Source organism: Oryx dammah, unplaced genomic scaffold (assembly GCF_014754425.2).
Source record: "Oryx dammah isolate SB20612 unplaced genomic scaffold, SCBI_Odam_1.1 HiC_scaffold_22, whole genome shotgun sequence".
Classification (NCBI taxonomy): domain Eukaryota; kingdom Metazoa; phylum Chordata; class Mammalia; order Artiodactyla; family Bovidae; genus Oryx; species Oryx dammah.
The window spans coordinates 28,126,637-28,254,948 of NW_024070206.1; the positions used below are offsets into that span (position 1 = coordinate 28,126,637).

The following is a 128,312-nucleotide window of genomic DNA, read 5'->3' on the forward strand; positions in this document are numbered from 1 at the left end:
TGTGTTTCTAAGTCTGTTGTTAGGCATATGAACATTTAGGATTGTTATGTCCCCTTGATAATTTCCCCTCTTAACTTTATAAATGACCCTCTTTACCCCTGGTAATTTTCTTTTCTCTGAGACTTACTTTTTTGGATACTATTATAGCTACCATATGTCACTTTTAAATAGTGTTTAGTATAGTATAGCTTTTTCATTCTTTCATTTTTAACCTTTTTATGTCTTTATATCTAAAGTAGACTTGTTATAGACCATTCACATTTAATATCACTACTAAATTGATTGCATTTAACTTTATTGTCTTGTTTTATTTTTACTTGGCCTACCTGCTCTTTGTACCCTTACTCGTCTTTTTCTGCCTTTTATAATTTGGGGGATGAGTTTTATGATTACATTTTATCTCCTTGATGTCGCATTAGTTATAATTCTTTGTTCATGTATGTGTGTGCGTGTGTGTAGATGGTTATTTTAGGATTTACTTATCACAGTCTATTGTTGTTGTTGTTTAATCACCAAGTCATGTCTGACTCTGCAACCCCATGGACTGCAGCATGCCAGCCTTCCCTGCCCTTGACTATCTTCCGGAGTTTGCTCAAATTCATGTCCATTGAGTTGATGATGTTATCCAACCATCTCATCCTCTACTTCCCTGTTCTCCTTTTGCCTTCAATATTTCCCAGCATCAGAGTCTTTTCCAATGAGTTGGTTTTTCGCATTAGGTAGCCAAAGTATTGGAACTTCAGCTTCAGCATCAGTCCTTCCAATGAATATACAGGGTTGATTTCCTTCAGGAAAAGTCTACCATCAGGTAATACTATATCACTTCATATTAGTATGCAACTAATACAACCAGTCCATTCTGAAGGAGATTAGCCCTGGGTTTTCTTTGGAAGGAATGATGCTAAAGCTAAACTCCAGTACTTTGGCCACCTCATGTGAACAGTTGACTCACTGGAAAAGACTCTGATGCTGGGAGGGATCAGGAGCAGGAGGAGGAGGGCACGACAGAGGATGAGATGGCTGGATAGCATCACTGACTCAATGGACGTGAGTCTGAGTGAACTCCGGGAGTTGGTAATGGACAGGGAGGCCTGGCGTGCTGCGATTCATGGGGTCACAAAGAGTCGGACATGACTGAGAGACTGAACTGAACTGAACTGAATACAACAATATACTTTTATTTCTCTCCTCCTGGTTTTTGTGCTATTGTTTTCATATATTTTATTTCTACATATGTTATATGTTATACATATATATGTTATGCCCACAATATGTTCTTATTATGTCTACTTTAAATAACATTAAATTTAATAACATAGTTGGACTGCAAGGTGATTAAACTAGTCAATGCTAAAGGAAATCAGTCCTGAATATTCATTGGTAGGACTGATGCTGAAGCTGAAGCTCCAATACTTTGGCCACCTGATGCAAAGAACTGATGCATTAGAAAAGACCCTGATGCTGGGAAAGATTGAAGGCAGGAGGAGAAGGGGACAACAGAGGATGAGATGGTTGGATGGCATTACCAACTTGATGGACATGAGTTTGAGCAAGCTCTAGGAGTTGGTGATGAACTTGTTAGCCTGGTATGCTGAAGTCCATGGGGTCAAAAAGAGTCAGACACAACTGAAAGACTGAACTGAACTGAACTGATGTCTGCTTTAAACAGTTATTTCTTAAAGAGATTTTCTAATAATAAAAAAATATCTTCTATGTTTACTCAAATATTTCCCATTTCCAGTGTTCCTCATTCCTCTGTGTAAATTCAGATTTCCAGTCAATATCATTTTCTCTTTAACATTTCCTAAAATGTAGGTCTGTTAGTGATTAATTATTTTAACTTTTATTTATCTGAAATATGCTTTCATTTTGGGAAAATATTTTCACTTGGTATAGAATTATAAGTTGATAGTTCCTTTTTTTCCTGCTGCTCCACTATGTTCTGGCTTGCATTGTTCCAATTAGAAATCTTACGTCATCGTCATAAGGACATAAAATGTCACTGACATTCATTGTGTCAATTGTGTTTGCTTAGTTGCTCAGTTGGGTCTGACTCTGCGACCCCATGGACTGTAGCCCGTCAGGCTCCTCTGTCTATGTGACCCAGGGATCCAATCTGAGTCTTTATGTCAATAAAGAATACCTTTTTTCTTCTGGACATATGTGTCTTTTTCTTACTGGATGACTTTAGTATTTTTATCACTGGTTTAATATTTTCTTGTGCTTATAATTTGTTGACCTTCTTGAATCTCTAGGTTTATTTTTCTCAGTTATTATTTTTTTATTCCCCTCACTCTTCTTCTTTGGAGATTCCAAGCACATAATATAGTAAACTGCTTAAAATTTCCCTGTTTGCTGAATCACTGCTGATTTTTTTTTCAGGGTTTTTTTCTACCTGTGTGTATGTTTCCTAAGACTGCATTCCCACAAACTGGGGCTTAAAACAACAAAAATCTGTTCTCTTATAGTTCAGGAGGCCAGAAGTCCAAAATCAAGATGTTGGCATAGTTTATTTCCTCTGGGGAGTCTGAGGGAAAAACAGTCCTTTGCTTCTCTCCTCCCTCCTGGTAATTTCAGCGGTTTTTGGCATTTCTTGGCTCGTAGATGCATCGCTGTGACCTCCACCTTGATCTTCATGTGGTCTTTTTGCCTTCTCAGGGCTTTCTTCATTTGTTTCCTTCTCTCAGTGATCACTATGCTTCACTACCTGATGTTCATTGTCTGAAAACTACATTCTCAGAGATTTTGTTGTTTCTTAGTTGTTTCAGCCAGGAGAGTGAATAGAAAGAGAGGGTTCTGTTCTCCATCTTGAGCAGAGGAAGGTGTCTTCTGCTAATCTTAGAAAGAGTTGGCCTCTGTATCCTTGGGTTCATCATCTTAGGATATGGAGAACCAATTGTACTGGCCATTTTATATAAGGGACTTGAGATCCATGGATTTGGCTATTTGTAAGGGTCCTAGAACCAATCTCCCTCAGATATCAAGGGAGGACTATAGTATATAACTGGTGTAAATAAATACTCTCTCCTTGAAATCTGGTATTTCTCCTGAAAATTACATGTATGTCTCACAAATTCAGTATCTCTTATATAATTAGATCACTAAAGAAAAAGTCAGCACCGTTTATAATGATAAATAATTTGGATGATTATAGACTTATTCCTCCTTTGGACAATCTAATTGCAAATCATTGAGTTGTTAGAATGCACACCAATAATTTTATTCTAGGGACTTTACTCTATGGAATCCAATATACATAACTTCTCAGTCCCTTTAAAAAAGGGGGGGGCAGAAATGGGTCCAAACAGTTATGTGTATTTTATCTTTAAACTCTTCCATTTTTCATTCGTGGTTTGTTTAGTTTCTCAAAGGCCTGTGTGTCAGGACAAGATGAAATTTGATACTGATAAATTCTGTGAGGTAGATATAAATTTCTGCTAAGGCACACTGGTAGCTGCCAACAGCAAGACCTTTTAAAGTCTAGTAAATGACAGAAAATCTTCTCTTAGGGCATGCCCTAAGCCCATCTCAGCACAGTCTCTGCACTCTCCAAAGCCCCACCCCAATAAAGTGTCCACTGAAGTGATTTATAAGAAAGGAATGGTATCATTTACTCTGATTTTTTTTTTCCTTCACAACATGTGTTGAGTGGTTTACCCAATGAGAAAACTAGATGCTAAGTTTGAATATTACAGATTTCCTGTTGGGGCGTTCAGTCACGGAATACGAGGAGCAAGATTCTAGGTGTAAGAAAGCTCTGAAAGACGAATAAGTCAGCATTTAATTCTAGATGATGTAACCAGGCACCAGCAGGAGAGTCCTTACAACTCTACCCACACACGGTAAGCCTGCAGAGTATCTGTCCCTGCAAGCCCGAACATTCCTTCAGCTTCCAGCTGCTTCAGGTAGTGAGACTGCTTGACTTGCCATGGCAGGGTTCTGTGTATTTGAATGGACACAGAGAAGGCAATGGCAACCCACTCCAGTACTCTTGCCTGGAAAATCCCACGGACGGAGGAGCCTGGTAGGCTTCAGTCCATGGAGTCGCTGAGTCGGACATGACTGAGCAACTTCACTTTCACTTTTCACATGCATTGGAGAAGACAACTCACTCCAGGGTTCTTGCCTGGAGAATCCCAGGGACAGGGGAGCCTGGTAGGCTGCCGTCTATGGGGTCGCACAGAGTCAGACACGACTAAAGCTACTTGGCAGAAGCAGTAGCAGAAGCAGAACCATATATTATGCCCTGTCCACTAGAACTGGTCAGAGTAAAGACAGCAACAGAGCTTGCACTGCAAACCATCACTGAATACCCTGCTTCTTTGCCATGTTGGGAAAAGACTGTTAACTGGCACATGCAGCCTTTGCTAAGATTTGTGCAGCGAACGCGAAAAATGGAAATAGTGACATTCTGAGTCACCCTTATGTCAGGTATTAGACCTTTAATCCTTCAGGAAATAAATTTTTCACTAGAAATTACTTCTAATTCCAAAGCCAAGTCTCAACCCTGTAGAAAAGTTTTCTCTCAAACCCAAGATATTTCTACTTCCAGCAACACTTTCAGGTTATTCAGGGAAGACAGTCCCTGACTGTCTTGTTGTTATTTACATATTTGGGCTTCCCTGGTAGCTCAGTGGTAAAGAAAGCACCTGCAGTGCAAGAGGTACAGGAGACCTGACTTCAATCCCTGGGTCAGGAAGATCCCCTGGAGGTGGGCATGGCAACCCGCTTCCAGTATTCTTGCCTGGGGAATCCCATGGACAGCAAGCCTCGTGGGCTATAGTCCGTAGGGTCACAAAGAATCGGACACAACTGAAGCAACTTAGCATGCATGCATGAGATGATATTTACCTGCTGATGTGCTACAAAGGACATCTCTTGTTTATTTTGTTCTCAAAGAAAAACTTTCCAAAGGAAAACATTTTTCACCTTAGGTCTCTAGTTTTGAGTCAGTCTTTAGAGTTTTGGTTGCCTGATAAAATTAGAAAAGCAATTCCTATTAGCACCTGAAGTTAGCCTCTCAATGTTTCCAATATAATTTTGAAGGTTTTGCATACTGGATCTCATTTGTTTCCTTATCTATTACATTTGATTAGAAATGGTGATACAGATGATACTATATTTCAGTCTTTGAGAGGGACATATTTGTTTAATACTGTAAGACCTGGGGTTTAGCACCTTTCATTAGAAAACAATATGAATAAAGCAATTATTAATAGCTATAATAACACTAACAATCAGATCCCATTTTTGATAGTGTTCATACTTACTTGGTCATCTTGAACAAATATGAATATGCTGCGCAAGCACCAGCTTTATAATTTATCAAATCTATTGCAAAATGAAAATGTGGATCCATCATTCAAAAATTCTTAAAATTTCACAACAGAGCATTAAGCCAAGCACAAGACCTTTTGAGGACTTCCCAGGTGGCTCAGTGGTAAAGAATCCACCTGCCAATGCAGGAGACAGGTTTGATCCCTGGGTCAGGAAGATCCTCTGGAGAAGGAAATGGTGACACACTCCAGTATTCTTGCCTGGGAAATCCCACGGACAGAGGAACTTGGGGGGCTACAGTCCCCAGGGTCTCAAGAGTCAGACACAACTTAGCAACTGAACAATGACCCCAAAGACCTTTTGAGTGTAGGGCCCTCTGTGACTGCACAGTTCACACACACATTGAGCCAAAATCACTGCAAAGACACCCTCACATTCTTTTGCTAAATTTTTCATCAGTTCAGGTGATTGCATGCATCATTTTATGATGTCTTAATACCAATGCAAAGTTCACAGTCATTCTATTAAGGAAGAGGCAAAATAGATGTTTGTGAATAATGATATTAAAACATTTCTGCATATTTTACATATTAGATAAAAATCATTATTTGATCATTGAGTTTAATGGTATTTTGGGTCAGACTATTCAAAATGGGTTTTAATGTTTAATCCATGGTCCCCAACTGTTAAACTGTTTTATGAGTCTTAGAATTCCTCCATCTGAAATCAGGTAATCAACACTGAAACCAGCTTTAATAATGGGAAGCAAAGGAGCTGAGGTGGAACAGGTGAGAGAAGGCAATGAACTGAGGATATTAGCATTTTGATTTCTTATGACTGCATACAGCAAAGACACTGGAACACCTCTTGTCTCAGTTTGGATGGATACAGCAAACTACCATAGGCTGGGTAGCTTATCAAAACCAAAAATTCATTTCTCACAGTTCTGGAAGCTGAAAGTCCAAAATCAAGGTGCCGGCAGATTGGGTGTCCAGTGAGGAGGGACTGGTTCACAGAGGGCCGTGTTCTCACATGGCAGAAAGAGCCAGAGGGCTCCTGGGGTCACTTTTTTGACAGCACTAATTCCATTCTGGGGACTTCACCATCATGACCTAATCACCCCCCAAAGGGCCCACCTCCAGGTAGTACTGAAGTTGCTGTTCCTCAGGCCACACTTAGAAAACCATTGATTTCATCTAAACAGGTCAACCTCTTTGGACAGAAAGCAGCATAGAGAAGGGTGGAGAGTGCAGTTGGATGATATCCAGTACAGGAACAACGGAAGCAAATTTGAAGACAACAGACTTGTTTGCTATCAAGGAAACAACTGCCTCTGATGGTAGTTCTCCTGTTTGCTTTCTTGTTTGTTTGTTTTGCATGAACACTAAAAGATTTATTTTGTTGCCTTGGTGCAAGCAAACAGAAGCTTGAAATATTTTCAATATACCTCCTAAACAGCCCCTTTAAAGCCTTCCAACTTCAGACAATGACTAGTCTAGACTACCTCTCGTCAACCATAATTGGTGCCTGCAAAGAGGGTGTTGATGGGCAGAGCAGTAAAGATCCTTGGTTTTTCTTCATACCTGTGTTCAAGAGCCTAGGGTGCTCTCTGGAAAGGAAAATCTAGGAAATTGACAGCTTCGATGCTAAATCTGTGACAGATGCTTACAAATTTCCTGACTATAAGAAATCATTATTAGGTTTTGGTGAGTCAGTCAAGACTTGTAACAAAATATAGGTTGAAGTCCACGATCAGTTTTACATCAGTTGTAACGCAGGCTTGGCCATTACTGATCTTCACTGTGTTTTCATTAAAGAGTCAACAAAGAGATTGTGCTAAAGACAATGGGACAGAAACCCGAAAAAACTAAAGACTATGGACTCCTTCCTATCAAAGAAGAAATAGGGTATAAAACTCAAATCTTACCCTGTAATAAGTAAACAAAGAAGAGTATGGCAGAGTAACGAATGACCTACTTGGAAATACTTTAAGGGTTTAATCTGTTTGATAGTAGAAAGCTTGCATCTATTTCCAACAGAGATCTCAAAACACGTATTTTATATGAAAAATGAAAAGCTCTAAAAAACATGACAAGTCATTTATCCACTCAGAGGCTTAACGTTAGTTTTAGTTATCTACTCAATATGCACAGCAATTCTTTGTTTATTTTGTGTGGGATTCAAAAAATCTAGAAGATGTGCACAGTTTTCTTTCAGCTTGACCTGGGGAGAAGCTGATGAGACAGATTAGGTTTAGCTCAGTTATTTAAGTCAAAACCCTAGTTGCTGGACCACATCCCCTTTAGGGGATCCTGGAGTCATTTAGCAGGTAGCTCCATAGGGCATCCTATACTGTGGCCCTCTGCTATGGTGCACACACTTGAATTTTAGGAGAATAGATAGTTTTTGTAGCTTTTTTTTTTAACTTGGGAAGTAGCTGTTAAAGAAGATGGCTACCAGTACCCTGAAAAAGGGAATCTAATGCTGAAACTGTAAAATGATTTACTCCAAGATAAAGAACAGCACTTCTCACCCTTCCTCCCCACAAAAATCCTACATGTGCTACACTACTGGGGAGAAAGGAAGAAGTAATTATTAACCCACATATTCTCTTTTTGTTTACTTATTTTATAGGCGAATTTCTAACGTTACAACCACCTTAGCACTTTAATTTCAAATACCAGTTTAAGAATCAAACCAAAGAGTTATTCCAACCAGAAAGTTATCAAGTTCTATCAGGTTTTTTTTGCTTGTTTGTTTTTTTTACTGTTCATCGGGTTCATCTATGAAATTAGGCTTCCTTAACACTGTGTTCTTTTAAAGTTGCATAATGATCAAAATGACGCTCTGTTAAATGGAAAAAGAACATGTGCTGTGCTAAGTCGCTTCAGCTGTGTCTGACTCTGCTCTCCAGGCTCCTCTGCCCATGGGATTCTCCAGGCAAGAATACTGGAGTGGGTTGCCATTTCCTCCTCCAGGGGATCTTCCCAACTCAGAGATCAAACCTGCCTCTCTTATGTCTCTTACATTGGCAGGTGGGATGGATGCACCCATACCCTCTAAAGAACACACGAAGTTGTATTCTTTGGCCAGGAGGAGGCAATGGCACCCCACTCCAGTACTCTTGCCTGGAAAATCCATGGACGGAGGAGCCTGGTAGGCTGCAGTCCATGGGGTCGCGAAGAGTTGGACACTACTGAGAGACTTCACTTTCACTTTTTACTCTCATGCATTGGAGAAGGAAATGGCAACTCACTCCAATATTCTTGCCCGGAGAATCCTAGGGACAGTGGAGCCTGGTGGGCTGCTGTCTATGGGGTCAGAGTCAGACACGACTGAAGCGACTTAGCAGCAGCAGCAGCAGTAGCAGACATTAAGTTGGTCCAAAGATGAGCAATTGTAAGCGATTCTGTCCACAATGTTAGTTACCTCTTCCTCTGAAAACAGCTGCTTTGCTCTCATTGCACAGAAGCAGCACAGCCTGAACCACTGTCTTGGCCACTATGAACCCAAGATATATTGGGATCTCCACAGTGGAGTGGAATCTCAGACAGAATTGAGGCAAAGTGGGTGCTGTGAATCTGGTCAACAGTCTCAATACCAGTGCCTGGGATCAGGGGGCTAACTCTGGGCTGTTGTCTTCTTCTAACAGGGTTGAATAAGTAGATGCAGCACGAAATGAGAGTTTCCAAACATCTGGGAAAAAAATGGTCACCGGTTGACCAAATAGCAGTATCATTTTTTAAAAAAATAAAGTTAATTCTCAGTTCAGTTCAGTTCAGTCGCTCAGTCGTGTCCAACTCTTTGTGACCCCATAAATCGCAGCACGCAGGCCTCCCTGTCCATCACCAACTCCCGGAGTTCACCCAAACTCATGTCCATCGAGTCAGTGCTGCCATCCAGCCATCTCATCCTCTGTCGTCCCCTTCTCCTCCTGCCCTCAATCCCTCCCAGCATCAGAGTCTTTTCCAATGAGTCAACTCTTCACATGAGATGGCCAAAGTACTGGAGTTTCAGCTTTAGCATCAGTCCTTCCAAAGAACACCCAGGACTGATCTCCTCCAGAATGGATTGGTTGGATCTCCTTGCAGACAAAGGGACCAGGAGTCTTCTCTGGCACCACAGTTCAAAAGCATCAATTCTTCGGCACTCAGCTTTCTTCACAGTCCAACTCTCACATCCATACATGACGACTGGAAAAACCATAGCCTTGACTAGACGGACCTTTGTTGGCAAAGTAATGTCTCTGCTTTTTAATATGCTGTCTAGGTTGGTCATAACTTTCCTTCCAAGGAGTAAGCGTCTTTTAATTTCATGGCTGGCTGCAATCACCATCTGCAGTGATTTTGGAGCCCCCAGAAATAAAGTCTGACACCGTTTCCACTGTTTCTCCATCTATTTGCCATGAAGTGATGGGACCAGATGCCATGATCTTCGTTTTCTGAATGTTGAGCTTTAAGCCAACTTTTTCACTCTCCTCTTTCACTTTCATCAAGAGGCTTTTTAGTTCCTCTTCACTTTCTGCCATAAGGGTGGTGTCATCTGCATATCTGAGGTTATTGATATTTCTCCCGGCAATCTTGATTCCAGCTTGTGCTTCTTCCAGCCCAGTGTTTCTCATGATGTATTCTGCATATAAGTTAAATAAGCAGGGTGACAATATACAGCCTTGATGTACTCCTTCTCCTATTTGGAACCAGTCTGTTGTTCCATGTCCAGTTCTAACTGTTGCTTCCTGACCTGCATATAGATTTCTCAAGAGGCAGGTGAGGTGGTCTAGTATGCCCATCTCTTTCAGAATTTTCCACAGTTTATTGTGATGCACACAGTCAAAGGCTTTGGCATAGTCAATAAAGCAGACATAGATGTTTTTCTGGAACTCTCTTGCTTTTTCCATGATCCAGCAGATGTTGGCAATTTGATCTCTGGTTCCTCTGCCTTTTCTAAAACCAGCTTGAACATCTGGAAGTTCACGGTTCACGTATTGCTGAAGCCTGGCTTGGAGAATTTTGAGCATTACTTTACTAGCGTGTGAGATGAGTACAATTGTGCGGTAGTTTGAACATTCTTTGGCATTGCCTTTCTTTGGGACTGGAATGAAAACTGACCTTTTCCAGTCCTGTGGCCACTGGTGAGTTTTCCAAATTTGCTGGCATATTGAGTGCAGCACTTTCACAGCATTCTACTTGCCATAAAAATATCAAACAGTAATGAAGGGTATAAAGTGAAAAGTAAAAGTACCCTTATCCTTTATACTAGATAATTTTATGTAGCAACTGGCTTGGGGTCACAAGGTGCCCTGATATTTGCTTAAATACTATGGGTGGGATTTCCCTGGTGGTCCAGTGGCTAAGACTCCATGCTCCTAATGCAGGGGGCCTAAGTTCAATCCCTGGTCAGGGAACTAGATCTCATATGCAGCAACTAAGAGTTCCCATGCTGCAGCTAAGATCCCGCATGCTGCAACATGAAGATTCAAGATCCTGTGTGCCACAATCAAGATCCAGCACAGTGAAATAAATAAATAAAGATAAACATTAAATAAAACTATAGCTGTATCTGTGAAGGTGTTTCCAGATGAGACTGGCATTTTAATTAGAAGACTGAGTGAAGCAAAATGCCCTCCCTAATATGGGTGGGTATCCTTCAATCAGTTGAGAGCCTGACTAATACAGAAAGGTGGGAAAAGGGAGAAATCCCCCTTTCTGCCTGACAGCTTAAACTGGGATATTGATCTTCTCCTGCCCTTAGACTGGGATTTACACCAATGGTGCCCCTGGTGCACAGGTCTTCAAACTCAGATGAAAAACTTCACTGACTTTCCAGGACCAATTTGCAGATAGCAGATTTGGGGACTTCTCTCCCTGGTTGGGCTTCCCCGATGGCTCATCCAGTAAAGAATTCACCTGCAGTGCAGGAGACACAGGAGATATGGGTTCAATCCCTGGGTCAGGAAGATTCCCTGGAGGAGGAAGATCCCCTGGAGGAACCCACTCCAGTATTCTTGCCTGGAAAATCCCATGGACAGAGGAGACTGGTGGGCTACGGTCCAATGGGTCACAAAGAGTTGGATGCAACTGAGCAGGAGGGTGGCCAAAAAAAAAACAGCCTCCATAATCACCTGGGTAAATTCCTTATACCAATTATACATATCTATTCTCTTATTGGTTCTGTTTCTTTGGATAACCCTGATTAATATACCTGCTTCAGTGCCTAATCACATTTCCCAGAATGTTTTTCTTTTGTAGTCTACCAGACATTTTTCTACAAAAATTCAAAAAAATAAATATTCTTTGTATGTAAATGAAACCAAACTGTATACATTGGTTTGCAAATTGTTTTTTCATTTAATGTATCTTAGAGATTTTGTGTACTGGTACATACAGATCTAGCCTCTGGGTCTACATAAATGGTCTAGTCCTTTCACTGAAAAGCTGGCCTTCTACCCCACCACCCTTGCTTGGAGACAAGGCATGCCCTCCCAACCTCTTCTCCCAAGATCAAACCCCTCTTTTCCTCATAACCATCACGGATAAATAAGGTCAAGCCTCAGTATAACCCAGAAAAGGAAGTGCCAGGCCTGTAAAAGAAGTGAGGTACTATAAGCTGAAGGAGCCAGAAGACCTAACCAATATGTATCAGCAGGAGCTAGGAAATCATGAGTAAGATTGAATTCTGAAGGAATGGGTTGGTGGAAACGGACTGCCCCATGTCCATTTGTCCTAGAAGCACTCTCCCGGGACTTAGCAGCTTGGCAAAAACTCAGCAGACAATGCTATCATGCTGACAGAATAACTCCTAGAGGTAGAAAAATCAACGGCCTACATTAAAGTGTAAACGTCAGAACTTTCTTGGAGTATGTTGTAAGAGGTGCCTGAAATACTCAAAGAAATAGTCAGGCCAGAATGAATATATCATGCAAAACCAGAAACTCAGAGCTAAATATGTTCCATGTGAGAGCCCAGAGGGGAACTTCTTTTCCAAAGTTGATGGGTGAAGCACCAGGGTTGACTATCCTCTACAGGCCAAAGCTGAGAGTAGGAGAGACAGTGTTACAGAACTAGTCCTAATGATGGCAACAGGAATGCTCAGTTCAGTTCAGTTCAGTCACTCAGTAATGTCCGACTTTGTGACCCCATGGACTGCAGCACACCAGGCTTCTCTGTCCATCACCAACTCCCAGAGCTTGCTCAGACTCATGTCCATCGAGTCAGTGATGCCATCCAACCATCTCATCCTCTGTCATCCCCTTCTCCTCCTGCCTTCAATCTTTCCCAGCATTAGGGCCTTTCCAATGAATCAGTTCTCCACATCAGGTGGCCAAAGTACTGGAGCTTCAGCTTCAGCATCAGTCCTACCAGTGAACACTCAGGACTGATTTCCTTCACAATTGACTGGTTTGATCTCCTTGTGGTCCAAGGAACTCTCAAGAGTCTTCTCCAACACCACAGTTTAAAAGCATCGATTCTTCAGCACTCATCTTTCTTTATGATCTAACTCACATACATACATGACTACTGGAAAAACCATAGCTTTGACTAGACAGACCTTTGTCAGCAAAGTAATGTCTCTGCTTTTTAATACGCTGTTTAGGTTGGTCATAGCCTTTCTTCCACGGACCAAGCATCTTTTAATTTCATGGCTGCAGTCACCATCTGCAGTGATTTTGGAGCCCCCCAAAATAAAGTCTGTCACTGTTTTTCCCCATCTATTTACCATGAAGTGATGGGACTGGATGCCATGATCTTAGTTTTTTGAATATTGAGTTTTAAGCCAGGCCTCCAAATTACAGAGGCCAACTGATGAAGCTAAGCTAGTAGAAGCACGGTGGACACAGTTATCATAAGGGAACAGCAAGTTCATTGTGGAAGTTAGCAGGTGGGGGGAGGTCTGAACCACAGAAATATATAATTTTTTAATAGGGCACAGTACACGTGGGGGTAGATAAATGGGCAGGCAAGAAAACTATTGCTTAATCTCAATGACGAAAGGAAATCAAAGATGGATGAAACAAGAGACTGAGAGTAACTACACCATTAAAAAGATACAACCCCTTGGTTGGTTCTAATATCTGAGCTGGTTCTCAGAACCAGAACTCACTGATAAAAGGAGAAGCTAGGGTTCTGAGGATCTTAAAACACCACAGCAAGTATACACAGAAATGATTCTCTTGTTCTTTCCCAAAGACTAGAAACAATATAGGGATTCTCTTATAGCTGAGTTGGTAAGAATCCGCCTGCAATGCCGGAGACCCTGCTTCAACTCCTGGGTTGGAAAGATCCGCTGGAGAAGGAAAAGGCTACCCACTCAAGTATTTTGGCCTGGAGAATTCCATGAACTGTATAGTCCATGGGTCGCAAAGAGTTGGACACGAATGAGCAAATTTCACTTTCACTTTCAGAAGCATAATAAATATTAATCAATATGGAACTAGCTGTGAAAAAGAATGAGGCATCTTTCTTTATATTTTTAGGTAGAGATCTCCAGAAAATTAAAAACAAGGTGCAAATCACTGTATGTAGTATGTTAACTTTTGTATAAAAGGAAAGAATAGTAAAATATACACACACTTGCTTTCATTTTCAACATGAATTAATGAAACGCTAAACTAAGGAGGAAAGTGTTATACTGCTCAGTCGTGTCCTGACTTTTCTTGACTCAGGAATCAAACCCGGGTCTCCCAAAATTGCGGGCAGATTCTTTATCATTTGAGGTGGCTCAGGAGGTAAAGAATAGGAGACCCGAGTTCAGTCACTGTAGGGAAGATCCCCTGGAGGGAATGGCTACCCACTCCAGCATTTTTGCCTGGAGAATCCCATGGACAGAGGAGCCTGGTGGGCTACCGTCCCTGGGGTTGCAAAGAGTAGGACACGACTGAGTGACTATCACAAACTATGAAAAAATATAAAAGCTATTCAGGGCATGGACAGGTTTTTGTTTTGTTTTGTTTTGTTCTTGCAACACAAGTCAAGCCTTATTGAAAGCTGCAGTATTAAAACAAATTCTTATTATAATAAACATGTTTTAAAATTTTAAAAATCTGAGCTCATCCACTCATCAGATTGCATAAAAAATTAAAATAGCATGAATTTGTGCATATTGGAATTGGCTCAGGATAGATGTCCATTCTTTTGTAATGAAAGGGCATGGGAACAGAATTTCTCTGTACTTTATTTTACTGCATCAAAAGGAAAAGGAGTCACTCTGAAGAGTTTTCACTGGGCAAAGGACATTTTGAGCATGAAAAAATAATATTGTCTCCAACCAATTAAAGTCCAACAAATATATATAAAACTAATTTTAAAAATATCATTTGTTACCATTAGGGGTTGCTAAGGCACACAAACTTGTTATTTGAAAAAAAAAAAAAGAAAACATCATAAATAAAAGGAAAGAACCAAGCACTTACCCTGCTTCCATACATAAATTCTATTTTAGAGAACCAAAAAATTGATAAGGGAAAGCTTTTCTTTATAGAATTCCAGCTAATCCATAACCATTTTGGAACCCTAGTGAAATAATGCCTGTAAGCAACAATCATTAACGGGTGCTAACCTAAACCTTAGGTTAAAAGCTAATGGAAGTTTTCTGGTGGGTGGATCAGCCAAGCAGCACTAACAATGGGATAATTGTTAGTTATCTCCTGATGTGACATAATAGGAAGCAAAAGACACCATCCAAGAAACATCCTTAGTTCAGTTCAGTTGCTCAGTCGTGTCCGACTCTTTGCAACCCCATGAATCACAGCACGCCAGGCCTCCCTGTCCATCACCATCTCCCGGAGTTCACCCAAATTTATGTCCATCGAGTCAGTGATGCCATCCAGCCATCTCATCCTCTGTCGTTCCCTTCTCCTCCTGCCCCCAATCCCTCCCAGCATCAGAGTCTTTTCCAATGAGTCAACTCTTTGCATGAGGTGCCCAAGTATTGGAATTTCAGCTTTAGCATCAGTCCTTCCAATGAACACCCAGGACTGATCTCCTTTAGGATGGACTGGTTGGATCTCCTTGCAGTCCAAGGGACTCTCTAGAGTCTTCTCCAACACCACAGTTCAAAAGCATCAATTCTTTGGCACTCAGCTTTCTTCACAGTACAACTCTCACATCCATACATGACCACTGGAAAAACCATAGCCTTGACTAGATGGACCTTTGTTGGCAAAGTAATGTCTCGGCTTTTGAATATGCTATCTAGGTTGGTCATAACTTTCCTTCCAAGGAGTAAGTGTCTTTTAATTTCATGGCTGCAATCACCATCTGCAGTGATTTTGGAGAGCCAAAAAATAAAGTCTGACACTGTTTCCGCTGTTTCCCCATCTACTTGCCATGAAGTGATGGGACTGGATGCCATGATCTTCGTTTTCTGAATGTTGAGCTTTAAGCCAACTTTTTCACTCTTCTCTTTCACTTTCGTCAAGAGGCTTTTTAGTTTCTCTTCACTTTCTGCCATAAGGGTGGTGTCATCTGCATATCTGAGGTGATTGATATTTCTCCCGGCAATCTTGATTCCAGCTTGTGCTTCCTCCAGCCCAGCGTTTCTCGTGATGTACTCTGCATATAAGAAAAATAAGCAGGGTAACAATATACAGCCTTGACATACTCCTTTTCCTATTTGGAACCAGTCTGTTGTTCCATGCGCCGTTCTAACTGTTGCTTCATGACCTGCATATACGTTTCTCAAGAGACAGGTCAGGTGGTCTGGTATTCCCATCTCTTGAAGAATTTCCCACAATTTATTGTGATCCACACAGTCAAAGGCTTTGGCATAGTCAATAAAGCAGAAATAGAGGTTTTTCTGGAACTCTCTTGCTTTTTCGATGATCCAGTGGATGCTGGCAATCAAACCTGATTATAAACAAGTCTCTATAACTTAATACCAGTGCTTAGGAAGTGCAGGATATAGAAGAACAAGTTAAATGACACCAGGAGGTAAAAATGCGCCAAATGCAGAAGATTCTATGGAGGAATGAACTGGTTTGTCCAACTAATCAGAAAAGACAAAGAAGTAGGACGATTACAGATTAAAAGAAACTTGGGAAATATAACCACCTGACATAATATATAGACTTTGGATCCTGTTTTCCTATTGCTGCTGTAACAAATTAACAGAAATTTAGTGGTTTTAAAACAACACAAACCGATTATTTTGGGCTTCCCAGGTGACTCTGTGGTAAAGAATCTGCCTGCCAATGCAGGAGATGCAGTTGCAATCCCTGGGTGGGGAAGATCCCCTGGAGAAGGAAATGACAACCCACTCCAGCATTCTTGCCTGGGAAATCCCAAGGACAGAGGAGTCTAGCAGGCTACAGTCCATAGTGTCACAAAAGAGCTGGCCATGACTTAGCGACTGAACAATAACAACAACCAATTATCTGATAAATTTATTATCTTCTGAAGGTCAGAAGGCCAAACATGGGCCTCTCATGGTAAAAAATCAAAGTATTGGGACTGCGTTCCTTCTGGAGACTTTAGTGGAGAATGAGTCCCTTGCCTTTTCTAGCTTCTGAGGGCTGTCTACATTCTCTGCTCATTGGTCCCCTTCCAGCAATGACATCACCCCAACATTTACTTCTGCCATCATCTCCTTCTGTGACTCTGACCTCTTACCTCTCTCAATAAGGACCCTGTGATTACACTGAGCACCCAGATAATCCAGGATAATGTTCTCATCTCAAGATCCTTAAGTTAATCATATCTGCAAAGCCCCTACTGCCATGTAACGCAGGTTCCAGGGTTTAGGATGTGGACGTTTGACGGGAGATGGGGGGAATAAAAGGCCACTATTCAGTCTACCACAGATTCTGATTCAAACAAAGAAACTGTTTAAAAAGACACTTTTCACAGAATTGGAAAATATGATCATAGGTTGGGTAACATATATAGGAACTGTTAATTTTTAGGTATGATCATGGCATTTTGGTTGTGTTTTTAGTGTAAGCAATCTGTTGGAGAGGCTTACTGAATTATTTATAAATGAGATAACATGATATTTGATATTTGCAATAAAATGCATTCTAAAAGAATAAGAAATAAATGAAAACAGCAAAATGCAAAAAATTGTTAGAGTTGAACTTTGATGACATAGGATTCAGAATATTTTTCTCTCTACTATTGCATATATTTGAAAATGTCCACAATTTTAAAGGTATTTCTTTTAATCAAAGATAATTTAATGCAGTTTAAAAGAAAAGGAATAGACAGGAAAAGGGAGAATTAAATGCTCCAATGAAGAGTTTTTGTCTTTGCATACCAGTGTGAATATATGGTAGGATAAATTCTTAGGCATAGAACCGCATTTAAGATGTTGATAGTAACCTCTTTACATGTATTCTGAAGTTGAACAATTAAGCCAACAGAATGTGGATGAGCCAGGTTTCTCACTGTCAGAGATGAAAGAGGCAGATAAACAAGAAGGGAAGGATGGAATGAGCCCTGTGGTGCTGGATCAGAGTCTGAGACATCAGTAGGAACTCATGTTTCAACTAATGTATATACAGAGAGATAGATACAGACCAATTATAAGTGTATGTGCATACATGGCTTAGTATGCATACATATTAATATATCACCCAGCTCAGTCTACTAAGAGGACTGGGAAACAATCACACCTCCGCAGCAAAGAACAAATGCAGAACCCACTTCTTGGTTTCCAAATACCATTTTCCAATAAAAGGAACTAGGGGGTCCTTGGGGAAATGGTTAATTCTAGAGTGGGGGCAGGGAAAATAAAATAAAAGAGAAGTCTGGAGTACCTTGTAGTAACAGAAAGTAAGGAAGCTGACAAAAAACAAAAGACTGGGGCATGTCAAAGCAACACAGGAGCCCACCTGGAAGAGGTCCCATTGGCCAAAGCTGGAACTATTTGAGCACCAAAATAAATAACCCAGTGTTGGACTGTAATCCAAAACTATAAAATAAATATACATGAGTCACTACTAACATACATAAATGGTTAAATAAACACAGTGAATGGGGGCACAAGACAAATTGTACTTATTGTGCATAAATTTTTTCTCAATTAAGTTGAAAAGGAAAACATAATTGCTGAGTCAATTTACCAATAGTGTTTACAGCTTAAGTAAAACTCTTCAGACAGTTTGTATAAATTATATATTCAAATATTAACACCAGGATATTGGAAAAATAGAGTTTTTACCTTTTTCTATCTCTAGGAGTTCAGAGTGCTATTCCCCATGTATCTAGTGTGTAGACCTTTACTTCAGTTCAGTTCAGTTCAATTCAGTTCAGTCACTCAGTCGTGTCCGACTCTTTGCGACCCCATGAGTCACAGCACGCCAGGCCTCCCTGTCCATCACCAACTCCCGGAGTTCACTCAGACTCACGTCCATCACGTCAGTGATGCCATCCAGCCATCTCATCCTCTGTCGTCTCTTCTCCTCCTGCCCCCAATCCCTCCCAGCATCAGAGTCTTTTCCAATGAGTCAACTCTTCGCATGAGGTGGCCAAAGTATTGGAGTTTCAGCTTTAGCATCATTCCTTCCAAAGAAATCCCAGGGCTGATCTCCCAGAATGGACTGGTTGGATCTCCTTGCAGTCCAAGGGACTCTCAAGAGTCTTCTCCAACACCTTTACTTAGTGGACATTAAATAGGAGTTTTGAAATCAGCCGGCTCAAGCAGAAATCAGGAACCTTTGCTCAAGCAGAACTATGAAAAGAGAAATTGTGCTTGCGTGTAGGTTCCATTCTATAGTCCATGTCAACACTGTGGCCACCACGTTACAGAGGACTGCTAGTAGTAGCATGAATACCAAACTCTGGTCTAAAAGCTACAGGATTATCAATCATAAAATATCAAGTAAAACTGATTTTGAAATTGTTAATTCCTCCAAAAACAGCTTTTTCACACAACTGAAGACATGTGCACTTATTTTTTAAAATGAAGTTGCAACATCATAGAGAAAGTCTACAGACACAACAGAATAATGTGTTTCACAATTAAGTTCAGATCAGTTACATTTGGTAAATTGAACAAAGAGGCAATAATACACAACCCCCAGTGTGTTACAGTCCTCTTTTTAACCAACAAAGAATTGAGCACTTTGTATTAAAGCAAAACACTAGAATTAGAGTAAAGAGGCTAGCTTTACTATTCACTATTTTTATATAGAGTTTACTATTCACTATTTTTATAGAGAGTTTCTAACATTTACAATGGAAGATGAAATTTTTATACCTTTAGACATGAAAGGAATAGCAATAATGAAATCGTAAAATACGCCCTGTATTTACTGAAGTACACCTCAGTAAATGTCAGAAAAGGGGGATTATGCAAAAAAAAAAAAATCTAGAGATATGAATGATAGTAAGAAACTACTTGAAACTTCAAATTACACAGCTAGAAAATAGAAACTTTGATTAGTAATATTAATTACTGTCTTTTGCATTGAAGAGATGAAGTCTTTAAGTAGTCCTGCCCTCCTTTCCCCCTTCTCAGCTATAGCTTGCCCAGGGATCTGAAATGCATTCCGTCCTCATTCTCCAAGGAATAACATGAAAGTGACTGTTTGAAAATAAAATGAGGGTTTGAAACCTTATACTTCAGAAGACAGAATCAGTTACCTGACATTTAATCCCAGTCCTCACTGTGTTAAGAATGTCAGTGTTTCACATGCCCTGCTCAGGAAAAAGAGTTGTTTCAGTACACGCTTCTGTGGTTTCATTCAGTTTGGTTACACCTCAGGGAGTTTAATTTCATGCAAAGCTTTCAGATAGTGCTTTCCAGTGATAGGAGCAAACACAGTATTCTTAGGCAGCAGTTGGAAGTTTAGAAAAAAGCGAAAGCAACCCAGACTGCTAATGCTTCATGAGAACTTTGGCCTTGTCCTGGAATTAGCCTTCAAGAACTGAGAAAGACGTGGAGTGTCGGCAATTTCAGAGATAATAAAAAATGTAAACATAATGGAATGAAAGACAACCTGGTTGTATGTGGGGCTTATCTTACGGCCATAACGAGAAATGCCAATGAGCAGTGGATGTCAGAGATTTAACTTAACTGATTTCATGAGAGGCTTAAGAATCAGCCTGACTGGAAAAAGAGATATAAAACACCTGCGCTACTAGTCCACACACGAACAATGCATTTATTTTCAAACAAAGAGCAGATAATGCTCAAGCTTTCGAAGGGGAGATCCATTCTTCAGAGAAAGTGAGGACACCTGAAAGAAACACAAGGAGCATTGTGTTTAGGAATGAAACATGTGATCTAGGGAAATGCCAGTTTATCCAAGCTTTGGCTGGGTTGCTGCTTTGTTAAGAGAAGGGACATATTTTTGAAACAACTGTGATTAACTGAGGTTTAATGTGCCTTCTTGTAATTACCTATAATTTTCAAAGATTACATTGCAGCTTGTAAGCCTGGTTAAAGAACAAATCAGGTGATGTTTTCTTAAAAATTCTTCATATGTGTTTATCGTCTAGAATTTATCCCCCAATACAGAGGAACTATTATGTTTTGCTAGTACTAATTTTATTAATACAGTAATTTTGTTGATTCAATCTGATTTCTCTCTCTGCCTTTGGTTTCTTAATATGGTCATATTGCCATCAGTTATTCCATATTTCTCCAAGTTTATTAATCATGCTACGTGACTAAAAACATCATTCTGCATGATTGTGATTTCAAGTAAGATAAGCTTTCACAATTTATCTTGAATGGGTCTTTTTAAAATTTATTATTATTTTTTCCTGGCTGCGCTGGGTCTTCATTGCTGCTTGCAGACTTTCATTGCGTCGAGTGGCAGCTTCTCATTGTGGTGGCTTTGCTTGTTGCAAAGCGCGGGCTACAGGGCACGTGGGCCTCAGTAGCTGCGGCGCGCAGCTCCATAGCTGTAGTGAATGGAGTTTAATCGCCCCGAAGCATATGGAATCTTCCCAGACCCGGGATCGAATCTGTGTCCCCTACAATGGCAGGCAGATTCTTAACCACTGGACCCCCGGGGAAGTCCTAGTGGGTCTTCTTGCTCCAAGTTCTCCTTAATTCAAAGGATAATACCTGAGTGAATTTTTCCTATGCATTCTAGAGCTCATAGACACAAGAAACTTCTGAGTCACAACTTAACTCAAAGGCTGAACATAGACTGCTGGCATTGCTTTTTAGATCTCACGCTATTTCTGAACAAGGGAGTGTTCTTCTGGCTCTAGTCTTCTTCAGCTATGTGACTTCATGCAAGTTTGATACCTCACCTCTCCTCCCTTCCTTTCTCCATCTGTAAAAATGGAGAGCCACCTATCGTAAGGAGTATTCTTAGTATTATCTTTTTATGGTTAGCACATAAAAATTTACCAATACATTTCATTCTTTTCTTCTGCGTTCAGTTTTCTTCTGACTGACGTACATTGCTCAGGGTTATTCTGTCACCCATGCATATCGCATGGGACTGAAAGGTCTCTGCTTTAACCTAGTCCTTTTCTTGACCCAAACCACCTGATATTTGTCAAAGATGTGTTTCAATTACAACTCTAAAGGAAATACAGTCAACTGCCCTGAACCAGTTCTAGCCTAACTTGCAAGAGCAGCCCCAGTGCAGAGGAATCCTAGAAATGTCCAAAAGTTGCCTTTGCCTCATAACCCTGCTAAGATCTTTGCCCAAGGCCTTGTATCTTGCTAGGCACGATATTTTCCTTGCACATTAGTGCCATATGCAAGGGAGCCTGAGGGACTGCACGTGGCCCAGCTATTTCTGGAAATCTCTACCCTCTCCGTCAATTTCTTATGACACATCTGCCTTTTACCCCATAAAATTCCCCACTTTTCTCCCTTCTGGGAGAAAGGGTCTTTATGAATAAAGTTTCTGCTCTGCTTTGCCAAACCTGGTCTTGTTCAATTGGCTCAACTGGCACCAGGCAAGAGAAGGACCAGTTGGGGTCCATCTGGTCTGAGACAGTTGATAACACTTTCAAAAATGATCTGTAACTATATATGATGATGGATGTTAACTAGACATTATGGTGATCATTTTGCAATATATACAAATATCAAATCACCATATTGTATATCTGAAGGTCATATAATGTTATATGTCAATTATACTTCAATTGAAAAAAAAAAGCAGTACATGGTTCACAAAAGATGCTCAATAAAATATTTGCTGAATGAAAAAACTTAAATCTAATCAACAAACCTCTGCCAAGTTCTCATCAAGTATAGAATTGCTAAAACTATGAGAAAAATAACATACAAGACTAACTTGCTAGAGTTAACCTCACTCACTGAATAATACTTACAGAGGACTGTCTAGAAAGAAATGTGATAGATGTCTAGGTCTCAACTTGATATCAAAAATTTATTTAATAAAAACGAGAGAGATCTCTAATCAACAACCTTTTTACAACTTACTGAACTAGAAAAAGAAACAAACTAATCCAAAGCTAGAAGAATGAACAAAATAATAAAGATTAGAGCAAATATAAATACAATAGAGACTAGGCAGTGGCACCCCACTCCAGCACACTTGCCTGGAAAATCCCATGGATGGAGGAGCCTGGTGGGCTGCACTCCATGGGGTCGCTAAGAGTCAGACATGACTGAGCGACTTCACTTTCACTTTTCCCTTTCATGCATTGGAGAAGGAAATGGCAACCCGCTCCAGTGTCCTTGCCTGGAGAATCCCAGGGACGGGGGAGCCTGGTGGACTGCCATCTATGGGGTCACACAGAGTCGGACACGACTGAAGCGACTTAGCAGCAGCAGCAGCAGAAACACAATACAGAAAATCAATGAAACCTGAAGTTGGTTCTTCAGAACAATCAACATGACTGAAAATCTTTTAGCTAGATAGACTAAAATTCAATTAATAAAATAAGAAATGAAAATGAGGATATTATTACCAATTCCACAGAAATAAAAATGATTATAAGAGAGTACTGTGAACAAGTTCATAGCAGCATTATTCATGCTAAGACAGAGAAGCAATCCAAATGTCCATTGACAGATGAAGAGATAAGCAAAAGTGGATAAGTGTACAATGGAATGTTATTCAACCTAAAAGAGGAAGGAAATTCTGCAATATGCTACAACATGGATGAACTTTGGAGGCATTACACCAAGTGAAACGAGCCAGTCACAAAAGGACAAGTGCTCTATGATTTCACTTCTATGAGAGACTTGGATAGCAAGCAAGGAAATGGGGATTTCAGTCATACAACCACAAGAAACTGAATTCTGACACAGCCATATGAGCTTGAAAAAGGGTATCAGCTCTGGATGAACAGATAGTCCAGCCAACACTTGGATCTTTAAACTTGTAAGGCCTTGAGTAAAAGAACAAACAAGAGAATGTGGCCTATAGACAAGAACAAAACTAAACAGTCAATATAAATCAATTTTTTAAATATAAATCAATTTTGAGATGGTCCAGATGTTGGATTTAATGAAGATTTTCAGAAGCTATTATAAACATATTCAGTGATGTAGAGGAAAATATATTCAAAGGGAATATGGACTTAATATGTGAATAGATAGTAAATCTTAGAAGAAAACATAAGCTATTAAAAAATAAAATCTGTTCTTAGATTAGGCAATGGATTCTTAGACATGGCACCAAAATCATGAGCAACAAAAGAAAATTAGACAAACTAGGAATAATAAAAAATAAAAACTGTTTGTGCTTCAAAGGACCCTATTAAGAAAATAAAAAGATCATCTGCAGAACAGTAAGGTACAGGATTTATGAATCACATATCACTTTTAAAGTTTTTTATTTTATATTGGAATATGGTTGATTTACAGCTCTGTATTAGTTTCAGGTGTACAGCAAAGTGATTCAGTTATTCATATACACCCATCTATTCTTTTCTTGTATAAGTACAGAATATTGAGTATAGTTACCTGTACAAATCATGTATCTGATAAAGGATTTATATCTAGAATATATAAATATCTTACAACTCAATAGTAATGACAAATATCCCAAGTAAAAAGTGGGCAAGGATCAGAACAGAAGATAAATGAAAAACCAAGAAGCATTTGAAAAGATGTTCAACATCATTAGCCATCAAGTAAATGGAAATCAAAACCACAACGAGATATCACTCCACATCCACTAGGATGACTTAAATTGAAAAGTCAAATAATTACTACAAGTGTTGGTGAGAATGCGGAGAAATCTGAACCCTCCCATGCTACTGGTGGGAATATGAAATAACGTACCTGCCTTGGAAAACATACTTCCTCAAAAGGGTAAACATAGAGTTAGCATGCTGCTGCTGCTGCTAAGTCACTTCAGTCGTGTCCGACCCTGTGCGACCCCATAGATGGCAGCCCACCAGGCTCTGCCATCCCTGGGATTCTCCAGGCAAGAACACTGGAGTGGGTTGCCATTTCCTTCTCCAATGCGTGAAAGTGAAGTCGCTCAGTCATGTCCAACTAGTAGCGACCCCATGGACTGCAGCCTACTAAGCTCCTCCACCCATGAGATTTTCTAGGCAAGAGTACTAGAGTGGCTTGCCATTGCCTTCTACAAGAGTTAGCATACGACCTAGTAATTCCACTCCTAGGTTTCTACCCAATAGAAATGAAAATATATATTCACCCAAAAACTTGTCCACAAATGTTTTAGCAATATATTCTTAATAGCCAAAAGGTAGAAACAATTCAAATGTCCATCAGCAAAAAAATGAGTACACAAAATGGGGTATATTTATATACTGGAATATTATTTGGCAATATAGAGGAATGAAGTTCTGATAAACACTGCACCATGGTCGGACCTTAAAAAAAGAAACAAAAAACCATTTTGTGTTTCAATTTATGTGAAATGTCCAGAATAGGCAAATTCATAGAGACAGAAAGTAACTTAATGGTCTAGGCATTAGGGGGTGGGGTGCTGGAGGTGATAGTTAAAGGATACAGTACTTCTTTTTGAGGTTTCAAAAATGATTGTGGTGATTGATGCACATAGTTTTGGTGTCATATCTAAAATCGATTGAGAGACTTCCCTGGTGCACAATGGATAAGAATCTGCCTGGCAATGTAGGGGACACAGGTTTGATTCTTGGTCCTGGAAGACTCCACATGCCTCGGACCAGCTAAGCCCAGGGCCGCAACGACTGAGGCCCACACACCTAGAGCCTATTTTCTGTAAGCAGAGAAGCCATCACAGTAAGAAGCCTGTGCACCACAATGAAGAGTAGCTCACTCTAGCTGCAACTAGAAAAAGCCCGTGCAAAGCAACAAAGGCCCAGCGCTGCTGCTGCTGCTAAGTCACTTCAGTCGTGTCCGACTCTGTGCGACCCCATAGGCAGCAGCCCACCAGGCTCCCCAGTCCCTGGGATTCTCCAGGCAAGAACACTGGAGTGGGTTGCTATTTCCTTCTCCAGGCCCAGCGCAGTCAAATATAAATAAATAAACAAAATTAAAATCCATTGAATTGTACACTTTAAATGAGTGACTTGCATTTTGTGAATTATTTCTCAATAAAGCTATTGTTTTTTAGTGGGTTAAATAAAAAGTTCACAAGATGAACATAACAGCACACGGGATAGGACAACTGAGTCAGTGAACATAAAGACAAATCAATAGAAATTACACACTGAGAAGAACAAATATAAAAATGATGTAAATACACAAAGTGGTTGAAAGTGAAAGAAGAGAAAATATATGCTATGCAAATAGGAAACGTAAGAAAGCTGGTATGGCTATATTAATGTTAGACAAATTAAGATTCAAAGAATATTACAAGGAATAAAGTGAGAAATTTCCTGATGATAAAAGGACAGTTCAGAGGGCCTTCCGTGGCTATCCAGTGGTTAGGACTCTGCTCTCACTGCTAAGGGCCCAGGTTCAATCACGGGTCAAGGAAATAAGATCTCACAAGTCATGTGGTGCAGCCAAAATAAAAGGACGGTTCACTAGGAAGACCTATCAGTCTAAATAAGGACATACCTACTAAGAGCTTCAAAATTCATTAAACAAAAATTAACAGAAATTTTTAAAAAATTTGTTAAAGAAATAGCCAAATCCACAAACAGTATTAGACATTTTTAATAACACTCTCTCAGTAACTAATTAGCCAAGTAAACAAAAAACTCAAAAGGAAGTAACTGATAAATCATATTGACCTAATCGATGTTGATACAACACTCTAGTCAATAACTACAGAATGGACATTTTACTCAAGTGTAAATGGAAAGTACACAAAAGTAAGATATATAGTAGGCTATAAATAAATCCTCAACATTTTCCAAAAGTTTAAAATCTTACACAATTAAATTAGAAACTAACTATAGTAAGATATCTAGGAGACCCACAAACATTTTTAAATTAAATAACACAATTTTATGTAATATTAAAGTCAAAGAAAAAACTCACAGGGTAAATTTAAAACATTTTTGGTGTGCTCTGTGACACCCTTCTGCTGCCTTTTCCAGGGGCAAGGAAACAATGGAGACAGGCTGATGAGGGTCTAATCTAAATTATCTTTGCATTCTTTTAACCTTTATTTTTAAATAATCACAGACTCACAAAAAGTTGCAAAGGTAGTACAGAGAAGTCTCATCTACCCTTCACTCAGTTCCCTCTAATAGTTTCACCTTAGTAACTCTATGTGTTAGTTGCTCAACTGTGACTCTTTCCAACGCCATGAACTATAGCCTGCCAGGCTCCTCTGTCCATGGAATTCTCCAGGCAAGAATACTGGAGTTGGCGGCCACTCCCTTCTCCAGGGGATCTTCCCAACCCTGGGATCGAACCCTGGTCTCCTGCAAATTCTTTACTGTCTGAGCCTCCAGGGAATCCCCTATTAGCTAACTGTATGCTGCTGCTGCTGCTAAGTCGCTTCAGTCATGTCTGACTCTGTGTGACTCCATAGACGGCAGCCCACCAGGCTCCCCCGTCCCTGGGATTCTCCAGGCAAGAACACTGGAGTGGGTTGCCATTTCCTTCTCCAATGCATGAAAGTGAAAAGTGAAGGTGAAGTCGCTCAGTCGTGTCCGACTCTTAGAGACTCCGTGGACTGCAGCCCACCAGGCTCCTCCATCCATGGGATTTTCCAGGCAAGAGTACTGGAGTGGGGTGCCATTGCCTTCTCCAAACTAACTGTATATAGTTACCCAAAATCAAGATAGTGACATTGTCACATGTATATATTCCCATGTGTACATTTGATCACATATATATTCATGGGGCCATCACCACATTAATAACTGAACCATCACCCACAACTAAGTCTCTTGTGCTACCCCTTCATAGTCACACCCTCTCCCACCATCCCTGAACCCTGCTGCTGCTCCTGCTACCAAGTTGCTTCAGTCGTGTCCGACTCTGTGCGACCCTATAGATGGCAGCCTATGAGGCTCCCCGTCCCTGGGATTCTCCAGGCAAGAACACTGGAGTGGGTTGCCATTTCCTTCTCCAGTGCATGAAAGTGAAAAGTGAAGACACTCAGTCATGTCCGACTCTTAGAGACCCCATGGACTGCAGCCCACCAGGCTCCTCCGTCCATGAGATTTTCAAGGCAAGAGTGCTAGAGTGGTGTGCCATTGCCTTCTCCTCCCTGAACCCTGGCAATCACTAATTTGTTATCTCTATCTCACAATTTTGTCATTTCCAGAATTTTATATAGCTGAAATTCTATAATGTGGCCTTTTAAGACTGATTTTTTTTCACTCAGCATAATGCACTTGAAATCCATCCAAGCTATTGCATGTGTCAATAATCCATTCTTTTTTATTGCTAGGTAGTATTCCCTGGTATGGACACACCACCATTTGCTCAACTCATCACCTATTGTAGGACATTTTGATTGTTTGGAGCTCTTACAAATAAAGCCACTGTGAACATTTATGTAAAGTTTTTTGTGTGAAGATAAGTTTTCATTTCTCTGGGATAAATGCCAGGAGTGTGACTGCTGGGTTACATGTAAAATATATGTTTAGCTGGGTAAACACAAGGTGGATATTGAGCCGGGCAGGATTTGGATAGGCAAGTAGCAAGGAAAAGCATTTTGAGCATATAGTGTTGTATGTACTCTAATATTAAGAAACTTTAAGGAGAAAAAAGGAAAAAAAGAAATTTTAAGGAATGCAGCTTCTTACTTAGTCAAAAATGTATAACCAGAACAAAAGATAAGAAGATATGAAGGACAGGCCACAAAAATTTCACATAGAAAACCCCCCTGAAAAGGTCCTTTATTAATCTATTTCTCTCAAAACTCACTCCCTCTAGTAATTGCCATATCTTCTCAAGCTCTACTCCTTTTCTTCTCTGCAGCCCTTACACATCAATCTGTCTGTCTTCTCCTTTAGCAAAAGGAGAGTGTTACTTCCCTAACTCCTCCCAAACTCTTCTAACATCAGTTCACAAAAAGCAAAAGGATTATATCATAACTTTCACCCTTGAATGTTAGGAGAGGAAACAAGTTCTGTACAATATGTGAGGTAACCTGAGGGAGGAGCAGAACTTTTACAGACAGAAAGAGATTTTTTTTTTCTACTAGATTTCAGTATACAGTAGTATATTTCTGTCAGCTACTGCTGCTGCTAAGTCGCTCAGTCATGTCCGACTCTGTGAGACCCGATAGAGAGCAGCCCACCAGGCTCCTCTGTCCCTGGGATTCTCCAGGCAAGAACACTGGAGTGGGTTACCATTTCCTTCCCCAGTGCATGAAAGTGAAAAGTGAAAGTGAAGTCGCTCACTCATGTCCGACTCTTCGAGACCCCACGGACTGTAGCCTACCACGCTCCTCCATCCATGGGATTTTCCAGACAAGCGTACTGGAGTGGGGTGCCATTGCCTTCTCCATATTTCCATCTATATGGGCCTAATTAAGTGCATTTATGAATTACTAAACATAACCCTCAAATGATCACTTTTAAAGGCAAAGGAAAGGCAAAATGAAGATAACACTAACAAAGCAAACACAAAACCAAACAAAGAAACAGATAAGTCTCTTCTTCATTAGCCTACCTTCATTTAAAAACAGAAACAGTATAGTCAAATCTGGCAAGAAGCCAGCCAAAATAATTTTTAAATTACTTCTTCAATTATTTAAATAATTCCAATTATCATTAACAATGAATTTTATTATGCACTGAGATTTTACCAGTAATACAGCTACATGTATATAGTTTATGAATAAATAAAGACTGATGGTAGAAAAAATTGAAGGCAAGAGGAGAAGGGGGCAACAGACGATGAGATGGCTGGATGGCATCACCGACTCGATGGCCATGAACTTGAGCAGGCTCTGGGAGATGATAAAGGACAGGGAAGTCTGGCATGCTGCAATCCATGCGGTCGCAAAGAGTCAGGTACAACTCAGTGGCTGAACAACAACAGCAAAGATCAACAATCAGAAAGGTTTAGAGACTACTGTGCTAGCACCATTCTCTCTACCTCTCTTACCCTACCCTACTCCCACATTAGATTCATTAGATTCATTAGAAGCCTTCAAAGATCCTTGGTTGTTGTTCAGTCGCTCAGTCATGTCCGACTCTTTGTGACACCATGGACTGCAGCTCACCCTGTGCTTCACCATCTCCCAGAGCTTGCTCAAACTCACGTCCATTGAGTCGGTGATGCCATCCAACCATCTCATCTTGCCTTCAATATTTCCCAGAATCAGGGTCCTCTCCAGTGAGTCAGCTCTTTGCCTCAGGTGGCAGAAGTATTGGAGCTTCAGTCTCAGAAAGATCCATTGATTTCCTAAGTTTCTCTATTCCCTCTTCCCACAAGGTGCCTGGAGGAAGTCTGGCCTTGGGTACCAACTGAACAATCTGACACCTGTTTGTCTTTGCCTCAATTCTAGATAGGCTGCCTGAGTTTCCTTCTCACATTCTAGCTCAACTTCCAAAGCTGGGACCAGAGCCAATCTTCTAGGTTTGTATGGTTCATCATTTTGATACCCACCTGGCTATCCTCTCCCTGGTACCTAGGAAAGAGCCTGGCAGCCTGTGTGGCTGGGACAGATCTCAGAACAGGGCAAAGAAGGACAACACCTATAGTTCTAATGAGTCATTTACAATAATTTGCTCTTGGGATAAAGTTCTTAAAATCTAAAGATAAGAATAAACTTTATTTACAGGTGCTTTTAAAAATAATCATGTAGCCTTAATGGGAAAACTAAGAACCAACTGTCAAGTACCAAACACCTTCCCTATATAAAGATACATTTACACTGATACTTTCAGAGTCTCAAACTCTGTTGGTCTGTATTCCTTCAAGACGGACTGTGCTTCATGCATATTTGTTTCCCCAGGCCTAGCACTGAAAATAATAATTAGAATTATTTGTAACTCTTACTACTACTTTTAAAACATTGACCTCATGCCAGACTCTTGCTAAACACATTGCAAATATCCCATTTAATCCTTTTAATAATCTTATTATCCCTCTTCATGGATGATGTGACTAATCTCAGAAGCCCAGTAATTTACCTAAGAATTTAACAACTAACACAGGGTTGAACAGGGATTTGAACCCAAGCCTTTCTCATTTTGAAGCCTAGATTCCTAACAACTACACTACAAGGCCCAGGAGGAAAGACCTGGAGTGGTAGAAAGAGAGAAGTTTGCCACTGCCTTCTAAGCCAGAAATAAAAGCACGGTGCTACTTAGAAAATGTTACCTCCAGCCATGTTTCCAAGCTAATTATAACTTCTCTGGCACTAAAGACACTTGGTTATTACACTCTCAGACACTGGGAATCTCTTTCTAATATGTGTCATGGCAAAAATACACAGGCATAAAGTAAAAAAAATATATATGATATATGAACTTTTATAAAGGTGGCTGAGGTTACCTTTCCTTGGTGAGTCTAGTAATTACTGCTGGCACGTAAAGTGAAGCTATTTGCAAATTCATATCTCTTAATTTGGCACAAGGTAGCAATTTAAAGGAAAAAACTATGGGTGGAAAAAAAAAATCACTGCTTACAGCAGCATTTAGAACCACAGTGATGCAATTTTCATTGCATGTCTCCTCAAGTTGGAGAATTCATTAGCACCTATGTAGTACTTAGGTAATTTTGCACAAAGCAAGTTGCAATATTTAGCCATAAGTTCATTTTGCTTTGTAGTTCCATGACTTCACATTAGAAGTTTAAGTACACCAATTACATCAACATTAAACACAGATATAAAATACCCAGTTCACATTCTTTCTCTTTTAAGTCTTGATCAATCATAAAATGTTCTCACTAATAAATTCTCAAGGGTTTGTTCTATTATTTAAGTTAGCTTCAGTCATAAAAATTGGAACATATACAATATTGCCCTTTTCAATTCTAAGTACATTTTAATTTACACTATTTATGCTGGTTTTTAATGGGTTTGTTGTTGTTCAGTCTCTAAATCATGTCTGACTCTTTGCAACCCGTGGACAGAAGCACACCAGGTTCTTCGCTCCTCCACTGTCTCCTGGAGTTTGCTCAGATTCACGTCCATTAAGTCCATGATGCTATCTAACCATTTTATCCTCTGCCACCTCCTTCTCCTTTTGACTTCAGTCTTTGCCACAAACCACAGTTATTCAGGTAGGCAAGGTTTTCACATCTTCCATACCTTGTGTGTTTTTTTTTTTTTAATTTTTAAGACTTTATTTAATGTGTTACAGTATTGCTTCTGTTCTGTGTTTTGGTTTTTTGGCGGCAAGGCATATGAAATCTTAGCTTCCCAACCAGAGATAGAACCCATACCCCCTGCATTGGAAGGCAGATTTTGGACCACCAGGGAAGTCCCCCTTGCCTTCAATCTTCCCCAGCAACATAGTCTTTTCCAATGCGTCAGCTCTTCACATCAGTTGGCTAAAGTACTGGAGCTTCAGCTTCAGTGTCAGTCCTTCCAATGAATATCCAGGGTTGATTTCTTTTAGGATTGACTGGTTTAATGGTAGATAATACTTAAGGCTGTATATTGTCACCCTGCTTATTTAACTTCTATGCAGAGTACATCAGGAGAAACGCTGGACTGGAAGAAGCACAAGCTGGAATCAAGATTGCCGGGAGAAATATCAATAACCTCAGATATGTAGATGACACCACCCTTATGGCAGAAAGTGAAGAGGAACTAAAAAGCCTCTTGATGAAAGTGGAAGTGGAGAGTGAAAAAGTTGGCTTAAAGCTCAACATTCAGAAAACGAAGATCATGGCATCCGGTCCCATCACTTCATGGCAAGTAGATGGGGAAACAGTGGAAACAGTGTCAGGCTTTATATTTGGGGGCTCCAAAATCACTGCAGATTGTGATTTCAGCCATGAAATTAAAAGATGCTTACTCCTTGGAAGAAAAATTATGACCAACCTAGATAGCATATTCAAAAGCAGAGACATTACTTTGCCGACTAAGGTCCGTCTAGTCAAGGCTATGGTTTTTCCAGTAGTCATGTATGGATGTGAGAGTTGGACTGTGAAGAAGGCTGAGTGCCGAAGAATTGATGTGATGTTGGAGAAGACTCTTGAGAGTCCCTTGGACTGACTGCAAGGAGATCCAACCAGTCCATTCTGACGGAGATCAGCTCTGGGATTTCTTTGGAAGGAATGATGCTAAAGCTGAAACTCCAGTACTTTGGCCACCTCATGCGAAGAGTTGACTCACTGGAAAAGACCCTGATGCTGGGAGGGATTGAGGGCAGGAGGAGAAGGGGACAACAGAGGATGAGATGGCTGGATGGCATCACTGACTCGATGGACGTGAGTCTGAGTGAACTCTGGGAGTTGATGATGAACAGGGAGGCCTGGCGTGCCTCGATTCATGGGGTCGCAAGGAGTCGGACAGGACTCAGTGACTGAACTGAACTGAACTGAATGCTTAAGGAGACTTACTAGCTCCTAACTATTCTCACTTCACTGGAAATGGTCTCTGGTCAACCACAATGGGCCCCATAAGCCTGATTTGTACTAAATAATCTCATGCTGGTCAATGCTGACTGATCACAGATGGACATGTTCATAATCTCAATTCTGTCAATCTGATCCTCGGGATTTGGAATTAGAACCCAGTTCCAATCAGATAAAGCTGTTGCTTAAACTGACTTACTATAGGCAGGACACTTTTCCCCCAATAAACACTAAGAAGAAAAAGTAAGAAAGGTAGAAATTATACTATTTTAGAGACAAATACCAGTGCTATGAGCTGATTTATGAGTCCCCCACCCCTGCTCAAATTCGTGTGTTGAAATCATAATTCTCTGTACCTCAGAATGTAACTGTATTTGGAGACAGATCTTTAAAAAAAAAAGCAGTTAAGTTAAAATGAAGTCATTAGGGTGGGCCTTAATCCAATATGATGGGTGTCCTCATAAAGCCACGAAATATGGAAAGAGATACGTACAAAAAGAAGGTGTGGGGAGAAGATATCCACCTACTAGCAAAGGAGAGAGTCCTGGAACAGATTCTTCCCTCATAGCCCTCAGAAGAAACCAAGCCTGGCTACAGCCTGAGAATAGAAATGTCTGTTTTTTAACTCACCTAGTCTGTGCTATCTATTATGGCAGCCCTTGTTGTTCAGTCGCTAAGCTGTATCCAACTCTTTGCAACCCCATGGACTGTAGCCCACCAGGCTCCCCTGTCCTTCACTATCTCCTGGAGTTTGCTCAGATTCATGCCCATTGAGTCGGTGATGCTCTCTCACCATCTCATCCTAGCGAACTAATAAAACCATAAATGGATGTGTCTTTATTTGAATTGCTTAGGTCAGAGCATAAAACTCTGGAATTTCCCTGGTGGTCCATTGGTTAAGAATCCACCTTGCAGTGTAGGGGATCCCTGGTTGGGGCACTAAGATGCTATGTGCCCCCAGAGCAACTAAACCCACACACCACAAGTACTGAACCCACACGCCACAACTAGACAGTCCACAGCCAAAAATCCTGCAAGACCGAATGTGTTGGCTGCAACTGGGACCCAACACAGCCAAACAAATAAATATTTTTTAAGAACCCTGAGGGAGTAAGTATCAGAAGAGACAGAAACAAAGGAAATAGTAAAGCTACTTGGCCTGACATCAGAAAAAATTACTCCCTCCTGAAAAGAGACAGAGAAAGAATTCAGCAGGGGAAGTTTGAAGTGGAAGGACTATGGTGAGTGAAGGGCCAAAGGAAATTTCTGCAGGAGTGGTTCAAGGTAGGTATTCTCAGCAAACAGTACTGATGATATTGCTGTGATGTAAGCCGCACCCCAGTCTTCAACAGAGTCTATGACATGTAGAAACAGGGGCCCAGAGCCAGGGGTGACCGGGAGAGCATCAGTCTGACATTCCCCAGACCCTTATCTCACTGCCCCTCACCCAGAAATCTGTAGAAGTCACATGGAGGCCTCCAGAGTCTCCACTGATGCGGAATGTGGTTCATGCCAACAGTATCTAAATCTCAGATGCTGGGATACTCTAGCTGACATGTGGATCTGCGAAGAAAGAAAAATGAAGCAGATAAGTAAAGAAATGAAAGATCATGTGCTCCAAAGAGGGAGAAAATGAGAGTCATGAGGCTTTCTATTTCCTGGTTCAAATTCCTCATTTGACTAAACTGACTCCCTGCTTTTGAAAAACCTACATTTCTTTATTCTTCTTAGGATACCTTTATAACCTCAAAATAAATCTCTGCTTTTTTTTTGGCTTAAAGTATCTCTAATTAGTTTCACTTATAACAAAAGAATTTTAACTAAGATTTGTAAAATCTTAGAGCCATGAAAAATAAACAGCAAAACCAGGTAGGTAATCATGGGAGAATTAAATCATGCCTGCTGCTATTCCAGGGAGAATATTTGATATTACAGCAATACAATGAGTAATGGTGCTGTCTAGTTTTTCCAAACTAGTGTCCCACAGACTACTTCACACAGTGGTGGGTAGGAGGTTAACAAGTATGATAGTATGCTATAAAAAAAAGTATTCTGAGGTCAAATATGTTTTGGAAATACTAACACAGAATAAATAGCATGTAAGCAGTAGAAGAGACTTTCTTTTTTTTTGGAAGGGGGTGAATATAAAACCTTTCTTTCCTACTCATTGAGTGGCAGAAAAAAAGAAGGTATGTTATTGAAAGGAACTTTAAAAGTAATTATCTCCTTAACAATAACAAATATAAATAAAAGTAGCTAAATAATAGAAAAATCAATTTGAGGACCAAAATCTAGTTCACCTCTAGGGCAGGAAAATGTAATGATTAAACACACGCGTTCTACCGATAAGCTGCCAAAATTTCTCTACTTCCTCACTCTAAGTAACATGCTTGCATGCTAAGTCGGTTCAGTTGTGTCCGACTCTTTGTGACCCTGTGGACTGTAGCCTGCCAGGTTCCTCTGTCCATGGGATTTCCCGGGGAAGAATACTGGAGTTGGTTGCCATTGCCTTCTCCAGGGGATCTTCCCGATCCAGAGATCAATCCCAGGTCTCCTGCATTGCAGGCGTTCTTTACTGAGCCACCAGTGAGGCACTCCAAATAATGACTAACTTAAAATGCTTTACGATTAATTACTGAGTTACTATACAAAAATTGCTTAGAAATGACAAACATCCTAAAATATTAGTTATGATTATGAAAAATTTATAGTCCCAATACAACATAGAAGGAGAATGAAGTTGGAGGACTGACACTTTGTTGTTGCTGTTGCCCTGTCGCTAAGTGGTGGTCGACTCTTTGTGACCCAGTGGACTGCAGCAGGCCATGCTCCTCTGTCCATAGGATTCTAAAGGCAAGAATACTGGAGTGGGTTGCCATTTCCTTCTCCAGGCAATGTGGGGTCTTCCCGGACCAGGGATCAAACCGGTGTACCCTGAATTGCAAGGTGGATTCTTAACCACTGGACCACCAGGGAAGTCCCATTGTAGTTTCTTAATGATCCTTAGGATTTGTTAGTTTTAATGTTTCCTTTTTCACTTATGATTTTGAGTGGTCTCTTCTTTTCTTAGTCTAGCTAAGTGTTGGTCAATTTTTTTTTAATCTTTAGAAAAAATAGCTCTTAGTTTCATTGATCTTTTATATTGCCCTTTTAGTTTTTATTTGCTTTATTCCTGCTTTGATATTTGTTATTTTCTTCCTTTTGTTAACTTTGGGCTTTTTATAGTTCCTTAATATATAAAGTTAGGTTGTTTTATTTGGGCTTTTTCTTTTTCCTTAATACAAGTGTTTGTCCCTATAAACTTCCCCCGTAGAACACCTTTTGCCACATCCTGTAAATTTTGGTGTTCTGTGTTTCCATTTTCATTTGCTTTATGATTTTATAAGTTCCCTTTTGAGTTATTCTTTGAGCTGGAGTGATTGTGGGACTCATTTGTTTACTTTCTCTCTAGAGATAGCTGTTCTCTGTTGACTGATGTACAATGTCTTGAAAACTATTGTTTTATACATTTTACTTTTTTTTTTTTTAGGTGGTAAGGGTAAATCTGATTCCCATAACTCCATCTTGGTTGGAAGCAGAAATCTTAATCCTTCACTTTAATGTTATAGCACCTACAACCTTCTTCAAAGGAATATTCTCAGGTTACTAGAAGCACTTTTAGTGGAGAAATGAAAGTGCCTGGAAGTCTACAAATTTCTGGAGCACCCAGGACCCAGTGACTGGTTCAGGGGTATGAAAGCCTGGTTCCTTTGCCTCTAGGTAGGATAAACTCTTTCTTTACAATGTATGCTACAGAATTCCCTGGGACCAGGCTGATACTGAAATCATACCCTTGCTTTTCTTATTCTCCTTTCTGGCCCTGCCTTCTTGTCTTAACTAGTTTCATATTGGAGCACATTTCTAATAAATCACTTGTACGTGAGTACATATTTCAGTGTCAACCTTTGGAGAAAACATCCTAAAATTAAATTGCATTTTTAAATTGCTCTTCTGTAAAATGTCTCCTTGATTGGTCTATCTTGCTTTTGCTCTCACATTTTTTGAATTGTTCACTTGCCCCAAAGAACTTTAGAATAAAAGTGTTGAGTTGAATAGATATCTAGAATATATCCAATCAAACTCGCTCTTTTAATAAACAAAGCAATTGAGGCTCGGGATGTGAAATAAATAACTAACCCATGTTTCCATACTCTAAGGACAATTGAGGCAAGTTTCAAAAACGGGTTTCCTGATTTGGCCTTATACAAGTAAAACATGCTCTTAATTTCACTGTGATCAGGTTTTACTAGCTGTTGGAGAGTATGTTGCAAACCTTTATTTATGAATATTGGCAGATATGAATGTTTGTGCAAACTTTTTCTGCAGGTGCCGGTTTGTACTTGTACCAGTTTGTCTGCTTTCCTCATTTTATGATCTGTGAATATTAACCCTTCGTAAAGTGTAAAGTAAGTGACTACTTGCATTTAAGGAAATCTTTTACATTTAAATCTATAACCAAACACCAATCCTCAGATCTCTTTCTCTCCTCTTCTCTCTTTTCTCCTTCCCTTTCTGTCTCTCTTCCTCTCGCCCCCTTCCCTTTTCTTCCCTCAATCTTAGGCAATGTAAATTTGAAGTAAAAGTCATGGAATCTTCACACTTCAAACTTACTAGTGTGCTGTGGTCTTAGAACTGGTAGTTGGCCATGTTGAACTCTAAGCAAAGAGAAGAAATGGAGCTACTTCCAGATTCCATATTGTCATCTTTTCCAATTTATTCTTATTTTGTGACACATCTTTCAGTACTTTCTTAATTTTACTTTCTGGTAGATTTCCTTAACTGTATCTTCCAACTCGTGTTGACTTAATTTCTACCATCATATTTTTACTTTCCAACATCTCTCTTTTTTTTAGTAGTCTATTATTTTTTTAATTGGATCATAATTGCTTTACAATGTTGTGTTAGTTTCTGTTGTACAATAATGTGAACCAGCTATATGTTTATATATCCCCTCCTTTGTGAGCCTCCCTCCCACCCCCATCAACTGACTCCTCTAGGTCATCCAATATCTCTTTTTTATCCTCCAGAAGTTCTACTTCTAGATAAGATTCTGTTCTTATTTCATGTAATCAATATCTCCTCTTATTTCTTTGAAGAAATTAATATAGTAGATATTTAAAATTATTACTATTCTATTCCCTACATTGACTATTTTCTGTAAGTTCTTTTTATCTACAGGTTTCTTTTTGTCTCCTTCATGTTAGATACTCTCTATATCTTAGAATGAGGCACAAAAATGCTGATTTGCAAATCTGTGTGCCAAGGCAGGACTTACTTGTTTATATTAGGATGGTGTTGACTGGTAGGCTTAACATTAGAGTAGAGTTTCTCACCTTTGGCACCACTGACATTTTGGATCAGATAATCATGTGAGGAGGTAGTGAGGGAGGTGGAGGATATGCTGTCCTGAGCATTGAAGGATGTTTAGTAGCATCCCTGGCCCCCATCTGATAGATGCCAGTACCATACACCTCCCCTACTTTCCCTGCTGTTGACAATAACAAATTTCTCCAGATATTGCCAAATGGCACTTGAGGGCAAGATCATCCTGGGTTAATAACCCCGGCCTTAGGGTGATGAGAGTTTTGATTTTTGGAGGGAAATTCTCCAGTTTTCTGCTTTCGGAGTGAGGAACATGAACCTGGTCATCAGCATTCAGAAGCCAAGCAGAGGAATGGATCTGGGCATCTCACCGCTCAATAGAGAAACTTTGACCTTAATCTCTAAGGGACGCAGAAAAATGGTCTCTCAAAGATGTCCACATCCTCATCCTGGAACCTGTGAATATGTTCTATCACACAGTAGAGGAGAATTAAGATTGCAGATAAAATTAAGATTGATAATCAGTTTACCTTAAAATGGGGCAAATACACCAGAATATACAATTGGATTTAAATATGAAAGAGGAAGGCAGCAGAACAAATGTCAGAATGATGCAATGTAAGAAAGACTGGACTGGCCATTGCTAACTTTGAAGATAGGAAAAGGCCATGAACCAAAAGCACAGGCAGCCTTTAGGAGTTGGAGAAGACAAGAAAACAGATTCTTCCCTGGAGCCTCCGGAAGAGAACTCAACCTCGCTGACTCACTATACCTTAGAATGTCAACCCTGCTGACTTCAACCCAGTGAGACCCATTGTGGACTTCCAACCCCCAGCATTGTTAAGATAATAAATTTGGGTCCATTTAAACCACTAAATTTCTGGCAATTTGTTACAGCAGCCATAGGAAACAGATATAATCTCATTACGATTCACCCTCAGCTCTGTCTGCCATTCTCAAGTCTAAAACCAACCTGAGACAATCTCTTCCAGCATGATTCAACAAATGCCACCTATTGTTCATCAAGGTTGAAGAGGGGCAGTCTCCAGGCTTCTGGACCGGGAAGGGATCTAGGGAGCAAACTGTTCTTTAAGTAGATTTTCAACTAATCCTCCATTTTGAGCATGCCCCCCCCAACCTATACCCCAAAACTGTTTAGAAGAACCTGTACCTCCAATTCCTGAAGGTTTCCAAGATTTTGCATAGGAGACAGACTTGCTTTTATTATTGCAAGTAGACTTCCTCTTTTTCTATCCTGCTGTATCAATGACCACTCATCTTCATTCCTTCTTTCAAAATTTATGGACACTTCTTGCCTGTAACTTCTCTCATTCTTCTTGATCCTTAAGAGTTTATGCTGCTTTTCTATGTGTAGTGTTTGTTTTGTTTTGTTTTTACTGCACTGGGTCTTTCTTTGTTGGGATATTTGCACAGGCTTTCTCTATTTGAGGCGAGCAGGGGCCACTCTTCATTGCAGCTTGCGGGCTTCCCATTGCGGTGGCTTCTCTTGTTGTGGAGCACAGGTTCTAGGTGCAAGGGCTTCACTAGTTGCAGCATACGGGCTCAGTAGTTGTGGTGCATACTTAGTTTCTCTGTGGCACGTGGAATCTTCCCAGACCAGGGCTCAAACCTGTGTCCCCTGCATTGGCTGGAAGATACTTATCCACTGCACCACCAGGGAAGTCTGAGTTCATGCTGTTTTGATTCTTTACTGTCATTTTATCAAATTTTATGAAATAATGGAAATAAACATCCATGTTCAACTACCATGTTTAACTGGTCTTATTTTTAGCTGATTTTATTGGACCCTCACTGTATACTAAGCAAAGAGTCAGACATGACTGAGCACGCACATGTGCACTCACACACTGTGTACTAAATTTTTGGATAAAGCCTCACGTGAGTTATATTATTTGAACTTCACAGTAACCCTAAGGGCTAGTTACTGTCACTTTCATTCACATATTATAAATAAAAGGGTTTCCTGGTTTAGGTGACAAAGCTAATATGGAAAAGAATCGAGATGGAATCCAAGTCTTTTTGACTTACAAGCTTATTTTCCTAATCAATTATATAATCTTGTTAATTTTCACAAGCTACACTCTAGAGCAGGGGTCAGATCCAGTCTGCTATTTGTTTATAAAATTTTATTGGAACACAGCCATCTTCATTCATTGACTACCCTTTATATCTGCTTTTGACCTACAATATTAGATTTGAATAGATAAAACAGACACAATCTGTCCCACAAACCCCAAAATATTTCATCTCTAATCCTTTATGGAAAACTTTGCTGACCCCTGCAACAGAAAATAAGCTTATTACTAAGTTTTGAGGTCATGGTGTACTCAGGTATCTACAACTTTTGTTGCTGTATCAAAGGCATTCTTTTTATTGTTCCTTCAACCTTTGGTTATCCTGCAGATAGCAATCTTTGGTCATGATTAAAAAGGAAAGTCTCTAAACCAATCTCCTTTGTGAAGTCTTTCCCATACTCAGTCACACTGACTCCCTTTTCTTTGTTCCTATGTCAATTATTCTAATTATTCTATTTAATGCAGCTTGATTCACATAACACTAATTGTGATTCCTCCTAGGATCTAGCAATGTCGCCCCTGACTACATATTTACTCAACAAGCATTTATTAAACACTTTCTAAGCATCTGTGCTAGACACAAGAAATATAAAGATGACTATGGCAACTTGTGATTAATATCTAGTCTATTTAATTAGGTACAACAATATAAAGAAGCTGAGCAATGGAGGCTGAGCCTATGTCCCTACAACAACTACAGCAGGATCACTGTAACTGCTTTGGTAAATCTCTACTCATCAGGATCCCTGGAGGTGTAAGCGTTAGTTGCTGCAACCCCATGGGCTGTAGCCTGCCAGGATGGGATTCTGTCCATGGGATTCTCCAGGCAAGAATACTAGAGTAGGTTGCCATTCCCTTCTCCAGGGGATCTTCCCAACCCAGGAATCAAACCCAAGTCTCCTGCATCACAAGCAGATTCTTTACTGTCTGAGCCACCAGAGAAGACATAAGTAAGTAACTGGTGGTAAGGTCCAGTGTAAATTTCAGATTATACTTTAGCAGGAATGTTGTAGAATCACTCCATCAGGAGATAGGAAAGACTGTTTCTAAATGTGCAAGTATTATGAAAGAGTAAGAATAAATCTCACATGATCTCCCTTAATACAAACCAATTTCTGTCAAAATGTGATCTTGTGTACAAATAAACTTAATTACAAAATAGAAACAGACTCAGAACAAACTTACAGTTACCAGGGTGGAAGAGTGAGGGGATAGGATAGCTAGGGAGTTTGGGATGGACATGTACACACTGCAGTATTTAAAATGGATAACTAACAAAGACCTACTGTATAGCGCAGGGAAATCTGCTTAACATTCTGTGGCAGCTTGGATGGGAGGGGAGTTTGGGGGAGAATGGATACATGTATATCTATGGCTGAGTCACACTGCTGTCCCCCTGAAACTATCACATTGTTGATTGGTTATGTTGTTATTATTTAGTCACTAAGTTGTGTCTGATTCTTTGTGACCCCATGGACTGTAGCCCGCCAGGCTCCTCTGTCCGTGAAATTTTCCTGGCAAGAATATTAGAATTGATTGTCGTTTCCTTTTCTAGGGGATCTTCCTAACCCAGGGATTGAACCCGCATCTCCTGCATTGCAAGCAGATTTACCACTGAGCCACTAGGGAAGCCCATGAAAAGTTAAAAAAACTTGTGATCTTGGAAGTGATGTTGCTCACTTCCTCCACCCAAAGGACTAACAGACAAGCTTCACTGGGAACCTGGACATTTTCCCCATCTCTTACCAAATTTGTCCTTTTTTGCCATTGTAACCCTGGACCTGGCACAGTCTGGCACATAGTAGTTATCAAGAATTTGCATTCAACTGTTGACTATCCAAAGTAAAACCTCTCTAAATTGTCCTACTACATAGAACAGGAGTTTTTCCAACTTTAGACTGGAATGGTATGAGGCTCTTTGAGTACAAGGAAGGTAACACCCCAAGCAAATGTTGGGTCCACCCACAGCTTGTTTTCCTCCCTCTAGAAATGCTTCCTTCAAACTCTCAGGGCCACTGCCCTCGTGGGGAATACAAACACCCCCTCAAGGCTGAGCTAGACCAAGTGGACCGGTGGAAAGCCCAGGCATTATGGATTCTTCTTCACTGTAATCTCTTTCTAGAGGCTTTAGTCGAAGAGCCTTGAAGTAAATTTTAAAAAAGGATTACCTACCTCTGAGGATGAGATATACTCAAGTTATCTACAATGAGAGGTTTGTAACAATGGACTCTTGCTGTACCTGACACAGATCTTCCCCTCCCACTGGAACTCTGAATTATTTTGCTGCAGGCTACAACATTCTGAGCAGTATGCTGGGAGTTGACGGGAGGTGGGGACAACTCACCTGTACGAGCTTAGCAGAGCTGAGCCGCTGCAGCTTGTTGGGCTAGCCTTTGATGCAGACTGGTTGGACAGGTTCTGGATCTACAGAAGAACCGGTCTGACTGGCCTGTTGTGCCAACATATTCTGGTTTGATTCCATGTTCCACAGACGGCAGAAACCTGCCCAGCCAGTTAAATGAAAGGCAGATTAGGTTATCCATTGCACACCTTATATAGCTTAGATGCAGCAGAACTCTTTCACACAGCAGTGGTGTCTAGCAAACTCTAGCATGGTCCAGAGAGGTGTCTCCCACTGATTACTGTGTAAGTTCATAGCTTCAGGGAAAGTCCTGCTTTTGGCCAAGAGCAGAAGTTTTCTAAATAAATTGAAAGGTAAGTTAATATATTTTTTTATCTTTCTCAATTTTCTATGTACTTTTAGAAGGTTAAGAAATTAAGTTTAAGATGATATCTTTTTAACATGGCAATACCTGCATTGTATCTTTTATATAAATTTGCTTAATATTGTTTTATAGTACTTGCATACATATATTTTCATTGATTTGTTTGCATAAAGATTACTTGGCATATAATACACTTTTCTATACTTTTTTGGTAAGTCATGCATGGCTATGGTCATTAAGAAAACTGGGTTGAATAATTTTGCTAAATATATTTCACCCATTAATGTAATGATTCATCTTAAGCCATCTACTCCTTTGATAATATACTATTATGTTTTACAGGCTGTTGCTATATGGTAACATTTTATATGGCAAATCTAATTGTGGATAAAATAATAACTGCCTTTTTAAGGCGTTTAAAAAAAAAACAGTGCTATTCTTCTTGGTGATCCTCAGCACATTAAAAGAACAATTCACAGCAAGTGAGGAGTGCGAAAAACAAAGACTGTGGAATCTGGTAACTGATTAACTATTGGAGCTCAAAAGCACTTGCTGAGCTGAATAGAAAGGAATGAAGACAGGTTTTGTCATGCCTATTAGGTCTGAAAACCTTTTTAGGTTAAAGAATATTTGGATCTTCTTTTAGTTTACATTTTAAAATAATTCTTTTACCTCTCTTTTTCATTGATCCAATTAATTTATTGTAGTAATTTGTGTCATTTAAAATGAAAGTTACCCATCCCTTTAGATTTATGTTGGCATACCAACCTCCTCCTTAGTTATTAGTATTAGATTGAACTGAATGTACACATCTTCTGGGCAATTTAATATAACAGCTGACATACGAACTTTATTGTAGAATTTAAAATTACTTTTAAAAATAGATTTATACTAAATACTTTCCTCTGAAAGACCATCTGCAGATCATTATATGACTCACCTTGAACTGAGCAAAACTGATGCATTCTTTTCATTGTCCCTTTAGTGTCTTCACTTTGTCATTATTTTCAAATTCAAAGGCTATAAGAGTTTCTTCAGGATGATACTAAAGAATTTTTTTTTTAAGTGAGTAAATGTTCAGATGAGATTCAGTTTTTGCAGGGAAACCTTTTAGATGCTTGCCTACTCCAAGGCAATTCTGCATAAAGCTTCTGATATTCAGCTGAATTTATAAAAAGCTATGTAATGTTGAATCTGCAAAAGGAATGTGCTGATTCAGCAAAGCAAAAAATTAATTTTAGTCAGCATAAACTATAGTATGACAATTTTTGAAGAAAATATGGATCAAAAATTTCAGTTGATTGAATTTTTCTCTTCTAAATTAGTTTTCAGGCTAAATATAGATATATGTCAATAGTGTATACTTACACTGTTTCTGGTAAATACCTAGTAACTTAAAATTTTTAAAATCTTACTATATTTATAATACAAAGCTTATTCTTTGAAGATAAACTTAATTTGGGATTCTACCTTATTTACTAGGTATTTTTTATGTTTATGGTTTTGAGGAAAGCTATTTAGTAAGTAGATTATATTATAAAATTTGTGGGTAAAATTTCAAGTCTAATGCTACATTTTGGAGAGGGAGTCTTCAGTTTTCACTTAATGGAATTTTTAGTTTCAAATCTATGATTTCCTATTAAATATGACTTTTATATATTTTCCATAAATTGATTCCTTTAAAATATTGATACATTGTGATAACTTTGATTAAAATTAAGGATATACAGATTTATCAATCAAATTAGGAATCTGTATATGCATCTATATTTTATATAGCCCTGCATTATCTGAGGGCCTAGGTCAAAAACTGTTCTAGTCATTTAATAACCTGTTTACTCTCTAAGTCTAGCTGGGGATGCATTCCTTTATCTTTATTGCTGGCCACACAGTTTCACATGATGACTCTTCTTGTCAACCATGATAGCTTTCTTAACACCTATAACCTCCTTCTTTCCTGAATGTATTCATGGGTTTCCTATCAAAAGCGCTTAGAATCATGACATTTCTGAGCTAGAAGGACTCTTTAAGAATAACTGATGAATTCACTTTTTAGTTGAATGAAAAGCCCCAAAATGTAGCTGAATAACATAGTCTAAGGGTAGAGGTGGTACTAGACCATCCCAGCTTCCTGATACCAGCCCAGACTAATATTTTTTCAGCACTCTACATTGATTCTTCTGAATACTACATAAAATCTACTCTGTGTTCTAAAAGATTCATAAAAAGGTGAAATTGTATAAATTATGTTAAGGAGTATCTGCTGAACCAAGAAACTCTTTGCTTTTGTATTTTAATCTATTTAATTATTGCCCCTGAACTTTTTTTGCTATAGTGGTCAAATTTATGGGATTGCCATTGGTAAGGAAGATGACTACCTCTTCAAACCCTAATCTCATAAGACCAACACAAAATGTTGTATTAAACTGATGAGTATCTCACATTACTCCATCTTTATCCAGATTATTTGTGGATAGTGCTGTCATTTTTTAACTTATTATTACTTTATACTGTTTCAACTGTTTATTTTCTTAGTATGTGTATAAGTATATATGTATTTTTGTATTGTTTTAGTCACTTTTACATGGATACAGTTTAGGATTTGCCTAAGAAGGCTGTACTTCTAAAATTTGGTTAGAACTGACAAAAACATTTCAAAAAGTATATGAAGCCCAGGATTACAGGACTCAAAACCCATCTTAAAGGTGAGAGAACATGTTATATAAAGGGTGATATCTTAATACAGCGCTTTGTACACAAGCACTCAAAAATGCTTTAAGTGTTTTTAACTTGAGGAATTCCAAGGTAATATAGGACCACAGAAAGCTTGAAAAAAAATGCTGAAAGTTTTCAATTCTGATTCTTCAAGCTAAAAGTTAATTTGCCTAAGCTCTTTATCTTTTCACAGGTAAAATCTTACTGGGGGATGTTTCTAAATTTGGTAAATTTAGTTCAGTCCAAGTGGACTCTGGAAAATAATTTGTTTCTTATCTTTATACTCAAGAGAAAAGGTAGTATATTGAGAAACATATGGGTTTTGGGCCCAAACTGAGATGGATTTGAATATTCACTCTACTACAAACTAGTTTACCCTTGGGAATTATTTAATGCTGAGTTCTCTTTTCTCCATCTGTAAATGAAGGAAATGGAAATCATTCTCTAAGAGTAGTTGGAAGAATCATATGAGATATTGTATGTAAATACTTAGGAGAGTTTCTAGAACATAGTAGGTATAGCAGTCAATATTCTTCCCACCTTTTTAATAGAATATATAATAAATTTCAACAAATAGCTTGAGTAAGAGAAGTCAAAGCTTTAACTTAGAATATACATTTTTGTCAGAGATAAAATTTAATCAGCAATCTTGGAAAGCATTAAGATTTAATATTTCAATCTTGTTAAAGTAAAAAAATTAGAAACCCATGTAACTGAACCCAATTAAAGAATCATTTCAAAGATACCTTTGTTAAATGTATTTTGAGAGCAATATACCAATGTGATTAAAAGGCTTGGATAATTTTTAAAAATTCAGTCATCTCTACCAAAGGAAGGATGTGACAAAGAGAGTGCAAATTATGCCTTATTCGTACCTAGTATCTGTTCTTCAAAGGCATTTTACATCTATTTATATATATCATTTAACATGACATCAGATTAGTTGGCCAAGGATTTCTATGTGTTCTAAGTATTGTGCTTTCTACTACTGATTGAATTATTTCTTCAGGGCTATAGAGTATGTTTTTTCCTCCAAAAGATTCTCTGATGAATTAATTTACTGTAGGTTAATGTGAAATTATATTGCATTCCCTTGAGAGTAGATAATGATAGGAAGAGTGTGTCCAAAATTGGATATAAGAAGTAAGATACAATAGGATTCAACATGTTCTAAAAATAATATTAAATTAGCCACAGATTGATAAACTGATTAGGAAATGGAGCCAATGAACAAAGTTCACTAATGAGATACCTTATCTCATTAGTCAGAAGGGAGTTCAGAATAGTATGATAAAACATTTTAAAAACTTATCTAATGGAAGTTGGGTCAACTGATACCTCTTCCAAAGAAGGAACAGGAAAGAGATTATGACTTGATATTAAAATCAACAAATAGATCCACTTTATAACACAAACTGATCTTACTGGGCCTTTGCAATCAATTTTAACTTCCTGGAAGATGTTTAACTGCTATACAAATAAGCTTTATGGGAACAGTATAATTCGAATTTATATCTATGGTAAATGCATTAAACTGAAAAGCTCATGTGTATACCTAAAAACAAAAAAACCACTTCACCAATTTAGCCCACTAACTATACATTCTTACTAAAACTATTACATCCATAAGCAATTTAACCTTATATGACTATTCATTAAATTAACATTTAATTTCCATTTAATTTTCATACATTCAAAGTGGATGTTACTCTAAACAATTGAAAAGCACACATGTAATTTTTAAATGTTTCTCTATAAATAATTTGAATAATACAGGACTAACAACCAAACTTGCTATGCATCAAAAACTAACTGGGAATTAGAGAATGGTATAGCTCATTATGTTAAAGACATAGTTTTAAAAATAATCAGAAAACTATTAACTTAGAAATTATGTATTATTGACAAAGTGGAAATACAACTTATGAGATGGCTGGATGGCATCACTGACTCGACGGACGTGAGTCTGAGTGAACTCCAGGAGTTGGTGATGGACAGGGAGGCCTGGCGTGCTGCAATTCATGGGATCGCAAAGAGTTGGATACAACTGAGCAACTGAACTGAACTGAACTGATCTCCTAAGTCTATTCCCTTGAAGGTTCTGCATCTGTCTCTACAATGATTTAAATTAGGAGTGAGAAACACTTCCAACATGAAAATAGTTTAAATGAATGAATTTCTTGAAATGAATAAGTGAATCTTGAAACATTAAGAAATAAGGTTTTGATAACTTTCAATAACATTAAGAAATAATGATTGATAACTTTCTGTAGCTTGCAGTATAATATTCATGGACAAAGAGCAATATTACAGAGTTCTGTGATGAGGAAAAAATTTACATATAACATATATAGATTTTCCTCAACTTATGATGATTTGTCAACTTAAGTCTCCATGAATTCACTGTAAACTGAAAATATCACAAGTCAAAAATGCGTTTAGGGACTTCCCTGGCAGTCCAGTGGTTGAAACTCTGCTTCTACTACACAAGTTCAATTCCTGGTTGGGGAACAAAGATCCCTCATGCTACATGGTGTGGCCAGAAAATAATTTAAAAAAAATTTTTTTAATGCATTTAATACATCTAACCTACTACATACACATCATTGCTTAGCCTAGTCTACCTTGAATATGCTCAAAATACTTAAAATAGCCTACAGGTGTGCAAAATCATCTAACACAAAGCCTACTTTATAATAGTGTTGAATATCTTAAATAATTTATTGAATATTGTACTGAAAGAGAAAAACAGAATGTTGGTCTGGGTATGGAATGGTTTAAGGCCACTGACTGTTTACCCTCATGATTACATGGTTGAATAGGAGCTGTGGCTCAAGGCAGCTGCCCAGCATCATGAGACAACATCATGCTGCATATTGCTAGCCCGGGAAAAGATCAAAATTCAGAATTAAAATTATGGTTTATACTGAATGCATATGGTTTCCACAACATTGTAAAGTCAAAAAATCATTAAGGTCAAATCATCTTAAGTCAAGGACCATCCATACAGGTCTACATTTGGAGGTCTTCTAACTGAAAGTAGCTGAAATGCACTCTGAGATAAAAGGATTATTTGCATTTTTGAAAATATTAATATTGTGATCAATTTTCAATCATATATTGTAATAAGTGTGCATGTACGCTCAGTCCTCAACTGTGTCCAACTCTTTGCGACCCCACGGACTGTAGCCCATCAGGCTCCTCTGTTCACGGGATTTCCCAGGCAAGAGTAACAGAGTGGGTTGCCATTTCTTTCTCCAGAGGATCTTCCCCGCCTGAGGATCGAACTTCCATCTCTTACATCTCCTGCAATGGCAGGTGGATTCTTTACCACTGCACCACAGGGAAGCCCTCCAAATAAGTACTGAATGGCAAATACCCATCTACATAGAAGTTCAGTGAGCCCTTATCTTCTGCTCTAGTCACTGTTCAAGAACTCGTTTGACAAAAGTTAAAAGAGATAAATGTTGCTCAGGAACAAGTAGACTGTCTTTTAACTATAATACAGAACCAACCACTAGAACCTGACTATTGGCCAGGAACCTGAACCCTGGACCTGGAAACTGGCAAGAGGCCATTCAGCAAGAAAAGCTGTTCAGTCCATTTCAGCACAACAATACCAACCTCTTTTCCCACAGTTTTACTTGTTAACATGAATGACATGTCATTCTTGTTCCACCAGTAGGTGTAAATTAAACACATTAGTGTAAATTAAATTCTCAGCCCTTCCTTTGGTACCACAACAAACCACATGTTAATACTAAAAGTTAAAACCAGAAGTCAGATGAGGGCTGTCAGGTTTGACCTGACAGGAAACTGGTGGGCACTGCAATGACTGGAGCAGCCTGGGCCCGAGAGGAGTCCAGATACATTACAGAATAAATATGGTAAAACTATTTTTTCGTTAGTTTAACAATATATGTTTAACTAATACAGTGTACAACTAAACGGATTGTTTGAGGAATGAGTATAGCAATTTCAAATGGAAAGTGAGGAACTTTAGCCTATTTTTGTCTGATGTATTTGATCCATTCCCACAAAACCTGAGACGCACGGAAACTTGATCTTCTGTGAGAAAGGTATTTTCTAATAAACTACATTTCATTTCCTGAATTTGGCTGCCAGTTTTTAAAGAGCCAAACAGTCACAGAATGAACAATTGGTATGTACTCTATAAATACTTTTATGTCCAGCATTGATCTGAAGACTTTATTAAGTCTACATTGGTAAAACTGTAAGCAAAAACAGATTGACTACCTTGCATCCTCACATAACACTTATCACTATAGTAAAACACAGAATTTTGAATACTACAAGTTTGTCTTGGACTATTTCCAATAGGGTCTGGTTACAAGAACTAATTCATTATAAAATTTAATGTGATCCTGGAGCATGGCTCTGAAAAATATGTTAGATGAAGGCTCTAATCAAATTGATTAAAAATAGAAAACTGAATAGCTAGTTATATGCTTTAATTGAGTAAATACCACATTTGTCTGCATAATGATAGAAATTTAGCTTAGAGAAAATGAGGAAGAAATAGGTATAATTGAAAAAGAAATCTGATTAAAATCATGTCCTCTTTTCATTTAATTTGAACTATGTTAGAATAGAATAATTATCTGAATTTTTTTTTAAATAACTCTTAGAAAGTGGTTAAATTAGCTAATGAACTGAAAAAGGGAAACTAGACTGAAGAAGGCATTGAAATAAGAAAAAATGGGAACATAAACTGCTGAAAGTCCAATAATAGCAGATACTATTTTCAAAAGGAGTTATCAAACATACTCAGATCTTCACTAAATTAGCTCAGATCACAGTCAACTTGATCCCAATGTTCCCTTTCCCAAGAAGCTGAATAGATCATAAATCTCTGTTAAATAAATGACTCCTTACAACAATCAATTTCTGAAATAAATGAATAAATTAGTTTCCCCTTTCCTTATAATTCTGCAGTTGGGCAGTTGTTAAAAACCCCCTAGAGTAGAGAATGGCTACTCACTTCAGTATTCTTGCCTGGAGAATTCCATGGACAGAGGAGTCTGGTGCGCTGCAGTCCATGTGGTCTCAAAGAGTCGGTCACGACCAAGTGACTAACACTTTAACACTTAGAATATAACAGAAATAATAATATAATAACTACCTGACTATTTAACTACCTGACTTATTTAAACTTAATCATTTGAATCAAGTAAGATATGTAATACCACTTAATAAATTATTATTTAATCCCTTCTATAGTTATAAATCTGGAGGAGGGCATGGCAACCCACTCCAGTATTCTTGCCTGGAGAATCCCCATGGACAGAGGAGCCTGGCAGGCTATAATCCATGGGGTCTTCAAGAGTTGGACATGACTGAAGCACAGCACAACACATATAACCATTCAGTCCTTAACAATCCTGTGAAAAATCCACTGTATATATTATTATCTTCATATCACTGATAAACAACTGAGGCACAGATAGGTTAAATTACTTGCTTTAAAGAGGATTATAGTTAAAAATTATAATTCATTCAAAAAATTAGGTGGAGCTGCTGCTAATTTCCCACTATCAACCTGTACAAATACATTGCACGCATGCATGCTAAGTTGCTTCAATTGTGTCCGACTCTTTGTGACCCTGTGGACTTAGCCCACCAGGCTCCTCTGTCAGGGGGATTCTCCAGGCAAGAATACTGGAGTGGGTTGCCATGCCTTCTTCCAGGGGATCTTCCCAACCCAGGGATCAAACCTGTGTCCCTCATATATTTGGCATTAGCAGGCAAGGTCTTTACCACTAGCGTCACCTGGGAAGCCTACATAAATACATTATACTTATAGTATACTTATAGTATACTATAGTTTCTAGAACTCAGCGATTTCCCACAGCAGGACATTTGTACATGCCTTCTGCCTAGAAAGCCTTCTACCACTCTGTTCCCAATAGGCAAGCTGCTTCAAACTTCTGTGATGTGTTCTCTAAGACGTTTCACAAACAATGTCTCGTTTTTACAACAACCCTTTTGGACACAGTAAGGATGAGTAGTCTCATTTTCCAGTTGAGGAAGTAAGACTTGACTAGGAAACATACAAATAACCCGAGGCAGGGCCAGAGCATAAATCCTGGTCACCTCTCAGCTCAGGACTCACACAGTACCACAGGCTGGGAATATGGCCATATGCCATCAATGACTGTAGAACAAGGCTACAGCTTTTTGGAGCACTTCCTACTCTGGTCCCTTCTGAGGTTACAACATAATTCAAGGCCCCTCAATCTATTTAGTTTTCAAATAGATTGAAAAATCTTACTACATGAAAAATCTAGCTAGGAAAGCTAGAATAAACACTTTCACTAATTCCATTAGAAATCAATTTATATTCCTCTTTCAAATGTCCACGTCTATTGTAAGCCAAGTGAAAGAATACATGTGCTATAGTTACCAAGAAATAAAATTGTTTTTGCAAAACAGTCTTTAAAAACTGAGGTAAAAGTGCTTCACTCCTACCCTGACCAAGAGAATCCCGTTTATTTTCCTTTTTCTCAATGAGACTTAAATTGCCATCAAATTTAAAAGTCCTTTTAGTAAACTCGTATAATGCAAATCTTTCTGAAGTAAATAGAAAAATGCACTGGAACTGTAAATTAGCATTTAGGTAATAATAATTTCTAAATAATTTTTCAGAAACTTTATTTGGTTATTTTCTCAAAACTGTTTTCTAAATTAAAAACAGAAAAACACAGAATAAGTTTCATATAGAGTCTATTATTCAAAAATAGCAGAGTGTACTGAAAAGATCATAGATACAGGACTCATGTTCAGAAAACTCGGTTTGGAATCTTGGATCAACTTATCTACCAGTTTGTACATATAGTGCTAGTCACACCACCTAATTTATCAACTTCTCTGAAAAGATGAAAACTGCACCTGTTCTACCTTTATGACATAATTATTTTTAGGTTCAAAAGAGAAGATAAGTAAGAACAGTACTTTGTATTTTTATCATCATAAACTTTTCTTAAATCCATTTTCTAACAGAATTAAATAAACCACTTCTCAACTAATGGGAGTTTCAAAGTACTATCAATAAATCAAAAAGTGTAATTCTTTTATGGCTTACATTATCTATATCACAATATTCTTTAAAACAAGTTTAGATAGATCTGTATATAGTTGAGAAGGAAATATTCCTGCCAACAAAGGGTCATTTGAATCTTCCCTATTTTATTATGCTATATTTCAAATTCCCTAAACCTTCTGACCATTTGACTTATCACTCAAACCAGGATATTTTTTAGAGTAAATGGGAGCCCTGTTAATAGCTAAGCCAGAAGAATAGACATTAACCAGAACTGTTGATGGTAAGCCAGGCATATGAGCATTGTATATAAGAAGTGTACTAGATTTGGGAAGAGGAATTCTATCTATCCTAAATAGCCTGCCAAACCAAATTGTCTTAAAGGGTGAGAAGTGAATTAAAACATAATTTAATTTTACTTTTCATTTATAATAGTTCATATTATAACTTAAGTAAAATTGAAAAGTATTGGCTAAAACTGAAGGTCTCTAAGAGCTGAATTTTGAACATAAAACATTTTTGGAATGGTAATAATCAGAGACTAAATTTTGGATTAGGAAACCTTAACCTAAGACTAACATATGGATTAGGAAAAGGAAAAAGTCAATATTTTTTAAAAAGTCTATTTTTCTCAAACATAGTTAGAATAGGGAAAATACGGGGGGGGGGGGGGCACAAATTCAGCCAGTGTGTTTGAAGACATAGCTGTAATTTGTGAGGCATGAACACACATTAAAGGTCACAACTATTTGCCATCAGTGCATAAATTCACCAGTTTACTGATGGAAAAACCATTATTTAAGATGTGAATCATTATATTTTTAAGTGGACAAAGCAATGACTATTAAATGTGCTTGCTCTTGTGAACCTATCAAGGAATGCTTTAATTAATAGACTCCAAGTGTCAGTGATTTGTTCCTACAGTTCATATTATTTTCTACTTACATTACTGTAAATAAATATTGTTCCCACAGCTGCCATCATGGTAGCATTATACATATATATGTTATATATGTATATATATATTTGTATTTTTATCATCATAAACTTTCCATAAATATATTATATATATATGTGTATCCATTATACATATATATATGTGTGTGTATATATATATCCACACACAGGACAATGTTGTATAGAATGACATCTGCTGAATTAAAATATTAGTTTTTCAAGATTCCAAAAATACAATCCATTTGTATTATGATCTCTACAGATCACCCTAAAGTCTTAGTGACCACTCTTAAATTCTTTTATCATCTCTGTAGCAGTTGAGCTCTGAGGTTTTTACAAATGTCAGTATTACAAAAAGGGTCTAAGGCCTATTCAACAAAATTTCTGGGCTTCATAAATCCGTATGCAGAGATATAAAATATTGCTCAAGCAGCCACTATATAGAAACAGATGATCTGGAAGAAAAATACACCCCTTTCCATTAACAATAAATCACTTTGCAATACCAGATCATAAACATTCTTGATCAGCCCACCATCATTTAAACCTATGCCAACAGACAAACACATGGTATACCGTATAAGACTATCAAGTATAAAGAGATAGTTCCAAAATTGGGAAAACTATGTATCTAATAAAACTTTGCCCATTGCTGATGTGAAATGAAGTAGCTAAGTACTTAAAAGCACAAACAACCTTAATAGCTTATAATGGGAAATGAAGATGCTCTATGTAGCCATAGTGATAATCAAAATAAATAAAGCTTCTTTATCAAAATAAAGTTGGAAGTTGGCTAGACTAATGAAGCTAATTTTTATAATTAGAAAGCAAAATAATCAAAATAATAATAATAATCAAAACTATCAAAATAAAAACTGTGATACTGACATCCTCCATGAATGTTAAATATATCTTTAAAACAATTATAAAACTGCTCAACCTAACTGGAATCTTGGCACCATCCACTCAAATCATAAAACATTTTGGCACTTGGGGCAAGATCACTAATTGATGTATACCCCTACTCCCAAACAACACTTAATAATTACTGTAAACAACTTTTAAAAAATTAAATCAAGTGTTCATTTAGGTTGACATAAATTTTGACAGTTAACATAATTTTCTATTATGTTAATACTTCTCTCCCTTCTTATCTCTCTTATTCTACTTAACCTCATTATTTTTATCTCTCTCTGTCTTATTATCTCCTTTGTTTTGCTCTTTAAAAAGTTCTGACTCTAGGGATACAGCTTACCCCTAGTATTGTGTATAAATGTTAGAAGTGCTGGACTTTATTGTAAACAATCATAACGGGTTTAATCACTAAATTTTTTGCCTGGGGATACAGGCCTCAGTGCTGGGAGGGGAGGAGAACATGAGGTATATAGAGAGAGAAGAGATGGGAAATGGCCAGCACAAATAGCAGAAATAGACTATGAATCAGTTCCACCCTGAGTCATCAGGTAAACCATGGAACCTCATTTGTTCATTATATATGATAGTCTTGGGCTGTCCAATATGGTAGCCACTAGTCACATGTGGCTTTGATCACTTGGAATGTGGCTAACCCAAATTAAATGTCCTATAACAGTAAAAGACACATCAGGTTTTGAAGACTCAAATTAATGAAGAAAATTAATGTAAAAGGTCTCATTCATAAATTTGTACATGGATTACATGCTGAAATAATATTTTAGACAAACTAGGTTAAACAATATATTAATCTCACCTGCTGTGCTTTACCTTTCTAAATGTGGCTACTAGAAAATTTAAAATCATATATGTGGCTTTATTAGATAGTGTTGTGCTGAGACTGGAGAAGGGATAGGCTACCCACTCCAATATTCATGAGTTTCTCTGGTGGCTCAGACAGTAAAGAATCCAACTGCAATGTGGAAGACGTGGGTTTGATCCTTGAGTTGGGAAGATTCCCTGGAAGAGGTCATGGCAACCAACTCCTGTATTCTTGCCTGGAGAATCCCCAAGGACAGAGGAGCCTGGTGGGCTATATAGTCCCTGGGGTCACAAACAGTTGGACACAACTGAGCAACTAAGCACACACACACACAAACATACACACACACACACAAGACTCTCTGGTAAGAACTAGGAATACTGAGAAGAATAAAGAAAGCACAGTCTCTGCTATCAAGGAACCCCTTGCAGTCTAGTTGGGTAAAAGCTGTAAAAATAATTACAATATAATGCCATTAAATGCAGTGATAAAACACATACAAAGAGGAGTATGGGAGAATGAGGAGGGCTATTTAAGGAAGAGGGTAGGAAGGAGCAGCAATGAGAGACCTTATAAGGTAGTCTCCTGGAAGCTGCACTGCCTGAGCTAAGTCTTAAAGGCTACGTAGAAATATAAAGTATCTGGGTGGAGGTCATTTCAGGAGAAGAGGGTTATATGAGCCAAGACAAAGAAATAGCAAGGAGCTGGAAGGAGGAATATAAGCAGTCTTCCTAGCTGGATGGGATCACCGACTCAATGGACGTGAATTTGAGCAAACACCGGAGATAGTGAAGGACAAGGAAGCCTGGCGTGCTGCAGTTCATGGGGTCAAACAAAGTCAAACACAACTTAGCAACTGAACAACAACAACAACAACCTGTTTGAGAGGGAAAGGATGATGTGGTGGTTAGAGGTGCAAGGTTAAGAGGGACTTCTTTGACATTTTTTAAAATTGTCAATTTTATTTTTTTAATATTTATTATTTATTTATTTGGTTATGTTGGGTCTTAGTTGCGGCACTTAAGATCTTTAATTCTTGTTGAAGCATGTGGGATCTATTTCCCTGACCAGGGATTGAACCCAGGCCCCTGCACTACAAGCATGGAGTCTTAGCCACTGGACCACCAGGGAAGTCCCCAGGGATTGAATTTTAATCTTTAGGTAATGGGGGATTTCTGAAGGGTTTTAAGCAAGGGAGTGCCAAGATCAGAAACAATAGTTGGGTTCTCTGACAGCTGTGTGGAAACTACATTTAGGAGCAAGATTGGAAGCATGGTCTAGGTAAGAAATATCAAGAGCCCAAGCTAGGGCAATAAGAGTGAGGAGGAAAGGAAAGCACTAGTTCAGAACTCTATTTAGAAGTTAACATCAGTAGAATACAGTAATTGACCTGTCCTGATTCCATAGAAAGGGAGTTGCTATTATTCTAAAGTGATGGAAAGACCTTGGAATGTCTTAAGCAGGGGAGTGTCATGATCTGACTTAGGTTTTAAAGAATCATTCTGACTGCTATTGCTGAATACACTGTAAAGAGAAAACAGTGTAAGTAGAAAGATAGTTGTTTTTTTTTTTAAGGAAGGCTATCGCTGCACAGGTGGCTCAGTCATCAAGAATCCACCTGCAATACAGGTAGGTTCAATCCCTGGGTCAGGAAGATCCCCTGGAGAAGGGCATGGCAACCCACTCCAGGATTCTTGCCTGAGATATCCCATGGACAGAGGAACCTGGCAGGTTATAGTCTTGGGGTCGCAGAGTCAGACATGAATTAGCAACTGAGCATGTATTGCTTCAGAAAATGCTTGAGATGATGGTGGAGAGACCCAGATTGGGTACAGACAAGGTGATGAGAAGCAATTGGATTAGGGTTGCAATTTCACTGCAAAATGGTATTACCTAATTCAGAGTTGAGAAAGGAAAAGGAAAGTTCAGGAAGATCACACTTGTAGAGACTTGTTTAACCAGGAGGTGAAGGTGTTAGTTGAGAGTAAGTACTCTGTAGAGGCTTGAGGAAAACAGTGAAGGTTTGGAAGACAGCAAAGGAAACAGAAGGAACTGAATAAAGGCTACCTGAGAGATTAACTGGTGCCGTATATGAGGTCTAAAACCATGTAATTTTAGTGATGTCAGTCTAATCTGTTATGTGATTTTTCCTTCACAGCCCTCAGCTACCCAGCTATAGGAGTTAAGCAGATTGTACAATGAATCAACAAAGAGTTTCAGTTGTAAAATGGCTTGAGTTAGATGACTCCAGGGCTTCCCTGGTAATACAGAAAATACAGGTTGCATCTCTAGAAGATCCCCTGGAGGAGGAAATGGCAACCTGCTCCAGTATTCTTGCCTGAGAAATCCCATGGACAGAGGAGCCTGGCAGGCTACAGTCCTTAGGGTTGCAGAGTCAGACATGACTTAGCAACTGAGCATGCATGCAGATGACTTCAAAATCTACAGTTTCAAAAATGTACAATTCTAAGAATCCTAGAGTTTTTAGTGCATGATTTCTTATTTCGATTAAATGTACATATACGATTTAACCACTTTCAGTTCAGTCACTCAGTCGTGTCCGAATCTTTGCGACCCCTTTACACACATTAAAAATCAAGCATCCTAAGGGCCTCTAATAGGTTATACATATACTAGGAGAGATGGGAATACCAGACCACCTAACCTGCCTCTTGAGAAATCTGTATGCAGGTCAGGAAGCAACAGTTAGAACTGGACATGGAACAACAGACTGGTTCCAAATAGGAAAAGGAGTACGTCAAGGCTGTATATTGTCACCTTGCTTATTTAACTTATATGCAGAGTACATCATGAGAAACGCTGGGCTGGAAGAAACACAAGCTGGAATCAAGATTGCTGGGAGAAATATCAATCACCTCAGATATGCAGATGACACCACCCTTATGGCAGAAAGTGAAGAGGAACTAAAAAGCCTCTTGATGAAAGTGAAAGAGGGGAGCGAAAAAGTTGGCTTAAAGCTCAACATTCAGAAAACTAAGATCATGGCATCCAGTCCCATCACTTCATGGGAAATAGATGGGGAAACAGTGGAAACAGTGTCAGACTTTATTTTTGGGGGTCCAAAATCACTGCAGGTGGTGACTGCAGCCATGAAATTAAAAGACGCTTACTCCTTGGAAGAAAAGTTATGACCAACCTAGATAGTATATTCAAAAGCAGAGACATTACTTTGCCAACTAAGGTCCGTCTAGTCAAGGCTATGGTTTTTCCTGTGGTCATGTATGGATGTGAGAGTTGGACTGTGAAGAAGGCTGAGCACCGAAGAATTGATGCTTTTGAATTGTGGTGTTGGAGAAGACTCTTGAGAGTCCCTTGGACTGCAAGGAGATCCAACCAGTCCATTCTGAAAGAGATCCACTCTGGGATTTCTTTGGAGGGAATGATGCTAAAGCTGAAACTCCAGTACTTTGTCCACCTCATGCGAAGAGTTGACCCAATGGAAAAGACTCTGATGCTGGGAGGGATTGGGGGCAGGAGGAGAAGGGGACGACCGAGGATGAGATGGCTGGATGGCATCACGGACTCGATGGACGTGAGTCTGAGTGAACTCCGGGAGATGGTGATGGACAGGGAGGCCTGGCGTGCTGTGATTCATGGGGTCGCAGAGTCGGACACGACTGAGCGACTGAACTGAACTGAGGAAGTTAAACTCCCAGACCTCAAGGGGGCAGTGCTGGGCATGAGGTCGCTAGACTCCTAATTTCTGTTGCTCTGGGTGGAAGCAGTCTGATCGGTCTTACAATAGGTAATAAAAGTATTCATTTCCCAGGTACCCAATAAGCTTGGAAAGCATTGTTCTAAGCTATAAAATTTGTGAAACGCAAATACTACAAAGAGTTAAAATGTCTGCTTCCCTGTTAAAGAAGTTTTCTCAGAGATCTTCAGGATTTCGTAATTTATTCCACCACGCGGGTCTTAAAGCTCCTCATTGGGGGCAAAGATGTAGCGTTATGCCCACTGTTTCCACCGTTAAAGAGATTATCCTAAAATTCCATAATGAGAATCTAAGGATTCTGAATGGCTTCAAAGATACTCTCTGCTTAAATAAAAAGAGGAATCCCTCAATGGATGCCCAATTCATTCATATTTACACGGAGATTGGCTCTCTGGCAGGTACTGAGTTAGTTTCTGGTGATTAAAAAAAAAGTGAACAGGATGTGGTTTTGATCTTAGGAAGCTTAAGAGTCTGGTGGAGAGACAGAATTAAATAATGAAAACTGTAATAAGTGTCAGTAGTACAGGGTGTTGTAAGAGGATCTAATCAAAAAGATTCAAACAATATAAAATCTGGAAATGAATGAGAGTTGCTTTAGCAGGGTAATTAATGAATGTTCAGCAGCCCCAACAGCATTTGCTAGCATGGTACAGAAACGTCCTGTTATGCTCACTCGCAAGGAGTAAGCTGCGATATTCATCCCTTAAGACTGGGAAAGAATGGGAAAATTACCTTTACATTTTATACTTATGATTTCCTAAATACAACTTTTTTTTTTTTTTACAACTTAACTTTTTAAAGTTTATGATGTTATCCTCTGTGTTCCTCCCAGGTCTTATAAGTATTATTCTTATAAGTATTAAAGTATTTAACTAGTTTAAAAGATATTGTGATTCTTGTCTATTCTGCTTATTTTCTTCACCTTTATTTACAGAATTTTTGATACTAAAAACGCTTCTTTTGGAAACCAAAATAATTAGGAAAACATACTAACAATTTCAGTGTTTACAAACAAGCACCGACAGAAAACGTGGACTTAAAAAGATTATCTAACAGCATGTTGTTCTGATAAACAATGCGGAACTTCTGATTCCGTCTCATTGCAGGTTCGTCAGAAACCGTCTTGAACCTGAGCATAATATACACAGCGTTTATTTTGCTACACGGCCTCGCCACCCAGTCCTGTCATGTCCATCACTAGACTGTAGGTAAGAGCTACGTGGCGGACAGCGACGTTAGACTGATACATGTCCCTTAACTCAATTTATCTTTAACTTTCCATTTGGTACAGGCCACTCAAACATGCTTTCCCAGAAACGGGCTTAAGTCCGACACATCAGAAAATGCCTCAGGAGAACTCGAAGCTCCGCAATCAGAACAGCGTGAGCTTTCTCCCGGGTATCTCAAAATCGCTGTGGCGGCCGCCAGCTCTCAGAGCCCCTTCCGACCGCTCGGAGGCGGCGCCCCACCTCTCCAGTCACCGCCCATCATGGTGGGACTGCTCGCCGACCCGCTCCCTGCCTGGGAGCGACGCCTCACACTGCCACGAGAGGAGGAGGAAGGGGCGTGACGTCGCGGGAACTCCCACGCGACGTCGCGTGACGTCACGCGAGGTCCGGGCGGGGCGAGCGGGGTTGGAAGCCCTCGGGCCCTCCCCCAGCCGGGGAAAGCGCGGGCTGCCCCGAGGGGGCGGCTTGGCCGCCGCCAGTTTGGTAGGTTAGTCAGGGAGCGAGGAGAAAAGCAAACGGCCGTCTCAGACTTTCCAGCCTTACGGCGTGTCTGCTTCCCAGCTGGGGGCTTTGGAGAATCTCGAGGCTGTCTTGTAAGATGTGAGTAGAAGGAATCCCTTTCCCCCGACCCAGAGCGCTGGGTCCTACTTCCGGTCCGCAGTTGCGGGCTGACCGAAGGCGTTTGGCCCCGGGGTGAGGATGGCTGTTTGGTCATCGGTCTGAGTCGAGGAGCGGGCTGGGGCAGGCCTAAACTCAGCGGGAGGTGGACCTGAGCGCTGACGGGGTGCTGCTCGGTGCAGTTCTTGGGTATCCTCACCAGCTGAGAGCTTGGCTGCCGGCGCGAGCCCGCCCCGCGCATGCGTCGATCTGCGCCCGGGGTCGCCCCGCGCGGTTTCGGCGCCAGTCCGGTGGATTGCTTCAGTGAGGGCGGCCCAGCAGCCCTTCGAGTCGCGGGAGAAGCGGCTGATGGCTCAGGGTACTGGGATGGGAGACTCTGGATCTCTGCTCTGCCCGCGAGAGGACGACTCAGAGTCCCTGTTCAGTGTGTTCAGAACCCTTGTGTGACCCGAGGCTCCGCTCTTACCTCACTTGTGTAAGCATATGCGTGGTGTGACAGGAAAGAAATCTCTTGAGCACGTTCAGTGTGGTGGTTTATGATTTACACCGCAGCAGGATGCGTAGAAATGTGTTAAATGATTGCCGACCTTTCAGCCCAGAATGCAACTTGAGAGGGAAGATGCACATTTCTGAGAAATTGAAGGGCAACGTCGTGCCAATATATAACGGTTCAATATCAAAAGAGATGCCAGCAATAAGTGCTAAGCTTGCAAACTAGAGTGGAGAGGATTTTGTGATCCAGACTTTGCAAGTTTAGTATTGATACATTGTTATGTGCGGGGGTGGGGGGTGGGGCTTTTTACTATCTCTGAAGATAGATATATTTATTAAAGGAAGTTTATTTTACACTATTGGCTTTAAACCATTTAATACTAAAATATACAATTTTAAATTGTTCATTAAAGTAACAAATATTGATTTGAACTTTTTGATTAATAGAAGTAATTAACTTACTTTTTTTTTTTTTTTGGCTTCTTAGAAGTATTTTGGAATTCACTGACATCACAACTTGAGTTCCAGCCATGATGTAGCCTCGTAGTGTGACCTTGGGCAAGTCATTTAATCTCTTAAGCCTGTTTTCTTCAACTCTAAAATGAAATTAGTAATAGTGGCTATTTCATGGAGTTGCTCTGACGATTAGATTAAAAGAATAGAAAATGGCACACTCCATGGTATATGCTGTTGCTGCTGCTAAGTCGCTTCAGTCGTGTCCGACTCAGTGCGACCCCATAGACGGCAGCCCACCAGGCTCCCCCGTCCTCGGAATTCTCCAGGCAAGAATACTGGAGTGGGTTGCCATTTACTTCTCCAATGGTATATAGTGAACACTTAATAAATGGTGGCTTACATTGACGATAGAAGAGACCCATTGCTTTATCTTTTAGAACAGGCCTCTTTGAAGATAAAGCTGTATTAATTCAACGCACCCACTTTAAAAAACTTTATTAAATAAATAGTAATGCATTACTATATTATAGTAATATAATACTTAATATGATGTATATTATGTAAATAATAATAATATAATACACACTAGAGAAACACTAGAATTATGAAACCTTCATATACCTATCTGGTTGCCCAGCTTCAATAATTGTGATAGTTCAACCCTTGATTTATCTGTCCACCCAACATTTATTTATTTTCACTGGAGTATTTTAACACAAGTCCCAGTGAACCATCAGTTTACCTATAGAGACCACAGTATTTATCACTTTAATAGATAAAGAAAGGGCTTTCTTTTTAACATGATCATCTTACTATCATAAACAAGAAAATTTAAAAATTGACATTATCTAAAATCTAGTACTTGTTCATTTTCACTATCTTTAAAAAGTGTAGTCATGATTTCAGAAAGGCTTAATAAATGTATTTTTATTTCTTTAGTGCTTTATAGTTTACCAAGTGACTCTGCACATATATTGCTCCCTTTGGAAATGGCCATTGCTTATCTTAGCCTCTTCATCACAGACAAGAAATAGCAAGAGACACTTAAATCTATTTGGGTACTTGTTAGCAATGGTAAGGCATTGGCTAAGGAGCCAGATGTGAGGTTTAATAGACTTGTTAATCATTTAATTTTTTTTAGTAGTAACTAGTTAATGGTTTCAGTGTAAGAACACATATTAAAATATTTATTAATTCACTTGAACTTCCTAATAGCCTTTTGCTTCCTTCAGGGGTTACACAAATAATGATCATTCACTTTTACTCTGAGAGGCACAAAATAACTTTTCCCTAGTTGCTTTATTATTAGTTGTTTCTGTCTCCATAGATCTTTGCTGTGTTTCTTGTTCACGGATTTCTCTTATGAAAAAGCTGTTCAGATACTTGTGTTATGTCAGTCATCTTTCTTGCTCTTTTACAGTATATGTGTGTGTCTAGATGTGAATGCCTAAGTCAAGAAAACTTCAGAATGCTTTCCAGTTTTTGGTTCAAAATGTTGTATTCCATATCAGCTCAGAAGTTTAAAAAGCAATAAATTCTTTAAGAATGGTGAATTGGTTCTGACCATGAATGATTACAAACCTCTCTATGTAAGAGTCCTTTCAATATAACACAATGTAGGTAATTTATTCCTTTTTGGCAGAATAAGAAAAAATTCACCTGAAAAAAATTTGTGTGACTTAAGGCCAGATAACTGAAATTGGGACTTTTCTCTTCATAATCATCTTTTTTTCCTAATTTCTACCTCCTCAAATTCTAAAGTGATTGATCATAGGTTAAGAAAGAAAACTTGAGTATAGCTGGCTGGGCTTGAAGTCATCCTGTTTTCAAATTACATAAAGATAAATGTAGAATTCATTTACGGCATAACCTGTTGTTTCAGGTATTTCAACTGGCCAAAGGCAACTTCAGACTTATATAATGTAACAGAAAAGGTCAGGAAACATTAACCAATAGAAGCGTGGAGCATATTAAGCAAGATGAACCTCTCAGGAAGCAGTTGTGGAAGCCCTAGTTCTGCAGATGTATCCAATGATTTCAAGGATCTTTGGACAAAACTGAAGGAGTATCATGATAAGGAAGTACAAGGTAATTTTTTTCTTAAATACCTATAGCATTATTCTGCTGAGACATAGTAGTAATAACTAGTCTATGTGACAGTTCAAAGATCTCCTTCTTAAGGGACCTTTACTGTTCTAATTTTGGGGGATTCATATTCATGGTTGAGTTGTCGCTTTCTGACTACAGATAGTACCATAGGGTGTAGCTCTTGCACAACTTGTAGTACTTGTGTTAATGTGTATGGCGAGGTGGAAGGGGCATAGAAATGGTTGATTGAAGATCTGGATTTGAATTCTGATTTCATTTATCTACATGCTCTGTGATCTCAGCCAAGTTATATAACTGCTACAGTTAATTTTCTTCTGTGAATTTATTTACAGGTATTTACACTTCTTAAGTTTATTTATACTTCTTAAGTTCAACAAACCTTGAGAATTTGTTTCTCAGTGCTTGGGTTTGCCACCAAGCCCTGTGATCCAAAAATAAATAGCAGTTTGCCTTCAGAGAGCCTGCATTTTGGTAGATATAAAGTCATATGAACAGATAATTACAGTGTAATAAGAACTAAAACATTTATATGAAATATAGTGAGCTTATAGACGATTGAGCTGTTGTGTTTGGATAAGTATATAAATATTATATGTGATTGTTAAAATGTACTATGAAAGCTGATCTCAAGTTTGATATTAAACCTTAGTATACCTATCTAATTCTGTGACTTTAATGTAATACATTTGTCCCATGTGTGGAAATGCTTTGTTTTACATGTTTTTCTTGATTACATGTTGCCACCATAGGTTTGCTAATATAGTGCTTTATAAGTCACATAGCTTTTTCTTTTTTTAACTGAAGTATATTTAATTTACAGTTGTGTTGGTTTTAAGTGTACAGCCCAATGATTCAGTTATACGTAAATATGTATTCTTTTTCAGGTTCTTTCCCATTGTAGTTTATTATAAAATGTTAGTCACCTGTGCTACACAGTAGGTCCTTGTTGTTTACCTGTTTATAATATATATAGTATATAGTAATGTGTATGTGTTAATCCTGAACTGTTAATTTATCTTACCCCATCCATCCCCTTTGGTAACCATAAGGTTGTTATTTGTGTCTGTGACTCTCTGTTTTGTATCTGTATCATTTGTTTTAGATTCACGTATAAGTGATATGATATTTGTCCTTCTCCGACTTATTTCACTTAATATGATACTCTCTAGGTCCATCCATGTTGCTGCAAATGGCACTGTTTGATTCTTTTTTTATAACTGAGTAATATTTCATTGTATATCTGTACCACATCTTCTTTAACCATTCATCTGTCAGTGAACACTAGATGCTTCCATATCTTGAGTATTGTAAATAGTGCTGCTGTGAACATTGGGATGTATGTATCTTTTCAAATTACTCTTCTCCTGCTGTATGCCCAGGAGTTGGATCGCAGGATCATATGATAACTCTTTTTTTAGTTTTTTAAGAAAACTCCATGCTCTTTTTATTTCCCTAATGATTAGTAATGTTTTCTTTTCATGCTTGCTGGCTATATTATCTTTTCCTGTTTATTGGCTATTTGTGTACATTTGAAGAAATGTCTGTTCAAATTCTTTGCCTATTTTTTAATCAGATTGGGTTTTTTTGTAGTTGAGTTGTAGAAGTTCTTTGTATATTTTGGATATTAATCTCTTATCTGATATGTGATTTGCAAGTATTTTCTGCCATTCTGTGAGTTGCTTCTTCACTCTGTCAATCGTGTCCTTTGATGCATAGAAGTTTTAAATTTTGGTAGGGTCTAAATTATCTACTTTTTTTATTTGTTGCCTATACTTCTCTTTTGTTCCAAGAAATCATTGCCAAATCCATTGCCATTAAGCTTTTCCCTTGTGTTTTCTTCTAAGAGTTTTACAGTTTTAGCTTTTATGTCTAGGTCCTTGATCCATTTGAGTTAAGGTTTGTATTTAGTGTAATGTAAGAGTCTAACTTCCTTCTTTTGCTTATGAATATTTCACTTGCCCAGCACCATGTGTTGAAAAGACTGTCCTTTCCTCTTTGAACGGTTTTGGAACCCTTCTCAAAAACCATTTCATCATATCTGCAAGAGTTTATTTCTGGGCTCTATTCTAATTGGTCTATATGTCTATCCTTATGCCAGTACCACATTGTTCTGATTATTGTAGCTTTTTATTTTGTTTTGAAGTCAAGAAATATGTGGTGTCCAGCCTTGTTCTTTTTCAAGATTGTTGTGGTTATTTGGAGTCCCTTGAGATTTCATATGAATTTTAGGACAGATTTTTCTAGTTCTGCAAAAAATGTCATTGGGATTTCAATACAGATTACATTGTATCTGTAGATCACATTGAGTAGTGTTGACATCTTAACAATGTTAAGTCTTCTGTTCCGTAAACATAAGATGTCTTACCTTTTTAAAATTTCTTCCAGCAGTGTTTTGTAGTTTTCATCATACAAGTCTCATCTCCTTGGTTAAGCTTATTCCTTAATTTTTTATTGGATGCTACCGTAAATGGAATTTTCTTGATTCCCTTTTCAGATTGCTCATTATTAATGTAAAGAAACACCACTGATTTTTTTTTTTTTTTTTACTTTACAATATTGTATTGGTTTTGCCATACATCAACATGAATCTGCCATGGGTGTACACGTGTTCCCAGTCCTGAACCCCGCTCCCACCTCCTTCCCTGTAGCATCCCTCTGGGTTATCCCAGTGCACCAGCCCCAAGCATCCTGTATCCTGCATCAAACCTGGACTGGCAATTCGTTTCTTATATGATATTATACATGTTTCAATGCCATTCTCCCAAATCATCCTACCCTCTCCCTCTCCCACAGAGTCCAAAAGACTGTTCTATACATCTGTGTCTCTTTTGCTGTCTTTCATACAGGGGTATCGTTACCATCTTTCTAAATGCCATATATATGCGTTAGTATACTGTATTGGTGTTTTTCTTTCTGGCTTACTTCACTCTGTATAATTGGCTCCAGTTTCTCCATTGTGTATATGTATCAATGCTTTCTTACCCATTCATCTGCTGATGGACATCTAGGTTGCTTCATGTCCTGGCTATTGTAAACAGTGCTGTGATGAACATTGGGGTACAAGTGTCTCTTTCAATTCTGGTTTCCTTGGTGTGTATGCCCAGCAGTGGGATTGCTGGGTCATAAGGCAGTTCTATTTCCAGTTTTTTAAGGAATCTCCACACTGTTCTCCGTAGTGGCTGTACTAGTTTGCATTCCCACCAACAGTGTAAGAGGGTTCCCTTTTCTCCACACCCTCTCCAGCATTTATTGCTTGTAGACTTTTGGATCATAGCCATTCTGACTGGCATGAAATGGTCCCTCATTGTGGTTTTGATTTTCATTTCTCTGATAATGAGTGATGTTGAGCATCTTTTCATGATATATGTCTTCTTTGGAGAAATGTCTATTTAGTTCTTTGGCCCATTTTTTGATTGGGTTGTTTCTTTTTCTGGAATTGAGCTGCAGGAGTTGCTTGTATATTTTTGAGATTAGTTGTTTGTCAGTTGCTTCATTTGCAATTATTTTCTCCCATTCCGAAGGCTGTCTTTTCACCTTGCTTATAGTTTCCTTTGTTGTGTAGAAGCTTTTAATTTTAATTAGGTCCCATTTGTTTATTTTTGCTTTTATTTCCAGTATTCTGGGAGGGGGGTCATAGAGGATCCTGCTGTGATTTATGTCGGAGAGTGTTTTGCCTATGTTCTCCTCTAGGAGTTTTATAGTTTCTGGTCTTAAATTTAGATCCTTAATCCATTTTGAGTTTATTTTTGTGTATGGTGTTAGAAAGTGATCTAGTTTCATTCTTTTACAAGTGGTTGACCAGTTTTCCCAGCACCACTTGTTAGAGATTGTCTTTAATCCATTGTATATTCTTGCCTCCTTTGTCAAAGATAAGGTGCCCATAGGTGTGTGGATTCATCTCTGGGCTTTCTATTTTGTTCCATTGATCTATATTTCTGTGTTTGTGCCAGTACCACACTGTCTTGATGATTGTGGCTTTGTAGTAGAGCCTGAAGTCAGGCAGGTTGATTCCTCCAGTTCCATTCTTCTTTCTCAAGATTGCTTTGGCTATTCGAGGTTTTTTGTATTTCCATACAAATTGTGAAATTATTTGTTCTAGCTCTGTGAAAAATACCGCTGGTAGCTTGATAGGGATTGCATTGAATCTATAGATTGCTTTGGGGCATATACTCATTTTCACTATATTGATTCTTCTGATCCATGAACATGGTATATTTCTCCGTCTGTTGGTGTCCTCTTTGATTTCTTCACCAGTGTTTTATAGTTTTCTATATATAGGTCTTTAGTTTCTTTAGGTAGATGTTTTCCTTTTTTATTCTTTTTGTTGCAATGGTGAATGGAATTGTTTCCTTAATTTCTTTTTCTATTTTCCCATTATTAGTGTATAGAAATGCAAGGGATTTCTGTGTGTTGATTTTATATCCTGCAACTTTACTGTATTCATTGATTAGCTCTAGTAATTTTCTGGTGGAGTCGTTAGGGTTTTCTATGTAGAGGATCATGTCATCTGCAAACAGAGTTTTACTTCTTATTTTCCAATTTGTATTCCTTTTATTTCTTTTTCTGCTCTGATTGCTGTGCCCAAAACTTCCAGAACTATGTTGAATAGTAGTGGTGAAAGTGGGCACCCTTGTCTTGTTCCTGACTTGAAGGGAAATGCTTTCAATGTTTCACCATTGAGGATAATGTTTGCTGTGGGTTTGTCATATATAGCTTTTATTATGTTGAGGTATGTTCCTTCTATTCCTGCTTTCTGAAGAGTTTTTATCATAAATGGATGTTGAATTTTCTCAAAGGCTTTCTCTGCATCTATTGAGATAATCATATGGCTTTTGTTTTTCAATTTATTAATGTAACATCACTGATTTTTGTGTGTTGACTTTGTATGCTACAACTTTACTGAAACTGTTTCTTAATTGTAGTTGTTAAATTTGTGGCTGAGATAAACATTAAAAACTCTTTAATTTTATTATGAAAGGTTGGAGTTTCAATACATCTCCCAGTTCACTTGCATACTTTACTGTTCTGTTATGCTCATTCTTTGATAAATTATTCTGATCTGTGTTTCCTTTAAAGCTCTCTTTCAGCATATTAGGATTGCTGATGTAGTCTTGGTACATTAGTGTTCATTTAGAAATACAGGTATCAGTGGAGTTACTCTTGTTTGTGTTTTTTTAATTATTATTTAAACTTTTTTTCTTAAATTGTCAAAGTACAAAATGAATAGTAAAAATTTATCCCTCTCCTCCCCACACACTAAAGGTAACCACTTTTTATTACCTTTTGTGTTGTTTTCTATTTTTCTTTTAATTTGAATTTTAAGACTAATTTTAGGAAATATTACCCACTTACAGAAGTAAAGAAAATTGTATAAAGAACTCCTGCTTACCCATCACTCAGCTTCAGCCAACATGGCCAGTCTTTACCCATATTCCATTTGCATCTTTATCCCTCTTCCACTCAATTATGTTGAAGTTTCTGACATAATTTCATATATAAACATTGCAGTATATTCCGGTCATGTTCAACTTTACCCAGTTACCTAAAATGTCTGTTTATAGTTAGTTTGTTCTAATCTGTATCTAAAACATATCTCCATGTTGTATTTTATTAACATATCTACTGAAAAGTATAGTTTTAATTTATATTTCCCTTATGAGTGAAATTAAGCATCTTTGCTTATATTTGAGGGTGGTTTGCATTTCTTTTTAAGAACTGTTTATATACCTGATTATTGGGTTGTTGGCCTCTTCCCTGTCAATTGATAGGAGCTATTTATATCTGAGGCATGTTATTGACTTCAAATATTTAAAAATTTAGAAATTCAAATTTGTTGTTAATGATAAAGATCTGATTTTAAAGTGACTATGCTTGTGGTCATATGTCCAGGGACAAATATGAGTATTTTACATTAATTCTACTCTTCACTTGACTACACTATTTTCCCCCAGAAAATATAGTGTGAAACATTGAGGAAGGATTCTGAATTTTAGTACTGAATTGCTATTCATGTACTGGGAATCATAGCAGTTGCTGACAATATAACCATGAAGAAGATACAGTGGGTTTGGGGAGCATTGTATTAATTTCTCCTTAGGAAAATACTAATACAGTATAATTATATAATGAAGTGATAACAAAAATAAGCCAAATACAAGATAGTCTGTCTTGGTTGCACTAATAATAACAATGTAATCAGCTGCATGAGCTTTTAAATCTGCAAAGGAATAATAACATCTCCCAACTTCTGTTGAAGAGCAGCCTTATCTTCCTCTTGGTTTATAATACTGTGACCCCACCATGCAAGTTTACCTGTAGGAACAACTTGAAGTTTAAACTATTACAGGAGCAATACACTATATAAAAGCTTATTCTTTGTGACCTGGAGGTAAAACAAACATAGTATCTCCAAATGATTTAAATAGGACCAGACATACTTGAGTTTTTATTAAACATTTGATAGAGAATTAGCATTCTGCCATCTTCAAGCATAAGGTTAAATTCTTTATCCTTCAAATAATTACTTTCTGTTTTATAACTGCTTTTTAAGATCATTAAAGTTTTATCATACAGAGTCCATATCTTACTCATCTTTCTACTTGCATTTCCATAGGTAAAAGTGCTTGGCACGTAGTAAGAAATTAGTAAATGGTATCTGAATGAATTGCATAGTTTATATCTGCATCAATGGAGCATTTTCTTGAACATAAGTTTTCAAAATCCCGTGAGAGAATTCCTTGGTAGTCCAGTGGTTGGGACTCAGAGCTTTCACTGCCGTGGCCTGGGTTTAGTTCCTGGTCAGAAAACTAAGATTCCACAAGCCTGTGGCATGGCCAAAAAAAATTTCCATAAGATAATGAAAATATCAAAATTTTTTGTCTCTGAAACCCTGAAATACTTTACTACTCATTTACTTTAAATTTTTTATTTTTCGGTGATACTGTAAAAGCATCATTTTGTAAGAATGACAATTGTCTATTCTTTTCTAGTTTTAAGAGAAATGCATGTAGCTTATTGTATTCTTGTGATCTATGTACATACTGTTTTATGTGTGACTTATTTTTGCTGTTATTATTAACCAAACTGCTTGTTTTTCATGTGGCACATAATCATCACCATTTTAGAATTTTTATGCATACACATTTAAAACTGGAACAGTTAGGCTCATAACAGGGATAAAATATTTGTTAGATTTCTTCATGTTTCTTGGTGTTTCAGCTTCTTCAGGAAACTGTGTTAATATCTGTGCTTTATGAATCATTTGATATACATGATATATCAAACATATCTTGATTGATTAGGCAACTTTTACCAATTTTGAAATTACTTAAGGATTCTTAAAGATTTTAAATGATCAAGCACTATTTTTAAAAAATTAGTATTTGGGCTTCCCTGGTAGCTCAGATGGCAAAGAATCCACCTGCAGTGTGGGAGACCTGGATTCGATCCCTGGATTGGGAACATCCCCTGGAAAAGGGCAACCCATTCCAGTATTCGTGCCTGGAGAATCCCATGGACAGAGGACCCTGGCAAGTTGCTGTCCGTGGCGTCACAAAGAGTCAGACACGACTGAGTGACTAAGCACACATATGTTATTTAAAAATATTTTGGTGGGGCCTGGCAAATTTGCTGAAAGGAAGACTCTTGACAGTCCCTTGTCAGTGTGTTCCGCATAGTTCCGTGTAAAATCAGGTCCTGTGACTCTTATTATAACATCAAAGACATGCCTGAAGGATACTTTATTTTTTTGTTTGAAAGTAGAGGATCCATTTGGAGAAACCAGTGTAAGAGGCCACTTGAAAGACATCAAACATGGACTTGTCCAGACTTCGCAGGTTTTAAAGTATATACAGGAATCAAAATTGACTCATTACTTCTAAACCTTCATGTCCAGGTTAAAAAAAAATGGAAAAGTTATTAATGTAATACCTGAGTTACATAATTTTTCTTAGATATGCATACGAACTTAAATACATTTGAATGCAGGGGTGGTTTTTTTTTTTTTTTACGTTTTAAAATTCCCATCAGTATCTGGTTTATTAATTTAAAATCACAAGTTATAAGATGGAATTTAGAATATTTTTGAGAGTGCTACCATTTTAATAAGTAGTTTTTTGTCCATGCTACATCGTGTCATCAACATCTCATAATATTTTCTATATCTGGTAAATATGGTAATCAGTTTCATAGAAAGTGAGGCAGATTTGTGAGGACAGAAGTGGATCCCTCTGAAGAAACGGAAAGTACGGAGGCTCTAATATGACGGGATAAATATGTCTTGATTCACTTTTGGATTGCTCCATTTATTTTCCCATGTTTCATCAAAAATTCCAAAAAGCTAAAATTCATATTAAGACTACACAAATTAGCAATGAAAGGAATGACAAGTAATTTTGGTCCGTAACATCAGTGTCCTATTCATTATTATGAAAAGCTAGTCATCAGGAAAATGCAAATCAAAGGGGCAATGAGACATTACCACATACATGTCAGAATGACTTATCATAAAGAACACAACAAATGTTGGTGAGGACGTAGAGAAAAGGGAGCTGTCACACGCTATTAGTGGGACTATAAATCAGTGCAGCTACTGTGGAAAACAGTATGAAGGTGTCTCAAAAATTTGAAAGTAGAGCTACCATGTGACCCAGCCATTTCATTCCTGGGTGTATATTTGAAAATAAAAACACTAATTTGGAAAGGTAAATGCACACCAGTGTTCACAGCAGTGTTTTTACCATTGCCAAGATACAGAAACAATGTAAGTATCCATCAGCAGATGAATGGATAAAGATGTCTGTAAATACACACACACACACACACACACACACAGTGGAATATTGCTCAGCCATGAAAAGAATGAAACGTTGCCATTTGCAGTAACATGGATGTGCTTAGAGGATATTATGCCAAGTAAGAGAAGTCAGACAGAGGGAGGCAAATACTGTATGGTATCACTTCTATGTGGAATCTAAAATATTAAACAGATGAGTGAATATGACAAAAAAAGATGCAGACCCACAGATATAAAGAACAAATTAGTGGTTACCAGTGGGGAGAGGTAAGAGGGGGTCAATATAAGATAAAGGATTAAGACGTATAAACTATTAGGTATAAAATAAGCTACAAGTGTTTATTGTACAACACTTGAAATACAGCCAGTATATTATAGTAACTATAAATGGAGTATAATCTTTAAAAATTGGGAATCACTAATTATACACCTGCAACAACAACAAAGAACATAATATTGTACATCAACTATAATTCAGTTTAAAAAAGAATACTGTCATTAACTGTCACATGTATTATTTTCCATTTGTATTAACATAAATTCAATAAAATCTGCAAAAAATTAATTTACCCATTTTGATATAATTAAATCTTAAAAGTAAACTAAACACACCTTAAAAGTGGCTGCATTTTATAAAGACAAATGTCTCTACTTTGGAGTTGAAATTGATTAGGCAGTTACCGAAATACTAATAGTAATGTTTTTGGTAGAAGTTTAATTATTTAAGCTATATGTAAAGCCACCATTTGTCAAGAAAAATATTATTAGACTTACAATTTATCATTCAAAACTGTAAATAATTTGTTTTACAGTGACAGTATATACATAAATGGTTTGTTCTGGGTAGCAAACAAAAATGAGTATAAATTAAGATCGCAATGATTTTGTTTATGACAAGTTGAATTCTTGCCTTATTTCTGAATTCTTACTTAAATTTGTTTCTTCTATTATGTGAGTACACATGTGGGCCCTTAATTGTTTCATTTTGTCCAAAATTCGTGTACACGTGGGTTTTGGATGTACAGTGCTTTTGGTCTTTTGAGCACGGTTTTCTCATTAGGTGTCTCAGGTTTCCAGTGTTAACAATCCCAAATACTTTTTTGAACAGACTGCCTGTTCATACAGGAGCTGCCTTGTCGTATAGCCTCATTCCTTCCGATGGGTGTGGAGCAGGATTAAAGCACACTTTATAGGGGTTCTAATTGTGGATGCCTAATTGACTTGATGAATAGCAAATGCTAAAATTTAAACACACATACATAGACACACAAACATAAACCTGCTTCAGGGCTGGTCTGCATGACAGAACAAATGCCTCGCAGGTGTTGAACGCTTATAAGATAAAAGAGTAGTCTTTCCATGTTTCCCAAGAATTTTCTTTTGAAGTTTTTAAGGATTTTCTATCTCATTGTTCCTTTTCATAAAATGGTTCATAGCAATAATCCATTTCATCTTGGGTGCTACTTTTCACTTCTAAAGGCAGACCCGAGTTTTAGAAGTCAGCCAAAATTAAATTTTCACACACTTTGGGGAGGGTAGAAGAAAGTGGAAAACTGCTGACTCTAGTCTTTGGCCTAGTGGGGTCACAAGTTCTTTTCTTAATTCTTCAAAAATGAGTTAATGCTTTACTAAGTACTTTAAAAGTCTTCTGAGTAGTCATCATCACCTGAAACAGAAGAAATCTTCCCCAGCTAGGGAACTAACTTGACAAATGGAGAAGACTTTTTGAAAATCAAAAGATCACACCAGTTTTTATTTTTAACATTAAAAAATTTTTCCTTTTATTGTAATGCTTTACATTTTCACAGTATTCCAACTCTCTCAATACTTTTCCGTAAATTTTCTTTATTTTGAACTTATTATAGATTCACACTATATGTATACCCTTTACCCAGTTTACCCCAGTGGTAATAACATCTTGTATGGGCTTCCTGTGTGGCTCAGTGGTAAAGAATCCACCTGCAATGCAGGAGACGCAAGAGACATGGTTCCATCCCTGGGTCAGGAAGATCCCCTGGAGTAGGAAATGACAACCCGCTCCCGTATCTTGCCTGGAAAGTCCCATGGACAGAGGAGCCTGGCAGGCTACAGTCCATGAGATGGCAAAGAGTCAGACAGGACTGAGCACAGCACAGTAGCATAGGGAGTAGTTTTATATTTTGTTATCTGATTCAAAATTAAAAATACATATAACACATGTAATACATATCTTGAACTAGATACAGTAGTGCCTTTTGTTAAGTACCTTGTCAGGAGTTGTGTTCCTAGTCCAGGACTTCCTGACACAATCTGTTTTAATCCCAGAAGATTTGAGCCTATATAAGCAGCATTGCTGTTAGCAAAATACATAGGCTATGCCAGAACATAAACCTTCATTCATAATGAACATCTAATTATATGCTTGCTCATGCTATTAGGAAGTAACTTTAGGTGGAGAAAATTTCATTCAATTTGGCTGTCATACAATAGACTCGAAGCAACAATGTTGCAGATATTTTGTGACTTAAGGGTGCGAGTAAGGGAAGTATATTCTTCAAATTAATGGGACTTGGCTCATTGTTTAGAGGCCAGACTCAAGTGATTTAATAGTGTAGCATTAGAGTCATAAAGAAACTTAGATTAACTGCTTTAGAAGTGATAAAATGTATAAATAAAATACTGTGGGTTTTTTCTTTTTCTTTTTCAGGTTTACAAGTGAAAGTAACCAAACTGAAAAAGGAACGAATTTTGTAAGTATCAGTATATATAATACTGGTGTCTTATTTATAAGGTAACTGATATTGATGTCCTATTTGACCTACTTAATGTGGACCTTGTATAGTTGACAGCAAGTTACTCAAAATTCTAAAGGAAGAAGAAGAATAATTTATCAATAATTGTAAGTAATAAGAGTATAGCTTTATGTATTTTAATATATTTATATTTTAATATAATTTTAATATATAATCTTTTTCCTTATACTTATTAAGATGGAAACTGATCTATATATCATTTTGATCTGTTAATGGCATTTTTTGCTCACCTATGGTTAATACCTGTAATTTAAGATACTACAAGATGGGGAGCAGAATAATTGTGGGATTTCTAACTCATAAGAAATGGAAACTAAATGGATATTTTGAGACCCCTTTTAACTAGTTTGAAATTCCCAGCAGTTCCCCTGAATTGTTTTGGTTATTAACTCCAGAATCAGATCTGATTTTCTAAGTCAGGAGCAGATTTTACTCCTGGTTTTTTAGAATGTCTACATTCAGAAATCTGAAACAGATGGCCTAGTAGAATATTATTATTCATGACAAAATTTAACATCATTGTGACTGATAATATTGTACTTGCTCTACAATATATATACCAGTAGGTCTCATTTCTTTTATATTCCTGAATCTTCCAAGGCTTTAACCGGAAGGGGGAGTTACCAACTGCTCATCAAAACATGCCTCACTATTTTTTCTGTTATAATCTGAAATTGGAAATTGTGAAGTTTTCCATTACAACTAGAAAGTGATGTTTGGAAGATGACTTAGATACAGAAATATGAAATCATAAATTTTTTAAAGTTTTTTTTTTTTAAGAATAATTTTATGATTCTTAATTAGTGGCACTTTTAAATAGTTTGCGTGTTGAAAGTCAACATGTTCCTACCTTAAAGATGTCATTTTAAACATTTAAATTTCAGGATGTGTATCTTATTAGTTAGGATATATTTTTTATACAAGAGGTATTTCTCCACATGTCTAACCAAACAACCACATGAAAAACCTTAAATTTGTAAATGACTGTTGAATATTACTTTCTCGAAAGTCACCTATAACATTTCTAAATCTATGCTTTACTTCACTGTATGGTTCACAGTCATTTGATCTTCTTAGCAGCCTTTTAATATATATTGTGATTACTCTGTGTCTTGCCTACCTTAGGTAGCTTGGGGTTACACATTTTGGAAGCATGGGTAAGTAAGTAAATCCCTCTGAGTAATCAGAGAAGTAAAAGGATGCTTCATTTTTCAGAAGGCTAGGTCATTGCTTTGTGGGACCAGGAACTTGGATTTGCCTGTGTTACCATACCCCCCTTACCAAGTATATTTTGCAATAGACCACCATGGTACAGTAACAAGATCTCTGGTCTCCATATTGTTAGAACAGCTTTATTTGTAAAATATCTCAGTCCTTAGGAATTCCCACCTGGAAGAAGCAGTTAGAAAAGAAATCAATAACTATACTATATTTGTCTATCATGTAATTGCTTTAGGCCTGTATTCTGATGTTGTCTCTGTACATTTTACACAGATTCACTTACAAAATGATACATGTAGAAATGTTGACTGTTGAATTTTTGTTGAAGGCTTCCAAAATAGGATCAGTAAAAACCTAGTGCTGCTTCTGAATTAAATATATTTTCAAGAAGTATTGGAAGTTTTTTAATTACTAGTTTCAGCTCTTACTTCCAAAATTTAGTATCTATACAGATGCTATCAGAACAATATTTGTTATATAGCAGGAAACCACTCTTAGATGTATTGGTTTGTCATTCAATATCAAATATTCAACCAATATTTAAGACATACCCTCATTGGTATCTGACATTTTGACTTAGTTGTTTTGCTCATGTATTTTTTGCTCATACTACATTCATTAGCAATTTTGATACCATCATATGGACATCTCCTTTTTTGTCACCTTTATTTGATTTGATATTTTTGACCCTTGAGAGGTCTTGGGGAAGGTGTTTGAACCACTCTATTATCTTGTATTTTCAGCTTCCACATCACACAGAGAATCCCAATTCAGTTTCTAATGGGTTTTCATAAAATAAATGCATATTTTATATATGTGGTTTTTTATTTTCTGAAGTGTAATGACAGAAGGGTAAAATATGGCACAGCCTTGGAAAATAACTAGATATTCTACCAGAAGAAAATTTTAGATGTTTTTGTTTTTTCCTGACCATATCAAAATGGTAAATACTTAAATAGAACTTACTATTTGCCAGCACTGTTCTGCATGCTTTATATTCATTAGTACTTACTCAGTCCTTGCAAATGCCTTATGAGGTAGATACTAATGTATCCACATTTTTGGGGGTACAGAGAGTTTAGGTTACTTGCACCAGGTCACAGAATTGGTACCTGGCAGCTGAGATTCAAACCTAGGGGGCATCAGAATAAGGTTGGTTTGCATCTACTTCACAGTAGACCCTGTCTTAAAAGTAATATCAGGTAAAAGTTTAAGCAACACAAAACTTCGTAAAAACACAAAGTATCAATCCCTCATAGTTGGAATAGAAGCAATATGAGTAGAGTTACCTGCTATTTATATTGATAAATGTATATAAAATAATAAAAATAACCAGTAAGTGTACAGTTTAATAGCAGTTTTGACTATGTTGAGTCAGTGGTGGCATCAGAATTCACTCTGTGTTCCAGCATTGTGTAATGAATACCTGGTGCTTAGGAAGATACTTCTATAGAACATAAAAATACTGCAGAGCAAATTCTAGTATAATTTGATCTCTGATTAACAAAATATTAAAATCTCACCTTTTATGTTTGTTTTGATACAACAGATTCATAATATGTAAGTGGTGAGATCATGCTTTGGAGTTCTTAATGACAGAACAGTCTTGTTAAGAGTATTTTTCCCTTAAAAAGGAAAAAAACAACTTACTGCTTGACTTTCAGAGATGCACAAAGACTAGAAGAATTCTTCACTAAAAATCAACAGCTGAGAGAGCAACAGAAAGTCCTTCATGAAACCATTAAAGTGTTAGAAGATCGGTGAGTCTGGTTCTTGGGTCCTCTTGAATAAGAGGTGGTTTCCCTCTTAATAGAGAAGATACATTGGTGTTCATTTGTAATCAGTTCTGAGGCTTAATTAAAGTGATCTTTTTTCCAACTTTAGGTTAACTTTGGATAAATAGCTTATGAAATTAAGGATATTCTCTTATAGGTTTGTTTTTTCATTAATTACAGCAACCACATCAGTTTATCCTTTAAATGATGTTTCTTTATCTGGTGTTTGATGTAGGACAAGCTCAAGAGTAGCAGTGTTCTAATGCATTTGATGCTTTAATTCCATTTTTACTTCTGAATAGGTGGCACCTGCTTCACAGTTCTGTTCCTATCTAACTCCTGTCCTGCCATCCTCTTTTCTTCCTTGCATATTTCTCCACTTTCAGGCATTCTAGGGATTCTTTTTACTGAGAATTCCCAAGATAATGCTATTCACCTCCACCTATCAACTTTCTTTTTTCCCCACTTCTATGAAGTTAACACTACTGAGATTTTGCTGTTTTCCCTGTCTGAACTGTAAGTGCTATTTAGGACCTTGAACTATGTACAACAAACAATGTCTTTTCTTGCTTTATTTATAGTTAATGTTTTTCTTTTATTATCATTTCTGTATATGTTATAAGAGGGCTGGTGGTTTGATTTTGTTGCTGTGCCTTTACTGGTGGAATAATCAAATATTCCATATGCATGAAAACCGAAGTTGAGTACTCTGTCATCTACGACTACTATTTGTTTGGATGTACACTTACTGGAATAAGCAGCCTGTTCTGGAATATATAAAACTCCATATGCTTTAAAATCAGAGATACAAATTTGAATTCCAATTTCACACTGTATCTTTAGTTAAATTTAACAATAAATAGTTGAGCCCTGTACCATGTTCTAGGTGTTGCTCTAGGGGCTAGGAATAATACCATCCCTCTAAGTATACCATGGACCTGTCAAATACCATACATCTAACCCTTTTGAATAAAAGGGAAAAAGGAAGGTCTTAGGCTGCATTGTATTTTAGGAAAGGTTTGACAAGGCCAGTTGGGGCTTCTGCTCTGCTCATTCATTGGCTGGCTTCTGACTGAGATGCTTGGTGTGGTCACCTGTCTGAACAGGTGAAGGATTTCCAAGCACAACAGTTGGAGCCAGTGATTTTACTTCCTACAATAGGAGATATGTTTTCGTGGTTGCCACACTCAAAGACTGATTTATTTCCAGCACTCTTTCTGTTTAGTTGAACATTCACAAATTGCTTAGGACTCAAGGTTAGTACACTGAAGAAAAAATCACAAGGTTAAGTTTTCATTATGTTTTGCATGATTTGGCTTAATACAGTTGGCTCTCCATTTCATCCTTAAGCTATAGTCGTCTTCCATTTTAGCTTTTGAAGATAGTCCTTTGTAACATATTCAGAACATTTCTTCACTTTGTGATTTAAAGTTTTTGCTGTTCTGTTATTCTTTGCATCTTGTGCTTCTTTTCTTAAGCAAGTTGTTCTTCTCCGGGCTCGTTCTGAGAAGAAATGACAGTGGATGAGTGCCTCTTTCCCGTAGAAGTATTTTCTAAATTACTCTCCTTTATTTGGTGAATACATTTAATAATTAAAATTACCATTTTTATTCTGCAGTTTTTAAAAACTTTTCTGTTTATTGGTTGTGGTAACTGATTTCGTGTGGGTGTTACACTTCTCCACTGTTTCTTATTCCTAAATGTTTTTGTTGCCTTTCATTCTGATCACCATTACATGTTTAGGCAGGTGAGCCTATAATTCACTACATGGTGTTAATTTGGGGGTGGGACAAGGAGGGTAGCTCATTCCTTTATTCACATGCTTTTTCTCTCCTTTCTTCAACTCTAAAATTTCCTTCTGGGATTATTTTAAGGTTTGTCCCTCATTTTATGAAGCTTCTTTTAATGAAACTGAGAATGATCTAGATCTGACCATTATTTTTTTAATGTAGGATGTGATAGGTTTGAGGGCTCACGTTATACCCAGGTATCCAACACTTGATCTCCACGTTCACCCTGTGAGGTAGATGATAAATCAGTTTTACAAATGAGGAAACAATACTGACAAAGAGTTAAAGTTTCCCAAGATCACATAGCTAATGAATAATTAGGTTAAATTTGATCCCCAAACTTCCCGATTTCTACTATTTGATATGTATTGTCTTAATTTTATCAATGTTGTATAAATAAATTAAAACTTAACTGATTATCTCAGAGTATTTATGTTTGATATCAAGTTACTCTGAAATAGTAAGTCTTCAACATTGCCTGTTATCATAGTCTTGTTTTATTCAAAGGTTGGTTTGTTTTTGGTTATTTTCCTTTTAAATTGCTACTAATTAAATGCTACCTTTAAATGTCAAAGTAGGTACCATTTAGTAAAGTTCTACTTACTTAAAATTTTACTTTAATTTTATGTCATATGTAAGAATGAATGATAGTCTAGAGCAAGTTTTTCTGAGACCTTTAAAAAATAACATGTATTTCATTAAAATTTCTTAATGGTAATTCTGCAGGTTGCTGTTTACTCTTCATAAGATGAAGTGATTCTTACTTCTTAGCCTAATATTGTGAAAACATCAAGAGATGTTTAGATGAAAGGAATTAATGCAATAAAGATAAATTAGACAATAAAATGTTCTAATTTAATGTGGCTTGCTTGTTTGTGTTTTACTACTGCTGTTATTATATTACATTTATAGACTTTCCTTCAAGGAAGCAAAGTATTTCCCTTAATCTAAGGAATAGTCACTGTGCTAAAGAAGTAGATAGAAGAAATCTGAACTAAGCAGTTAAACCATGGTTGTCTGATAGATTTTAATATCTTTAAAAGCTCTTTTGGCAGTCATAGGAAGCACATGTTTCAACTGTTGTTAAAAGGGAAAATCGGTACTCATAATCAGAGGATTTGTGGTTCTCCAGTTTTCAAATACTGAACCAAATGTCTTTTGTCTTGCTAAGTCTTCTTACTCATAGATTTGAATTTAAATGTATTCTTCAGGAGACCTTCCCTGACTTCCTAGACTAGGTTTAGTTCTGCTGTGTGCTTTCATAGTATCCTGTATTTCCACTTTAATGTGAATCCTGTGTATGCGTGTGTCTGCTCAGTTGTGTCTAATTCGGTGTGACACCATGAACTGTAGCCCACCAGGCTCCTATGGTTTTCTAGGTAAGAATACTGGAGTATGTTGCCATTTCCTGCGCCAAGGGGTCATCCTGACCTAGGAATCGAACCCACATCTCTTGCATTGACAGGTGGATTCTTTACCGCTGTGCCACCTGATCATGCTTTATTTTAAATACTTATTATTGTCTGTCTTTTTCTAGTAGACTGTAAGCCCTTTAAAAGAAGTGACATTATCTTGGTCACTGTTGTATTTTAGCACGGACAGTACTCATTATAGGTGTTTAGTGAAACCCTTTTGAATGAAAATAAATCTGAGGAAGTCTTTTTAGGGTATAGCAAACAATTGAACATATTGTTTATATGGTAAGTTTTACTGCAAAGTGAACGCTTTTATTCATCTCTATGAACAAGCTGGAATATAACTCAGAATGCCTAATGCTTTTCAGCCATTAAAAGTAGAATTACTCTTCTTTCCCTTTTAACCTGCTTATAGCTACTGAAATTGCATTCTCCTGTGAAATTGAGGGTGTTTATTCGTTCTCTGAAGCAGCAGTTAAAGGTAGGCAAGAGGAAAGAAGTGGAATCCTACTGATGGAAATAGGAACTATCCTATTTTCTCACATCCATTTAAATTTAAGCTAGGATCAGTGAACAATTAGGAGTTGACTCTTTACAGATACTTTAATATTAAAAGTGGCAGTAAACTGGAGAAAACTAGAAGTAATAAACAAGCTGGGGAATATTCCTTCATTTTATAACTGCCTATACCACTGACATTTTTAAGCTTGGAAACTAAGGGTTTCAAGAGGTTGTGTTCCATGATATCTTACGACATTTTAATATATCAGAGTTGAATTCTTGGAAACAATAAGGAAAATGGTAGGGTAATGTTTAGAAAATACTTTTGTTAGAATTGATTAATGCCACTTAGCTCCTTCAGTGTTTTTCAGTGACCTTTAATGCCAGTGCTCTTTTTGGCCTCTAGATTTAACAGTTCTAGAGTTTAATAGTTTAAAGTGAATAAATTATTTACCTACAATCAGAAATTTGAATATTATTGCATGAAGCCCAAGCTATAATTTGAATAGATGTTGAAAGAGAAATATGAAATGTGAAGTATTTTTTTAAATAGTTAAAATTAAGTTTCTTCTTATAACAGTTTAACAGTGTCTTGGTTTGGAATAGTTTAGAGAGAACTTTATTTTCCTTTGGAATTTTAAAGGCAAATAGCAAGAACAACAGTAGCAGCAGCTGTTAAGTACAAGATCACAACTAGAGCACCTAATCCTCTGTTTTTATCTTCTCTCTTATTAGTATAATTTATTAAGTTGAAATAGCTTCATGTGGCTTGTGGCTACCATTTTGAACCAGAGTTCTAGACTTTTCCCAGTACTGACTTAAGATTCTGCATTCTCAGGTTAGTTTCTGTTTGTCTACCAGCTCATTACTTTCAATTTGTTTGTTTGTTTTCTTTCCCATTTTCTGTCTTCATGGTCTTGTGTCTTTAAAAATATATATGTGTGTGTGTGTGTATATATATATATATATATATATATACCTTTACAGTAGCTTTGTGGGATTTGGGGAGGGAGCCGTAATAGATGCAGATGTTCACTTTGTCATCTTTTCTTAGATCTTAATTGTCCTAATTCCTGTCTCTAGAATCTACTCCAATTAAACCATGACGCCCAGTTCTTTAACCTTTGTTCTAGACATTTTAGTCCTATTAATGCAACCTATGATCTCTAATCTTTATTTTTTATATACATATCAATACTTGTTGATATGAGTTTTACTTTTACATAAAAATCTCTAGGTTCTTTTTGTTTCAGTTGTCTAGTTTTTATCTCCTTGTTTTAAAATTCAGGGAATGTCCTACCATGCTATTACTTCCATAGACATTTATGTATACTTAGTATCTTATTAAGTTATTGAGTTAAAATTATTATGTAGAATTTATATTTGCTAAATTCCTAAAGTGGAATGTGTGTCTTTTTTTTCAACCATATTTTTTCCTGGTTATATAAATAATGAAATTAGAGAAATTTTGAAAAATAAGCAAAATACTAAGAAGCAAATCTTCTATGTTGGTACTTATGAGATAACTATTAGTAACATTTTGGAAAACACCTTTCTTTTCATCACCCACCCCTTTCATGTATGTATTCCCTCTTCCCTTCAGCCCTTAAAATAATTAGTAAAATCTATTTCATAATCTAACATTGGAGTCTTTATTTATTTATTTTTAATATAAATTTATTTATTTTAATTGGAGGCTAATTACTTTGCAATATTGTATTGGTTTTGCCATACATTGACATGAATCCGCCATGGGTGTACACATGTTCCCTATCCTGAACCCCCCTCCCACCTCCCTCCCCACTGCATCCCTCTGGGTCATCCAAGTGCACCAGCCCCGAGCACCCTGTATCATGCATTGAACTTGGACTGGCGATTCACTTCACATATGATAATATACATGTTTCAATGCCATTCTCCCAAATCATCCCACCCTCGCCTTCTCCCACAGACTCCAAAAGACTGTTCTATACATCTGTGTCTCTTTTGCTGTCTCTCATACAGGGTTATCATTACCATCTTTCTAAATTCCATATATATGCTTTAGTATACTGTATTGGTGTTTTTCTTTCTGGCTTACTTCACTCTGTATAATCGGCTCCAGTTTCATCCATCTCATTAGAACTGATTCAGATGTATTCTTTTCAACCGCTGAGTAATACTCCATTGTGTATATGTACCACAGCTTTCTTATCCATTCATCTGCTGATGGACATCTAGGTTGCTTCCTGGAGTCTTTTTAAAACTGAAAGAACATAACTTTTTTTTAAACTTTGTATTCTTTGACCTTTAGTATTCATTCAACTACAAAAGTTGTTGCACTCATTATGTGTGATATGCTATGCTAGGCAAAGCAGATGGAAGTTTGCATCCAGTCCATTGGTACTGGACTGGGTTCAATTTTTGGGTCTAATAAATTAAAAAACAAGGTCACTTTTTTCAATAAATAAGTTCCCCTCAAAGAGTTTAAAAATTACCAGATTTTTATAGAATTGCACTCAGAATTACAGCCTGCAGAAAATGATATAGCATGATTTCAGCCTGTATGGGAATATGTGAAAGGCATTATAACTAATTAATTTTCTCTGTATTTTCCAAGTCAATTCTTTAATTATTCCTAAAGTATAAAAACCCTGAAATTAATATATGGAGCAGTATCTTTTAGTAGTTGAAAAATGTTTTTTATTTCAGTTTGAGGCATAATTGATAAATTGTTTTTAAATGTTTATCCTGGTGATTTGATAAATGTATACATTGTGAAAGGATCCCTACCATTTGGTAAATTAATACATCCATCACCTCACATATTTTTATGTTTATTTTTTGATAAGAACATTTTAGTTCTACTCTAAAAATACTTTGTTTGTGTTTCATAGATTAAGAGCAGGATTATGTGATCGCTGTGCAGTAACTGAAGAACATATGCGGAAGAAGCAACAAGAGTTTGAAAATATTCGGCAGCAGAATCTTAAACTTATCACAGAGCTTAGTGAGTTTCCTTTCTTCACATACTAAGTATTTAAAACATAGTATGGTACTGTTAAACACCTATTATTAAATTGGTTACAACCGGATGGGTTTACATGTTTTCTTCATTTAGACACAAGGTCAGATGTCTTTTTTTTCCCTTTTTGTAGATTTAATCTCATGCTTATTTTAGTAAGAAATAGGGTATAGATTGTTTGTTGTTTTGTGATCCCATGGACTGTAGCTCCACTGGACAGACTCCTCTGTCCATGGAATTTTTGAGGGTGTAGAAAGGTTGTACAAATACTGTCCATGTTGGTCTTAAAGTCTTAAAAGCTGTAAGACAAGAAGCACATTTTCTTTGGATATATCCATATTTACTTCTTTGGTTTTATTTCATGTAATTTGATTATTTATATTTAGTAAATATAGACACAAAGCAGACAATGTAATACAACGATGTATACTTTCCTGATTTTCACTATTTTTTTACACACTGTTACAAGTATATAATTTTCATATTAGTCTACTTACCCATTTCCTGTAGGATTTTCTTACATTTATCTTCCTTTCCAAACTAATTCCATATATTGACATTTTTTTTCTATTAATTATATTGCTATCCTCTGGTTACTCAAGCAGAATATATGAATAAATGCTCATTATTATAAAATGAGATAGAAAAAACATAGTTTTGTTTTGCTCCCAGAGATAACCACTATTAAGAACTTAATAAATATCTTTCCAGGTCCAAGTTTATCTATCTTTTGTTTACCTCTGTCCCTCACTTTACCCCCTCCTCTCTCTTCTTTTTTAAATTTTAATAGGATCATCTCCAAAATATTCTTCTTGTTCTGACATACGTTGTTTTGGACTGTAAGAAATCTTTACATGTTTATATAGTTCAGTTCACTCGCTCAGTCATGTCTGACTCTTTGCGACGCCATGAACCGCAGCATGCCAGGCCTCCCTGTCCATCACCAACTCCTGGAGTTTACCTAAACTCATGTCCATTGAGTCAGTGATGCCATCCAACCATTTCATCTTCTGTCATCCCCTTTTCCTCCTGCCCTCAGTCTTTCCCAGCATCAGGGTCTTTTCAAATGAGTCAGCTCTTCGCATCAGGTGGCCAAAGTATTTGAGTTTCAGCTTCAACATCAGTCCTTCTAATGAACACCCAGGACTAATCTCCTTTAGGATGGATTGGTTGGATCTCCTTGCAGTCCGAGGCACTCTCAAGAGTCTTCTCCAGCACCACAGTTCAAAAGCATTAATTCTTCGGTGCTCAGCTTTCTTCACAGTCCAACTCTCCCAACCATACATGACTACTGGAAAAACCATAGCCTTGACTAGACGGACCTTTGTTGGCAAAGTAACGTCTCTGCTTTTTAATATGCTAAGTTGGTCATAACTGTCTTTCCAAGGAGTAAGCATCTTTTAATTTCATGGCTGCAATCACCATCTGCAGTGATTTTGGAGCCCAAAAGTCAGCCACTGTTTCCACTGTTTCCCCATCTATTTCCCATGAAGTGATGGGACCAGATGCCATGATCTTAGTTTTCTGAATGTTGAGCTTTAAGCCAGCTTTTTCACTCTCCTCTTTCACTTTCATCAAGAGGCTCTTTAGTTCTTCTTCACTTTCTGCCATAAGGGTGGTGTCATCTGCACATCTGAGGTTATTGATATTTCTCCTGGCAATCTTGATTCTAGCTTGTGCTTCTTCCAGCCCAGTGTTTCTCATGATGTACTCTGCATAGAAGTTAAATAAGCAGGGTGACAATATACAGCCTTGACGTACTCCTTTTCCTATTTGGAACCAGTCTGTTGTTCCATGTCCAGTTCTAACTGTTGCTTCTGACCTGTATATAGGTTTCTCAAGAGCCAGGTTTAGACCCATAGATTTTGTGGTGTGTATGAATACTTGTATGCATGCATTTATTTAGGAAATTAAGGTTATCAGTGAGTAGAAAACTATTACATTTTCATTTATGACATTAACTTCTTGAAGAAGTAGGACTGTTTTCCTAAAATTACGCCACCCTCTCAATAATCCTCATCATTTTCTTTACCTTGTTTCTTTATTTCCTGTAAAATAGAAATTGGATCTGAAAGCTTGATAGGTCCAGATTAAACCTTTTTGACAACCGTACTTCATAGGTAAAATTGTCTACTTTATATTGCATCCTATCAGGATATAGGTATTGTCAGGTTCTTCCACTCTTTGGGGGTTAATTGTTAGACTTCTCGATTATACAGTTGAATCTTCCTCTGGTACCAAGTAGTCTGAGTTGGAAGGATGGATGTGTAAAATTTTGAAATCTTGCAAAAATACAGTTCTCCCTCAATCTTTAATAATTTTAGTATCCATTGGTGATTCTGGCCTGAATTAATTATTTAATTACAGATTACAAAATGATAATTTTCCATTTCTGTTATTATTCTTAGATTCATCAGCTGGCATTTTTCTGTAAACAAGAATTCTCCCTCATCAGTTAGGGCTACTGGTTACCGTAGGATGTAGTTCCTACTAGAAAGGCATGATACATCTTAATATTTTTCCTTTAATTTCCAGTTTTCAGAATTAGATCTTATATATTAGTTACCTATAATGGTGACGAATGAGGTGTTGTGTGTTGAGTATGTTATGTTTCGTTTTGCTCTGGAGGTGAGTGGGGCTTTCTCTGTTTTGAGCATAATAGACACTTGGAATTTTATGTATTTAGTGTGTCAGTTATGTTAATTATTATATTGATACTGATTACCTCAGTCTTGTTTGCCTACTCTCTTTTGGTAATTACTTCTGTCATGTTTGGAGAAGGAAACGGCAACCCACTCCAGTACTCTTGCCTAGAAAATCCCATGGATGGAGGAGCTTGGTGCAGGCTACTGTCCATGGGGTCGCAAAGAGTCGGGCACGACTGAGCCACTTCACTTCACTTCTATCATGTTAGTTTGAGGCCTTCTGTCTTTTAAATCTTTAAACACTCTATTATTATGTAAGGTAATGCTGTTATCTGAAATACTTGGGAATCTATATATGAGTCATATTCTACTGACTCTAGTGGTCATTGAATTAGGATCACTCTGGCTCCATTCCAGGAGTTTAGGCTTGAACTGGAAATCTCAAGTTCAGTTTCTCCATCAATGCTGATACAAACAACTGCTTGCTTACTCTGCTTGGATTTCACTCACAATTTGTTTTTGTTGTTGATTGTGGCAGTGGTGTGGGAGTCTCTTGGATGTCTCTTTCTGTGTCTGGCTCAGGTGTCCTCTCGGATCCTTTCCATTTTCTTAACAGCCCAAAGTAAACCTTTTTTTCCTTGGAATTTCATTTAACATTTTATCTGTGCTTCTCTTAACACCTTTGTTAGTTTCAGCAGTTTTTTTTAAAAAAGTTTATATAATATCTTGTGTCTTATTAGACTATACTTTCCTTTAGGTCACTGTCATATCTGAAAGTTTTCGTGGAGTTTTTTTCCCGATCCTCCAAAGGAGGCAGTTTAGTAGCCCTCACATACTGTATATAGTCAACAAATTTTTATTTACTCAATGTAAGAAAATATGTTGAGTTTTTAAACCACTAAATTATTAACAGGTTTTTGGAGTGTGATTAACTTTCTTTATTAGAGGTTAATTGTACTTATTCTGACTTGATCTCTTTGATATATTCCTCCTAGTAAAACACATGCTTAACCAGTGACATAGTATCAAGGATTAATAAAAATTTTGTTCTGGCAGCCATAGAAATTATAGCCCCAAACTGAGTTTTTGCTTTATAAATAAGGATGATAGGAAAATTTAGTCAAGGTAGAGTCAAACAAGGAGGTGCTACTTCAGTGGTATATTAAGTTACTGATACCATAATTATTCATGCAATATAGAGTATGACTAAGAAAGAAAGTCTACTTAAGTGTGCTTCTGTTATAAAAAATTACACTGATATTCACTGTTATATTTTATGATTAGATTTGAGATAAATGACTCACTAAAATGGTATTTGAAATTAGTAGGACTGAGTAACCAGGTAGAATGCTTTCTTGTCCTCAGTATGAATAATTAAACTATACTGCCCAGTACATGAGGTCCTCTTTCTTTTTTGCCCACAAGCATTACATAAAATTATCAGTTAATCATTTATGTGAAACTGGCACAGTGTGAGCTGTAGTAATCACTACCTAGTAACAAATTAGTTTTGAATAGTAGCATTAACCCTGACTAACATACGACTTAGAATTTGAAATCCTAATTTCTCTATGACTGTTGAAATTGTTGAAAGAGCCTGACATGCATCCTAATATAGCTATAATTTATGCTTTCTTTTCACATTATTTAAGTGAATGAAAAGAACACTCTACAGGAAGAAAATAAAAAGCTTTCTGAACAGCTGCAGCAGAAAATTGAGTAAGTATTTTTTCTTAATTGTGACAGAAAATTGAGTATTTTCTCCTACCTTCTCTTTCTTCATTTTACTTAGCTATGCAAACTGTAAAGGTATATTAAGAATCAAAGATTTCTTTTTTAAAAATTATAAAGTATTCTGCAGTTGAAAATACAAGGAAAATCACTGTATTTTTTGTTTCAGAAGTATATATAAAGACTTTGTATGCATCTCTTATCTTATACTCTTAGAAGAGTATAAAGAGTATAAAGTATATACTTTAAAGAGTATAAAGTATAAGAGTATACTCACAAGAGTATACATGTGAATGTATAAATTATCAAAACATTTTAATTTAAAGCATTTTCATTTTTATAACTATTATAAATAAATTATTCAAATAAATTATTTGAAATACTTTTATTTTAAATAAATACTTGAGTTTTGTTACCACCTTTCCAGCTCTGTCCTAGAAACTTAGTAAAAGTAATATGAATGATTATTTCCTCTTACATGTTTCTCAGGCCTAGAGAACTTCCTCCTTTCCCTCTTCCCCCTCTCTCCCAGTTTCTGTTAATAAAAATAATAACTTTTATCCTGTATACCAGTTATTCTTCTTGGTGTTCTGTGTTTATTATTTCTAATCCTCACTGTGATTCTTCAAGGTAGTTTTATTGTCTCTACTTTATGGACAAGGAATCCACATCTTACAGAAGTCAAATAACTTGCCATGGTCTCACAACTAGTAGATAACAAGACATCACTCAGAACCCCATCTTCTGACTTAGAAGACTCTGTTCTCTCTATTATTTGACAGTGTCTCAAAAAAAGAATCTGTTTTTCTGGGTCTAGTCTGATACAGAGCAAGAGATATGGCCAGTTCTTAGTTCTCATTTATGTCGTTTATGTAATATATTTTAAGAGTTATAATTCTGGATAGTCTTAATGGTTTCCAAGGTTTTTAAAGACTGTTGAATTTAAGTGGACATCTGCAAAAACTTTGCTAAACTATGTAGACATAACATGATTTTGCCTTAGTTATTGTCTTACGTATAAACACATCTCACAAGTGGAATTAGCATCTTTAATCATATCACTGCTTTTTTTAAGTAGTTGATGTCCAAAAAGATTTTTATATTTTTACCATGTTAGCAGTCCACTGAATATTGGTAGGCAAGGAGAGTTTTGAGGGGGGATAACAAATGAGGAAAGAAGGATTTGGGGCCAGACTGAAGTTATTAAACAAGTGTGTATGAAGATGTCAGCACTTACTGATTTTACTTGTGCTGAATATTGAAGTGAGGCTAGAACACAAATTCACAATCATTTCTATATGATTCCAAAGCCTCAAATGGTTTTTTTGAAACGTTACAACATACCCTCACCTCAACTGACAAGATACTTTTTATTATTGTTGTTCAGTTGCTAAGACGCATCTGACTTTTTGTGACCCATGAAATGTAGCCCGCCAGGCTTCTCTATCCTTGGGATTTAGCAGGGAAGAATACTGGAGTAGGTTGCAATTTCCTTCTCCAGGGGATCTTCCTGACTCAGGGATCAAACCCACATCTCCTGCATTGGCAGGCAGATTCTTTACCACTGAGCCACCAGGGAAAGCCCAGTTTTTATTATAGTCTTCCTTATTTGTCCCACTTCCTGTGAGCATTCCTGTGCTTTACTGTGATAATATCAGTGTGCTTGACTGCAGGGTGATACCTCAGGCTCCACTGAAAGTGTTTTGTAACAAACTGTATATTCTCTGTATTACCCTTCATTTCTGAATTGCATCTGGTTCAAAGATTTCAGATGAGTGGTTGTTGACCTACGTTAATTTATGTTCTGTGATGTAAAGGTCACCCCAATCATATCAGTGAGTTTAGGGCATGTATCTTTTATTTAGTACATGCCTCCCTCAGGACATTATAGGGGATAATCTGTTATGTCTTTCAGTTCTCTCCTGAAATTTAAGACAGTTATTCACATAAGCCAGCTTATTCTCCTCAAACATATTCTCTTTTGCTTTCAATTGGAAAAAAAGCAAATATTATCTTGTCTGAAGTTTCTCTAAACTTTAGAAAAAGTATTATTTTATTTATATGTTTTCTTGCTAAATGCGGTAATTCTGATTCACCTAATCTAGGTTAGATGTTACAGATAACTTTTAAGGTAGGACAGTTGTTCAGTGACAGTATAGTAAATTATTCAGAAAAAGGTTTGCTATTATGAAATTTAAAATACATATTCAACTGTACCAGTCACAGAAAGAAAATAATTAAGTTTTGAGGACATGACTCACTTTGTTTTGGGAAATGAATGTCCTGGGTGAGTGAAAGTCAGTTTTTTTTTTAAACCCTCGCCCTCGGCATTGAAAGTGCAGAGTCCTAATCACTGGGCCAGGGAAATTCCCTCAGTGTTCTCTTTTAAACTGAATTCCTTGTATAACTTAAATCACCATTGTTTAAATAACTTTTATATAGGTTCACTGTCTCCCAAGTGTATTTAATTTTAGTGAGATGATACTGTTGGTAAGTTCTAAGTCTGGGTAGAGATCACTTTACGGAGTGATACTTGTTGATTCTGATTTTAACTTCTGGGACCATCTGGAACAAGTTTATCCTTCCTTCTACTTGATGGCCCTTTGTGTGCATTAAAGATAGGTATGGGGCCTTCCTGAGTCTTCATCATAAGTAGGTAAATATGCAGAGTAAATATTTTCTGTTCATTAACTATTCCTCATGAGACATTACTTGAAGACTCTTCAAATTATTTCTCTGTAATGTTTCAGTTTGTCAATATTTTAATTAAGTCAATCCTCTAGGTATAGTCTGACCAGTAGAGTAGTACTGCCCACTCCATTTTTCTGTATCTTTTTACTTACATTGTATGTGCTTGCATGCTCAGTTGTTCAGTCATGTCCAACTCTTTGTGATCCCATAGACTGTAACCTACCAGGCTCCTCTGCCCATGGGATTCTCCAGACAAGAATACTGGAGTGGGTTGCTCTTTCCTCCTCCAGGGGATCTCCCTGATGTGGAAGCTCAAACCCGCATCTCCTATATTTCCTGCATTGAAAGGCAGATTCTTCACCACTGACCCACCTGGGAAGCCCTAATATTAATGTGGTCAAGATAGGTATATTTTGACCTTACTGGGTTTACTGCTAACTAGAACCTTCCAAGTCAAAGTCTTCCCCTATCCTCTACTTGTAGACTTTTTGTGGTGGTATAAAAATACTGGACTTTAGAGTCATGACTTTGTAGTAGTTGTTGGCAGAAACCTTACATCAAAGGAGTCTTCATTGTAAAATAAGTGTAATATTGATTAAATACTATTTTCTGGGCATTGCATTATGTTTTTACATATATCATTTCTTTCAACTTTTCCAGAAAAATGAAGTAGGAAAGTACAGTACTGTATCTACTTTAATAGATGAAGTAACTGAGACTCAGAAAGGTTAACTAACTTACCCAACATGACTAGTAAGTGTGGCTCAGATGGTAAAGAATTCTCCTACAATGCAGGAGACCTGTGTTCAATCCCTAAATTAACCAAAAGGTGTGGCATAAACTTTTAACTTTTCTCAGAAAACCAGAATGAGACGAAATGCTTTAAAGAAGAAGTTTAGTTAAGACATATAAAGTTGTATTTTTCCCTTTTTCTTTTATGACAAAGGACAAAGGAGGACAAAGCCAGCACTCATTTACTTAGTTTAGACACCTCTAGTTAGAGCTGGTTTTTTTTTTAGGGGGGGAGGGTTCCCTTTTGTGATCCCAGGTACTTCTAGATTGACTGCCAGGAAACCAATTTCTTCTCGTGACTCATTCATGTTTCAGGTTGAATTTTTATGACTAATAGGCAGGTAGCCTGTGACGTGATTAGTTAAAGCAAGGTCAGATAGATTTCACACTCCATTAATTTGTAAGAGTTGCTCATATGACTTTAGCTTACTTTGTTTTTTCCAGAATAAAATGGTAATTGTAGGTAGATATTAGCTCTAAAGGTTTTCCTTGGAATGGAGCATAGGATTATAGACCACAATAATACTGATATTATCTAGAAAATTAAGATATAAATCTGTTAGGAAAAATTAATCTCAATTTAAAAAACTGTGTTGGTCATAGTTTATAAAAATCTCATTCTTTGGAAATGCATAGTCATACAAATTGATAGGACTATATTAGAAAAACTGGTTTTGTCAGCCTGACAGACGATAAAAATTATTGGCAAATAAGGTCAAAAATGGTTTGACATGGGAAAGTCAGCTGAGTTAAAATGAATTTATTTTACTCAATACCCACAATTCAGTCATAACCCAATCTTTGTGTACCTTCAGTCTTGAATTGGGCAAGAACCTATGCCTAGATCAGCACGAATTTATTTTTCTAGTGGAATCAGGAATCTTCCATATTCATTCATTCAACAAATACTTATTGAGCATGTACCAGGTACCCACTATTGCAGATACTCGTGATGTATCAGTGAGCCAAAAAGAGCCTTAGCCTTTTGGAGCTCACAATTCTAGCCAATGAGCAGTAGACAAATCAATTATGTACTAGGTTAGAAGGCAGTAACTGCTATGGATAAAGTAACAGTGGAATAATAATAAGGAATGGGAGTACTAGGGTGTGGGAAGGGGGTTGCAGTTTTAAATAGCATGTTTAAGGCAGGCAATGATGAGAAGGTAAAACTCCAGCGAACACTTAGAAAAGATGAGGTAATTGGCCTTGTGATACCTGGGAGTGAGCATTCCAAGCAGATGGGACAGCTGGAGCAAAGCACATGAAGTCGGAACGTGCCTGGTGTGTCTGAGGAGCCTCGGGGAAGCAAGAGTGGCTGGAGTAGAAGATAATTTGAAAGGGGTCAGATAGGTAATAAGGGGAGGGAAATAAATCAATCATTATAAGGACTTTGACTTGTGTTTTCAGTTAAGTGGGAAGATGTGACAGGTTTTAATCAGAAGAGTGACATAGTATGACTTGTTTTAATGGAACTGTTTGAGTCCTACTTGTAGTCAGTCATTAGTCCCATGGTCTATACCAAGGATAACAGTATTGTCTTTGGGAGTCTGGCTGCCAGGGTTTAGATCCTGTTTCTGTTACTTACTTTTATTTTAGTAAGTCACTTAATCTCTATATCTTACTTTTTCCCTTTGTAAAGTGAGAGTAATACATTATGCTTAAACTGATACATGTAGCACTTTGAAGAGTGCCTGCCACTACAACCCTGCAACTAACATTGGTGCTATCAGTGTTGGTATTACTTCAGTTCAGTTCAGTCACTCAGTCATGTCTGACTCTTTGCGACCCCATGGACTGCAGCACGCCAGGCCTCCCTGTCCATCACCAACTCCTGGAGCTTACTCAAACTTACGTCCATTGAGTTGATGATGTCATCTAACCATCTCATCCTCTATCATCCTGTTCTTCCGCCTTCAGTCTTTCCAGGCATCAGTCTTTTCAAATGAGTCAGTTCTTCTCATCAGGTGGCCAAAATATTGGAATTTGAGCTTTCAATGAATATTCTGTACTGTTTTCCTTTAGGATGGACTGGTTGGATCTCCTTGCAGTCTAAGGGACTCTCAAGAGTCTTTTCCAACACCACAGTTCAAAAGCATCAGTTCTTTGGTGCTCAGCTTTTTTTTGTAGTCCAGCTCTCATATCCATACATGACTATTGGAAAAACCATAGCTTTGACTAGATGGACCTTTGTTGGCAAAGTAATGTCTCTTCTTTTTAATATGCTGTCTAGGTTGGTCATAACTTTTCTTCCAAGGAGCAAATGTCTTTTAATTTCATGGCTGCAGTCGTCATTTGCAGTGATTTTGGAGTCCAAAAAAAATAAGGTCTCTCACTGTTTCCATTGTTTCCTCATCTATTTCCCATGAAGTGATGGGACCAGATGCCATGATCTTAGTTTTTTGAATGTTGAGTTGCCAACTTTTTTTCACTCTCCTCTTTCACTTTCAAGAGGCTCTTTAGTTCTCCTTTGCTTTCTGCCATAGTGTAGTGTCATCTGCATATCTAAGGTTATTGATACTTCTCCCGGGAATCTTGATTCCAGCTTGTGCTTCTTCCAGTCCAGCGTTTCTCATGATGTACTCTGCATATTCGTTAAATAAGCAGAGTGACAGTATACAGCCTTGTATTATTTAAGACACTGAATTTGTCGTTTGCCAGTCTTATTGGTGTGTGCAGGTCAGGAAGCAACAGTTAGAACTGGACATGGAACAATAACTGGTTCCAAAGAAGAAAAGGAGTACGTCAAGGCTGTATATTGTCACCCTGTTTATTTAACTTATATGCAGAGTACATCATGAGAAGCACTGGGCTGGAAGAAACACAAGCTGGAATCAAGTTTGCTGGGAGAAATATCAATAACCTCAGATACGCAGATGACACCACCCTTATGGCAGAAAGTGAAGAGGAACTAAAAAGCCTTTTGAAGAAAGTGAAAGTGGAGAGTGAAAAATTTGGCTTAAAGTTCAACATTCAGAAAACTAAGATCATGGCATCCGGTCCCATCACTTCATGGGAAATAGATGGGGAAACAGTGGAAACAGTGGCTGACTTTATTTTTTTGAGCTCCAAAATCACTGCAGATGGTGACTGCAGCCATGAAATTAAAAAGCATTTACTCCTTGGAAGGAAAGTTATGACCTAGACAACCTAGACAGCATATTCAAAAGCAGAGACATTACTTTGCCAAAAAGGTCCGTCTAGTCAAACCTGTAGTTTTTCCAGTAGTCATGTATGGATGTGAGAGTTGGACTATAAAGAAAGCTGAGCGCTGAAGAATTGATGCTTTTGAACTGTGGTGCTGGAGAAGACTCTTGAGAGTCCCTTGGACTACAAGGAGATCCAACCAGTCCATCCTAAAGAAGATCAGTCCTGGGTGTTCATTGGAAGGACTGATGTTGAAGCTGAAACTCCAGTACTTTGGCCACCTGATGCAAAGAGCTGACTCATTTGAAAAGACCCTGATGCTGGGAAAGATTGAGGGCAGGCAGAGAAGGGGAGGACAGAGGATGAGATGGTTGGATGGCATCACCAACTCAATGGACGTGAGTTAGGGTAGACTCCGGTGATAGACAGGGAGGCCTGGCGTGCTGCAGTCCATGGGGTTGCAAAGAGTTGAACATGACTGAGCGACTAAACTGAACTGAAATGAAAACTTACTGATTCTGTCGTCAGTGTTTAATACTGGTCCCTTCCTTTCCATTCCTATCTTCAGAATTCTAGCTCAAACCCGCAGATGCTCCTGCCTAGACTATTACAGCCACTGCCGCCTTTCTTTCTGTCCCACTAATCTTGCACAGTCCTGCTGCTAGATTGTCATATTACTGCCATCTCTAAAACCTTAGTTCCTTTCCTCTTGCTTTGTAAATGATGTGCATACTTAACTCGAGGCTCTCCTTCATGTAGTTCCAGCGTGTCCCTCTCTAACACAAGTACATGGTACTACTGCCTGCCTTCCTCAAACTTGCAGGATCCTCTTTGGATTTTCTCTGCCATTTAAAATTCTTTTAATTTTCGCCTCAAGTACTACCAACTATACTTTCTACTTCACCTCTCACAATAATATTTTCCACCTGGTATTCTGGTCATTTGAGTATATCTCTGATCCTTGTATTTAGGAATGTTAGATGCAAGGAATTATTTCTCTTCCAACTTGGTACCTGTGTTTGGCTGCTGTTGTTTATTCACTCAGTCTTCGTGTCCTACTCTTTTGCAGTCCCATGGACTGCAGCCCACCAGGCTCCTCTGTCCTTGGGAGTTTCCAGGCAAGGATACTGGAGTGGGGTGCCAAGTCCTCCTTCAGGGGATCTTCCTGAGAGTGTTCTGCTATAGCTCATATCATATGGTAGATGTTTTAATAAATATTTATTGAACTAATTTTCTTCTAATTGTCCTTATTTTCCTCTAGGAATGATCAACCACATAAAGCAACTGATCTTGAATCTGAGGAAGATGTTATTCCAGATTCACCAATAACAACCTTTTCATTTTCTGGCACTAATCGGCTACGAAGAAAGGAGAACCTCCGTGTCCGATATATAGAGCAAACACATGCTAAACTGGAGCACTCTGGCTGTGCACATGGTGAGGATTAGAGTTGTAGCTTAGTTACCTAGTTCTGTTAAAAAAAAAAAAAAAGAGTTTTCATCTTGTTAGGAAGATAGTCACTGTTCAGGGTAACGTACATTACAACTATAACCTTAACTTCCATCAGTGAAGTGACTGGGAAGGTATCTTCTGCCTGTGTTATGTATAGACATGATTTGCTCATCTGAATATGTAAACACTCAGCATTTTACAAATGTAGGGAATAGTTTTTTCCTTTTGGTTTAAAACATATCCCTATGTGTATATCTGAGTGGGATACAATGAAAGAGGAAGGTAGGCTAACATTGAGTTCCTCTCCTGTATGCTGGTTATTATGCTGAGTGATTTGAATATATTATTACTGTATTTTAATTCTCACGACAGGTTTGTAGGGTAGCTTCTAGCACCTTCGTTTTATAGATGAGGAAAGATTTGTTCCTAAGAGGAGTTAAATAGCCTGTCGAGTGGATGAGTCAAAATTCAAATATAGATCTTCCTGCTTCTAAATTTTTGTACTTTGGAAGTATTATCCATAGCTACTCCCATCAAAGCTTTAACTACCTATTTTTATTTTTTCTAATGTGTAGCACTTGGTGGTAAATCAGGAAATTGTATTATAATGTTTCTAGTTTGTGGCTATTTCTTAATTCCAGGCACCATTTCTGGTAAATGCTTTGAAACTAAATTTCCATGTCCTGAAATTTATCCTGTGGTGTGTCACAGTGCTCATTCCTTTTAATATTGACCTAAAAGTAAATCAGTATTTAGAACTTCCATCTTTAACCTAAACTCTTTGTAACAAGGAAAGCATTTGAGGAGAAGGAGTATATCTAGTCTTAGAGATATTTTTATAATGCAGATAAATTGTTGACAGTAGCCCTGCCTTTAAAAAAATATAGTAATCTTAATTTTTGATATTGGAAAATTGACACAGTTTTTCCCCATTTTATATGAGCTTGCATCACCATCTAGTGGAAAACAAAAGCATTGTTAAAAAATCTTATACGTAATTAGGAGCTAAAGTATAATGTAACATCTTGGATCTAGAATGAACATATGTGGGCCTTTTAGTCTGGTATCATATAGGACATGAATAACCACAGATAAGCATCAGCATAGTTTAGATCATGTTTAAATCTATCTGAAAGAATATCCAGAAAAACAAATCACAGCAATTTTCTTTTTCAGGAAAGTCATCTTGTACAAATGCTCTTGGTTTGTCTCTTTGTTGTATGAGAGTAACTTGTAACTGTTTAAAACCATGTCAGTTTTAATCTTGTTCTGATCATTTTTACTTGAACAATGAAATCACTTTTGAGCCATGCAAATTATTTTAAAACTAATTTAATGACTAGTTACTCCTTTTCTTTTTCTAACACCCATGCTTGTTTATTTTAAAATGTCTGTTTGTGTGTTAATCACTCAGTCGTGTCTGCCTCTTTGTGGCTCCATGGACTGTAGCCCACCAGGCTCCTCTGTCCATGGAATTCTCTGGGCAAGAATATCGGAGTAGGTTACCATTTAGTGCTTTTTAAGGATAATTTCTAGTTATAATTAGTAAAAATCTATTCCCCTTTACTTTGTCCTTCTTTTGGTTTTCTTTGAATTAAATCCTTAAATAGTGGAATGATTTCTGATAAAGCATGTTTCAGATTTCCTTCCAGAAAATGAAAACTCTGAAAAATGATATGATGCAGTATTCATTGCAGATGAACCCACTGATTTCTACAAGGAAAGGTCACCTTAAAATATGACAACACTAGAAGGCTTAAGTCAGAAGAAGTTTATCTGTTCCAGTCCTCTTCTCCCCCACTGTCTTAACTTCCAACTATTTTTCTTAGTGAAACTAGAGGAATAACCTCTTTATTAGACTGTTAAAGTTATGTCAATAAAATAGACTTCCAGTGCATTTAAAGATAGATTTGTATTGGCATATTAATTTTATCTTCATTGTTTGTTTTGTTTGTAATCTCTCCTTTGTTTTTCCCTTAGAATTGAGAACAGTACCAAAGTCTTCAGCTCATCCACAACATAAACCTCAGGAAAGTGAAATTCTAGTGGCTGACACTTGTGATCAGAGTCAAGCTCCAGTGGCTAGTAAGCAAGATACTAAGATTATAAATTGGTGGGCAAGAGTGGCCAACCATGTGAATTTAGACAATATTTTAAAATATTTTCCATATAATTTTGTTTGTATTACTTGTTTAATAGTCTTTTTCATATTGGAAAGTAATGTATCCTGTTATTAGTTCATATTAATATCTGTGGGGTTCCCTGGTGGCTTAGATGGTAAAAAATCTGCCGGCAGTGCAGGAGACCCAGGTTCGATCCCTGGGTCAGGAAGATCTCCTGGAGAAGGGAATGGCTACCCACTCCAGTATTCTTGCCTGGAAAATTCAATGGACTGAGAAGCCTTATCCATTTTAATACAAATTGTTAGTAATTTTAATAAGGCTTTACTGTGGTTTATGCATTCATTCAACAAATATTTGAGTGCCTACTGTATACCGGGCACTAAACAAAATGTTTAACCTCATAGAGCTTACAATCTCATTGGGGGAGAAAGAAAGTAAGTATATATTAGATGAAACAGGAGCTCTAAAGAAAAATAAAGCAGGGTAAGAAGAGATTTTAGAAAGTCTCACCTTTTAAAAAGTAACATTTGAGCAGAGACTGAGAGAGCAGGTGAGTCATGTGGATTTCAGGGCAAAGGGCATCCCAGGTAGAGACATCAGTGAGCACAGAGGCCTTGAGGTGAGGGTGCTCTTTGGTTTGTTTGAAGAACATTAAGGAGCCCTTTGTGGGCAGGACAGAGTGAGTGAACAGGAGATTGTTTTGGGCAACTCTTAAGAGGAAAGAGACTGGTAGCTGGAGGTTTGCAGGATGGAGCTGAGGGTTGCAGGATGGAGCTGAGGGTTACAGGATGGAGCTGAGGGTTGATTAGAAATCAGGAGTTTGTTTTTGAAAATATATTGTTTCAGATACTGAGTAGACATTCAGGTAAAGATTTTGATGGGTAGGTGAATGTGAATATAGATGAGTCTAGGATAGAGATTGTTAGCATGTAGGGGAGATCTGAAGCCATAAGACTGGGCGAGATTGCCAAGCAAGTGAATAATGATGGGAGAAGTAGTTCCGATACTTAGACACAAGGCTCTCCATCATGGAAAGGAGTGATTCTCAACTGTATTGTATTGTTACTCCCAGTCTAAAAGCCGTTTTAGACTTTTTTTCCCTTCCAATTACTTCCTCCATGGAATTTTAATATAGCACAAGAAATCCATTTAATTATATATATTTTAATGATAATTTTTTCAGTGGCAATAAACCTGCAATGTATTGCAATTTATAGTAGGTATTTTTGGCTTTATAAAACAGAATTTTTAAAATTGTTCAGTGCCATTTTGTAAAGTGGTCCTTTGAGCTTTTTCTTTGCTTTTTTGGTACGTTTTCATATGGCTAGTTTCTACAATTGTATAATTGTGTTTTTTTTTCCTTAAACTTAGAACCGCATGGAAAAAGCAGTTATCCTTCTGATAATTTAGCTACAGTAGTTGCTGAAACACTTGGACTTTGTGCTCAAGAAGAATCTGTAAGTAATTGTTTAGTTTGGTAATAAATATGAATTAATTAGTGTCCTCTGAGGTCAGTTTTTAGAGAATTAAGCAAGAGAAAAAATTTTTTATCCAAAAATCATTAGATAAAGGCCTAGAACAAAATTGATGTCACTAGAAAAGGCCCATTTATAGTATTCATTCCAGGCAATTGCAGAAAACTATCAAGTCTTAGAATTCTTGGGATATAGGTTATGGGTTGAGTCAGAATTTAGATGATTTAATAGGGAACTCTGCTCAGTGTTATGTGGCAACCTAGATGGGAGGGGAGTTTGGGGGAGAATGGATACATGTGTATATATATGGCTAAGTCTCCTTGCTGTCCACCTGAAACTATCACAACATTGTTAATTGGCTATACTCCAGTAAAAAGCTAAATAATGAAAAAAACCTTAGACAGCTTAGAGGGTTTAGCCAAACCTCTTCCCTGTCCCCTCTCCTTCCTACCCTGTTCCAACTTGAAGATTTAAACCTTTAGATTGAGTTCAGAATTTATTGGGTCTTTTTGACATCCTTTAAACTGGGCTTTGATTTGGAAAACAGACTAAATTCATGGGTCTACTACAGATGCTTTAATTCTTTGTCCTTACAAATGCCAATCCAGTTAGACCACATCTTAAGGATTGAGTCAGAAATTAACCCCATGATTTTCTTTTCATTATTTAGTACTTCCTTATATCAGATACATTTACTATTTTTCTTAACCAATCTCTAAAAAATAGAAGCCTTGAATTTGTCAATCTTAAGGAAGCTTCATTTTGATACAGCTTTGAAACATATCCCTTTGCTTTAGTCAGTAAATGCATATAGGCTCTTATGAAGTTTTCTTGCTGTTGAATTTCCAAAATTGAATTGACTTTTGACTATATTTGAATTTTTTTTTGTGGCGGGGGTGGGATGGGGTTCTTTCTAGTTTTAAAACTGACTTCAAGTGATGGTGGTTAGTTTTTACACTTTGAACTCTAAACATAAACTTGGCATGTCAGTAGTTTAGACACCAAACCTATTGAGGGAACTGATCTCTAAAGATTTGCTACTCAAAGTGTGATCCACAGGCCAACAGCATCTTCATCCCTGGAAGTTTGTGAGAGAGAGAAAATCTTAAATCCAGCCCAGATTTACTGAAAGAGAACTTATGTTTTCATAGGATCCTCAGTTGATCTGTGTGTATGCAAGAGTTTGGGAAGCACTGCTCTTTAAATATCCTTTTAAATTCATCTCCTATAAGTATAAATAATCATCTCTGTTCCCTTCCTCTCATCTAACTAACCTGGTTTTTTAGAATTAGCAACTATCAGTCTGCTTTCTGTCCTTAAGAATTTACGTATTCTGGATAACTTATTTAAATGGAATTATATGTGTCTTTTGTGTCTAGCGTCTTTCACTTAGCCTGTTTTCAAGTTCATCTGTATCACAACATGTATCAGTATTTCATTCCTTTTTAAGAATAATCCTCCATTGTATTTATGTACTTTATATTTTATTATTGAAGGAATCTCGAGGCCCTCAGAGCCCTCTTGATGATGAGCTCTACCACTGTCTGGAAGGAGATCACAAAAAACAAGCTTTTGAGGAATGTAGAAGAAATAGTGAAGATAATTTAAGGTAATTTGGGGCACTTTGGTAAAAACTTATAAACTGTTAATGATATTCCATTGCAGCGAGTTCCACAGATTTAAACTATTTCTCTCCCTCAGCTTGTTATTCTGGTTGTATTTTTATTAAAAAAAAAAATTTCCCCCAGTTTATGACCTGTTAAGGGCTTTTTGCGTTACTGTAGAGATCGGGATGTTACTATTAGGTTCTTTCTGTACTTCTGTCAAGCAGTGCTTCAGAGGTCCTAGCCTCATCTCTTTTTAGGATCCGGTCATCCCTCCTGGATTTGTATTTCCTAAAACTGAATGTTGAATGAAATCCATCATTAGCTCTGATGAGCGTTCAAGATTGGGATACACTCTTGCTTTTACTAACTTTAGAACATCCATTAACTAACAATACTATATTTATGTAGCATTTTGCTTCTTTTTTAAATACATACATCACATTTAATTGTCATTATACTAGGTCATTAAAGTAGGTTTTATTACCCCCATATTTTACAGTCAACAAAAATGCAGCCCACAGAAGTTAAATGTCTTTAAGACCACGCAACTATTAAGTGGGCTTCCCAGGTGGTGCTAGTGGTAAAGAACCTGCCTGCTATTGCAGGAGATGTAAGAGATGCAGGTTTAATCCCTAGGTCGGGAAGATTTTCCCTGGAGAAGGGCATGGCAACCCACTCCAGTATTCAGTATTCTTGCCTGGAGAATCCCATGGACAGAGGAGCCCAGTGGGCTACAGTCCATAGGGTCACAAAGAACCAGAGATGACTGAAGCGACTTAGCCTGCACGCACAACTATTAAGTAAGAGAGTTGGAGCTCTTAGCCATTCCACTTCTTCAGACTTAACCCTAATGATCTTTCTACTACCCCAGCTGTCTCCTCTGCTACAGGCGGGCTGGGTTATGCGTTATGTTCTGTAGTATAAGAATTTTGTTTCTTGGAGTTAATCATGATAAGACTTCATAACAAGAAAAGAATTTGGGATTTGTTCAAATATTTTCTTATATAGTAAATTTATTTAAGTTACTTTGGAAAAATATTTATAGATAGGAGTATCATGGTTATTGAGATAGGTTTGCTGTATCATTTCCCTCTGCTTTCTGTCAGCCAAATAAAGAGAAGCCAGCAACTGTATCTTAAATTTTGGTCAATGATCTGCTTCTAATATGTGGAGAAAACCTTATACTGTTAATAATTCTGTATTAGCAAAAGTTTTCTCATTATGCTTATCTTTTAATTTTTACCCTGTTTCTTTAATAGGAAAAAAGTTACCACTCTTTTTACCACTCTTTATTTTTTTAGGTTTTCAGATTCAAAGACTCCTCTTCAAGAAGAATTGACTACTCGGGTATCATCTCCTGTATTTGGAGCTCCCTCTAACGTGAAAAGTAGTTTGGGTTTGAATACAAGTTTGTCCCCTTCTCTTTTAGAGACTGGGAAAAAAACCCATCTGAAAACCGTGCCCCTCAGCAATACTTCTGCTTCTGGACCAGAGAAACCTAGATCAAAATCTGAAGATGGAGCCCTTATCACACATCATCTTCTTGGGACTGAAGTGAACAAGATCCCTAGTCAGTCATCTTCTAATAAGCAGATGCTTATAAATAAAAATACAAGTGAACCTGTAAGTGAGCAGGATAGTATTGATCACATTAAAGATACTGATAAAGATAAATATGTGGTACCACAGAAGTCACTGGGAGGCAGAACCAAAAGGAAGAAAATTGAGGAAGAAAGTGAAGATGAAGTAATCTGTCCCCAAGCCTCCTTTGATAAAGAAAATGCTTTTCCTTTTCCACTGGATAGTCATTCTTCCATGAATGGAGACTACATGATGGATAAACCTCTGGATCTGTCTGATCGATTTTCAGCTATCCAACGTCAAGAGAAAAGCCAAGGAAGTGAGAACTCGAAAATCAGATTTAGGCAAGTGACTCTCTATGAGGCTCTGAAGCCCATTCCAAGGGACTCTTCCTTAAGCCGCAAGGCCTGGAGCGGGAGCTGTGGGCTAGCCAAAGACTCCCCAGAAGAACCCTGTTTACAGGAGTCCCTTTTCCAGTCCTTGAGTAAATCTCCAGATAATAAAACACTGTTACAAATAAAGGAAGAAAACCCAGTATTTAAAATCCCTCTTCGTCCACGTGAAAGTTTGGAGACAGAGAATCTTTTTGATGACACAAAGGTATGTGTTCAATATTCAAAGACTTTGATTAAAATGGTAGTTTGTGATTTTTCCTAGATGCTAATAATTTTTTCTGTTTTAGGGTGCTGGTTCTCATGGGCCTATAAAGATAAAAACCAGATCAGTCCGTGGAGCATGTGAAGTTGCGTCAGTTCTTCAGTTAAATCCATGTAGAATTGCTAAAACAAAATCTCTACAAAACAACCAAGGTATGTAAACTATAAATAGCATTTCCACCCTCTTTTTAATGACTTTATATTGAGTATTATAATTTATTATTTACATTCTTTGGATGGATTTCATTGTTTCTGGAAAAAATAGTTTATCTCTGTGTTTTTCTGTGTTTATAGTACAGTTCTTACTGGTTTCACCTTAAAATTTTCCTGCTCTTCTACTGTTTGAAAAAATAGATTGACATCTTTAATACCTACTTTTATAGGTGATTTTATAGATTTAATTCTTTTATGTAGTTGTTTCTTGTTTTCTTTACAAAAAGAAAGCTTTAAAAATTTAAACTATACAGATTTTTAAAATATAAAAAATAGAAATTTATCATCCAAACCTTGTTCCTCACCATATAGATAGCCAGTCCTTTTTTTGTATTTACGTATATATATCTCAATGGCACCCCACTCCAGTACTCTTGCCTGGAAAATCCCATGGACGGGGACGGAGGAGCCTGGTAGGCTGCAGTCCATGGGTCACTAAGAGTCGGACACGACTGAGCGACTTCACTTTCACTTTTCACTTTGATGCCTTGGAGAAGGAAATGGCAACCCACTCCAGTGTTCTTGCCTGGAGAATCCCAGGGACAGGGGAGCCTGGTGGGCTGCCGTCTATGGGATCACACAGAGTTGGACACGACTGAAGCAACTTAGCAGCAGCAGCATATATCTCTCTTAACTATTTGTATATACAAATTTATATGGGCTTTTAAACTTCTTGTTTGAAAACATTGTTTGCTCTTTCATAATTTTGCTGTGTTTTGAAGTCTTTTTGGTTTTTTTAGCTCCCAAATATTTCTGTACTTCATATGCAGTATTTATTCCTTATTGGAAACTTATTCCTTCATCTGCGTTTATTTTCCTTTTTTTCTGAAGCTCATTCTTTAGTAATTCTTCCAGTGAGGGTTTCAGTCTCTATATGAAAACATTTTTTAAACTCTTATCCCTGATTTTTTTTTAATCTTTTTGTTTTTATTTTTATTTTTTCTGTGGTTGCTCTAGGGATTGTGGTGTACTTACTTAACCTTTCACAATCTACTTTGAGTTTATACTGTACCCCTTTATGCTCTGTAACTGTACCTTATGTAGTTGTCATGTATATTAACATACATTGAAACCTCCTCCAGTGTTACAGTTTTAACTTAAATTTTTTTTTCTTGAAATAAAAATCAGTCATTAAAGTGTACAATTCGGTGGTTTTGAGGTAGTCACAATTGTGTCACCATCACTGTACTCTTAAGTTTAGAACATTTTCATCACCATACAAAGAACAGTACCTGCTAGCAGTCATCCTCCATTTCTCTCTCATCTTCCCCAGTCCTAAGCAGCCACTTAATCTACTTTCTGTCGCTATAGATTTGCATATTCTGAAGTATTCATATAAATGGAATTGTACAATATATGATATTTCATGACTTCTTTCACAATTTTAGCTTTTTCACTGTTAAAAGTAATGCTGGTTTGAACATTTATATACAATTTTGTGTGGATGTAAGTTTCATTTTTCTTGAATTATACCTAGAAGTGGAATTGGTGGGCCACATGCTAACTCTGTGGCTTCCCTGGTGGCTCAGACGGTAAAGAATCTGCCTGCAATGCGGGAGACCTGGGTTCAAGCCCCGGGTTAGGAAGATCCCCTGGAGGAGAGCATGGCAACCCACTCCAATATTTTTGCCTGGAGAATCCCCATGGACAGAGGAGCCTGGTGGACTACAGTTCACAGGGTTGCAAAGAGTCAGAGAGGACTGAATGACTAAGCAGAGCACACACATGCTAACTTCTTTTTCCAAAGGAGCTACATCAGTTTATATTCCCACCAGCAGCATGTGAGAGTTCCTGTTTCTCCATATTCTCACCAACACTTGTTTTCATTGTCCATCTTTTTGATTCTAGCCATCCTATGGGTGTGAAGTTATTAATATGTCGCAACTGTGCTTTTGGTTTGCCTTTTCTTTGATGGCTAACGATTTTGAGCTTCTTTTCATGTGCTTACTGGCCATTTTCATTTTCTTTGAAGGATTGTCTGTTCAGGTCATTTGCTTATTCTCAGTTGGAGTAATTGTCTTATTATTGAGTTGTGAGAGTTCTTTATGTATCCTCAGTACAGGTCCTTTATTAGACACATGATTTGAAATATTTTTCTCATTCTGTGAGTCCTGTAATGTTTTAAAGTGATGAGAATTTTAAAAATCTGTTTTTAATTGTGTATTTTTTTCTCCTTATCTAAGATGTATCCTTTGAAAATATCCAGTGGAGTATAGATCCAGGAGCAGACCTTTCTCAGTATAAAATGGATGTTACTGTAGGTGATACAAAGGTGAGTTAGAAAGTAGAACCAGAGCCCATATGGTTATTTCTAGTGTATTGTTAGTAACCCTGCCCCCCTGATTCATTCTGTGACCTTGAGATAGCCACATACCTCTTATAACTTTCATATATTTATTTGGAAAACTACAAAATAATAACATTTATTTTCCAATTTCATGGTATTTTTGAAAGAGTAATAATACTTTCTGACTTTTTAGAGACGTTTGCTGAAAAATAGTTTTAAAATAATGTCAAATGCTAATTACATATTAAATAATTTTATTTTTTATCAAAATAATCTATTGTATGCATTGATTAACTTAACATACCTTCAAGAAAAAAATTTCATTTTTCCTAGTTGGCTGTTTCTTTAAATGCTGTGTATTTTCTTTTTAGTTAAAATTCATAGCAGAAATTACTTTTTTGGCTTGTATTTAGGTTCTACATAGTTTGAGAAGTTCTCTTGCACATGGTAGCATATTAATAAAATATTTAACAGTTGCTAGAGTAATCCATCGGAGAAGGCTATGGCACCCCACTCCAGTACTCTTGCCTGGAAAATCCCATGGACAGAGGAGCCTGGTAGGCTGCAGTCCATGGGGTCGCGAAGAGTCAGACATGACTGAGCGACTTCCCTTTCACTTTTCACTCTCCTGCATTGGAGAAGGAAATGGCAATCCACTCCAGTGTTCTTGCCTGGAGAATCCCAGGGACGAGGGAGCCTGGTGGGCTGCCGTCTATGGGGTCACACAGAGTCGGACACGACTGAAGTGACTTAGCAGCAGCAGAGTAATCCATAGCCATCAAGAAGTCAAATTTGACTTATGAACTTTTCAGTGTATATTGATGTTCACTTCTGTGAAGCAGATTAGGGAAGAAAGGAAGCTTCAGGGATTTTGGTAACATACAGTTCTCTCTTCCTTGGCAGCAGTCCTTTTCCTTGACTTGAGAGATGATGCTTGTATCTCAAAGCTTGTAAAATATAATATATCTATATTCCTTTGGGTAAAAGTAAATATTACTTAATGCTACTAAAGTGTAAGCATACACTTAAAAAATGGTTAAAATGGTAACATGTGTTATGTATATTTTTACCACCCTCCCCTAAAAAAAATAACTATAAGGTCATAAAGGGATAACAGTTAAAATTTTGAATTTTTAAACATTTATTCAGGATGGCAGTCAGTCAAGATTAGCAGGAGAGACAGTGGACATGGACTGTACGTTGGTTAGTGAAACCATGCTCTTAAAACTGAAGAAGCAAGAGCAGAAGGGAGAAGAGAGTCCAAGTAAGATTTGTTTTGTTTTGTTTTTGTTTTTTAATTTTAATACAAAGTGGAAGGAAGTTTATAGTCATACCATTGCAATGAAGAGCATACATGACCTTTTCACCATAAACCAGTTTTTTACCCCTGTTCTACCAATAGTAGACTTCTCTTTAGTAAAGCTGTTTCCATATTTCAGCAAAAAAAAAAAAAAAAACTTTAGTAAAAATAATTTTTATTTCCAAAAGAATTCAAATTGTGTCCAGGGGTCAGCAAACTTCAACCAGCTGCCAGTTTTGTCAGTAAACTTTTGCTGGAAGCCAGCTTCACTCACTTGTTTAATTTATTGCCTATGGCTGCTTGTGTGACACGGCAGCAGAATTGAGTAGTTTCTGCAGAGACCTTATGGCCCCTCAGGCCTAAAATATTTACTGCCTGACCCTTTAAGAAAAAGTTTCCTGATCCCTCATTAAGATAATTTTTTCATAAAAGGTGTAAAGGGAATCTTGAGAGTCCTGTTTTAGAAATATTATCTTCCAAAGCAATTTGATAAGGAGAAAAAGGGGGGATTCTACTGAGAAATATTAGTTGTTCAGTTGCTAAGTCTTGTCCTACTCTTTTGAAAAGTATTAGTACAGATTTGCAAATGAGCAGTAAATTCAGACTAATAGTGTATATGATGAGTGATTCTGCCATTTTCTTTTTCTGTAGAAAAGATTTGACTAAACTAGGGGTCTACAGCCCTTTGTAGTAAGAAACTGATAATTCTTCATCTAAAGCCTTGATTTTCTGAAAGAGGTGGGAACCATGGAAGGATTGGGGTTGGCACCGCCTTAGCAATGTTTCTGACTATGGAGGCATGTGACACCAGATCAGCTAGACTGTGAATAGCTGTCACTCATCACCCTCACAGGTTGAAGAGTTAGGACCTGCCACATCAGGATGCAAGGCTAAAAGCAGAGGCATTTTCCAGTGATCCTCTGTTAGAAACTGAGGACACTCAGACTGTGTATGCATTTCCTGTATTCTGCTGCGAATTCTCCAGTTTCCCTGCTCAGGGTCCCAGGTCTTGTTCTTGGTTCTTATAAAACACATTATTTCTCACTGCAGTAAATGCAGTAAGTGAGAGAAAATTTTAACAGCCTTTTCCTTAATTCTTTGTTCTTTAGTAACAAATAGTTATCCATACAATCAAATAGCTGGCTGCCTACAATGAAAAGGACAGTAGTTATTAAAAGGAAAACCTTAACAGTGACTTAGTCTTTTTATAGTGAATGACACATCACTTTCTTCTTAAGAAGATGACTTTGCTTTTAAGATTATTTTGTTCCTGGTACCAGTTCCTGATGTTTTCCTCAGTTTTGTAGAAAAGGGCAAAACTAAAGTATGGCAGCTTTGGCTTCTAATTTATCTAGTTAATCTAAGAAGATGATAACTTCCCAAATATATTTGAAACAAGTAACTTATGGAGGTGAAATTAGAACTTAAACTAATGAGTGGAGATAATTTTGGCTAAATAAGGCATAATGAATACTGTTGCTGCACAATAAGTCACTCCAGTAAATCAGAGGATTAGAACAATAACTATTTTTTTTTATGTTTCATAGTTTCTGTGCCTCAGGAATTCAGGAAGGGCTGGGCTGGGTGGTTCTATCTCAGGGTCTCATACAGATGGTGGCTGGAGCTGGAATAGCAGAGGACTAGACAGATGGGAGACTCCTGGCTCCTCTCTCATCATTCAGTCTCAGGGTTTCGCCATATAGTCTTTCCATGTGGGCTAGTTTGAGCTTCCCTACCACACAGAGACTAGGTTCCCAGAGTAAGCATCCCCAGAGAGCAAGGTAGAGGTGCACAACATTTTTATGATCTGGATTCAGTAGTTGCTCAGTAGGAGGAGTGCCACTATCACATTTATAAGAACAGCAGGTGAGATAGGCGATATTGTTGAGCCCATACTTAGGAAAAAACAGTCTGCCCATTCTACCCATAAGGTAGATCTTTTTCATACTTAGAACTGATGAAATATAAACCTAAAGATGAAACATACCATTAAATGGTACTGCTAATATTCAATTCCAAAAAAAATTTTATATCTGTGTTCAACTTAGTAGATGCTATGATAGATATATATCCTTGTATATCAAAAAAGGATATAGTCTGTCCTCAAGCATTTTACAGTCAGAAGTCAGCAACAAAAAGAAATCATTAAATCATTAACTTACTATGATTTACTGACAGCATATACAGAATGCTTTGGGAATGCCTAGTGCACAGGAATTATTTTTACTTACAAATTTGATCCTCAGAATGAAAAATGAACAAATGTTTCATCATTCAGTAATTATGGAAACACAATTCTATATCAGGACTGGAGCAAATAGTAAACAAAAGTACCTGCCTCTCATGGAATTTACATTGTAATAGGGGAGAAACAAGCATTGTGTGCTAGATGATGGCAAGTGCTGGAGAAAGATAGCACAGGGTGAGGTGCTAGAGCATCTGCCCGGGGGAGGTGGTTGGTGGTGATTATATAGAGTGACCTTGGCAGGTTCCAGTTTTGTCACAGTTCTTAGCCAACTGAATTTCTTTCTATTTTTGGTAAACTGGTATTTTAAAAAAATGTATTAGGTTGGCCCAAAAGTTCATTTGGGTTTTTCCATACCATCTTACAGAAAAACCCAAATAAATTTTTTGGCCCACCTAACAGTTAGTACTCTGAAGATGAAATTAGCATTTGCATATCAAATATGGAATTGAATTCATTATTTCTGTAACACTGAACTACCTACCAAGTGTTCATAATAATGCAAAAAAAACTTTTCTGCTACATTAGAAAAATAAAGAACTAAACAAAATGCTATAGAGGCTTTTATGTCAGTTATTTATACAGTTTATTTAAAGTTCATATTTTTCACCATTTATTATCTGTATTTTCTCGTCCTCACAATTCCCTTGGTAGTTCCTTTTGGTTTACTATGAATTATACATGAGCTGATAGAAAAAGATGTCTTAACATTTATCATGACAGTAAAAAAAAAAAACAGCATTCTCGTCACATAAATAAAGGATAGTTGAAGGCATAACATTAAAAACCTTTGGAAACATACAGTAATTACCCAGACTTGGGGTTTATTCTTGCCTAGTACACATCTAAATTATTTTGCAGCAGTTCTTACAAGTTTCTATGTATTAGTCTACCTAGAAAGCAAAACACTTACTTGTGGCCTAAGCCGATGCTCTTTCACATAGATGGAGAAAGAAAGATGAATGATAGCTTGGAAGATATGTTTGATCGGACGACACATGAAGAATATGAGTCCTGTTTGGCAGAGAGCTGCCCCCAGGTAGCAGATGAAGAGAAGGAATTGTCAACTACTACCAAAAAACCAAACAGTAAGGCAGTTTTCTTTCAAATTGTGTTTTTTTCCCATTACACTGAGTTTAGTAAAGTAAGTTATCAATCTTATTAACAGAGGCCTAATGAGGTATCTTAACAATTAAAACTTGATGTTTATTGAATAAATTTTTTTCAGTTTTTTTTAAAGATAATTTCAGATTAATAGAAGAGTTACCAAAAATAATTCAGAGGGTTATGCTTCAGTGAAAAGATATTTGAATGGCCAGTAAGCACATGAAAAGCTGGTCAACACTCTTGAACATCAGGGGTGGTGACAATACTTCATACCCACGGAAATGGTTGGATAATATGTATCTCTAGCAAGGGTGAAGAGCAGCTGCAACTCTCGCATTGCTGATGGAGTAGAAAATTGGTTATACTTTGGAAACCAGTACAGCAGGGGGCTTTTTAAACAGCTTTATTGAGGTCAGTCAGTTTTTTATAAAGTTAAGCATATACCTGTGTTGTGACCTAGCAATTCCACTGCTCGGTATATACCCACAAAAATGAAAACATGTTCATACTGCTTCACAATGGAAAGGAGGTAACTGCTAGACTCAGCAGCATGGATTAGTCTCCAAAATTTGTTGAGCTTGACAAATGCAAAAGATGGAGAAGAATATATGGTATATCATCTCATTGATATGAAGTTCTAAAACAGATATAACTAAGCTACAGTGATAGAAATTAAATGAGTGACTGTAGGGGAGGGAAGAGACATAAGAGAATATTCTTATGCGTGAGAGACAACAGAATAGGTAACTTGCTTGGACACGTTCACTATCTTGCTTTGGGTAGCAGTTACACTGGAATATACACTAGTCAAAATTCATCTTAGTACACTTAAATTCAGTATATGTAAATTATGGCTCAATAAAGTAGATGGTTTTAAAGTCTTCAGTGGCTTCCCAGTGCACTTAAAGTTCAAACTCCTTCTCTTGGCTCCCAAGGCCCATCATGGTCTGGTACCTGCCCACCCAACATCTAACCCTGCCCCCGTCTTTCCCAACACTTCCCTTTTTTGGCAGATTAATCACACTGTCCTCCTTTTACGTCATATACCAGACTTTTTGCCATTGAGGACCTTTACCTAGAACATTCACCATTCATACTCTTGTCATGACTGACTTCTCTTTAATCATCAGTTACTCCCTGAGATACTCAGGAAGCCTTAGCTGTCTGCTTGCTTAATGTCTGATTCCCTCACTGCAGTGTAAATTCCATGAGGATGGCAGACCTGGCCTCCCCTGTTCTATAGTAGTACAATGCTCAATAAATTTTCATAATTTGAACAGATGATAGCAATTAGCTATTTCTGAGTCTAGACAACTTGAAATTCAGGTCCATGGGTTTTCATTCTTATTCTGTCACCAGTTTTCTAATAAAATTTTAAAATCTTTTTATTTCCTATTTATCAACTACCTTAAAGTCACATAACAAAAATCAACAGTACTAATAAGTGTACAGATTAAAACCTATCTTGTTATTGTCATTTGGTGCCAAATGATAATAGGCATCTGAGTAGTTCTTTTAAAGTCTAAAATACTTTTATGGTTATGATTTTTATCTCTTCAGTAATTCTGAGGTGAGATAATCAGCACTCTCATTAGGCAGACGAAAAAGAAAGGAAAGAATTCATTACAGAGAATTTAAACTAATTGCCTAGGGCCTAGAGTATGAAATCCAATAAAAATAGATGTTTTGGCATATGTCTTTTTTTTTTCCCCAAAAAGAACCAAATAACTTTTCAGTAAGTTCTACATTAAGTTTTTGGTATGCTTGTTTTGTTTATAGCTCCTGGTGATAAACAAGATAAAGTCAAACAGAAAGCATTTGTGGAGCCATATTTTAAAGGTGATGAAAGGTATGGTGGCTTTGGTTAATACCAGCAATATGATTAGAAGTACAACAGAACTATCTTCGTCAGAGCATCTCTGAACTGTGAAAATTGCTACTTTGGTTAAAATCGAGTGCATATCATTTACCTTCCGACCATAACAAAAATGGAACTCAGGTATAAAAAATGACAAATTTTTAAAATAAGGAAGTTTTTTTTACATCACACTCTTTTTTTTGGATGGTGGTGACAGTTATTTTTTCTGCTTTATTATAACATACTTTATTCTTATCCTATTTTATCATGAACTTTATTTGAACTTCAGGAATTTGTTGAATACTGTAACATGGGCTTCCCTGGTGACTCAGCTAGTAAAGAATCTGCCTGCAATGTGGGAGACCTGGGTTCGATTCCTGGTTGGGAAGATCCCCTGGAGAAGGGAATGTCTACCCACTGCAGAATTCTGGACTGGAGAATTCCATGGACTGTATAGTCCATGGGGTCGCAAAGAGTCAGACATGACTAAGTGACTTTCACTCACTCACTAGGTGGCAAACCTTAGGTTTGTGCTTCAGAGTTATTTTAGGAGAATTTTTAAATCTTAAAAAAAATTTAAACAGAAACAGATGAGATTCTGAGCAAAGGACATGACTAAATTCTGTATAAACTTCAGAGTTCATAAACTGTTTGAAAGAAAATATAGTCATAGTAATATTGTTTTATCTCTTCTTTCTTAGTCTTCCTTTTTAAGTTCAGTGTTGATCCATAATTGAGAGTTGTTGGATTTAAGCACAGTAAGGACCTAGAATCTTACATGTTTTGAAATAAAGCACTTAGAGCTTTCCTTTGAAGAACAGCACTTGCCAACTATCAAAATACCTTAAAAGAGTAGATGTGATACCCACAAGTCATTTTAAAATATCCGTTTTTTTGAGTCAAGACTGATTAAATTCACTGGGGTTATTTCTATTATAAACAAATTATGATGTTACCTAAGTCTTCACTTACTTGTAAGTTTGGAGTTTTCTATATTGGGCTTCTTAAAGCAGGATATAAGTATATTAATTAATTCCTGGTTGCTTTTTCTGTCCAAAGTACTGCATACCTTATTAATCCATAATACCTCAGTAGCTTTGACCCTTCCTAGGTTTCCGGTGGTTCACAGTAGGATCTGATCCATTTAAAGTGAAAGTGTTAGTCACTCAGTCCAACTCTTTGCAACTCCATGGACTGTAGCCCACCAGGCTCCTCTGTCCATGGAATTCTCCATGGCAATAATACTGGAGTCGGTAGCCATTCCCTTCTCTGGGGGATCTTTCAGACCCAGGGATCAAACCTGGGTCCCCTGCACTGTAGGCGGATTGTTTACCATCCGAGCCACCCAAGCACAAATGATAGTTGTGCCTAATATTTTGAAGAATTTAAGGTGGACAGAAGCAACAAAAGAAACTGTTAGAGAAAACAGCAAATTACATGCAGACAAATGGATCTGTTCTTTGGGGAGAAGCAGGTTAGCCCTGATACATGGTTTCATAGTAGTAGAAACTGAGTTAACAGAGGCAGTAGTCTCTCTCAGTTATGTTATTGAATACCAGTTAGAGTTTAATAATACAGCATTCCTTTTTAATTAGGTGGTTTTATATTTTACCATACAACCTAATAACTAATTTCAGCCAGCCAGAGGCAAAAATAGGAAGTAATAGTTATCTTTTTCAGTTAGAAAAAAGTAGTAGGCACTTAATATTTTAGTGAAGAGAGAATGAAGAAATGCTTTTCTCTCTCACATACTGAGGAAGCATGCATTTCAAATAAAATGAATGAATGGGGATTATTTTTCCTCTGGATGCTCACGTTTGCTAATTTAAAATGTAAACCAAAGGTCTCTATAGTAACAGATAAATTTATTTTTTCCCCAGAGAGACTGAATTACAAAATTTTCCTCATATTGAGGTGGTTCGGAAAAAAGAAGAGAGAAGAAAATTGCTTGGACACACATGTAAGGAATGTGAAATTGTAAGTACAAATGTAAACACTGTCACTTGGGGTTTCTTTGAAGATATGACTTCATGTGCATGATTTTAAAATCATAGATATAAACCATATTTGTATCTAGAAGCAAGTTTGAGCCAAGAATAACAGAATAAGTACATAGAGTATACAGAATGGCTGGGACCTGAGAGAGATGAATATATGGAAAGGAAAGCCTCCATTTCTCTTAGATTCTCTTTAATTGAATGTGGAGCCTCAGTACTAGTTCTTAGTTCTTACTTCCAGCTTGACATTTATGCCGTTTGTTTTTTCTATATTTATTTGTATTTCTTTTAATTTTTTCCCCTTGTGTTATACTGGAGACTAATACATATACTGTTGGGGAAAATTTTGATATTTCAGTCAGAAACTTTGCTGTAATATTTTTTACTTAAACACCAGCACTCTCAGGAAATGAGGTATACTCATAATTGTTTTTTCTAAACAACCAGTACAACCATAAGCTCTTTTTTTTTTCCCCTAAACATTTTCCTTTCTAAAAATACAATGAACAGATCCCACTCCATTCTTAGAACCCACCTGCATTTCCCTTGTTTACTTTGGGTATCTTGGACTAGATGTGTATCTTGAAGTAGATTGTACTAATTGTCCTCTTACTGAAGAGTCCTGCGCAGGTTCTGTGCTTTCCTGAAACTTGCTGTTTTTTTCTTCCCTTGCTGTCCTTTAGCTGTTGGATACTTGTTTCCAGCAATGTATTTATTTCCCCCTTAAATTTTATTTTTAAAAACCATAGCTAGAAAATCCCATGCACAGAGGAGCCTGGAGGGCTGCAGTCTGAAAGGTCACACAGAGTCGCGCATGACTGAAGTGACTTTGTGCGTGCACATGTGCACACACACACATACACACATACAGACACACAAGCACATTAAAGTTATGTGTGAATAGGTTACAGTGCAGATAAGCATTTGGTGAGACAAATGCTCTCATAAAATAACAGTGAGTGTAAATTGAGATCACTAATTTGGAAAGCAGTTTGGAAATAAGAAGCAAATGTATCTTGAGTATCAATGTATCATGAGTTTTCATAATACAAATTGAATATACCATGATTTCTTAACTAAGGAATATGAGCTATACTAACTAAACTTCCCATTTTTAGTTATAACTGGAACTAAAATTACCAATTAGAAAAAACTCTTTCACTGGAAACTCTTTAACTTTCCTTCTCTGAAATAATTTTTTTGTGCTGTTATCCAGTCTCTGAAAACATTGTTTCATGCGTTTTATTCCTTCCTTTTTTTTTTTCAGTTTTTTAAGATAGAGGTTAAATCTGTTCCCTGTTATTCCTTCATGACCAGGAGTGAAAGTGCCAGTCACATGTATCTAAATACTGTCTGTCTGCTTACAGTTCTGAAATATTTCCTATTTCATATTCCCTGTGAGATATTCAGTGAACGTGCAATACACGTGGCTGTGTCATAGTCAACTCAAATTTCACATCATAAAGCGAGCATACACTTGCTACCTCCAGTTCTCAGACCTTACCTCTGAGCCTTCTATATGTCCATTCCCCTAGTTGTTTAAACCAGAGATCTTTTAGGTATCTTCTTTCATCTCTCATATCTCAGTAATGGATCCTATTGATTGTATGTTCAACACAGCAATAGTCTCTTCTTCCAAATGATCTTTTTAGAATAAAAGTTAAATCATGTCATTCTTCAGCCCAGAATCCTTAAATGTCATCTCCTCTAAGAATGAAATCAAAGCCCTTATCAAGGACAGCAGAGTCACACCCCATTTCCTCTCTGACCTCATCTTCTCGTACTCTCCCACCTGCTCGCTATGCTGCAGCCTCCCTCACCTACTGTTGTCTTGTCTGTGTGAAAGAAAAATATATTAAAAACCTTCACTTAAAAAAAATTCTGATCATAGTCTGCCACTTGGAATAGGTGATACCATTGGTAAAATATCACTTTGATCTTCAGTTCCTCAAGTGTGAAACAGAATTAGCTGGATTGTGTGATCCAGTCATCTGTGTTTTATCAAACTTTACACCATTGCTTTGTTTTCTTTGGATCTAGAGCTTGAAGACCTGTATAGTTTTCACATATAAGTTTTATCTTTCTTTGCATGAAGTTTAGGTTCTTTATGGTCACAGTTGCAAAAAATAATATGTCTTTGATCCTAATTGATAGATCTAGTTTAAAAGGGCAAAGTCATGAAGGCTACAACCTTCAAAGCTAAACTTTTATTTTTAAAAATTGTAGTGAAAGGAAAATTACTTCAAAACACACACTATATCCAAATGACAGTCGAGAAACGTGCTGTTCAGAGCACACACCTTGGCTTTTTTGTTACTGGTCTGAGAAAAATTAAAAGTTTGTATGTATGTAAATCAGCTATACCACTGAGCACACTCACTGTAAAGTTCAGCTGGCTTTTTTTTTTAGTTGTAATACTATTGATGACGGGTACAGTATGTTGCCTTACACTGTGATACAAGCCCTCTTCTTTGTGGAACAAACATTTCACAGACTACTAATTATTTTCAGTAATTTATAGGTAGTAATTTACTGGTAGCTGGTATAACTTACTAATATTATCCATAAGAATTCATTTTCCTTAGCATGCTGAATACTTTAGTAGTTTTTTCAGCTTCCGGTTTTTAATCCGTAAGCATAACACTCCATTTATTATTCTTCAGTGGAAAACCTAACCAGTTTTATTATCAGTATTATGCAGATTTTCCAGCAGAAGAAAGAGAAAAGAAGTTGGCTTCCTGCTCAAGACACCGATTTCGCTACATTCCACCCAACACACCAGAGAATTTCTGGGAAGTTGGTTTTCCTTCTACTCAGACATGTATGGAAAGAGGTGAGAGTATAGCTTATGACATTTTGGAACTTAAAAAAGAAATACTGTGTATAATATATATATCCAAGTCTAAACATTAAACTTTTTCTTCATGGTTCTCTACCTTCTGCTATAAGTTGAGAGCCAGTTTTGTGGCACAAATACAGTTTCCTAAAGATAAAAGGCTTACGTTTAACTCTCCAAATAACTTCATTGGAATCATTGTTTACAAGCATGTTAATGAATTGTGTATGTGTTACCCTGCTTTTTTTATCATTCAAATTTCGGAAAGTAATTTCTCTTCTGTCTAGTCATTGAAATGACTTTTAATAAAGTAACTTTACAAAAGTTGCCAAAGTTACATTGTTGAAAAGCATCTTTTTTTTTTTTAAGAGGCTGCTGTGAATTTAGATGTTAAAACTTCACTTATCAAGAATGCTAGTTATTTATAAACCATATTTGAGTAAAAAAGACTTTTGTTTGGGAAACTGTTAACATGCAACTCACTCCTTCGAAGACAGCACTTACATTTAATAGAATTGACGAACATATGGGAGCTTTAAAGCTCCAGATTTATTAGCCGTAAGAAGCTTTTCTAAAAGATGCAAAATCTATTACAGCTGTTACCATACTTCCACTTTCCCTTTTAAAAAGCAGGTCCTCTTTGACGTGATGTCTCTGCTTGCTTATCAGATAGAATTAGTCTGGATAGAGCCTATGTTTGTACCCCTGATAGGTTCTCAGGGTATGGCAGACACAGTCCTCCCTGAAAAACTACATCATGGAGAATCAAATAGTCTAAAGAGTAAGTACAGGGACCATGTCATCTCATCTAATAGCTACTGAAAAAAAGTCTTGATAAGCACCGAAATTTATCCTAATAATCGAAAGATCACGTTTAACACTTGTCCCCATTTGCACCCAATGGCAGGTAGACTAGGAAAGTGCCTAAGCGCCCCAGTTCTGGAGTCAGATGTTGGCAGAGTCCCCACTCACTTCCTTGCCAGCTTTAGGAACTTGAGTGAGTTATTGGACTTCCCTGGGTCTCCATAAGCTCAGCTGTGAAATAGGCGTAGTGGAAGCTACTGCAGAGGACTGTGAGTTATCCCAGACAATGTTGTATATAGCACACTTGATAAATGTCTGTTGTTATTTTTAGTACAAATGAGAAAACTGATGCTAAGTAATAAAATCATTCATCATCACAAGCGGCTAATAGAAAAATCATGTGAACTTAAAAGGCATGACATGAGACAGATGTTGACTGGATATATGCTAAAATATGTATGTTGCAAATATAGTCTTCTAAATTTGTGATTTATTTTTAAGGTTACATTAAAGAAGACCTTGATCCTTGTCCTCGTCCAAAAAGACGGCAGCCTTACAATGCAATGTTTTCTCCAAAAGGCAAAGAGCAGAAGACATAAATGTTGAAGCAAAAACAGAAGAGAGGACAATTTTCTTTTTAGTTATTTATAGTTAAAGTTGGTGTTAAACCTTGATTTTTTTTTGATCTTCTGTAAACTGGTTTATAAATCATTTTTCTATTGAAAATGTTTTTAAATGGCATTTACTCATCACACAGACAACTATTTAAAAATGTGGATAAGTTTATGTTGTATTTTCTTGCTTTTGCACCTTGAAAATAAGGTGCTTTTATTTTGCACTCTAAATTAAGAGTTGTTTATTACTTTATTTGGTAATACCTAATTACAATTTTGAAAATACAATTGTTGTAGTCTGATTTGTTTCCTCTCTTCTTTTTACTCCATCTTCCCTTGCTATGTACATTCAGCAGTGACTGCATGTTAACATTACAGATTTTTATTGTCCTGTGTAGATCATTCTAATGCCCAACTTTCAAGTCTTTTTAAAAATGCTAAATTTTAATAGTCCTTTAACTTTTCAGCTTCTTTCGCTCATTAACTTGAAGTACTATTCTGTTGGAGAAGGAAATGGCAACTCACTCCAGTATTCTTGCCTGGAGAATCCCATGGACAGAAGAGCCTGGTGGGCTATAGTCTGTAGGGTTGCAAAGAGTCAGACACGACTAAAGAAATTTAGCATGCACGCACACACTATTCTGTAGTGAATTCCTTTCAAAGTGACTACAGATAACTTTCTTTCCTTTGCCATGTATTATAGATTAACATCCTCTGATCAAAATATTCCAGCCTCATCTTCCTCATTGATCAGGATTTTCGTGTGAATTAAATGACATCAGTTTTATGTTTTCACAGGATTAGAAATCACTTATATTTAGTATCTACTTATATGTTAGACCCTCTTTGAACATTGTTTGGCTCTGAATATGATCTTAGTTCTTTTTATAAGCAGCTCTATCATAGCTTCTAGTCAGCACTTCTCTTCTCTTCCCTTCCCAGATTGTTTATGTGTTTGATTTTTGTTCTCTGCTGGCAGTCAACTAATCTCTCCCAATAGTAGCCATTCACTGGTCACCTACTATATGCCAGGAACTGTGCTACACTCTTCACATAGTTTTTTTCTTTTAATCTTCAAATAATCTTGTGAATTTATGAATCAACTTAATGCTAAGCTGTAAAAAAAAAAAATCAACCCCCAAATCAGATTAAATAACAAATGACTAGTTTTCTTTTCTCATGTTGAAAAGTTTGGAGATCAGTGGTCCAAAGCTGGTCTGTGCCCTCATGGTGGACCCAGATTTCTTCTAGCTTTCTGCTGTTTGACACTTTATTTGTGGCCTCCATTCTTTTATTAGTTATGCCACCTCTAGCATCATGTCCATATTCTAGGCAGGTAGAAGAGAAAAGGAAAAAAAGCACACATCATTTGTTTTTGTCCCTCTTTAAAAAGTTTTCCAGAAGGCCCTTCCCGGTGACTTGGCTACCTCTAATACCAGATGAAGTTATAGCTCAGAGTTGCCTGATTCAAGAATCAGCTTCTTTAGTGCTTCTGACAGGTGGGAGTCAGAAACACCCGAATTGGAAGAGGGCACCACAGGATGAGCAGTTAGAGCTGTATACGTCTAGTGATTTGTTTTTTTAAAAGGTAACATAAGCAGGGACAATAGGAGATTGTCTACCTGATAGTGGCTTGACAGCATTCCAACCCCTTAAGCAGCATTTTTCATTTTTCCTCAGTTACCCTGTGAGATTGGGTAAGCTGAGGTCTCTTATCCACCGTTGATCAGCTCTACCTTTAAATGAAGTAATAGACACTTTTAAAAAACACTTGTCACATACATTTAAATGGAGAAGTGCAGTTTGGTATTTAATATGTATGAAAAGACTGTCTTCATTTGTAAAGCATCATAGATGTTAAACAGTATTTTCATACAAACATGTATCAGTCACTGTATGTAGTTACATAGTTTCAAGTTGCCTGTGAGCTTTTCAAAGTTGAAGACCTGTGATTTAAACATTTGAAAACATGCAAAACTTCTATGTTAGCACTTAACATTAGATTAACACCTTTCCTGCCTTTGACAGGCATTCTGATTAAACCATCTGAAACCTAAGGTTGTCAGAGGTAGCACTCTAAATGAGTTAATCATGGTACCCAGATACATACAGAAGATAATAACATGCTACCTAGAGAAAAGAAAAGTGAAGCAAAAGAATATTCCTAACACCTTTCATTTAGTGAAAAATTTCCCCAAATCCAACTGGAAAGGCAGCTATTAGTAGGCTTAATATATTAGTAACTCAGAAACTGTCAGACTTTATTTTGGGGGGGCTCCAAAGTCACTGCAGATGGTGATTGCAGCCATGAAATTAAAAGACGCTTACTCCTTGGAAGAAAAGTTATGACCAACCTAGATAGCATATTCAAAAGCAGAGACATTACTTCGCCAACTAAGGTCCGTCTAATCAAGGCTATGGTTTTTCCAGTAGTCATGTATGGATGTGAGAGTTGGACTGTGAAGAAGGCTGAGCGCCGAAGAATTGATGCTTTTGAACTGTGATGTTGGAGAAGAATCTCAAGAGTCCCTTGGACTGCAAGGAGATCCAACCAGTCCATTCTGAAGGAGATCAGCCCTGGGATTTCTTTGGAAGGAATGATGCTAAAGCTGAAACTCCAGTACTTTGGCCACCTCATGTGAAGAGTTGACTCATTGGAAAAGACTCTGATGCTGGGAGGGATTGGGGGCAGGAGGAGAAGGGGATGACCGAGGATGAGATGGCTGGATGGCATCATGGACTCGATGGACGTGAGTCTGAGTGAACTCCGGGAGTTGGTGATGGACAGGGAGGCCTGGTGTGCTGCGATTCATGGGGTCGCAAAGAGGACACGACTCAGCGACTGAACTGAACTGAACTCAATTTAAATTACATCTAGCTTATGTATTTAAAAAATCGGAGAACATTCTTAGGCCCTCTAAAACAACTCTGAAATACTGCAAAGATTCCCTAGGGCGTCTTTAATTCATAATGTAATTGCCAAAAAGAAAGTGTTGCAAAAAGCTATTACATAACACTAGTAGGTTTAGATAGCATCACCGACTCAGTGATTTTGAGCAAACTCTGGGAGATGGTGGAGGACAGAGGAGCCTGGCAGTTCATGGGGTTGCAAAGAGACACAGTTCAGTGACTGAATAACACGTTTCTTAAGCATTCATCAAAGCACCTTTATCTTTACCAGGTATAATACATACAAGTATTAGAATCAGGCAAATCTTGACAATTTTTTTTTCCAATGAGGCAAGTTTTAAAGAACACACCTAAGAATCAGTTAGTTACTCCTGACACCCTAATAAGCATGAGTTTAATTCTGAAAAAATGCCACTTCAGAATAGGCATTTAAAATAACTCAAGTTTTACCATTCAGGTGTGTATTCTCAGCAAGCCTAGCAGTTTAAAACATCTCAAAATCCTTCTCTTTGCTGAGTTGATGTTGTTAGAATGGTTCCTTAGAAAACTGAAGTGTGCTTGCACTTGGATTCTTTACTATGCACTTAAGGAATTAGTGAAGAAGTTGTCTGCTGTCAAACCAGCAGAGGCCACAAGAGAGCTATTTTTGGAAAATAATGGGAACTACGGGCTGAACACCTTTAGAAGAAAATTTATAGGTTAAGTGAAGTGAAATCGCTCAGTCATGTCCGACTTTTTGCGACCCCGTGGACTGTAGCCCTCCAGGCTCCTCCATCCATGGGATTCTCCAGGCAAGAATACTGAAGTGGGTTGCCATTTCCTTCTCCAGAGCATCTTCCTGACCCAGGGATCGAACCCAGGTCTCCCACATTGCAGGCAGACGCTTTAACCTCTGAGCCACCAGGGAAGCCCAAATATATAGGCTAGATAGGATATAAATTAGAAACCTTTGGTACAGTGATGAGAGCTCAGTTAGCAAAAAGCTTTCATCAACATAGTTGCTGTTGATTAAACCAATAACAGGCAAATAATTCATGGTCCTGGCAAATAATTCATGGTCCTGGCAAATAACAAACGTAATTACTAAGATCATGGCATCTGGTCCCCTCACTTCATGGCAAATAGACGGGAAAACAGTAGAAACAGTGAAAGACTTTATTTTGGGGGGCTCCAAAATCACTGCAGATGGTGACTGCAGCCATGAAATTAAAAGACACTTGCTCCTTGGAAGAAAAGCTATGACTAAAATAGACAGCGTATTAAAAAGCAGACATTACTTTACCAACAAAGGTCCATTTAGTCAAAGCTTTGTTTTTTCCAGTAATCATGTATGGATGTGAGAGTTGGACTATAAAGAAAGCTGAGCGCCGAAGAATTGATGCTTTTGAACTACGTTGTTGGAGAAGACTCTTAAGAGTCCCTTGGACTGCCAGAAGATCCAACCAGTCCATCCTAAAGGAATCAGTCCTGAATATTCATTGGAAGGACTAATGCTGAAGCTAAAATCCCAATACTTTGGCCACCTGATGTGAAGAACTGACACTGGAAAAGACCCTGATGCTGGGAAAGATTGAAGGCAGGAGAAGGGATGACAGAGGATGAGATGGTTGGATGGCATCACCAACTCAAGGCACATGAGTTTAAGTAAACTCTGGGAGTTGGTGATGGACAGGGAGGCCTGGCGTGCTGTAGTCCATGGGGTCGCAATGAGTCAGACATGACTGAACTTACACACTGGGCATTTATATACAAGAGATATGTGACATCAGTTATTATCCAGTAGAAGACCAGACATCAACATACAAAGATGCCCAGAGGTCAAAGAAGCTTGGACTGAGTGCCAAAGAAATATTAAGGATAATTAGAACTTGAACCATGCCTTTGGATGAGTTAACCTCGAGAAAAAGAGACAACACAATCTAAGTTGGGAAATGAACCCAAATGTGGAAATGCTAAAATACTAAGGAGTGAAAGTGAAGTCGCTCAGTCGTGTCCTACTCTTTGCAACCCCGTGGACTGTAGCCCACCAGGCTCCTCTGTCCATGGGATTCTCCAGGCAAGAATACTGGAGTGAGTTGCCATTTCCTTCTTCAGGGGATCGTCCTGACCCAGGGATCGAACCCAGGTGTCCCGCATCACAGACAGACACTTTAACCTCTGAGCCACCAGGGAGCTCTGGACATAATTTGGTTCTGGCCCCTCACTTTGTAATGAGGAAAGAAAAGCCCAAAGAGAGTGACTTGCAAGGTCTCAAGAGCCTGAAACAAGACTAGACTGGGGCCTCGGTCTGGTGCTCTTTCACCTTGAAGCATACTGCCCACAGATAAATTAGAGCTTGAGAGGAGGGCCATGTGGCATTATTAGTGAGACAGACAATAAACTTGCATTTTAAAGGCAAGTCTTATAAATAGAGTTTGGACTTGAGTCCGTAGTCCTGTGGTTTTCAAACTGTTAATAGCAGATCCCATTATTCAAATTAAATCAGTTTACATAGAATATCAGTAGTCAGTATTTTAAATGCACATATTTATGTTAAGCATTCAAATCTGTCTTCTTATAAATCCAATCAGTGTGTGTGCGCGCGCGCGCATGCGCACACAGTCATATCTGACTGTTTACAAGCCTATGGACTGTAGCCTGCCAGGCTCTTCTGTCCATGGGATTCTCCAGGCAAGAATACTGGAGTGGTTGCCACTTCCTACTCCAGGGGATCTTCCCAACCCAGAGATCAAACCCACGTCTCAATGCATCCTGCATTGACAGGCAGATTCCTTACCACTGAGCCACCTGGGAAGCCCAAATCACTGAGGCTAGATAAACACAAAATTCTGAGATAAACTATGGACAGCTGGTTACATCAGCCTCAGTATCCATGATATCCTAGTCATATGCTCCTTGTGCCCCAATTCAATTAAATCAGAGTATCTGGGGGTATGGTCTAGGCATCAGTTTTCTGTTTTGTTTTTTTTTAAACCTTCTTAGGTGATTCTGGTGTGCAGCCACATCTGAGAACCACTACCCTAAGTCACTGTTGCAGGCTAGTTACATTGTATTTGAACTTTAGTGTAGATCGGAATCACATGGAAGATTTATTAAATCATATTTCTCGACCTCAAAATGAGAAGGGGCCCCAAATTTACATTTTTATACTGTTCCCAGATGATACTAATGCTGCTAGTATAATAACCACAAGTACATAATTATGAAAGTCACCCAGATACTTAGTAGAGATTCTTGGGCTCGTCTTGTGAGAATTTTGATTCAGGTGTAGCTTGAGCATTTTTAAAAATTCTTATATTATTATGAGTCAAGCCTAAGAAATACTGCTTAAGACAACAGCAAAAACTAAATAGCAACATGCTGAGCTTTCAAACATTCTCTGACAAAAAGACTGAGTTGGGTAATAATGCGTTCATTTAGATATAATCATCAGGCAGCCATATACATAAGATGAGTTTGGTGAGGGACAAAGAGTAATCATGCGTATTACTGCTACTGTTTGGTGTCCGGATGGAAGGACTGAAACAAGCTCTAATACTTTGGCCACCTAATGCACAGAACTGACTCTAGAAAAGACCCTGATGCTGGGAAAGATTGAAGGCAGGAGGAGAAGGGGACGACAGAGGATGAGACGGGGGGATGGCATCACCAACTCGATGGACATGAGTTTGCGCAAGCTCCAGGAGATGGTGAAGGACAGGCAAGACTGATGTGCTGCAGTCCATGGGGGTCACAAAAAGTCAGACACGACTGGGCAACTGAACAACAACAACAACAAATTTAGTAATCTGCCAAGGAATTGGGCTTCCCAGGTGGCACTAGTGGTAAAGAACCCGCCTGCCAATTCAGGAGACATAAGAGACGTGGGTTTGATCCCTGGGTTGGGAGGATCCCCTGGAGATGGCAATGGCAACCCACTCCAGTATTCTTACCTGGAGAATCCAATGGCCAGGAGCCTGGTGGGCTACGGTCCACAGGGTCGCAAAGAGTCGGACACAATTGAAGAGATTAGCCTGCACACCAAGGATGAAGAACATCTAGGCCAAGAACATGGCAGTAAGAATGGGGAAGAAATTTAAGCCACCACTTTCTGGTTGTTACCAGAACTTGGCAGCTGAGGGAGGATATGAAGATGAATATGACAGTTTCTCAGTGAGCTGATAACTAACTCAGTGGTAACAAGGGACATAACAGAATCAGTTGGATGGGGTCTCCTGGGGATGGGGAGAGAGCCCAGTTTACATCATTTATAATGTGAAACACTTCAGCTCAGTCACTCAGTCGTGTCCAACTCTTTGCAACCCCATGAACTGCAGCACACCAGGCCTCCCTGTCCATCACCAACTCCCAGAGTCCACCCAAACCCATGTCCATCCAGTCGCTGATGTCATCCAGCCATCTCAGCCTCTGTTGTCCCCTTCTCCTCCTGCCCCCAATCCCTCCCAGCATCAGGGTCTTTTCCAATCAGTCAACTCTTCACACGAGGTGGCCAAAGTATTGGAGTTTCAGCTTCAACATCAGTCCTTCCAATGAACACCCAGGGCTGATCTCCTTCAGAATGGACTGGTTGGATCTCCTTGCAGTCCAAGGGACTCT

General features: G+C 37.6%; 1 protein-coding gene across 2 annotated transcripts; it reads left to right on the forward strand.

The window, feature by feature from the left end:
* The first annotated feature begins 43,066 nt into the window (after window positions 1-43,066).
* RBBP8 (RB binding protein 8, endonuclease) lies at window positions 43,067-121,108 on the forward strand. 2 transcript variants are annotated; one of them, XM_040264722.1, is made up of 20 exons: window positions 43,067-43,238; window positions 60,559-60,660; window positions 64,130-64,335; window positions 75,837-75,879; window positions 78,828-78,923; window positions 85,521-85,633; window positions 89,946-90,012; window positions 97,913-98,088; window positions 100,084-100,188; window positions 101,598-101,683; window positions 103,198-103,310; window positions 104,610-105,489; window positions 105,572-105,698; window positions 107,942-108,030; window positions 109,195-109,309; window positions 112,535-112,678; window positions 114,477-114,546; window positions 116,436-116,532; window positions 119,244-119,385; window positions 120,694-121,091. In XM_040264722.1, exons 3-20 carry the CDS (start codon window positions 64,227-64,229, stop codon window positions 120,789-120,791), a joined length of 2,670 nt encoding a protein of 889 aa, XP_040120656.1. In that variant the 5' UTR covers window positions 43,067-43,238; window positions 60,559-60,660; window positions 64,130-64,226; the 3' UTR covers window positions 120,792-121,091. The 2 variants fall into 2 exon arrangements, with proteins under 2 accessions (XP_040120656.1, XP_040120655.1); XM_040264721.1 differs by lacking the exons at window positions 43,067-43,238; window positions 60,559-60,660 and adding an exon at window positions 61,075-61,281 and having other exon boundaries at window positions 120,694-121,108.
* The last annotated feature ends 7,204 nt before the right edge of the window (window positions 121,109-128,312 follow it).

Coding starts and splice junctions, on each gene's coding strand:
- RBBP8 (XM_040264722.1), top strand. CDS start 64,227: ATGAACCTCTCAGGAAGCAGTTGTGGAAGCCCTAGTTCTGCAGATGTA. Junction 78,924..85,520: donor ATTAAAGTGTTAGAAGATCG/GTGAGTCTGGTT, acceptor TGTGTTTCATAG/ATTAAGAGCAGGATTATGTG. Junction 114,547..116,435: donor TATTTTAAAGGTGATGAAAG/GTATGGTGGCTT, acceptor TTTTTTCCCCAG/AGAGACTGAATTACAAAATT.